General features: G+C 41.1%; 1 protein-coding gene and 1 long non-coding RNA gene across 2 annotated transcripts; both read left to right on the top strand.

Annotated features, from left to right (window-relative positions):
* Positions 1 to 36,500: 36,500 nt before the first annotated feature.
* On the top strand, positions 36,501 to 143,005 carry Serinc5 (serine incorporator 5). Its single transcript, XM_005329011.5, has 12 exons — positions 36,501 to 36,683; positions 83,015 to 83,182; positions 111,789 to 111,967; positions 112,434 to 112,516; positions 114,339 to 114,432; positions 121,809 to 122,020; positions 123,736 to 123,831; positions 125,888 to 126,014; positions 132,062 to 132,128; positions 134,939 to 134,978; positions 135,575 to 135,719; positions 138,374 to 143,005. Exons 1-12 carry the CDS (start codon positions 36,657 to 36,659, stop codon positions 138,519 to 138,521), a joined length of 1,386 nt encoding a protein of 461 aa, XP_005329068.1. The 5' UTR covers positions 36,501 to 36,656; the 3' UTR covers positions 138,522 to 143,005.
* Positions 51,441 to 53,882, top strand: LOC144376435 (uncharacterized). Its single transcript, XR_013436922.1, has 2 exons — positions 51,441 to 52,454; positions 53,565 to 53,882. It is a non-coding gene; the product is annotated as an uncharacterized LOC144376435 (long non-coding RNA).
* Positions 143,006 to 144,179: the final 1,174 nt, after the last annotated feature.

Genomic DNA, 144,179 nt, shown 5'->3' with positions numbered 1-144,179 from the left:
ATTTTTTAGATTTATTTTTATGTGGTACTGAGGATTAAACCCAGGGCCTCACACGTGCTAGGTGAGCATCCTACCACTGAGCCACAACCCCAGCCCCTTAGCAGTCATTCTTTAGATGTTGTCTTATAGTGACATATTTAACCACTCCAGGGGAAGGGAAAATTCTCTTTCCTCATAGTTTCAGGAGAAATGCCAACGAAAGCATTGACTGACCTGACTTGGGCAGGTGCCTAATAGAGTCTGGGGACAAAACAGCCCAAGGACTGGATCAGGGAGACAAAGACTTTGGGAAACTATTACCAGAATACAGGGCCACGAGTGTCAGAAAAAACCAGCAGATGTCTGCCACACAGCCTAACAGGATAATGGCACAAAGCACTGCTTTCCATCCAAATGATAGGTCCTTTTTCCTCACACAAAAGCATGGAGACTCTGTTCTCTCTCCTCTGAGAGTTCTGATAGCCACCTATGATAATAATCACTTATATAGAAACAGATGAAAATCTTGCCTTAAGTGTGAATAATTTACCTTTTTGTTTTGAAAAAGTTTTAGATTTAGGGAAAAGTAGCCAAAGTAGGAAATTCTCTTGTAATCTTCATCCAGCCTTTCCTAATGTTAGCATTTTATATAGTCAATACTACGATCAAAACTAACATTGGCATTTATTATTAACTAAACCTCAGGTTGTACTGTGTTATCCAGTTTTCCTGCTAATGTCCCTTTTCTGTTCCAGGATTCCACACTGTATTTTCTTTTTCTTTTTTTTAATGCTATTTTTTAAATTTTTTTTTTTTAACACAAACGGAACACTATTTTTCATTTCTCTGGTTGTACATGATGTAAAGTTACACCATCGGTGCATTCATACACATGCATAGGGATAAAAATGTCATAATGTTCATATCATTCTATCATCTTCCCCCCCACACATTCCCCCTCCCCTCCACTCTCTCCCCTCCTTCCCCTCCCACTCCTCTGCTCAATCCAAAGTTCCTCCCTTCTTCCCTTGCCCCCTGCCCATTATGGGTCAGCATCCACCTATCAGAGAAAACATTTGGCCTTTGGTTGTGGGGGATTGGCTTACTTCACTTTGCATGGTATTCTCTAATTCCGTCCATTTACTGGTAAATGCCATGATTTCATTCTTCTTTAAGGCTGAGTAGCATTTAATTGTGAACATATACCACAGTTTCTTTATCCATTCATCTATTGAAGGGCATCTAGGCTGTTTCCACAGTTTAGCTATTGCCACACTTTATTTTCTTTTCATGTCTAGTTTCCTTTAATCAGTGATAAATTTCAATAGTTGCTTCTTGCTCAGGACATTTCTGTTGAGTATTGCTCATGCATTTTGTAGACTTTGCTTCAATTTGTGTTTTTCTAATTTCTAGTCATTATTATATTGAAGTTGTGTAGTTTGGGCAGGAATGCTGCAGAAGTGGAATGACCTTCTCACTGTGTCCTGTCAAAGCACACATGATGTCATTATGTCCTGTATATAGCAAGGTTAACCTTGATTGCTTCATTTAGATGGTATTTGCTGGATTCATCCACTATAAAGCTATTATCTTCCCCTTTGTAACTTTAAAAAAGTATTGGGGAAAATACTTTGAGACTCTGCAAATACCCTGTTTCTCTTATCTCTTCTGTTCTGGCTTTAGTACCCATAGGTGACTCTTACCTATTACAACTATTACAGTGATGCTCTACTGGTGGGTTTCTTATTTCCTTCATTTCTTATGTATTTATTAATTGGAGTTAGTTGGTAAAGAATAGTTTCTTTTTTTCCTGTACTTATTTATTATTTGTTTGTGTATTCATTTATTCATTCCTTTATTTATTCAACTATGTGTTTATATAAGAATGGATTCATAGATACTTATTTTATTTGGGGGGTAATAACACCACACCATCATTAAGTTCTTGCTAAAATATGTATGAATCATTTTAATGATTGAAAATTTACAGTATAATTAAACATTTTTTATTTTATATAATTGTTTAACAGTTGTTGTTGTTTTAGCCAAATAATAGTAGCTGATTGATAATGACCACTCAAGGGTTAGTCTTTATATTCATAACGAATTCCCAAGTAGAGTTTGACTTTAAGTATCCTGATTTGTATGACACTTTTAGATGTAATAGTATACTTACATATGGCTATTTTAAGTTTTTGCATTTTTATTGGTGCATTATTATATATAATGTGGGGTTTTGTCATTACAGACTTGTACATGTACACAATATACAATTTGGCCAATATAATTTCCCAATTCAGATGTGACCATTTTAGAGAGAAAATTGTCTTAAAATCGAAAATTTTATTCAGACTCAAAATACAGGTGTAGCTATACTCGTCTATGAATCTTTTCTTCAGCATTCCTCTTCTCTTTGATCACCAGGTGGTGCTGTAGGCTTTAAAAATTGTAAGAGTGTGGGAGTAGCTGAACTCCAGAATGAATGGAATCTCATAAACAATCTCATCCAGTCTCATTTTTTCCAGGCTTTGAGAGTGTAAATGCTAAGAGATTTGCCCAAAGTTACAGCTAATTATGATAAGAGCTTGGATTGGTGCCCAAGTCTCCTGCCTTAAATTTGAGGAGAAGCAGGTTCTGCAGATCAGGAGACTGGAAGAATTTTTTAAGTATTTGCTAAGTATACAGGATAAGTATTATGTGGAAGAACAGGTTTTCAGCATTGGTGGGACTGGCTTGTTTTACAAGGATGTTGGCAAAGAAACCTATATAATGCAAATGGCATTTCAACTGACACAAAAATATTAAGACTAGAGGCACATTGTGAGGACCCAACACTGTATCCCCTGAGACTAGCAACAGCATTTGCTAATTCAATGTCAAGGCCACTATGCAGAATGTAACTAAAACAAATAAACAAAAAAATATAACACTAAGGGACCTGGGGGAGGGAGGAGAGAAGGAAAAGCTGAAATACTGGGGAACGATATTGACCAAATTTTTATATTACATTGTGTGCGTATACAAATATGTAACAACAAATCCTACTGTTATGTATGATTACAATACACCAATAAAAGATGTAGGAAATAAAAGGAGTGCAAAACTTTGTTGAAAGATACTAAAGATTTAAAGAAATGGAAAAGAATTATGTTCATGGATGAAGGCTTGCTATTGTTAAAATGGCAATAATCTCTAAATTAATCTATAAATTCAACAAAATCCTTCTTGAAATCTCAGCCACGTCTTGCAGAAACTGACAAGTTGATCTTAGAATTCATGTGGAAATTCTAGGAATCTGTCACAGAAGAGGTCCTCCCAAGAAGGGTCCAAGGAATTCGTCCATATTTTCCTGGTCTTTTGCATGAAAACTGGACATTTTAATCCAACCTGGCAACTCTGGAAATCCAATTCCCTTCTCACTTTTCATTGGTTGTTATATTGCTGTTCACTCTTGCTACTCTTGTCCATTTGTTTATTGACATTCCTGGAGTAATTTTGTAAAGCCTGTATATTCTTTATCACGTGCAGCCATTCACGTCTCATTTGGTTTTCTTAATGGTCGGCTAATGATTGGACAAGAGTTCCTAAATTGGCGTAGACCGTTATGTCTCTCAGTCTTTGTCAAAGGGCTCATGTGTTGGGGGATGCCTTTAGGACTCCCACAATCAATTTACGACTTTGTCCTAGCCTTCACCCCCATCCTAGCCTTTGCCCCCATCCTAGCCTTCACCCTCGGCTGTTAAGCCACAGGCTAGCCAGAGGCATGTAATTAGGGCCTTCTCAGTTCTTGCTAGGTGTGCAGGCTTTCCAACATCCCAGAAAAATATGTCTGAGCTTTTCAAAGCCCCCTTAGATTTCTTTTTTTTTTTTTTTTTTCCTGTACCAGGGATGGAGCCCAGGTCCTCATGCATGCTAGCTACCACGGAGCTTCACCCTCAGCCTTTCAAATCCGCGTTTGAATATCTCATCCCCCTGTTGCTCCATTTAAGTTTTTTTGGTCAAGCGCTCATTAGCCGCAGCAGCATACCGTCTCAGGTAGCTGCTATGTTCAACGATGGGTCGCTGCTTTTCCTTTTTAGTGAATACTCTGAGGACAGGGCTGTTCCCATGTTGCCAGTTCTTAAATAAAGACAGGCCTTGAGGATGGAGTTTCTCCAGGAGCTGCAGATAGGAGAAATAGTTGAGGGTAGCTCCACACCATTCCTCAGCTTGGGCAGTTTCAGCCACTGGTTTTCATACCAACAGCATTGGGAGGCGATGGCAGAGCAGAGACAGGAGGACATGAACAGAGCAAGTTAAAAACACCAGGAACTCTCTTCTGACTGAGATTCAGACCCCTTCTGGAAACAATGCTCCTTTATTCTGAATGATTTTGCTTAGTTTCTGGAATTTTAAAAAGTTGCTTTTGACACTTTTTTTTTGCCAGCAATCTAGTAGGTCTCCTGGAGGAGTGGATTTTCAGGAGTCCTTCACCTGCCACCCCAGAATTGCTTCCGGGGTCCTTATTTTATTTTATTTTTTATAATGTTGTTATCATCTTTTTTAAACCTTTATGTTATTTATGCATTTAATGTGGTGCTGAGGATTGAACCCAGTGCCTCACACATGCTAGGCAAGCACTCTACCGCTGAGCTACAACTCCAGCCTGGTCCTTGTTTTTATTCTATGTTCAAACCCTACTTCTGAGTTCCAGATCCACATTCCCAACTGCCTACTTAATACCATGGATGCATTAGTTCAAATCCACTTGCCATCTTCCTCCTAGCCCCTAAACTTCCCTACCTTTTTGATTTCTGGTTTCTTTAAATGATTCACAAAGAGTTGCACAGACCAGGAATCTCAGAATCAGCTTTGACCTCTCCCTCTGTCCATTCCTCCTTGAATCCAATCAATCAACAAATCCCAACTTTCACTTCTTAAGCTTCTCTCAAATCCATCTCTGTCTTGTCATTCCACTTCCATTACCAGGGTCCCAACCACCACCATTTTTCCCTTGAACCCCTGCCTTCTAATTGGTTTCCCTCCCCTCTGGACCCTCCATTCCACTGCATCCATGGAGTTCAGTTAAAAATGCAAAATAATGGCGGATAAGAGATTAGTCTTAAAATTCAGTGGGATCTTCTGCCAGTTTTGCTACCTAGTATCCAGGGCCCTAGGCAAGTACTTATTTACTATATGACTCAGTTTCCTCATCTGGAAAACTGAAATAACATTAGTCTTTAATTCATAAAATACTTATTAGGATCAAGTGAGAAAATCATAGTGTTAGATTTTTGTTGCTATAGTAAAATACTTAGGATAATTAATTCATAAAGAAGAAGGGTTTTTTGGCTCACAATTTTGGAAGTTCCATGATTGGGCAAACCTACTGCTTTTAAGCCTCTGGTGGGGGTGCCAGATGGCAATGGTGGGGACCACCTGGTGGAACAAAATGCTCACCTCATGGCTGGGAAGCAAAAGAGGAAGAGGAAGAGACTGGGTCCCACAAACTACTTCAAGGGCATATCTCCAATGATCAAAGGACCTCCCACTAAGCCCCACCTCCTAAATTTGTTCTACCAGCTGCTAATAGCACCACTCTGGAAACCAAGCCTTTAATTCATGAGCTTTGGGGGACATTCAACATCTAAACTACCCAAACCTGGTAAAGGATTCATTGTATTGTCAAGCATATGTTAAGGACTCCACAGATGAGAGTAAAATATTATTAGACTAAAATTCTGTTGCAAGCCATCCATGGGCTGCGTGTGGGCCAGTGCACATGGAGCCTAGTGGACAGGAGCATCTGGTGTCTGGGAATGACCAGTGGACATTTCCTCTGGTTAACTGCCCTGACACACAGTGAATTCCTGTTGGCTCTGCTATGATCCACACTGCACTTGAGATAGGTGTGACCTGTCAAGATGCCAATCAGCCTGCTGACTGCAAGACATCAGGAATCAAGACTTAACTCTTGAAACCTTACCCCTGCCTTTAATGTACCCCCTTAAATAAACCACAGGAGCCATCTTTCTTTTGTCTAGTGCCAGCTCTTGGGTGGACTGGATCTATCTGGGGCTCTGCTTTTGTAAGTATATATATCTGACTCTTGTCTTTTGTTCTTCATGAATTACTTTAGACTTTAAGTTCTCAGGTGGCTTACACCTTCCTTGGCAGGAAGAGGAACCCCCCAGTAAGACGCTGGTCCTCACTCTCCCTATAAAGTTCCAATTCTTTGACAAGTACAATAGTGCCGGGCTAATATGCACATGAGAACAAAAGGCATTTTTTCCCAGTTCCCAGTCTTTACAGATGTTCTCTCTGCCTGAAATACTTGCCATTTTTTTCAAAGCACCAAACATGCTTGTGTCTCGGGGCCTTTGACTTGGCTACTTTCTTGGCCTGGGAGAATCTTTTCCAAATCTTTGCCTTTCTCACTTTCTCTCTCCGCTCTTGTCTCTGCCCAAATGATATCTCCTTAATGCTGCCTCCTCCTTTAACTCTGGTCCACTTCACCTTCTGAATAGAGCCCTTGCTGCATATTTTAAAAGGGACATGTCTTTCTTTTCCTCTTTTCCCTCTCCCCCTCCCTAACCTGGGATCAGGAAACAAGATTATGTAGTGATCTGTGCTCCAAAGGAAGGAGAAGAACTAGGAAGTGACTGTCTCCCAAATTAACAAGTGAAGTTCTACACACCACCTGGTTGCACCTGGGACCCCCCATTTCCCTGCCCTCGCCAGGGCACACCTGGAATGAGGCTTTGAAGAGCTTCTTTAAAAGCCCTCTGTTTTCCCTGATGAGCAAAAGATCCACAGCCTCTGGGACTGGAGTCCCCTGTGTTTCTCCTTTGCTAGCAAAGCAATAAAACTTCTTTTTCCTTTTTCTCAAAACCATGTCCCCATTATTAAATTGGCATGAATTGGCATCAGGGATAAGGACCAAGCTTTTGCCAGTGCCTGGCATTATATTGTCAGTTTCTTTTTCTTTTTCTTTTTTTAGTACTTATGATTAAGCCCAGGGTGCTTTACCACTGAGCTCCATCCCCAGCTCTTTTTAATATTTTATTTTGAGAAAGAGTCTTGCTAAGTTGCTTAGGGCCTTCCTAAATTGCTGAGGCTGGTTTCGAACTTGTGATTCTTCTGTCTCAGCTTCCTAAATCACTGGGATTACAGGCATACTCCACCATACCTGGTGTCAGTTTCTTTATTACTTCCCCGACCTTCATTATTAGAATATAAGGTCTACAAAGACTAGAATTTTGTCTGGTTTCCTGTTGTAGTTCCAGCACTTATAAAATCCATGACTGATTGAACTGGTGATGTGGCTCAATGATAGAGTATTTGCCTAGCATGCTAGATCCCCTGCTTTAATCCTTAGCATCGCAAACAAACAAACAAAAACTCCAGATACGATCAATGACTCACCAGAAAGATACTTATGGTCTTGGGGGAAAGGACAAATAAACTGATGAGTTGCTTGGTAAAGTTTACTGATAAAGCTATCCCAAGATGTAGATAAGAAATATTCTTTTAGATCCTAAAATAAGCTCCTAAGACTAGGTAGGACCATCCACAGACACAGGTTCATTTTAGCACATCTATCCAGGAGGAGATTTTAACAACCACAGCAGGGGCTCTCATCAGCTTCAAAGGGCAGGCCAATAGCCAAAATAGGGTTAGTAAACCTCTCTCTGAAAAGGTCTTCATTGTGGTGTTCCCAGAGTTTGCTGAAAATTCTCTGGTTGGCCAGGCAAGGTGGTGTACATCTGTGATCCCAGTGATTTAGAAGGCTGAGATAGGAGGACTGCAAATTCAAGGCCAGCCTCTACAAGCAATTTAGCAAAGCTCTAAGCAGCTTAGGGAGATCCTGTTTCAAAAAATAAAAAGGGCTGGGGATGTGGCTCAGTGATGAAGCACCCCTGGGTTCAATCTCTGGTACCAAAAAGGAAAGAAATTCCCTGGTTGTGAGGGGGAAATGATTGGCTTCTGATACACACGTATCTTTCTCTAACCAGCAACATCTTCTTGTGGGCAGTGTGTGCAACCAGCCAGCTGTCAAGAAAAATCTAGGTGAGATCTTTATTTTCTGTACTTCATCCTCCACTGCTGAGAGCCACAGCTGAGTCGGAATGGCCCCTGGCATTTTGCCAATAGTATTGATTGACAGGCGAGGCATTACTATCCGCCTCTGCTGCTACTTTGGAGTTCTCGTGGCGATTCCCGGGGATTCCCGGAGAGTTCCCATTGGTTGGGCAAGTGCAGGAGGAGGGATTTCCGAAGGATATTTCTGGCTGCTGGTTCCTGGACAAGCCTCATGGATTCGGGAGAATTCCCGGGAGCGTGTGTGGAGTGTGCTGGTGGAGTTCAGAAATAAAGTTTGTTCTTGCTTCAGTGGCTCGTGATTTGTGCCCAGCCAGACTGCAGCACTCCACTTACTGGATTCTCTGTGGAATTTTACCTCCTCATTCTTGATACTCTGATTTTTCTCTTCCTATTCTTATTCTTTCTGAAACAGCATTATTGGAAGAACACTGGTTTTCTGCTGAGGAGCAGTAAGGATTCAGCATTCCAGTGTTAAGTTTTGCACTCATCTTCCAACAAGGCTTTGGCTTAACACAGTGAGCAGGATTTGTGTTCCAACTTCTCTGTTTCCCAGCCTTCGCTGAGCTATCAACTCCACATTTGGTTTGGATTAGAAATGACCTTTTATCCTTTTTCAACTATTGTTAACAAAAGTTTCTTTTGTGAGATGTCCTCAACTGTTTTTTAACTTTTCAGTCTGGTCATCTGCCAGCTATTTCAGCTGCACAAAGCCATTACTCAAAACTTGAATTTCCTTTTTTTGTGTGTGAACAAAAGCACTTGTTGGCTGCTCATGGTGGTGCACATCTGTAATTCCAGTGACCTGGGAGGCTGAGGCAGGAAGATCACAAGTTTGAGGCCAACGTGGGCAACTTAGTGAGACTCTGTCTCAAAATAAATAAAAGGGTTGGGAAAGTAGTGAAGTGGTAGAGCACCCCTGGGTTCTATCCCTAGTATCTCCCCAACTTCCATTTAAAAAAAAAAGAGAGAGAAAGAGAGAGAGAGAGCACTTGTCATGTCTTTTTCAAATCTGACAGTGACTGGATCACTGAGCTCACTTCAGTTTTTTGCTTTTTTTTTTTTTTTTGAGAGAGAGAGAATTTTAATATTTATTTTTTAGTTTTCGGCGGATACAACATCTTTGTTTGTATGTGGTGCTGAGGATCAAACCTGGGCCGCACGCATGCCAGGCGAGCATGCTACTGATTGAGCCACATCCCCAGCCCGTAGTTTTTTTGCTTCTTGTTGCAAGTATTCAAATCTCTCTTTAAAAGCAATGAAAATAGAGCTAGAATACAAGCATTCAAGTCTCTTTAAACACACAAAAAACTAGAATTGGAGATATAACTCAGTAGTAGAACACTTGCCTAGCATAAGTGAGGTCCTGGATTTGATCCCAGCACTGAAAAAAGAAATTCACATATATATGTTTATATTTCATTAATTCATAAAATTGCATATATTTAATGTATCATACATGATGCTTTTGTGTGCGTGCATACATATAGCAATTATTATCACAATCAAATTAATCAACACATCTATAATGTGTTAATTATAACCCTTGTTATACATTAGGTCTCAAAAACTTGTTCATCTTAGATCTAAAAGTTTCTACCCTTTCATCAATATCTCTATGATTCCCACCCCAGCTCTGGGCAACCACTGTTTACTTCTGTTTCTATGAGTTTGACTTTTTTTTTTTTTTTTTTTTGTGGTGCGGGGGATTGAACCTAGAGCCTTTTTCATGCAAGGCAATAACTCTACCAACTGTGCTTTAGCCTCAGCCCTGAGTTTGACTTTTGTAACTTCCACATGTAAATGATAAAATCTTTATCTTTTTGTGTCTAGCTTATTTCACTCAACATAAAGCCCCCCAGCTTTATCAATGTTGTTGCATATTGCATGATTTTCTTCTCCATGTGACTGAATATTATGCCATTATACAGGCTTGTCTCTGTGTGTGTATATACACACACACTTTTTTATGCATCCATCCATCCATCCATCCATCCATCCATCCATCCATCCATCCATCCATCCACACTTAGGTTGTTTCTGTATCTTGGTTATTGTAAATAATGTTTCAATGGGGATGGGGATACAGAAATCTCTTTAAGTCAGTGATTTCTTTTCCTTTGGATATATCCATAAATGGGATGGCTCGATTGCATGTTAGTTTGGTTTGGGGCTTTTTGGTTTTGGGGGAAGATGGGGTTTAGGAACCTATGTATTGTTTTCCATAATAGTTATGCTGATTTACATTTCTACCAAAAGTACACAGGAGTTTCAATTTCTCTATGTCCTTGTCAATATTTATCATCTCTTGTCTACTTGATAATAACCATCTTAATAAGTGTGAGGCAAAATCTCATGGGAGTTTGGATCTGATGATTAGTGCTATTAAATACCTTTTCATATACCAGTTGGCCATTTTTATTTTTTTATTTTAAGTTGTAGGAAGACACAATACTATTATTTTGTTTATGTATTTTTTGTGTGGTGCTGAGGATTGAACCCAGTGCCCTACATATGCTAAGCAAGCACTCTACCACTGAGCTACAAACCCAGCCCTTGTATGCTTTTTTTTTTTATAAATATGTCTATAGTCCTTGGCCCTTATTTATTTATTTATTTTTATGTGGTGCTGAGGATCAAACCCAATGCCTCAAACGTGCTGGCAAGTGCTCTGCCACTGAGCCACAGTCCCAGACCCCTTTGGTCCATTTTTAAAAATTGGGTTATTAGAAATTTTTGCAGTTATGTGAGTTACTCATGTTTTTAACCTATTATTAGATTATAATTTGCAAATGTTTTCCTCCATTTTGTTGGTTATCTTTTTGTTTTGTTATTTGTTTCCTTTGCCATGCAGAGATTTTTAGATTGATGTAATCCCCTTTATTTATTTATTTTTGCCTGTGTTTTTGGTATCATAACCAAAAAGTCATTGCCAAGATCAGTGTCAAGAAGCTTTCCCTGGGTTTTCTTCTGGGAGTTGTTTTTTCTTATTCATTTTGTTTTTTGTGGTGCTGGGGATTGAACCCAGCTTCTCATGAATTCATCTTTTCCACATGGTTGTGAGCTGTCATGTGAGCTTTATTAACTAAGCACATGCTAGGCAAGTGCTCTACCACTGAGTTATATCTCCAGCTCTGGTTTTTTGTGTGTTTAAAGAAACTTGAATACTTGTACCAAGAAGCAAAAAACTGAAGTGAGCTCAGTGATCCAGTTACTGTCAGAAATTTGAAAAAGACATGACAAGTGCTCTCTCTCTCTCTCTCTCTCTCTCTCTCTCTCAATAGGGGGTACTAGGGATTGAACCTAGGGGTGTTCTACCACTTCACTACATTTCCAACCCTTTTTATTTATTTTGAGACAGGGTTTTATTAAGTTGCCCAGGTTGGCTCAAACTTGTGATCCTCCTGCCTCAGCCTCCCAGGTCACTGGGATTACAGATGTGCATCACCATGTGCAGCCAACAAGTGCTTTTGTTCACAAAGGAAAAGAAAAAAAAAAGGAAATTCTTGAGTAATGGCTTTGTGCAGCTGAAATAGCTGGCAGATGACCAGACTGAAAAGTTAAAAAACAGTGTGAGGGCTGGAGATGTGGCTCAAGCGGTAGCACGCTCGCCTGGCATGCGTGTGGCCCGGGTTCGATCCTCAGCACCACATACCAACAAAGATATTGTGTCCGCCGAGAACTAAAAAATAAATATTAAAAATTCTCTCTCTCTCTCTCTCTCTCTCTCTCTTAAAAAAAATAAAAAATAAAAAAAAAATAAAAAACAGTGTGAACATCTCACAATCTGCTTTTATAGAACCTTTTAGTGAAAAGTCTTTTTTTCTCCTTATTATGTATTCTTGACACCTTTATTAAAATTTGCTTGATCGTGCTTATGAACTTATTTCTGGGTTGTCTGTTTCATTGGCCAATATGTCTGTTTTTATGCAAGTATCACTGTTCTAATTACTATAGCTTTGTAATACAGTTGGAAATCAACGAGTGTGATGTCTGCAATATTGTTCTCTTTTCTTGAGATCACTTTGGATATTCAGGGATTTTTAGGATTGTTTTTTCTACTTAAGTGGAAAATACAATTGTAATTTTGATAGGGGTTGCCTTAAATCTGTAGATAGGAGTGCATAGTGTAGATACTTTAGCAATATTAATTCTACTAAGCCATTAATATGGGACATCTTTCTATTTATTTATATCTTCTTTAATGTCTGTCATAGTTTTCACTGTACAGATCTTTCACTTCTGTGGTTAAGCTTATTTGTAAGTATTTCATTCTTTTTAATGTTGTTATTAATTAGATAATTTTCTGAATTCTTTGGTTTTTTGGATACTTTATTGTCCATGTATAGGATGTATATGTGGGAAGTAAAGCATAGAGTTTTTGTATGCAATTAAAGTTGTTATAGCTTAAATTAGAATGTTATAATTATAAGATGTTTTATATAAGCCCCACAGTCATCAGATAGAGGAAAACTTCTAGTAGATACACAAAAAGCAATGATAATGGTATCAAAGTACACCACTATGAAAATTCAACAAATCACAAAGAAGACAGTAAGATCAGAACAAAGGAACAAAGGAACAACAAAACAGTAAATCACTAACAAAATGACAGTAGTAAGTCCTTATCCATCAGTAATTATTTTAAATGAAATATGATTTGAAATTCTCTAGTCCAAAGAAGCGGAGTGACTAAACAGATTTTAAAGACAAGATCCAACAAAACGCTGCTTACAAAAACTAACTTCAGCCTCACAGATACACATGTATCGAAAGTAAAGGGCTGGGAAAAGGTATCCAAAGGACAGCAAGGATAGCTATACTTAGACAAAATAGACTTTCAGTTAAAATCTGTCACATGAGACAACAAGGTCAACTGTATGAGGATAAAGGGGTCAATGCTTCAAGGGAACATACAAATGTAAATACATGTGCACACATATTCGAGAATCGTGTGTGTGTGTGTGTGTGTGTGTGTGTGTGTGTGTGTTACCAGGGATTGAACTCAGGAGTACTCAACCATTGAGCCACATCCCCAACCCTATTTTGTATTTAATTTAGAGACAGGGTCTCACTGAGTTGCTTAGAGCCTCATCATTGCTGAGGCTGGCTTTGAACTCTCTATCCTCCTGCCTCAGCCTCCTGAGCCACTGTGATTACAGGTGTGCACCACTGCGCCCAGCTGAGAATCTTAATATATAATATGAATATGAACAGAACCTCAGGGAAAATAGACAACAATTTAATAACAATAGTATTGTTATTTCACTTTCAACAATGAGTTGGTCATCCAAACCAAAAATTAATAAGGAAAGAGAAGACTTGAATAATACTATAGACTAAATGGATGCAGTAGACACGTATAGACATCCCATCCAACAGGAGCAGAATATACTTCTTCTCAATTGTACATAGAATATTCTTCAGGATAGATTGTGTATTGGAAGTCTTAACAAATTTAACAACATTGGAATCATTTCAAGTATCTTTTCTGACTGCATGGTATAAAACTAGAAACCAATACTAGGAGCAATTTTAAAAATTTGTGGAAATTAAACAATACACTCATAAACACCCAGTGAATCAAAGAAGAGATCAAAAGGGAAATAAAAAGTATCTTGAAGAGAAGGGGATGTAGCTCACTGGCTGAGTGCTTGCTTATCATGAACAAGACCAGTACTGTGTACGCTCGAGCACAAACACACACAAAGCATTCTGAGGCAAAAATGGAAGCACAACACATCAAAACTTATAGGATGCTCTGAAAGCAATGCTAAAAGGGAAGCTCATCACAGTAAACATCTCTATTTTAAAATAATAAATCTCGCTGGGCACAATTGTACAGCCTATAATTCACAAGTATGAGGCCAGCCTCAGTAATTTATCAAGGCCCTTAGCAACTTCACAAAACTCTGTTTCAAAACAAAAAATAAAAAGGACTGGGGATGTGGTTCAGTGGTTAATCACCCCTGGATTCAATTCCCAGCACCAAAAAAAAAAAAGAACTCAAATAAACAACCTGCTCATACCTCAAAGAACTAGAAAAAGAAAAACAAACTAAGTCCAAGGTAGTAGAATGAAAGAAATAAAAAAGATTATTCAGAAATACTCAAGTATCTTCAGTCTGGTATATTCTTTGTTAACCCTTTAGAATTCTGGTCTGTCTCTTTACATAAGTTAACTTCATTAAATGTGCTTTTTACCTGTGGAATTTTTGCAAAAGTCCTTGCAAAAATTAGTAATATATCCATAGATTTCTTGTTTTCCAGTTTTTATCCTATATCTTCACATTCCTGTTCTTCATTGGGCTGTAAAATAACAAGTGGATTTATTTGCCACTGTTTAAAATAGCAAGTGGATTCATTTATAAATCTATAAACCTACTTCTTCAAAGACAGTCTTATTGTTTTTTTTTTTTCCTTTTGGTACCAGAGATTTAACCCAGGGCCACTTAACCACTGAATCACATCCCCATCTCTTTTTATTTTATTTTATTTTTTTTTATTTTGAGACAAGGAATTGCTTAGGGCCTTTCTAAGTTGCTGAGGCTGAGACTGACTGTGAATTTACAAACCTCCTGCCTCGGCCTCATGAGTCCCTGGGATTACTAGTGTGTACCACCATGCCCAGCTGGAGCTAGAGAGTCTTATTATTATCAAAATTCACAAAACATGTTTTGTATCTTTGATGACCTATGATAATCTGACAACTTCCTAAGAAGTTTCTATTTTTCCTCAAGATTTTTAAATTTCTGCACAATGTGCTGCCAGTCATTTCATACCACTTTTTTTTTTTTTTTTAAGGACAGAAACATTGTCCCTTAAGAAAATGCAAAAGCAATTACTTTCTAGTAAGTCGGTTATAATTTCCCCAGGCTTAAACAAAGATCAGATGGTGGAGAATGGAGTGGGGTCAATGATTTGGCAGAGAAGAGAGAGGAAGTTGAGGTACCAAGCACAGAGATAAGGACCAGGACCCAGTGTATGCACTGGCTGAAGCAATTCCAGACAGAACTGGGGTTGGGGGTGGGAGAGAACAACCCAGAAGGACGGGGAGCTAGAGCTTGGAATCCATTGCTCCCTCCAGGAATTCCTCTTCTATAGTGTCTGCAGCCAGGTCTTAACTCCAGAATCAAGCAGACAGCTCCATGCCCAGATTTTACTATAACTCTGCTATAGTCAAGGCTCTCCTCAGCAGGACAGCCGGCCCCAGGGGTACCTTTCCAGGATGTTCTGTTTCCTGGATGTTTTGCTATCATTTTACCCCAAGATTGTAATAAATGTGGTTTTAGTTAGCTTTTCATTACTCTGAAAAAAATACCTGAGATAATCAACTTATAAAGGAGAAAAGAATGATTTTAGGGGTCTGGGGATGTGGCTCAAGCGGTAGCGCGCTCGCCTGGTATGCGTGCAGCCCGTGTTTGATCCTCAGCACCACATACCAACAAAGATGTTGTGTCCCCCTAAAACAAAAAAATAAATATTAAAAAAATTCTCTCTCTCTCTCTCTCTCTCTCTCTCTCTCTCTTAAAAAAAAAAAAAGAATGATTTTAGCTCATAGTTTCAGAAATTTCAGTCCATGACCAATTGGGCCAGTGGCAAGGCAGCACATGATGGCAGAAACATATGGTGGAGCACGCTGCTCAACTCATTGTGGCAGGAAGATAAAGAGGAAGAGATCAGTATCCCATCAGTCTTATTTGGGAGCATGTCTCCCAGAGACCTAAGACCTCCCCTAGGCCCCACCCCTTAAAAATTTATACCAAGCTAATTAGCAAAACTTTATACCACTTGGGCCTTTGGAAGATGTTCCAGATCCAAACTATACTAAGCACTAATCTACAATAAGCATGATGTGGTTGGTGCCTCTGGAAGTCATGCCACACACAACCTGCACAATTGGACACACTGGCTTATCCCTCCTATCACCTCAGTGTGACCCCCTTTGGGCTTCTCCAACTCCCTACCCAAGATTTATTTTAAAAATAAGCATCCCTTTTCTTCTGGGAAAGTTTCTATTTCATTTCATCCCACTTGCCTCCCCTCTTCCTTCACCCCTGGAAGATAGAAGGTGAGTCCTGAGGTCATGAATATCCATAGATGCCCACGATACTGAAAGAGTTAAACTACATAAGAAATGTAGAGAGATTTGGTTTTGCTCATGAGAGGGAAGTATAAAGAGGAGGGACTGGCATCAGAAAGCCTAGGTCACAATCCTAAGTGCGCTATCAGCAGACTTGGGTGAGTTTTAGGATTTCACTTTGGACAGTTAACTCTTCACTTCAGAGATGTCACCTGTTAATCTTTCAGTGGGTTGAGCTAGATGAGGGCTATTTCTCTGTGTGTCCAGTGTTCAAGGTGCTATAGCTCAGAAGTAGGAAGCCCCTAGGCTCAATCTTCAGTATTGAAAAAAAAAATCATTGAGTTGGGATTACAGGTGTGCATCACCACGCTGAACTGGAATCATATTCTTTTTATAATACATGATTGGATTGGGTTTATCTGTATTTTACTTAGGATTTTCCATTACATTTATAAACAATGTTTCGTTTGTGTTTTTTAAGCACTAAAGAAAGTTTATTGGCTCATTTAATTGAACAATCTAGTCATAATTCCACCTAGGTTTATAAAAGAGAAAGATTTTCAGTTTTGTTTTGTTTTTGTGCTGACGTTATCTGGTTTGGGTGTCAGGGTAAAGTGAGTCTTGCGAAATGACTTGTGTAACTTTCCTTCTTTTCTGTTCTTTGAAATAGTTTGTCCAAACTGAAGATCAGCTGTCCTTTTATGTCTGATTAAACAAACTTCTAAAAACTTTTACTCAGGCAAGATGGTATCTAGATACCCTGGTCAAACTTATCAGTAATATAACTACACATGCTGGAGAGAATAGTTTTTAAGTTATGTAACTGTAGTGTTGAGCTGGCCAAAAAAAAAAAAAAAAAAAAAGCAAGGGAAAGCAGGAATTCAGAGGAATAAAGAACCCAGAACCAGAACCAGATTCTTCTCTCAGGACATCTCTACATCATGATGGATTAAATTTTAGTTTTGATGGCTGAGTCCATTACAGGTATTACAGGAGGGGAGGTGACCACGCCCACATCAATCTTGAAGCTTTCCCTATAAAGCAGGGTCTGTAAGAGGCTAAGCACAATGTGTAAGGGTACACCAGAAATAAACCATACCACTGAAGGGACAGTAGGAAACTGGCTTTTGTGGGCCATGTTGTTGAGTATAAAGAGGGGAAAATGGCTTCCTTGAAAATTTAAGTCTAGTTCCCATTTGGGCACAAGGCTGTGTAGAGTAAATTTCTCAGTCTTCTTTGTACTAAATGAGGACTACATGTTCTAGCCAATGGGAGATAAATGGAAGTGATTCTTGTATTTCATTAGGATTTTCCATGTGTACTCGTAAGTGAGGTTTTTGATGTTCTTTTCTGGTTTGAGCATTCCTGGGAAGAGAGAAAAGTATTGGAGTAGATAGTCGGCAATCTCTGCCACAATAGTAGAAGAGGAGAATGAGACATAGAAAGGGGTGCCCTAGATGGGCTGGGGCTTTAGTTCAGTGGTAAAGCTCTTGCTTAGAATGTGTGAGGCACTGGGTTCAATACTCAGTACCACAATGAAAATAAATAGAAGGTACTGTGTATTCATCTATGACTAAATAAACATTAAAAAAAGAAAGAAGAAAGAAAGAAAGAAGGGGGTGCCCTAGAAATAGAATTTAGGCATGAGCAAAGAGACTCTAAGATGGGTGTGGTGGCACACAACTCTAATTTACACAATGTAACCTACTCAGGAGGCTAAAGCAAAGTTCGAGGCCAGCCTCCACAACCTAGTGGGACCCTGTCTCAAAATAAAAATATAAATTGTTGGGGATGCAGCTCAGTGGTAGAGTGCCCCTGGGTTCACGCCTCAGTACTAGGGAAAGAAAAAAAATGGAGGACTTTAACTCTTTAGAGAAAATCCCAACTGTAAATGTAAGCCAAGAAGCCATCATTAGTGATGGAATGGCGAAGATGAAATGAATTATTTTTCTGCCATTCCAAAGCAATCTGGAGCATTCTGTGAGCTAGAAGCTCACAGAATTGAATACTCAGAAAAGATGTGTGTGTATGTGTGTTCATCAGAGAAGTACAACACATTTAAATATTTCTCAAACAATCTCTTTTCCTGGTCTCAAATGGATCTGAATTCAACCAAACTCTGGTCTCTGCTTTCCTCTGTCCCTCTTCTCCTATGTCCTAACCCGCTTCCTTGTGCCTCACAGAGGCGTCTCCTTGAAGAGCCAGTCTTCCTCCACCCTGGCTAAAGGCCCCTGTGCTGGTGCCAGAGGTGGAGCTGATTAAGGAGTTCATGTCTGTGGGATGTGCCTGCTGATGTAAGGACTGTTCCAGTTTCAGCAAAGAGTAAAAGTTAAAATATTCATAAAGTCCTTCCATTCCCACTTAATTCCACAGATGTAGGTACGTGTGACCTCTTTTCTTGCCACTGGGTTGAATGAACACCTACCAACTCTATGTTTTCAACATTCTATATTAGTGGAGTTCCAATTTTTTTGTTAATATGCTCCATTAAAAAAAAAAAAAAGCAAGTTTTGAGGGACTGGGTCTGTAGCTCAGTGATAGAGTGCTTGCCTAGCAAGTGTGAGGCACTGGGTTCAATCCTTAGCACTGCATAAAAATAAACAAAATAAAATAAAGGCATGCTGTCCATCTATAGCTAAAAAAAATTAAGTTTTGAAAAATTATATGCCACTTCATACATTCTAGTTTAAAAATCTAATATTTCTCATTAAATTTCTTTTTGGTACATAGAACAAAATTACTATGTATTAAAATTTTGATAAAAATTTAGCTGTTACATTACTCTTTTTTTAAATTTTTTGTTTTTTAGTTGTATTTGGACACAATACCTTTGTTTTGTTTATTTATTTTTATATGGTGCTGAGGATCAAACCCAGGGCCTCACATGAGCTAGGCAAGCGCTCTACCACTGAGCTACAGCCCCAGCCCTACATTATTCTTTTAATGTATCCAGTGGATTCTAAATGTTATAGTGATTTGATACCGGCCCCCACCATAAGTTTTAAAAAACATGAATGAGCTCCTCTGTAACCGTGGGAAATTTCATGTCACTCTTTCTCTTTGAACTCATATTACTATTCCCTTTCCCCCCAGGATTACATTCTAATGCAATGTGTTTTTGTCCAACCCCAGGGCAGCAAGGCCCCAGAGCATACTGTCTTAGCATCACAAAGGAAGAATGTGGAAGACTCAATGCAGAGGTTTGGACATCTTGCTCACACACTCCCTGGAGGTGGCTGAAGCACAACATAGGGCCACAGGGTTCTTTCAAGCAGCGGGGATATTTAAGATAGGTTGCACGCCCACTGCACAGGTGGATTTCCTCAGATGTTTTATGACTACTTTACTTTATAACCAAGGTCACGCTGTTTAGATCCTCTCCTAAAGATCGAAGATAAGGAAAGTGGCCAGCTGCTTCTCTCCATTTCCCTTGTTAACACATTCTTTCAGAGTCCTTATCTCACTTTATGCTTTCCTAGGCACTGATTAGTGTTTAACCCAGCAGTATTTATTCCTGGTAGGTTTTTTTTTTTTTTTTTTTTCCTTTTAAAACTGGGTGTGGTGGCACACTCCTGAAATCCCAATGACTGGGGAGAATGAGGCAGGAGGACTTCAAGTTCAAGGCCAGCCTGGGCAACTTGGTGAGACCTTGTCTCAAAATAAATATGAAAAGAACTGGGGATATAGCTCATTGATAAAGTACTCCTGGGTAAAATCCCTAGTATACACCCCTCCCCCCAAAACGGAAGTTTTAAACTGTCATCCCTCATAAGTATCTGCAATGAAAATGTATCAGTTTTAAATTCTAGGTTGGGAGCCGGGTGTGATGACACACGCATAAAATCCCAGTGGCTGGGAAGGCTGAGGCAGGAGGATCATGAGTTCAAAGCCAGCCTCAGCAAAAGTGAGGTGTTAAGCAACTCAGTGAGATCCTGTCTCTTAATAAAATACGAAATAGGGCAGAGGACATGGCTCAGCAGTTGAGTGTCCCTGAGTTTAATCCCTGGTACCCCCCACCCCCGCCAAAAAAATTAAATTCTAAGCTGGGTACCAGGGTGCACACTTGTAATCCCATCACCTTGGAGGCTGAGGTGGGAGGAACACGAGTTTAAAGCCTGCCTCAGCAACTTAGTGAGGCCCTAAGCAACTTATAGAGACCCTATCTCTAAATAAAATATAGAAAGAGCTGGGGATGTGACTTAGTGGTTAAGCACCCCTGGGTTCAAGCCCTGGTACAGAAAAAAAAAATTTTTAAGTTCTGCCTAACTCTCTGTGACTATAAGCCTCTAAGTCTATCTATTACTATGATCATTAGTAACGCAGATTGATCAAAAGCATAAACATATTACAAATTTTTATAAATGACATTTTTTTCTTTTATTTTTTTTTCTCTTTTCCCAAACCAAAATATTTGATCAGAAAGCTTCTCAATGAAAATGAATGGAGCTGGAGTTTTTAATTAATTCAGAAATCTAAGGGTGAATATTGCTTATTGCTAGAATGAGAGAAAATATAGACTCAATTCTATTATGTCATCCCCTGGTCTTACTGAAAGGAAATGAGAGTAGAGTAGTTCAGTAGGAATATCATTCAATTCTTTTATTTGTTTATTTACTACTTTTACTTACTTATGTAACATGGAGCATGTTTTTCAGGTGGGTTCTTTTTCTCATGAGTTCAAAGAATAAAATCCACAGACACAAGGATGAGGGTAAAGTAATAGGACTGATTAGGATAATAGGTAGAAAGAACCCAGAGCTCCTGAAGAGGATGATGGGTCCCACGAGAGGTTTGCCAGTGGGTATCTGTGGTCTAGGGGTTTTAATGGGCTCGATCTGTCCCTGTGGGTGATTCTGGGGGGATGATGTGTAAATATAGAATTCAGAAAGGGGTCATTCACTTCTATTTTGTTATCTTAAGCAAATACGGAGAAAAGGTGATTTTGCCCTTGTTACCACAAGGCTGGGGTGAGGATCTGTTGGTGCAAGAGGAAGTACCTTTTGTGGTTGGTCGTTTCTAGGGGCTGTTAAGGAAGTGTCTTTGTGTCTAGGGGCAGCTGGGGTCAGAAGTTTGATTTCCCAAAGCTCTCTTCCTCCTTTTTTTCTCCAAGACCCTTTTTCTGGCTGCCTATGGGTAGTCTTTCTTCCTGTCTCATTTACTTATTTATTTTTGGTACTGGGGATTGAATCCAAGGGTGCTTTACCACTGAGCTACATCCACAGTCCTATCTATCTATCTATCTATCTATCTATCTATCTATCTATCTATCTATCTATCTATTATTTATTTTTACTATCTATCTATTTACTTATTTATTTTTTAGTTGTATATGGACACAATACCTTTATTTTATTTATTTATGTGGTGCTGAGGATTGAACCCAGTGCCCCATGCATGCAAGGCAAGCAAGTGTTCTACCATTGAGCCACAACCCCAGCCCCACCTCTTTATTTTATTTTTTTTAATTTTGAGACAGGGTCCCACTAAGTTGCTGAAGGTCTCAGCTAAGATGCTGAGGCTGGCCTTGAACTTGAATCCTCCTGTCTCAACCTCTGTAGTAACTGGGATCACAGGCCCCACTCATGCCTGGTGAAACATTTTTAAGTTGAAATAAGATGAGGATTGGCTATAATTGGAACAAACATTTTTAAGATATGATTGGACAAGAAGTGCTTTAATTGTCTCAATAAATAATGCCTTCAAATCCAGATGAAGCTGTAACAGGAGTTCACGCTATGCTTTGAACACCTGATTTTAAAACTGACATTTTTTTTTCTTTATCTTTTTCCTCTCCCGCTCCCTAACTTTGGGGTAAGCAAGATTACCTTTCTTCTCATCCTACTCTGTGTTATCTGTCCTTGAATGTACACACCAGAGGATTAAGTTAATTTGGATCTTGGGACTGGCATGATGCCAGAAAATCTAAGAAACAACTCTCTTTTAGGGTCACAAGTGAATTATGACCTCTGACAAGACACACCTGGAATGTAGCCTTTGCCTCACCTCTTTAAAAGCCCTCTGTTCCCCCTGACAGCCAGATTCACTGCCTCTGGGACAGGAGTCCTCTGTTTCTCCTTCCTAGCAAAGAAATAAAACATCTATTTCCTTTTTTTCCCCCTCGGAACCTTGTCTTTATTATTAGAGTGGTATTGGGGACAAGGATGGAGGTTTCAGTAACAAAGTAAAGTTTTGGAAAATTTCAGTTGAGGATTTTGTCACATACTTTGAGATTCTGGTATTGAAAACATGACAATTTCATTTGAAGAAGCAGAGTCAAAGTGGGGGTGCTTTGCTTCTCAACCTAGGAATTGATAGGTGGCAAACAAACATGATGGATAAGAACATTTGGGCACGGTGGTGCACACTGTAATCCCAGGAATTTGGGAGGCTGAAGCAGAAGGATCGCAGGTTAGAGGCCAGTGAGACCCTATCTCAGAAAATAAAAAGATCTAAGAATGTAGCTCAGTGGCAAAGCACCCTGGGTTTAATCCCCAGTCAAAAAAAAAAAAAAGAAAGAAAGAAAGAAAGAAAGAAAGAAAGAAAGAAAGAAAAGAAAAACAAGGTGGGATTGGGGAAAGTTCAATAGACTGGCCTGCTGTGTGGACTCCACTGCCACAGGCCTTCTTTTGACAAAGCAGTTTATGTCAGGCCACTCTGGCTCTGCCCTAGGTAAATAGGATGTTAAATTTACCAGGAAACAGCCTATCTACAGGAAAACACAGATCAAAGATTCTAGGACTCATGAAGATGAAATCACACAGGTTTGTAGCCCCTTCCTAGTCCCTGGATCCTTTCTTGTCACATCAAGAAACAATATAATTTCCAGGGGCCAATTTCAGAGGATTCCAAATGCAGTTGGTTTCAAACCCCTTAAAAACTCTGGGCTCTGTAAAGACTGAGCCCTTCTCTTTCCGAGGCAGTCCTTGGGTCTTCATGCTGCAGGTCTCCCTCATGTCTCACTTTCTAATAAACTCTTGCTTGTATCTTATGCCTCTCGCTCAAATTTTTTTTCCAAAGCATTCACAGAATTGATGAGTAGTCTTGCCCTGCAACAGAATGACTGTTGAGCTGACAAGAATTTTTTGGGCTTAATTTTCTGAGCACACAAAAGTCATTTTAGCATCCAAGACTTCCTACCAAGGCTCCTTACTGTTCTCTCCAACCTCTCTGGAGAGTGGCTAACATCTGTTAGGAAATGGAAAGTAGAAATTGTCCTCACTGCTAATACCTAAAGCATAGTTATCTGCCACTCCACCCACATCAAAGCTAAAAATGCCCATTTTTAATACAACATTTCAATTTTAGTAGAAACATATCTGGAAATGACAGGAAGACTTTGAAAAGCTTCTATACCTGGATGAATCACTAAAGGAGTCTTCGCTGGAAGTTTTGACAACCCAGGCAAGGCACGAAACCCTAGAAGCAGCAGAGTGGCTGAGGGGAAGATCTTTATTTTATAAAGTACAAGAAGCACAATGCTGTGGTCATTCAATCAAAAATCGCAGTAATTGTAAGATGCATCATCATTTTATGAGCCCACAAGGAAGAGGAAAAAACACTCTAATTAGACTGTAATAATGCTTTCTTATCGCTTAAAAATGTTATGCTATTGAAAGAGCTTTAAAAAAACTTATTTATACATAATGTTTTAAGGCACATAAATTAAATAGCTTGAAGTATTCTGAACAGTCTTCACAGTCTTTGTGGCACATATAAATCACATCTGGACTCGGAGTCAGTATCTGCTTTTCTCCCATATGACATGGTCTCAGGTAGGCATGAAGAGCTTTGGACAAAATGCATTCCCTAAAACCTTTTCCATTCTTGACTTGGGGGTTCTTCTAAATCACTGGAATCTATTCTTCACCTTTTGATATTGGTGCTCTCTTGTCACCAGAGGGTGTCAGACAAGTCTGCTCCTTGGCAAAACAGAAGATAATTTGCATCTGGATTCCAGAAAACTTAGCATGGGGAACACCTCAGAATCAATGAGGTAAAGTGACATTAAGAGGACCTACCTGAAGCTAGGACAGAGCTTAGATGGTGTTAAGATCTGGAAATAGGTAGCCAGGCATGGTGGTACATGCTATAATGCAGAAGTTGAGGCAACAGGATCACAGGTTCAAAGCTAGCTGGGGCAATTTAATGAGATCCTGTCTGAAAAGGACTCGGGGTAGGATCCTTCTTAGGGTGCATGATGCCCAGGAGTCAACCATTAGTATGGAAAACAAATCCGAAACAGAGCTGGGGATGTAGCTCAGTGGGAAAGCAGTTGCCTGGCATGTGTGCAGCCTTGGGTTTGATCCCTAGAACCTTAAAAAAAAAAAAAAAAAGAAAGAAAGAAAAGAAAAGAAAAGAAAACCCCAAAGAGCATTTGTTCTGTGGATTATACACATTTTAACTATATCAGAAACTAAAACCAAGATGTCTGCATGGATATTTTGGAGACAACTGGAGGAATTTGAATGTAAAATGGGTACTAGATGATAATTAGGAATCAGCTTTTCTTAAGGGTGATCATTGTGGTTACACTTTAAGAACCACTGACCTAATTAAGGGCTGGGGATGTAGCTCAGTGTTGGAGCATTTGCCTAGCATATGTAAGGTCCTGGATCTGATCCCCAGCACCACAAAGACAAAACAGGAAAACAAACCACTGACCTAGAAAAATATGTGCACATGTGCTGTAGAAAAATACATACAACCCTTATTGTTACAGGGCTGGGCCCTTCTGGGAAAGTGAGACAGAATGAAGGGCCCCCTTTCAAACTCCCATTCTTGTGTTCAAGTCAGAAAGATTTCAGTCATGTCTCTGAGATTATCTCAGTTTATCCAAGGGACAGGAAAAGGTAAAGGAGACACTCTTAAGGGTCCTCTCAGAGAGCAAGAGGACAGTGTAGCTCTCCTGCACTCCAGTTTTATTTGGGATCCATCCCAGAGAAGTTTCCAGAGAGTCCTGTCCAGGTTCACCTCTTGACTTTTGGCTGACAGCAGGGTGACATCAGACTTTCAAGTCCCCACTGCCATGACAACTCTAAGTCACTTTGGCCCATGCTGACTTGGCCTAATTGGATTCTTAGCCATTCATTCTTACAGATTTTATGGTTAGGGGGAATTATCCTTATCTCCCTGAGTTTCAGGTTCTGGTTTGTGAAAAGGGTTACAAAAGTCTCCCCCTTCAGCAGAATTTGGGTTCCTCTTATCAACATTATTTGGGGCCTGCATTTCTCCTGCAGTTAACAGGTAGTTTGCTGAGGAATGTGACATAGCCTGTCCACTTAGGCCAGGCAGGGCTGCAGGTAAATTGCTTCTTGGAAAAGAAAGCATGTGGGGGTCAGCACAGTGGGCCCATTTTTTGGAATTGTTCCCTTCATCTTGTGTTCCCACCACTTGCATCTGTCTGTCCCCTTCATTATAAGCACAAACTTTTATACAAAAATTGTTTTTAATAACTAAAAGCTTGGAAACAAAACACCCAAGAAGAGTAGAACAAACAAACTGTAGTATATTTATACAACAAAATATACTTTGTGTGCATCAAAATGGATGAATCTCACAGAATGGTATTGACTAAGAGAAGTGTAAATACAACATGACACCATTTCCATAAGGATCAGAAACAGGCAAAATTGAGCAGATGGAGATACAGGCATTGATAGTCAAACCATAAGTCAAACAAGGTTTTACACTCCAACTGGGTAGGGTTACATAAGCGATGACTCCATAATTATTCTTTAACCTGTACCTATTTGGTTGTATACACCTTGCAGCTATTTTGTATGCATGATAAAAAAAAATAACAGAATCCAAGCATTCATTTAGCAACAATTGTGCACAATCTGTGTGGAGAATATTATACAATTTTAATGAAACTTAATAAGCAAGACTCAAATAGAGAAATACATACTATATACTTAGATAGGAAAAGTCCTTATTATAAAGATGTCAAAGCTTCATGATCTATAGATCCCATGCTGTTACAATAAAAATTCCAATAGGCTTTTTGAAAAATTTTTAAAGTGATTCTCAAATTACATGGAAGAACAAAGGACCAAGAATAAAACGGACATTCCTGAAAACGCTGGAACATGACTTATCCAGGTACTAAGACCTTTTATTTAAAAGCTATAGAATTTAAAAAAATAAATAGATGGGAACAATAAATGGATGAGTAGGATGTGATAAGCAGCCCAAGAAATAGACCCACATATAGGAAAAAAGATTCATGCATAGAGAGTCTTTCTTGCAGATTAATAGTGAAAGAACAGACTATTCAATAAAAGACAGGAACAAGTGCTTGGCCATGGGAAAAATAGATCCTTACCTGGAAACATGCACAAAAATAAATTACAGAAGATAGATTAAAGACTTAAAGCAGCATTATAAGACAAACAATAGATACAAGAGGAAATTTTTGGAACATCATGGAAAAGGTCTTGGAGCGTAGAGCTGTGGTAGAGTGTTTGCCTAGCATGTGCCAGGCCCTGAGTTTGCTTTCTAGCATAGTAACAACGACAATACCGAAAAGAACCTCATGGAAAGGATCTCTTTACCTTTGTTTTATTTATTTATTTTTATGTGGTGCTGAGGATAGAACCCAGTGCCTCATATGTGTGAGGCAAGTGCTCCATCACTGAGCTACAGTGCCAGCCCTGGAAATAATTTCTTAAGACAAAAAGATACATTCAACTACATTAAAGTGAAAAATGCTATTAGTCAAAAAACACTTCCAGGCCCAGTGGCACACGCCTCTAATCCCAGTAATTTGGGAGGCTGAGGCAAGAAGATCACAAGTTAGAGGCCTCTTAACCTATTTGAACACAGCCCTTCAGCTCTGAGGCTTATTTTAAAAGGGACATATTTTTCTTTTCCTCTTCTCCCTTTCTGGGTGTTGGGGTTGGGGGGGGGGAAGTGGCAAGATTATCTTTTTCCATCCTAGGCTGAGTTTTTGAGCATACACCCACCATAGGAAGGAGATGGCACCAGAAGATCTAGGAATTGACTATCTCCCAAATTTTAACCCACTGTCAGGGCACATCTGGGACCCCCTGTCAGGGCACACCTGGAATGTGTGCATTACATTAAGGCCTAGTCTTTGAAGAGCTTTTGAAAAGCTTCTTTAAAAGCTCTCTATTCAAACCAGGCATGGTGGTGCACACCTGTAATCCCAGTGGCTTGGGGCTTGGGAGGCTGAGGCAGGAGGATCATGAGTTCAAAGCCAGCCTCAGCAAAAGGAATGCACTAAGCAATTCAGTGAGACTCTGTTTCTAAATTCAATACAAAATAGAGATGGGGATGTGGCTCAGTGGCAAGTGGTAAGCCCCTAAATTCAATCCCTGGAACCAGAAAAAAAGAAATAAATAAAAGTCCTCTGTTCTCCAGGATGGACAGAGTCACGGCCTCTGGGACTGGAGTCTCCAGTGCTTCTCCTTTGCTAGCAAAGCAATAACCTTTCTTTTTCCTTTTTCTCAAAACTGTGTCCTTGTTGTTGAATCGGCATGAATTGGCATGAATTGGCATTGGGGACGAGGACCAAGCTTTTGGTAACAGTAAGGGATGGGGATGTAGCTCAGCTTCCCTGGGTTCAATCCCTGTGCCAGCAAACAAAGACAAAAACTATAGGGACTGGGGTGTAGCTCAGGGGTAGAGCAGGTGTGAGGCTTTGGGTTGGATCTCCAGAGCCACACACACACACACACATTAAAAAAAAAAAAAAAAAAAAGACCAAAAAGCCTATAAATGGAAAGAAAGCTTTTCCCCAAAAAGCCTTCTACCTTTACATTTAGGGTGGAAGCTAAGACATTCTACTCTGGTCTCCTACTTCTTTAAAAGCCTTTGTGTTCCAGGGGAGTTTAATAATGCAAGCACCAGGAGATCCTGCATTTCTTAAGGAGAAACTGGGAGAGTTCCCTTGGAGGGTGTGAAGCTATCCATTACCCTTAGCCTTTCATGAGCTGTGTGGTAACTCTGGAGCTGACAAGAGCACAGGCCTCCTGCTGCTGCTACCTGAAGTTTCCCAGGAGGACTCCAACTGAGTCTTTTCTCCACTAAATGACCTGCTTTGCTGTCTTTCTTCTTACCTTATCTCCACCTCTTCACTAGCTACACTACCACCACCCCCTACCTCAAACACACACAGACTGGGCTCAGTCACCTGCCTGCAACAGGAGCAAGAGAAAGATTATATTAAAAGAAGAAAAAGAAGAAATAGGAGGAGGAGGAGGAGGAGGAGGAGGAGGAGGAGAAGAAAAAAAACAAGCTGGGAGTAGTGGTGCACATCTGTGATCCTAGTGATTCCAAAGGTTGAGACAAGAGGATGGCAGGTTTGAGGCCAGACTAAGTAATTTATCAAGACCCAATCTTAAAGAAAATAATGGGCTGGGGTGTTACCCAGTGGTAAAATATCCCTGAATTCAATCATCAGGACCAAATAAATAAATACATAAAAATACATAAAATGTTATTCTACTCTTAAATCTACTACCTTCTCTGTAAATGAAATCCCATTATGAAAAAATAGGCTGATTATCCTCCTGTAAAGCCTCAGAAAGGTCCTTCTGCCTTTCTGTCCTTCACAGAACAATGTAAAGATCTTTCAAGTGAAACCCTCAGTGAAAACCTCGTACTGATTTCATGAAGCCCTGTGGTTACACAGGCAGTTAACTGGCTGTGGTTCTGTTAAAACCAACCACCTCCCCAGAGAGCCCACTGCAGAGAGTGCATCACATGGAGCAGATTGCAAAGAAACAACAGGAGTAGTCTCTTCAAACACAGTGAACAGATAAGACAACTTAAAGTGCTCTTATTTAAAGAAATAGGCTAACCCATGGTGCATCCCCTCAGGAAATTAATTAAAGGGATTAACCAAGAAAACTGAAAAGAGGGACCCCTCCTGCCAAGCTCAAACATATTAAAATATGTTTATTTGAAATTAGAACTTGGAACGTTTTAGGAGTTGAATTTTAAAATCAAAGAAATTAGAATAATTTTCCTTGGTCTGCAGAAAAACAGAAATGAGGTATATTTAGCACTCTTTTAAATTTTATATAATAAAATTGAAGGGTGACTGTAATGATTCTTTTTCTGATTCACCCAAATATTTTTAATGCAGGAAATAAAGACTTTCAAAACTCTGCTCAGGGCTAGGGGCATAGCTCAACTAAAGAACGCTTGTCTACCAAGTGCAAGGACCTGGATTCAATCTCTAGTACAAAACCCCCCAAAAGGGGCTGAAGTTGTGGCTCAGTGGTAGAGCACTTGACTAGCATGCATGAGGCTCTGGGTTCACTCCCCAGCACTACATTAAAAATAAACTAAATAAACAAAATAAAGGTATTGTGTCCCTCTACAACTAAAAAAAAATTTAAAAACAAAAACCTCAAAATTTACATGAAGAATAATACACACTTTATGTTTAACAAAGGATCGAACCTAGTTTGTACTAGGCAAGCACTCTACCCCTGAGCCACAACCCCAACCCTCAGCTCCTGAATTTTCTTGACAAGAAGGATTAACTCGAAATCTGAGTGGAACTCATACAGTTTAGAGATGAGGATATATTTTCCTTTCATTGATGTCAAGAGTAGGCCTTAATGTAAGAGGACTTAAAACATTAGAATTAATTTCTTCCCAGAAGAGTTGTGAAGGGCTGAAAAACCTGTTGAGCAACTCTCTCGGTCCTCTTCATTAATGTGGAATTTGGGTTCCCTGGAGTGTTGTAAAGGAATATTTTCCTTTGTACACTCAAAGGACTTGCCAAGCAAATTAATAATGTGAAAGGGATTAAAGGGAGAATCTCTAAAATATTGAGGCAAACTCTTAAAGCACCATTTTTGTACTGAAGAAGAATCATTAGTTTGCCATAGTTACAAAATTACATCATAGTTATACAGATATTTCTCCTGTTCCCTAAATCATCTGGTTGATGATCTGGGAAACAAGATTTTTTTTTTTTTTTTGTACATGAGAATGAACCTACAGGTTCTCTACCCCTGTGCTGGAGATACAGCCATTTTTATTTTCTTTTGAAACAGGGTCTTGCTAAATTACCCAGGCTGATCAGGAAGGTGTGATCCTCTTTTCTCAGCATCCCTAGTCCCTGGGATTACAGCCACCACAGGTTTATTACCACCATAGGTGCTTGGTGGGAAACAAGGATTATGACAGACTAAACCTTTTGAGCCCAGGAGTTCCAGATTACCTTGAGCAACACAGTGAGACTGTCTTGAAAGAAAAAAAAAAAAAAAAAAAAAGGTATAAGTCAAACTGGGTGAAGTGGCTCATGCCTGTAACCCCAGCAACTTGGGAGGCTGAGGTGAGATCACAGGTTCACAGCCAGCCTCAGAAACTTAACCAGACTGTCTCAAAAAATAAATAGGACTGGAGATGAAGTATAAAGCGAAAGAAAAAGAATTATGACAAACTAAAGACACAAATGGAGAAAAAAAAATCAAGGATAGGGGCAAATAAAACCATGCAGGTTAATTATAACACCAAGTATTTTAACATAGGCGAGGTGTTGTTCTGAGGGCTTTAATGCAAATCAATTTATTCATTCTCTTCATTTTATAGAGAAGGACCCCCGAGGCACTGAGAAATTAAGTCACTGCTTAAAATCACAGACCTAACAAGGAGCAAAATAAAGATCTGACCCCAGGGTCCCTACCCTTAACCACTGGACTATACCAAAAGAACAGACTCCAAGGAAGTCAGAATGATCTCCATGAAAGGGGGATGAGATTGAAAAGCAACCAACGAGTTGACAAGAAGAAAAAAAAAAATTGACAAGACAGAAATGTTATGTTTATACAGTATGAAGGGAGCTATTCAAAGAATACTTTTATTTATTTATTTATTTATTTTTGGCACTAGAGATTAAACCCTTGGGTGCTTTGCCACTGAGCTACATCCCAGCCCCTTTTATTTTTATATTGAGACAAGGTCTCACTAAATTGCTTAGGGCCTAAGTTGTTGAGGCTGGCCTCAAACTTGAGATCCTTTTGTCTTAGCCTCCCGAGTTGCTGGGATTATAGTTATATGTCATTGTGCCCAGCACAATTGAATAATTTTTACTCGTCATAATCAAATAGATGTTGGTTATTTAAAGAAAACTGTGATATAATTAGATCAGCTAGCTGGCTGGTGGAGGTGCTCAGTGGCTTAAGAGTTCAGCTCCCATAAAAGGTACTATTCAGTAAATACAGATCAAGAAATGACAGCATACAGATATTATTTGAAAACATGGAGATAAATAGGGAATAACTGCTGTGACTGAAAGTGGTTGCCTCTAGGAAAGGCACTGAAATATAAGGTACTGAAGTTTTTAAAAATTCATTAAAAGTTAAAAAATAGAGGGTTATCTACGATTTACTGTTTTTCTTTAACAATATATGTATACTACTGCTTTGGGCGTATGTGGTGTTTCTAAACTTGACATTGACCTCCACCAAAAAAAAAAAAAAAATCTTAAAATTTAAGAGGGGGAAAAGAAAGCAAATTATGTTTTATATAAATACATATATAATTACAGTGTATAAAAGGAGCTAATTCAGTTAATTTAGGAAAATTTTTGTGGGGAAAATATTTCACATGGTCTGCCAAAAGCTACAGTCTTACTAAAATAGATCTGTTACTGCTTGTTCCTGAAAAATCCACATCAAAAGAGCTTGACTGTATAAATACCTACATGTTAGGAATACCATGTCTTCCTTGAAAAAGTCTCCAGAGTATTTTAAATAAAAAACAAGTTGCCACTGTTTCATGTTATGTCTGCTAACATCATTTCTACTTTTGTTAACCAACCACAGTTGTAAAAGATGCTACTTAAAACAGACCTAAAATAGTAATCGTGGAGTCCTCAATGCCAGGAAGGAGGGGTAAACCTTCAGACCTGGCCATTCCTCTGAGATCTTTGAGTGGACACAGGGGAATGAACCTGCACAGATTTTTTTTTTTTTTCTCCCTTCCTTTCCCTTCCTGACTCAGAGATCCTGACTCAAGTTTATCTGTATAAATAACAAAGGAGAACATCTGTCACATGCAGATAGCAGGCCAGGGTTCACCTCAGGCCTGTGTACAGATGCCAACACTCTGGAGACTTTGTTGGTACCAGGCACTATTGGGACTTTGAGCTTGTGTTAGCTTTTTTTGTTGCTATAGCAAAATATCCAAAAGGGCTGGGCACAGTGGCACATGTCTATAAGCCCAGCTGATTCTGGAGGCTAAGGCAGGAGGATCACAAATTCAAGGCCAGCCTGGTCAATTTAGTGAGAACTTTTCTCAAAATAAAAATTTAAAAGGCCTAGGGATGTAGTTGGTAAAGCTCTTTTGGGTTTAATCCCTAGAACCAATAAATAAAATAAAGTAGAATTAGTCCATGATCACTTAGTCTTGATACTTTGGGCCTCTGGTAAGATAGACATCATGATGGGGAACATGTGATGTAGCAAAGATGCTCACCATATAACATCTGGGAAGCAAAAAGGGAGAGAACAAGAGATGGGGAATATAATATAGTTTCCAAGGGCACACTCCCTAGGACCTCCTCCCTTCAACTAGGTCCTGTCTTACATAGTTTCTACCATCTCTCAATAGTCCTTCCAGTTATGAACACATCAATGAGATTATAGGTGTGTGTCACTGTGTCCAGCTGGAACTACCTTTCAGTCAATGTTTCAAGGAGGCCAGGCTTTGTACTGCGTGGTCTGTAGAGATGAGTTTACTAATTCTTGGAGAATGTTCTATTAGCTTGGTTTTGCAGAGGAGAAAACAGGCTTAACTCACTCAGCCAGTCATTAAAAAAATTTTTTTATCACTTATGTATTTATTCTAATTTGTTATATATGACAGAAGAATGCATTTCAATTCATATTACACATACAGAGCAAAATTTTTCATGTCTCTTGTACACAAAGTAGAGTCACACCATTTGTGTCCTCATACATGTACCTAGGGTAATGATGTCCATTTCATTCATCATCTTTCCTACCCCCATACTCCTTCCCTTTCCTTCCCTCCCCTTTGCCCTACCTAAAGTTCCTCTATTCCTCCCATGATCCCCATCCCCATCCTCATTATGAATCAGTATCCTTATATCAGAGAAAAAACATTTGGTCTTTGTTTTTATGGGACTGGCTTACTTTGCTTAGCACAATATTCTCCAACTCCATCCTTTTACCTGCAAATGCCATGATTTTATTTTCTTTTAATGCTGGGTAATATTCCATTGTGTATATTTTCTTTATCCATTCATCTACGAAGGACATCTATGTTGGTTCCACAATTTAGCTATTATGAATTGTGCTGCTATAAACATCCATGTGACTGTGTTCCTGTAGTATCCTGTTTTTAAGTTCTTTGGGTATAAACTGAGGAGTGGGATAGCTGGGTCAAATGGTGGCTCCATTCCCAGTTTTCCAAGGAATCTCCATAGTGCTTTCCAGATTGGTTGCACCAATTCGAAGTCCCACCAGCATTGCATGAGTGTGCCTTTTGCCCCACATCCTCGCCAACATTTATTATTCTGACTAGAGTGAGGTGAAATCTTAGAGTAGTTTTGATTTGCATTTCTCTAATTGCTAGAAAAGTTGAACATTTTTTCATATATTTATTGGTTGATTGTATATCTTCTGAGAAGTGTCTGTTCAGTTCCTTGGCCCATTTATTGATTGGGTTAATTTTTTTTTTTTTGGTGTTTAGCTTTTTGGTTCTTCATAAACCCTAGAGATTAGTGCTCTATCGGATGTGTGAGGGTTAAAAATTTACTCCCAAGATGTAGGCTCTCTATTCACCTTACAGATTGTTTGTTTTGCTGAGAAGAAACTTTTTAAACCTAGTCCTACATGATGGAGATTTGAGCCTATTTTTTCTTCTATTAGGCACAGGGTCTCTGGTTAAATTCCTAGGTCCTTGATCTAATTTGAGTTGAATTTTGTGCATGGTGAGAGAGAGGGATTTAATTTCATTTTGTTGAAGAGGCTATCTTTTCTCCAATATATGTTTTTGGTGCCTTTGTCTAATATAACATAACTGTTATTATGTCCTCTATTCTGTACCATTGGTCTATAAGTTTATTTTGGTGCCAATACCATGTTGTTTTTTACTATTGCTCTGTAGTATAGTTCAAGATTTGGTATAGTGATACCGCCTGCTTCACTTTTTTTTTTTTTTGAGAGAGAGAGAGAGAGAGAGAGAATTTTTATTATTTATTTTTTAGTTCTCGGCGGACACAACATCTTTGTTGGTATGTGGTGCTGAGGATCGAACCCGGGCTGCACGCATACCAGGCTAGCGCGCTACCACTTGAGCCACATCCCCAGCCCCCCTGCTTCACTCTTCATGCTAAGGATTGCTTTAGCTCTTCTAGGTCTCTTATTTTTCCAGATGAATTTCATGACTGCTTTTTCTATTCCTATAAGGAATGTCATTAGGATTTTGATTGGAATTGCATTAAATTTTTATAGTGCTTTTGGTAGTATGGTCATTTTGACAATATTAAGTCTGTCTATCCAAGAACAGGGAGATCTTTCCATCTTTTAAGGTCTTCTTAATTTTCTTTCTTTAGCATTCTGTAGTTTTCATTGTACAGGTCTTTCACCTCTTTTGTTAAGTTGATTCCCAAGTATTTTATTTTTTTGAGATTATTATAAATGGGATGGTTTTTCTAGTTTCTCTTTCAGAGGATTTGTCACCAATGTACAGAAATGCCTTTGATTTATAGGTGTTGATTTTATATCCTGCTACTTTACTGAATTCATTTTGTATTCTGCTACTGTTCTGAACTATACTCCCAACATAATCCTCAAGTTATTAAGAAGTATGCCTTTCTTTTCCAGGTAGCCAATATCCATACATACAGAATCCTTCCAATCTGGCACCAATTTGGCAAAATGAGCACTGGAGTCAGGGATAGGAAGCCTCATTCCTAGCTTGACCCTTAACCCAGTGGTTTCTGGTGTGTGTTTTCTGCCTTCCTAAGCCCCAGTTTTCCCCAAAGGGGAGGAGTTCAAACTTTATAGATTTCACTCCACCCCCACCTCCTTAGCTGCTGAGCTCCTTTCAGTGGGGCAGAAACTCTGTGCCCAACCTGTTTCTCCAGGCCAGTAGTGGGGCTAAAGTCTGAAGTGAAATGAAGTGACCCTGGAAGCAAACAATGAAACTCTCTGTAAATCTCCAGTGAGGTCCCAGGCTTCTGATGAGTCACAGGCTGCCACCCAGCAGGTTGCCCTGCTGCTCTGATTTGGTTTACCCTATTTTTGTTTTTGTTTTGAGTTAGTGCCAACTCTCCTCTTTACTTTTCCTGGTTCTGAATAGGGCCTGCTCAATTATGTCTCTTCCTCTAAACACCTGAATCCAAGATACTGGAAGAGGAGCAGAGCTCATAACCTGAGGGCTGATTCCCATGCAACTTTCTTCTTAGTCTCCAACTCTTACACTCATCAAACAAGACACTCCTTTGTCAAAGGCTGGGCCCAGTGAAGGTCAAGCCTCCTGTTATTTGCCAGAGGATCACACACTTGGATTCTAGTCCCAATTTTGCTTTTTTCACTTTGTGAGGCTTTGCACAAGTTATTTAACCTGTCCGGGCTTCAGTTGCTACATTTCTCAAATGGATGCAGTAATGTTTATTTGAAAGTCAAAGACTTAAATGGCTGTGAGAAGAGATCTGAATAGACACAACAAAACAAAACAAAACTGGGAGTGCTCTGTCTTCTGCACTGGACAAGTAATTACTGGCATCCTCCTTATAGTGAGGTCCGGTGAGAGGAAGCGAGGTCTTTGGTTTCTCAGGCCGCAGGGAAGAAAAGGCTGGAAATGTCTCAATATCCAGGGAAGCGCAGAAAGAGCTCTCACTGGAAAGCTGCAGTATCCTGGGAACCTCAGGGAATTACAGCCTAGGCATTTGAGGAAGTTTGGGAGGACAGGGCAGCCTCAAAGTTGAAAAGTGGTCTTGGCAGATAAGGAAGGTAAAGGGATTTCAAAACAGGGACTTCGTGTATGTCTCCTTTGGTGCTAGGCAGAGCGCAACAGAGAATCTCCACTGGGCAGGATCAGTGCATAACACTGGGTGATGGCTCTCTAAAAGCTGCAAGCTCTACTGGAGTCAGTAACCACCCAAGCAGAGGCGAAGAGGCGCTGCGCCCTCCCCAGCTAGGGACCGGAAAGGCTTGGCTGGTTCACCAGGTCCGGAGGGTGGGAGCTCCACGTCCCAAGGACCAGTGACCCCTACCACTTAGCCGCCTGACGCCAGCGGAAGTGCGAGCCCAGGGCGAGCCTGCTCCGCCGCCCGGCGCCCGGGAAGGGGCGGGCACGGGGTGTGGCCGAGGCGGGGCCTGCCCACGGGGCGGGGTTTGGCGGCGGTTGTTTTTACCCAGGCCGCGGTGCCCAGCTCTCAGCTGAGGCTGCCTGGCTTGGAGGCGTGAGTGGGTGCGGAGAGCGGCGCTCGTGTGGCGAGCGAGCCAGGAGGGCCTGAGTGGCGCAGCGAGCGGGCAGCGCCCCCGTGCTCGTCGGCCGCCGCGATGTCTGCTCGGTGCTGTGCGGGCCAGGTGAGCGAGGCCAGGCGCCAGAGGGGCTGTCAGATCCGTGGACCCGGCCAGGAGCCTTGAGCTTTGGGTTGATCTGTGTGAGCGTCCAGCGCGGCGGCCGTAGGTGGGGCTGGTGGTGTGCTCGGGCTGACCCCGCGCTGCCTGGGTGAGCGTTTCGGGCCCGAGCTAGAAGCTCAGCGGGCTGGCGGGAAGGACCGTGGGGAAGCCCGAGAGGCGACCCAGATCTTCCCGCACGGCCTCCGGGATTCCGCGTGGGGCGGGGTATTCAGGGTTTCGCTCGGGACCCGACGTCTCCGAAGATGTGTCAAATCCCGTGTAGGACACCGGCTAGGGGCGCTGAGCTCCAGCCCTCCGGGTTCTGTCTGTCGGTTGAACTCAGGAAAAGACGGGGATTTGCATAACATCTCCTTCCCCTTACTTTGAACGAAACTCTAGTCAAAACAGTTCAGGCAGGTTGTGTTTGGCATCTCCAGCCCTAGAACTTGGGCTCTGTCCCGTTGAGAATGTCTGGAGCCTGATTCCAAACCCCAAGGCTCAGGTCTGGGCTCAGGGAAGGTTCTGTTCAGCTTCCCGAGTGTTCCGACCCAGCCCTGTCTGGGCTCAAGCCCGACTCCTTTAGTAGGACGCAAGCCTTCCCGTCCCTCTTTGTAGCTCAACTTGCCTGAACCTGTTCCTTAATCTCGCTTATTAAAACCCTGGTATCTAAGCCATATATGTCCAGTTGGGATAGGCGTCTCCTACCAGTTCGTAGTGCATCAGGGCAGAATTAGTAGATTTTAGCTCTTCGATGCTAATTTCATTCCTTTCTGTAAGGTTAGAAAAAACGAAGTGGGTAAAACCTTCTAAATTTGGAGTTTCATGTAGTCAGTATTTCTGTATGGGGTTTTAATGGTGTATTTTAAAAACGAGTCTGACTGTGGGGGCCGTCAGGCATTCAGGTGCAGGAGTGTTCTTGCTTACATTCAACTTCAGGACAATCCAGACAAAACTGTAAGTGATGCAGGGGTTAAGCTGTGGGTTTCTGCAAGCCACCGATTATAGGGGCAAATAATCCGTCCTCTTTGGAGTGGCCATGTGGGGTTATCTTGGTTTCTGAGGTCTAATACTGTGTTTGGCATGCATTCAAGTTGGCATTTTCAGAGATGAGGAAATTGAGGCTTTTTGACTTTAGGCAAAATGACTTTTTTGCTTAGGCCAGTCCAGAGAGACTATGAGCCTGTAATCGACAGGCAAGAGAAGAAAGAGCACAGGAATGCTCCCAAGGCTTTTGAGACTAAGACAAAATTTGTTTTCAGAAAACTTCAAGGTTTTTTTCCTTTCTTTTTGGGGTGCTGGGGATCTAATGGAGGGCTTTTTACATGCTAGGTGAGTGCTACCACTGAGCTATACCACCAGCTCCCTGCAGATCTTTTATTCTTGTTGTTTTGAGATATGTTCTCTCCAATTTGATATAATGCTTTTCATTATGTGGTAATTATATATATTTAGGGGCATCCATCTGATTGCTTAAAAACCTCTGAGGATCTTTCAGTGATACTCAGTGCTCAATTTAGGGCTCTGAAAATTATTAACAGTAATCAAATGGGTATTGTAAAATAATTTATTGGTATGATTGATACCTTGCCAGGATTTAGTGACTTGTCTCTAAAATACCCCTATTCGTGATGTTGGAAAGAACCAAATCCTTGTCATTCATCACAGGAAAGTTAACTTCTGCTTTCTCAGTACTGCTGTAGGCATCATAATGGTAGGTTTCAATGCAGTGAGCATGATTTCAAGAAGTTTACCTGGGGCCATAGCTCAGTGGCAGAGCACTTGCCTAGCATGTGTGAAGTACTGGGTTCAATCCTTAGTACCACATCAAAATAGGCAAGATAAAGGCATTCTGTCCATCTACAACTACCAAAAGAAAAAAAGAAGAAGGAGGAGGAGGAGGAGGAGGAGGAGGAGAAGGAGAAGGAGAAGGAGAAAGAAGAGGGAGAAAGAAGAGGGAGAAAGAAGAGGGAGAAGGAGAGGGAGAAGGAGGGAGAAGGAAGGAGAAGGAGAAGGAGAAGGAGGGAGAAGGAGGGAGAAGGAAGGAGAAGGAAGGAGGAGAAGGGAGAAGGAGGGAGGAGAAGGGAGAAGGAGGGAGGAGAAGGGAAAAGGAGGGAGGAGAAGGAGAAGGAGAAGGAGTTTACCTGGAGGGTAAGGGAGTCTAGCTCAGTGGTAGAGTGATTTGCCCAGCATTCAAGAAATTCTGGATTTGATTCTCCCACCCCCAACAAAAACAAAGCAAACAATTGTTTGTTTGAGCACCTACTATATGCCAGGAAAATAGTAAGACAAACAGACATCTTTGCTCTCAGTGGTGTGTGTGTGTGTGTGTGTGTGTGTGTGTGTGTGTGTGTGTGTTAGAGAGAGAGAGAGTGCGCTCAAAAGAGCGAGTGCACATTCCATAGCATGTAAACAATGGAACAATAAATTCACTAGTCCTGTAACAAGGCCTTGGAAGAATTGTTGGTAGAGGAGTCTAAGATGCCCCTTGAATTGACAAGTGAAGAAAGGCACCCACAGTAGGATCTGAGTAAGGAGTCCAGGATGTTCAAGGAATTAAAGAGGGGCTGAATAAGGTCTGAGAGGTGGGCCAGTCCAGAGAGACTATGAGCCTGTAATAGAACAACAGATAGCACTTCTTGGTAAGAACACAGCTAATAAACACAACCACAAGATTAAAGAGTGAAGAGAGGTTTATTATTTGCAGTAAGGAAGGAGAGCACTGGGATAATTCCCAAAGCAGTGTATCTCAGACCAAAGGAAGCAAGGGGATTTCATTGGGGAGACTTATGCATATTCATATTCATTGGAAAGACTTGTCATTACAAGTAGAGGCGGGCACAGTTCTGATGTGCTCAGTTTGAGATCAAGCTTCTTCATACATGGCATGTTCAAAGGTTGCCAGTGGGAACGCTTCCAGGTCAGAAAATCTAGCATTATAATGAAATTATAATAAGCACAGTTTAGGTCAACTAGAAGAGTAGCTGGGAGATTGGCTGGTTTGACCCAGTTCCTGTGTATTTTTTCTCAGGGCCTTATCTGTTTTTTATTTGGAAACTGGGGATTCAACTCAGGGGTGCTTTTTCACTGAACTATATCCCCAGCCTTTTTATTATTTTTATTTAATGTTTTGATGTTATTATATAATATTATTATTTTATTATTTTTTGGAGACGGGATTTTGCTAAGCTGCTCAGAGTGGCCTGGAATTTGTGATTCTCCTGCCTCAGCCTTCTGAGTAGCTGAGATCACAGTTGTGAGCTTCTGTCCCAGGCTGGAGAACCTTATCTGAAACAAACAAAAAATCCTGAAGAAGGGACAGTATCAATCTTTGCCCAGGCAGGTCTTGAACTCTTGAGCTTAAGTGATACCTTAGCCTTCTCTAAGTGCTGAGTTCTGGGATTGCAGAACTGGTCCACCCAGCTCAGTAGTCATTTTAAAGGGGCCACAGCTTCTTCCACAACAAGTACAAGTGTTTGCTCCCAAAAGTTCCTGCCTAGCGGCTAACAAGCCTCAGTGGGATTGGAATTTAGGTTTTATTCTGGCTTCAGTGAGAAGTTGTGGGGGTGGTGAGCTGTGGTTCAGTCTACACTCTGAAGATCCCTTTGAGTGTATGAAGACTGGACTGTATCAGGCTGGAGGGGAGGTAGGGAGAATAGTCTGAGCTGTTTGTTCAGTGACTGTTCTTTAGCAGCTACCTTGCATATGCAAGCAGTGTTCTAGGCTTCAACAGCAAGCAGAAATCCCTTCCTGACGGAGCTTGAATCCTAGCAATCTGCTGTTACTATAGTCTAAGGGGGATGAGCATGGTACCTTAATTTAGGCTTTGGCTAAATTAAGCCAAATTAAACTAAATTAAGAGATAGAGCTGGAGTTTAGAGGTAGAGCATGGATTAGGAGTCTGGTGTACAAAGGAGAAAGATTTGGTGTTTGAACTGGGTAGATGATACCATTTACTGAGGTGAAGTAGCAGACTGAAAGGGAAATGGACATTTAGCCAGGAAAACCTGTAGTTTTCTTTGGATTTTGTTATATTTGAGATTCCTATTATAAATTAGATGGAGATGGCAAGTATTGTGGTAAAATTGTGGTACAATTGTGTTCTGCAAATTTCATGTGTTAGAAACTAAATAGTCAAGTTCATATATTAATGACATTTGGAGGGTAGGACCTTGGGGGCGGATCATCAGGACTCTGCTTTCATGAGCATATTAATCCATTCATAGATTAATTGATTATCGAGGGAGTGGTTTTGTTAGAAAATCTAATTTTCCGTGGCACACTTGCTCTGTCTCAGCATACGATGCCTTCTGTCATGTTACGATGCTGCAAGAAGAACTGAAAAGGTGACAGATCTTTAAGAAACATTCTTTTCCTTATATATTACCTAGTTTCAGGTACTCAGTTATCACAACAGAAAAAGGACTAAGACAGCAAATCACCAGTTGGACATTTAAGTCAGAGAGAGAAGTTTGAGGTCAGAGACAGAAATTTGGCTTTTTGGGGGGGTGTTGTCGGTGAGGGGGTGCTAGGGATCAAACCTCAGACCTCATGCATCACAGGCAGATACTCTACTGCTGAGCCCCAGCCATGGTGCTGGATTCAAATTGGGAAATCTGGACAAAGAGCTGTCATATCTATGGACAAGTCACTTACCCTCTATAACATCAGTTTTCCTCCCCTGTAGAATGGGTGTAATCATTCTTCTTAGGGTCATTATGATTACTACATGTGATAATAAAATCTTTATTACAGGTTTCTTTGTAGTGTAAGGAACCTCTGAATTTGTTTACTGGTGGTCACTACCTGTCTGTGCCAGGACCATCTCCAGATCATCTTAATTTCTTTTTGCATCTACTCTGATATTCCCTTAGGTTTTGCTTTGGTCGTTGGTTAATGGATGTAAATGGATGCCCAAATGACAGGGGAGTGGTCACTCAACACTTGAGTATGGAGCATTGTTGGGAGAGGGTGATAAAGAGCTTCTTTGCTTTTCTAACTTCTGAGCTAGTTAGCTGGGGAGGTTAGCTATAGAAAAGGACAGTATATAGTCTCAGAGGTGAAAAGAGATGTGTACTTAAAAGGTCTAGACCACCCTTCAGAGGCAATTTGAAAATAAAGCTTGGCATGGTTTACTGCAGACATATAAGAAATGATGATGATGATGATGATGATGATGATAGCTAAAATTTCTTTTACTACTCTGTATGCTATATTTTTTACAAAAATATATTTTGTTCTTTATAACAACCTGATGAGATGGGTTATGTTCTACTTGGCCTCCTTTTACAGGTGAGGTAACTGAAGTACAGAGAAATGAATTCACTGATGGCTGTTACATAGTGGGGCAGCCAGGCCTTTGAACCCTGGTCCACCTGGATTAAGTGGGCCACCTCTGTACTTAGACTGATATTCCTTATTATTCTTAGTATTACAGTATAAATGAATAACTTTCAAATCAACTTATGGCAGTTTTGAGTATGTAACAATAAGGCTGTCTTGGTAGATACTATTGGCTGCCAATAATGGAGTTTAGTTTCTTCCTCATACCTGGTCCAGGTTATAAAAGTCAAAGTTACAGACCAAATTCTACCATACATACTGACATTTATTGGTAAGCATGCACAGAAGTCATGTAGTCTATTCTGAGGCTTCATGAAGTTCCAGCTTTTTACTCTTAGTATTGTGTCAGGTATCTTGCATGAAAAGCTCAGCTGGGATAGAGGTGCCAGTATTTTAATAGTAAGGACTTGGCTAACTTTCTGGGTGGACTCAGATAACTAAGACTGCTGTTCCAGCAGGAAGGACCATGTGGATGGATCAACCCATGATTGCCATTCAGAGTGAAGACTCAAACTGTCTCATAGCCAGTCCAGGCAAGGGCAGGAATGCCCAGCTGCAGGGATTTTCTACAGATCATAGACACCCACCACCAACAACAACCTGGGCACAGATCAAATCCAGGGCCTCAAGCATGCTAGGCAAGCACTCTGCCACTGAACTACAACTCTAGCCCTTTTTGTTTTGAGAAGGGGTCTTGCTAAGTTGCCCACACTAGCCTCTAACCTCGAACTTGTGATCCTCTTGTTTCAGCTTCCTGAAGAGCTGGATCACAGTGTGCACTGCCTAACATACCCTGCCTCGTATTTCTTGATCACTGAGATTTCCCCAATGAAACCCCACTTCTGATGTCTATTTATTAATTAACAAAACCTTGAATACTACCAAGGACTATCCTTTGTCAAGGATAAACAAAGAAGAACCTTAGTTAAAGGATAAAAATATTTTTTTCAGTAATAATAAAATATTGTAATAATAGGGTAAAGAACTGAGAGCTCTATCCTTTTTGTGCAGAAGTAAGTAGGCCTTTTAAAGGGAGAAGAGAAGGGAATAGGGAGGGAATAAGTGGGACTCAGGTAGAGCCCAAAAAGTGAAAAGTTAAAGTTACTAAAGGTTGGTCAGTGCAAATGGGATTAAGTCATCTGGATCTGCTAGCTGGATCTGATCAAAGTTAGGATTCTGTGCTTAGAGACTGGGAGATAGGAGCTCCACCCTTGTTGATTACATTTTAAAAGAATGATTTTTAGCTTCTTCTTTTTTTTTTTTTTTGATGCTGGGGATTTGAACCCAGGGTCTCTTGCATACTAGGCAAGTGCCTTGCCACTGAGCTACATTCCCAACCTGTTTTTAGGTCCTTGAGAAAGACACTTTGTAGCATTATCCCATATTTGGTATCCATGGAGGATTGGTTTTAGGACCTCTCCTTAACAAAGTCTGCAGATGCTCAAATTCTCTTATATCAAATGGCACAGTATTCACATATAATCAATGCACATTCTCCCATACACTTTAAATAATCTCTAGATTACTTACAATACCTAATTCACTGATACAGTGTACATGCTATGTCAATACTTAACATGCTATATTTTTTAGAAAATAACAGCAAGAAAAGTTTGCACTTGTTGGGCATGATGGTAGACACCCATAATCCCAGGGAATTAGGAGGCCCAGGCAGCAGGATTGTAATTTGAGGCCAACCTCAGCAATTTAGTGAGACCTTCAGCAATTTATGAAGACCCTGTCTTCAAAACAAAAAGTAAAAAGGACTGGAGTGTAACTTGGTAAAGCACCCCTGGGTTCAATCCCCAGTATCAAAAGATAATTAAAGATAAACAATAAAAGTCTGTGTGTATTCAGTACAAACACATTCCCCTCCTTTTTTTTTTTTTTTTTTTTTTTTTGTCTGTGTTTACTAGGGATTGAATCCAGGGGTGCTTAACCCCTGAGACACATTCCTAGCCCTTTTGTGTATTTTATTTAGAGACAGGGTCTTGCAAAATTGCTTAGGGCCTAGATAAATTGCTGAGGATGGCTTTGATCTTGTGATCTTCCTGTTTCAGCCTCCCCACCTGCTGGGATTATAGGCATGTGACACCATGCCTAGTTTTTTATTTTTGAAAATTTTTTGGTTGAATCCATGTACATATATGTCTCAAAGAAACTGAGGAAGGATTCATAGGTGTAAGTTCTTTTTAGTAAATACTCTAAGAAAGGAAGGTTAGTGCCTATCTTCAGGTGTTGGCTAGAACAAACAGTAAATTCTGACATCCCTGAGCTTTTCCAAACTGGGATTTTCAAGGAAGCTGGGTCAGGGCTGGGGAACCCTGTTGCAATCTGACTGAGTCTCTTAGTGTGGGAGTTTGAACAAAGTGTGTGCATAGAGAGTTCTTGCAATCCTTATCATTTCTCACCTATGCCAATTCACAAAACCTCTGGTATCATCTGAGTTGGAGGCAACTGAATCCCACGCAAAGACTCGTTTAGAGCATCACCTTTCAATGAGATATTAGTAGAGTGGATATCCCCTCTCAGAGCAAGTGATTGAATACATTCAGATTGTAGCTTAAAACTCATATGCAAGTTCATGAAGACTTATTTAAAAAGTAAATTACTTGGGGCTTGATGGTGCATGCCTATAATCCCAGTGACTCAGGAGACTGAGGCAGGAGGATGGCAAGGGTAAGGCCAGCCTCAGCAACTTAGCAAGACTCTCAGTGACTTTGTGAGACCCTGTCTCAAAATACAAAGAATAGAAAGGGTTGAGGGTTCTCAGTGGTGAAGTGCCCTAGGGTTCAATCTGCAGAACAAAAACAAAAAAAAAAAGAAAGAAAGTAAATTAACACTACATAATAACAATGATACTCTTGAAATGTCCTTTTGTCTTTTCTAGTAAAACCTCAATCTCTGTTTTCAAGCCCAGTTCAAGAAATATTTCCCCAATATAATATTAATGTTTTCTATCAAAGTTAAACCTGTAATGTAACACAAAAATATGTTTACTGTAATTTAAATTTCACCTTGTATAATGGAACTATTTTAAGTTAGGAAACCATGTGGTCAGAATATAGTCATATAAAAATTTCCTGACATGCATCCAGTCACAACTGTAGCCCTCCCCAATTTTAAATTAGCTAATCTGTAGAACTTTTGAAACAATGAAGTTTCTTCGATCTTCCTTTGAAGCTGGATTTAAATAATTTTTTTTTTTTTGTATTAGGTATTGAACCCAAGGGTACTTAACCACTGAACCACATCCCCAGCCCTTTTTATTTTTTAAGTACTCTTTCTATCAGAACAAGGGGTAGAACTTCATTAGGGAAAAAAGCAGGCAAACTGCCTCCCCAGGTGTGCTTGCACACCAGATTCCTTCTGGGGGCACCTCCTTCTGTAGAAGTACAGTTTTTGCCTTGCCCACCCACTTCCAAGCCCATATTTGATTTCTTGCAGCACCTCGGTATTTCTAACACCAGTAATGAGCTTTCTCTTTAAGAGTCCTTGCACCTAGACCTGTCCACACCACCTGGTTTGGTCATGGGATGCATTGCAAGTATGTCCTGTGTATTGCAGGGGTATGTTGGATCTTTTCTCCTGGGCTGAGTCTGTATTTACTGTGGCCTAGCAGGACCCCTGTTGAGGGCTTTTGGTTACAGAACCCTTGTTTCCTACTGCTCTTGTTGATAGTGATTGGAAATGTTAGGTCCTCCTGTCACATGTTGCTTCTGTCCTTGGAAGAGATCCAGGCATAGAAATTTATTCTTTCCATCACTGATGCTTTTATGAACAATGTGGGGTATTGTGAAACAGGGAAAACCACATATTATTACTACAGAGAGAACCACATTTTGATGTTTTATATTCAGTCATTTTACTTTGCAAAATTGGGATTATATTGTAGGTGCTGTATTTGATCCCATTCTTTGAATTATCGGGGTAACCCCAGAAGTTTTTTTTAACCACAAAGGTTTTTAACATGCTCCAGCCACTAATTTGCAGCCATTAATGCTTTTTGGGTTTACATGCGGATGTAAATAGAGGTACCTTCAAACCAGATTTCTCTGGAGGTTTTAAAGTTGAATGTTTGTAATTCAGTTAATGGGTTAATGTGTTAATAGGTTTGAGTGTTTCTATTCCCCAAAAGCTAAAATACTGTGAAAATGTCTAATCACACCCCTTTAAATGTCATTTATAATATATTTCAGTCATTTTCAATTTTTTCTTCAACTTTGATCTTTTTCTTTACAGCTGTGTACACAGTTACCATCTGTCCAGTGGTATTTGAATTGCTGTTTTTCTGATTTTTTTCTGCTTGATGGTGCTCTTCTTTGTTTCAGATACATTAAGTTTGAATTCAGTGATTTTTATCATTACTATGGGACACTTATTTTTCTATTCATTTTTATAAAACACAGGTAAAATACCCACACATGTGCTTTATTTACTGACACAGGTGGTGATCCTGCTCATGTGGCTCACAGTGAGCTGATTCTGGAAGGGTGGCTTGGGAAAGTCCTTATGTGCTGTAGTCAAGTTTAGGGTCTTGGAAAGATAAGCCTCAGCCCCTTCCCTCAACAGCATGGGGTGTGTGGGGTGTGGGTGGAGGAGTTGGGTGGGGGTGTGGGGTGGGAAGAGCTGGTGGAAAGGTTGTTTCTTCAGACTTATTTTCTTGGGCTGTCTGATAGCTGACCTGGGCCTGCTGACAAATAGCTCTAGGCTGTTGTAGATGAGTGTGAGGACTGCGTGGAGGATTGAGAGAGAGTCTGTAGGGAATGGAAGGCAGCTTCTGACTCATCCTGTGCTGAAGAGATAAAAGGTAACACCCTTGCCCTATTGCTGGCTTCCCACCGCCTTTCTGTATTAATACAGGCAGTAGATTTCCCACAGATACTGAATGACTGGGAGTGGCCTATGAAACTTGGAAGGTTTATTTCTCAGTTTCCCAGGTGTTTTAATGTTATCAACATTTAGGACCCTCAGAGAAGGTCTGAATTTGCCCCTCCCCCTTCTGAAATTGGGAATGGCTTCCTCATGCTGAGAGTGGAGACAGCCCCCCCTCTACTTCCAACTGTTTCTCCAATCTATTTCTCCATCTCTAATATCCTCTCTTTTGTGTTCTAAATTCTTAAGAAAGCGCTCTGTAATATCTTTTCTTCTGAATTAAAAAGATAACATGTTTATCTAAAAGGGAGATACAGATGCTGGTCCCAGTATGCCCTAGCTTCTTTTGATAAGGAGGCTTCAGGGACCCGTGAGACTCTTTTTCAGCCAACTCTTTTCAGCCAAGGACTGAAGGGGGCTGAACCTGTGAAACTCCAGGCTTTTGTCTGAATACATGCCTTCCCTTCTGAAAAGCTTTCCTCACCCTGGAGCTTTTCAGAGATGGAACTTTTGAAACAATAAAGCTGGATTTAAATAAAACTTTTTTCTTTTTATTGGTATTAGGCATTGAACCCAAGGGCACTTAACCACTGAACCACATCCCCAGCCCTTTTTATTTTTGAAGTACAATTACTGACTCTGGCTTTGAATTTGTGATCTTTCTACCTCAGCCTCCAACAGGTGTGTGCCACTGTGTCTGGTTAAAAATCTCTTTTCAGGACTGGGGCTATAGCTCGGTGGCAGAGCACTTGCCTAGCATGAGTGAGGCACTGGGTTCAATCCTTGGTACCACATACAAAATTAAGCAAATAAAATAAAGGCATGCTGTCCATCTACAACTACCAAAAGAAAAAAAAAAGAAAAAAAAAACAACACAACTCTTTTCATACTAATTTGAGTCCACATATTTCTGGAGCAGTGAGCATTATGGCCCAGATTCTTTCCTCCCTGGGCAAGATATCACCTGCTAACAGGTAGAGCAGTGACGGTGGCAGCACTTGGCTGGCTTTTCTATGATAATTTGACCTTAAAAAGGAAGGGGGGCCCCCTGCTGGGATTGTGGCTCAGTGGTAGAGCACTTGCCTGGCAAGTGTGAGGCATGATTCTCAGTACCACATATAAATAAATAAAATAAAGGTCCATCATCAACTGAAAAATGTTAAAAAAAAAAAAAAGGAAATCCTTATCTAAGACTGTATTTCTGCAGAATTAGGCATTGGTTGCAATTTCTTTTTTATTCCTTGACCAAGCTGTTTGGTTTTAGTTGTCAATAGTCTTTATTTTATTTATTTTTATGTGGTGCTGAGAATCGAACCCAGTGCCCGTGCCTCACATATGCTAGGCAAGTGCTCTACCACTAAGGTATGACCCCAGCTGTTTTCAGTATTTGAGAAAGGTGGGAACACCTGTTTAATAGCTAAAGATCATGTGTCCTCTTATGTTCACAGTCAAGCAGGCTTGCTAGTGAATTTTCATTACATACTGCTGTTGTCAGTTGAATTTGGGTTACAACTGGGTGTTGAGAGCAGGAATGATTGAGTTACTGATGTAAACCACTGTGATCGTACCAAAATATTAGGTTTCTCAAGTAGTCCAAAGTGAACCCCTGCAGCCCTATTTAAAATGTATTTAAAAACATTTCCTATAATTTCTGGCATGTATATGAATGATGTTTTAGATGATTTTAAAACAACCTGGGAGTTAGGGTAGTGTGTGTAAGACATTCTAATAGTGGATTGGTCTGATTATATAAAACATCTGTTTGGCTTTTAAAGGAAATAGGGTTTTACTTTTGGCTTTTATTCTGTAGTTTGCCTTATGAGATTAAAGTTGCTGATGTTTCAGGAAAGCAGCTGTTATGGAAAAACTTAGATTGGTTTTTATCACAGACAAAGTTTTGAAACACTTTGTGGGTTTGAACTAATGTTACAGTATGTAGGGATTAGGCAGCATTTTTTCTTCTCATGAAAACTGTCTAGTCAAAACAAAAGTAGGAAAAAACCCATACACAACTCCTTAAAGCTTTTTACAAAGAGTTGGAAAATCAGGCTTATGTTTGTTTACTTTCCATTTTTCTAAACTGGCTAATTACATTTTGAAACACAGTTCATGAGGTCTTAGTGGAATTTCTTTGGCAGTTTTTTTGTTCTTGCATTGTATCTCAGTAATCTCCTAATGCTCTGATCCTTGGTGAGCATGGTTCACCAAAACTGGGGAGGAATTCAGTCTTTTGTTCCTGACTTCATGCTCATTGATGTCCAGGGGTGTCCTGGGAAACAATGGCAGTATTTTGTAACCATAGTGATGAAACTGGTCTCCATAAGAAGAGTCTAATATCTATGAACTTTCTTCAGCTTTACTAATGTTATCCTAAGGGGTTAGGACATAATTGCCTATTTCATTTGCTGTTTTTTTTTAAGATATATATTTTTTAGTTGTTGATGGACCTTTTATTTATTTATTTATTTATTTATGTGTGGTGCTGAGAATCAAACCCAGTGTCTCACACATCCTAGGGAAGTGCTCTACCACTGAGCTACAACCCCAGCCCTTGCTGTTGTTTTGTTTTAAAGCTAACAAAATCCCTAAAGCAGTACATCAACTGATAAATATATATTGGGTACCCAGAATAATATAATTCAAAGGCTGTAACTAGGTCCACTTTTAAGCTCTGGAGCAACTTAAGAATTAATGCTGGGTTTCTCAGCAGTATAAGATGGCTCCTGAGGCAGAATTTCTTTACAATCAGATGGAGGGTTTGTGCACCTCAGCTTTGCATTTTTGCTTCTTAGGAAAGGGGAGGAGCCTGGGGGTCCTTGGTTTGGACACCTCCTTTGGGAGTAGGGGGTGAGCATGTGGAGAGTGGGTTCCCATGAATGGGCTCTATAGATTTCACAGAGCCTTGCAGTTACACCCAGTCGTGTCTTTGAGTATTCTGGACACTTTTCTCTGCTATTTCTCAGCTTCTCAAAGGAACCTTTTTGCCTCAAGAAAACAGTGCTAGAATAAGAAGAAAACATGAACATAGAACCTTGAGAGACACCTTCATTTAAAAAGTAGACATTCCCCGTAGTGAACGAGGAAAGAAAGAAAATCTAAGTGAGGGTAGAGTTTTCCTGGAGAGGAAAGAGCTGGAGATTGAGTGTGGGTGCTGGAGCTGTTGGCTTGGTTCTATGACATCCAAAAGTCAAGAGAGAGAAAGATCAATCGGTGCCAGGGCTTTTGGCAGCCTCTTTTTTGTGGGCTTGGAAGGTAAGACTGCTGAGTTGGGTACTGCAGAGATGAGGAACTTGAGTCAGGGAAGAGAGATTATTATTCTTTAAGATAAAAGGAGTAGAGTTGTGGCTGTGGCTCAGTGGCAGAGCGCTTGCCTGGCACATGTGAAGTCAAGGTAATTAGTATAGCCACCACCTCAAATTATCATTTCTTTGTGGTGAGAACATTCAAAATTCTTCCATTTTGTAATATATGTTAATGTTAATTATAATCACTGCACTGTGCAATAAAACACTGGACCTTAGACCTCCTGGCTGATAATGTAAGTCATTATTTGTTGACCAATCCTTCCTCTCCTCCTCTCTTCCTCCCCTAAATTTGTGGATTATTATTAACTGGGATTCTATTCTTTGGAAAATTCTGGAGAGGTAAGTTGAGTTTTGAAGTGATCCAGGTTTTTCTCCCTTCCTACTGATTTTTGAAGCAAATTATGGAATCTGAGAAACTCTTAGATAAGAGGCCTTTAAAGTATTCACCACCTGAAGTTTATATGTTCTTTTAATGCCCCTCCCCTATGTATCTTTTTGAACCTCTCCAGTATTGGGGGGATCATGGCTGTTCTTAGTTCTTAAGCTTTCTGTGCTTTGGTTTCCTTGCTTGTCAAATGTGGGGAATTCCTGTCTTGCTTTCCTCATAGGATTATTGACAGGATCAAGGCATTATAGACCTGTGAAGTGGTGGTGTCCATTGTATCAGGGTTCAGTGCAGGAAGCTGAGACCACTCTATGTATTTTAAGCAGAAGAGGATTTAATGGAAGAAATTAGGTGTTTAACAATAATAGGCAGAACTAGAGGAACAAGGATCCTGGGGGCCTGCTAGGCATGGTGGCACATGCTTGTAATCCCAGCTACTCAGGAGGCTGAGGCAGGAGGATTGCAAGTTCAAGGCTAGCCTGGGCAATTCAGCAAGACTGTCTCAAAATAAAATAAAAATGGTTGGGAATGTAGTTCTGTGGTAGATTGCTTGCCTATCATTTGTGACTCCCGGGTTCAATCCCTAGTACTGGAGGACCATTGGGAAGCTCTTGAATTTAAGAACACAGTGATCCCAGAGGTCAGGGGCTGATGCTGTCCTACCACCTTGACGTCTACTGCTGGTGGCTTGACACAGGAGCTCCAAGTCTGGTTGCTGCAATTGCCTTTTCTTTTCCAATACAACAGGGACCTAGAGGTTACGTTTGCTCAAAGTGCTGACTCTTCACTAAGGCCTGCAGATGCCAATAGGTAACTTAAAGCATTTTTGCCTTCTGTATCTGTCTCCTTTATTACATTAAACTTTGGGTCAGATTCCTGCTCAACGCTGCATGTAGGCATGCTAATCACTTATGGAATGTGTCTAAAAACTTGTAATGACAGGTTTATTAGTCTTAAATTGACCTAACCTTTCTTGTCCTCCTTCAAGAGTGAAGGTTCCAAGTTAAGATAACTAAAAGTATTTTCAAGATTTGCAGGGTCATTCAACTGGCAGCTTTCATATAAGCCTGTTCCAGAACTCCCCAAGTTGTGCCTATAAATCTTCAGTCATTGCCTCATACCTCCCAGGAACAGTGGAGCCCTGAAGGCAGATCACCCCTTGGTTAGACCTCTCCCTAAGCAAGAGCAGTCATCTCAGGAGAACTGAATTGCCCCAGGTCAGATAGATACACATCCTAGGAAGCAATGGAGAGTGCCCTTGAGCAGAATCAACTTTCTAGACACAAAAAGACTGTTCTGTGACCAGAACAGATAATGATCGGCCAGACCACAGAATGACCCAGACCCATGCCTGCTGTGCATACCTCTTGTCCCTACCCCAGATCTTCTTTGATTCAAACCTAAAGCTCATGTCAGTACCCCTTGAAACTGGGGTTGGAGTTCTTGATCCCTCTTGTCTTTCCAGTATAGTTGTATTGATTAAATTCCTTTCCTGTCTTTCACCATTATTTTTTCTGTGTGATTTCTGAGGCGAGTGGCTAGACCTAATTTGTTGTAACTCTTTGGAATCAGTCAGGTCCCCTATTAACTATCTAGGTCTCTGATAACCTCGGGACCTTGACTGGCAGGAGAAGCCACAGCAGGAGAGTGACTTGAACCCCCTTGTCACCTTCCAAATATAATGAAAGCTGCTAATTGTCAGTACCATAGCAGCAAAGTCTGGAAATATGGTTTAACTTTTCAGATTCTTGAGTACTGGGGGATACCCTGGAGAAGGCAGGCATGGAGGCATGTGAGATGATAGAGCGAATTGAGTGCCAGCTATGAACAGTGAGTATAATAAACTCTAGTACATGGCACTGTACTTTTGGGAAATAAAACTACAGAGGAGAAAATATCACTTGTAATCCCAGAGAGAATAAACCCTCTTACACTTTGTTGTATTTCATTGTAGTGTTAAAATAAACTGGATCATACTGTATGTTCTCATTTATATCCTAACAATTTCACATAACATTGAATATTTTCACATGTAAGAATTCTCCAAAAGTGCTGGGCATGGTGGAACAGGCCTGTAACCCCAGTGACTCAGGAGGCCAAGGCAGCAGTCACAGGTTTAAGGCTAGTCTCAGCAACTTAGTGAGGCCTTCAGAGACTTAGTGAGTCCCTCTCTTAAAATAATAAAAAAGGCTGGACATGTGGCTCAGTGGTAGAATGTCACTGGGTTCGACCCCCAGTATCAGAAAAACAAAACTGTTGTACATTGTGCCTTTTACTCTAGGTTAGAGCCCTGGAAATAGTCTTGCTATATAACATAACATGACATGTGCATGCTAAAAATTACCACATTGTGAAAAATTGCACAACAAAACCCACAGGTCTTACAGGAAAAAATTTAGTTAGGGGCACAGCATTCATCTTTATTAGTAGCACATTAAAAGAAAAAAGAAAGAAAAAGAGCATGGTAAAAATGGTATTACAGTTTTACAAATGTTAAATAGTTAAAAATTCATAAATACTATGATAAATGTGTCCCTTTACTTTGAAAAAGACTTGAAGTATATTTGTGGAAGTTGGTGGTGGAAGTTACAGCTGTCAAGTTGTGAAGTGGTGGGAGGAGGGGTATCTGAAAGGACGCAGGCTGTACCCCCAGTGGTATTTTGGTGTGACTCTGAATGCACTTGTTAAGTGTATGCATTTGTGCATTACTATGCAGCCCAGTTCAGCTGAGTAGCCTTCTGCTTTCACATAGTGTTTCTCACAGACAAAACTGGACTTCCTGTTATGCTCAGATTGTTCCCTAACGTGTCAGTTTGTAACAGGGGTCCACTCATGCTTTGAATATGAGCCTTGCTGCTCTGCCTGTGATGCTCTTTAAAAACACGTATAACTGACATGTTTTCCCCTCCTCCTTCTCTCTCTCCCCTTCCCTAACCACAGGGAAAGCAAGATTAACCTTCCTCCCACCCTGGGCCAGATTATCTGCCCTGAGTTATCTGCCCTCCGGCTCACTGACCACAGGAATGAAAAGAGTCCAGACTTCAGGGCTGGCACCTGCGGATCTAAGAAATGGCTGTCTTTCAAGGCTACAAATGAATTATGAGTCTTGATGGCACAGCTGGGGTGTCGCCTTTGTATCCCCTCTTCAAAAACCCTCCGTCCCCCCTGTCAGTTAGAATCACAGCCTCTGGGACAGGAGTTCCCTGTCTTTCTCCTTTACTAACAAAACAATAAAACTTCTTTCTCCTTTTTCTGAAAGCCTTGTCCTTGTTATTGGATTGGCAACAGGGACAAGGATAGAGCTTTCCGTATCAATTCCTGTTGGAACAAGTGTCTTATTTTCAAAGCAGCTGTAGGATGAAAAGCTTAGAAGTCTTGGACTTGCAGACTTCCTTCTGGAAGACTGACCAAGCCACGCTTTAGTTCACTGTGTCAGGTTTGGAGCTGGCCCAGCCGACTCCCTTTGGACCCGATCCCAGAAAGTTGGTGCTGGAAGGATCTTCTGCTCTTCTGACCCAATTGTGCTCTGCTTTCTTGTATTGTAATAAGCAAACAACTCCAGAGAGGGAAATTCTTGTGTTCTGGGGCAGCTCTACTTTATTCTTAGGGTTTAATTCCTCTTCCAGCTAGCCCTTTAAGGCTGAAATGAGTTGCTCATATTCTGGAGAGGGACACAGTAGTTTTTCTATAGTTGAGTTAAAAGGGGTGGCATGGAAGGCAGGCCTCATCCCTGCCTCCTAGGTCCTAGAAAACTATACATTTGGATTGCATTCCTGCTTCTGGTTCTGAGAGTCCCCAGTGTCCACCCGAATCATGAACAGAAAACTGGGACATGATAACAAAAGGGAATTATGCCCCAGGGCAAGAGAAATTTCACTCGGAAGCTAAAATATTGGAACTTTTAGCACATTCATTGAGTTTGGTTGTAGGAAGACAAAGTCTTGATGCTACTGAGGAGGTTTCTAAGGGGAGACTTTCCCAGTGCTTAAGGCCCTGATTTACCATTCTTAGATGGCTGTGGAATGTCCAAGGGGTACTGGGAATCTGGAAAGTCACTCAGTCCTCTTCAACTTGGAGAATCCTTAATGGAGTATCATGTTCACTCTTCTTACAGTATTGAGGAAGAAACAAGCATCACAGCTTACCGGTGCTGTCACCCAGTTTTCCTGAATTTTGCAGTGCCCCAGTGCCCAGTACACAGTTGACAGTACATATTGAAAGTGAGTGGGTGGATAGTGGGCTTTTTCCGACCATATCTGCTGACTTTGCGGAGCAATCCAACAAAGAGCTCTCAAGCTACGGATTTTAAAGTCTTGTGGTTTGAATCTCAAATTGTTTTTTACATTGTATTTTATTGTAATACAATCCGTTTTATTTATTTATTTTTTTTGGTCTTTTCCTTTCTCTTAAGCTCCTAAGCAATTATTCAGTTTCCGCCCCCCAGAAAATTCTACTCTGCAGATCATAGGATTTTACAGAAAGCAGTTTTAAGAACACACTTTCTTATCCAGCGGTGTGGTTTGTGCCAGTTGCAGGTTGCTGAATAAGGAGTATTAGGCCATTTAGACCCAGCTGGTTAACCAATGAGGCGCTTTATGCAAATCGCTCGGCCCAGCAGTGGCTTCTGGCTGGAGGCTTTGAAAAGCATGAAGCAGTAAATTATTTCCTTATGATGGGGGGAGGGGAGGGATGCGGGCTGCTCCAGAATTGCCATTTCTTGGAAGCTAGAGGTCCAGTGGAGCTGTCTCTGATGTTTTTTCCCCCTGCAGTGGTATGGCAGATAGAAAGCAGGACTTAAGTGTTTGAAAAGAACCACAATGTTCATTCCATTTGTCCTTCCTTATGCATGGTTGAAGGGTATTTCCTAATTATTAGAAAGAACCCTCCTCTTCTACTCAGCATTATCTTTCCATTCTCCTTGCCTGACTTTTGTAAGACTTGGGGAGTAATAAAAATTAGCTACTGTAAACATAAGTCTAGAGCTCCTGATCAAAAAAGTTATTTAGGTTATAAGTAGGACAGAGTAATGAAAAAGTTATGAATCTGTCAGTGAGCTGTAGCACTGGGGAGGAATCGCATCAGCTGGAGTTTCCCAGTGGCAGTGCTGCTGGTGTTTTGGGTAGAGAGGTTCTTTCTTATGAAGGACCTAAAGAAGGACAGCTAATGTTTGAAATATTTGCTGACCCCCCCAGATGCCAGAAGCACTTATCAGTCTTTGCAAAAACACTGCCCCCATTTTTATAATCAGGGACCTACCAGACTTCTGAGAATGTGATGAGGTTGTTGATTTCTTCATATAGCTTTGAACTCCTGGAAAACAGACCAGCGCTGCTTCTGGTAGTCCAGAGCTGCAGACGTTAAATTGGGGGCTGGGGACAAGATAAATTCTTCTAATCATAGCACCACCTTGACATACATAACATACACACTTAAGAATATCCTTTATATCTCTTACATAAGGACGTAAAGTTGTACTTTAGAGAGTTTACTTCATACATTGCCCAGAAGAATCACATATTTTTTTTAAAAACTAAGCTTGATAAAGTTATGTTTGACTTGGAAAGAGAAAAACATGCTTTAAAAATCAAGAGAATTCACTTAAACATTTTTGGTGTGCATCTTTAAAGCTTTTTGATCAGATAGTGTAGAGGCAATGTGGCTAAATAGTTAAGAACCAGTTCTGAGGCAGACAGAGTGGTACGTACCTATAATGCTATTGTGGTGTGAACTGATAGATACAATCAATAAGAGTGTAAGTTATAGGTTATAGATTATTATAGATTATGAATATAAGATTTTGATAAGTGAAATAAGACAATTATAAAGCAAGAACTGTCATATACAGGAATAAGACTCCATTTTGCTGCCTTCTATAAAACAAGTTACAAGAACTGTTTCTGAGAAACTGAAATGAAAGCTCTTTTCTTATTTAAAAAAATTTTGTCTTTCTGTACTTTGTACTCCGCAAATTGTACCCTGCTAAGGATGCAGTGGTGGTCATGGTGAGCTGGATGTGAATGCCCTTGTGGGTCTACATGACTTTGAAGTAGATTCTTGCCCCATCGACCCCTGCCCAAGTTCAGGATGTGACTGTTTAGCACCTGCTTGAACCCAGGACTGTGGTCAACTGAACTGCAAAGCTAATGCTATTTTAGCTTCTGTTTATCACTTGCTTGATAACTGGAAAATTCCAGTCCTGTCTAGAGCCCATAGGTCCCAGTTATTAGTGTTTTAATTTCTATGATTGGCTAGCTTACATGACGATAAGCAAGTCACTGAGTTGTGGGTTTTGTGCTTATATTCTCTTGGGATGGACCAAGAAGCTGCAGTCCTCCTACAGAGCTTGAGTCTCTGTGGTGGGTGACAGTCCCTGGCCAGGTAAATAAATCTCTCTTTTGATTTGAAATTTGAGTGCCCTCTGAGGCATCTCCCCATAATAATGACAGCTATTTGGGATGCCAAGACAGGAGGATTGCAAGTTCGAAGCCAGCCTAGACCCTGTCTTAAATAAAATAAAAAGAACTGGGGGTGAAGTTCAGTGGTAGAGCTCTTGCCTAGAGAGAACAAGGGCCCAGATTCATTCCCCAGGACCCCCTTCCCCACAAAAGAGCCAGTTCTGGTAACAGGCAGCCTGAGCTCAAGTATTCTTTTCCACTTATCAGCAGTGTAAGTGGATCAATTACTTAATCTCTCTGTCCTTTAGTTTCTGCATCTGTAAAATGGTTTACCATTAATATTCCCTTCATAGGATTTTGTACTTGGAACACTGGCTGACTCAATACAGATTTTTTTTGGTAGTGGGGATTGAACTCAGGGGCACTCAATCACTGAGCCACATCTCCAGCCTTATTTTCTATTTTATTGAGACAGGGTCTCAGTTGCCTAGCGCTTTGCTTTTGCTGAGACTGGCTTTGAACTTGTGATAACTGGAAAATTCCAGTCCTGTCTAGAGCCCATAGGTCCCAGTTATTAGTGTTTTAATTTCTATGATTGGCTAGCTTACATGACGATAAGCAAGTCCTCAGTTTTCTGAGCTGCTGGGATTACAGGCGTGAGCCACCACACCCAGCTCAGAAGTCTGCTTTTTAAAATTTATACCAAGTACACTTATAAATTAATAGAAAAGGTAAGCAGTAGAAAGATGGACAAAGACCAATGTAGGAAAAAATACAAATGGCCAACAGATATAAAAATAAATGCTTAGACTTATTCATAATTAAATAAATATAATTTAAAACAAGATATTTTTTACTAATCACATTGGTAAAGTTAAAAAATATTAATATCTAGAATTGGCAAGATGATAGAAAAACTCTTTTTTTTATGGTACTGCCTCCTGATGACTCAGCTTGTACAAACTAAACCTTCAACCCTTAAAAAACTCACTTTTGTGGGTTGATATTTGTTCACATTTGGAGAAAAACTTAACATAATCTCTTTGAATCGTAATTAAATATGTCCACGTTCTTACATGTCTACTTCTGTTTCTTTTAGAAACTAAACTGAGGCCCTGAACCTGTAATCCCAGCATCTAGGGGGGCTGAGGCAGGAGGATTACAAGTTTAAGGCCAGTCTTAACTTGGTAAGACCCTATCTCAAAATAAAAATAAAAGGTCTGGGGATGTAGCTCAGTGTTTGAGCACCCCTGATTTAAATCCCTTAGTACTGTACACACACATATATACACATGCACACAACATTTAAATATGACTAATTGTAGGTTTTGTGTGTTTTTCCACAATTAAAAAAAAAAGAGAATTGAGGTTAATTTGTGTATGCAGAGAGGAGGAGACAGCTAGGATGGTGTGAAGTAATGGTGTAAAAAAAGGGAAGTAAAGATAATGTGTATTTTGAATCCATGTGTATGGGTAAGACACTTAAGAATTTATATATGTAGATATTTGTGTATGTATAAAGATTTCTCCTAGTTTTTAAATACAAAGTGGTATTGTAGAGTAAGAAGGAGATTGGAGGGTACTGGATAATGTCAGGGCATTTGTTTTTCATTTGATGGCTTGCTGTGCTATTTGGAATTTATCATGAGCATGTGTTGGTTTCTAAGCTTTAAATTTTTAAAGCTTATTTTGCAAATCTAAATGTATGAAATTCCATGTTAATAACTGCATTTTTTTTTGTATGTATGGTACTAGGGATTGAACCCAGAGCCTTGTGCATGTGAGGCAAGCACTCTACCTACTGAGCTATATCCCCAGCCCAATAATTGCATTTTCTAGCATTGTTTTCATTTTGATATTATTGAAGGAGGAAGGGGAGGTTGTTGTGTATAAATGTATTTAGGAAGTGGGCTTGGTGATAACAGATTTAACACATTTTTTTGCATTAGAAGGGAAACTGAGTTGATGCACATCTGGTATGATTATGTGGCATAATTTATTTTTATCCTCATGTCCACAATTTACATATGAAAATGAGAATTTTTCTTAACTAAAGTACTGAAGTGAATAGAAGTAGAGAAAAGGAGTGTGCCACCCATAAAAGCAGGGGAGGCAGGGAATGTCTGAGGAGGTAGTTAAGCTGTCAACTCAGACTCTATGGGAGTGCCCCAGCTGGCTGTGCATTATTGGGGAGTATTATTCAAAGGGCCGCTTTGGTAGAAGACAAGAAAATTGTAGAGAAATGGGAGCTCTGGTGCTAACACCAGGCCATTTCAAAGTGTGCACTCTCTTAAGAAAACTAAACATTGAAAGATCCATAAAATGCTTTATGTAAACTTTACAAAGCATTTTACAGCAGACTAATAACTTACGAAGCCCATGAAGCAATTTCAGCTCCTAAAGTGCTGGGTATTTGCCTTTGGGGACACTTTATTCCTGTTTAAATTAACAGGTGTTCAAAAAAACCTGTTTTATTTTTATTCTTAAAGTAGAATTGAAGAAATGCCCAAGCTTTTTATTGCTCCTTCGAGCACAAGTGTTCAAATAGCCTAAAAATATTGAGAGTTTTAAAAAATACTTCATTATTTATCCTAAAAGAACTATTTTATATTATATTTTAATTTGAAATCTTCATAAACATTTAAAAAATAGCTTCTCACCATACAGCCCATCTAATTTAAGTATACAAAAATTCAGTGATTTTTATTGTATTTACAAAGTTCTCCACCTGTCACCACAGTCAATTTTTATTGCCTCTATGTTCATTAGCAGTCTCTGTCCATTTCCCTCCAAACTCACCCAGAGCCCTGGCAATTATTAATCTACTTGCTGTCCCTATTCTGGATGCTGCATGTAATGTGAACTGTATAATAAACATGTGGCCTTTTATAACCATCTTCGTTCACTTAGCAGATTTTCAAGGTTCATCTATGGTGGCATTTTTCAGTTCTCCATTCCTTTCTGTGAATTATGCCACGTTTTACTAATCATTTATCAGATGATGATCATTTGAGTTTTTTCCATCTTTTGGCAGTTTAAGATAATGCTGCTATCAACATTTGTGTATAGGTTTTTGTGGATCTGTTTTTATTTCTCTGGGTGTATACTTGGGAGTGGAATTGATGATTCTTACAACTATTAACCCCTGGGGAACCAGCAAAGTGTTTTCTGAAGAGGCCGCTGAAGGTTCTAATTTCTCTACATTCTCACCAACACTTATTGCCCCCACCCCCACCCCATTTTAAAATAGCCATTCTAGTGAGTGTGAGTTGTATCTCATTTTAGTTTTCATTTGCTCTTTCCTAATGACTGATGGTCTTTCATGAGCTTGGCCATTTGTACTTCTTTGGAGAAATGTCTATTTGGATTCATTGCATGTTTCTAAATTGGGTTGTCTTTTCATCATTGAATTTTAAGGGTTCTGTATATTTTGGATTCCAGAAATATCGCTTATAAGAAAGGTAACTTGAAAACATTTTCTTTCATTCTGTGAACTCTCTTCACTTTTTGGATAGTATCAGTCATAACACAAAAGTTTCTAATTTTGATGAACTGTATGTAGTGTACTTTTTTTGGGGGGGGGTTGCACATGATGTCTAAAAATTTTTGCTTAACTAAAGTTCATGAAGATAAGTCTTGTTTTCTCCGAAGAGTTTGATAGATTTAGCTCTTCCATTTAGGTCTTTAATCCATCTTGAGTGAATTTTTGTGTATGGTGTGAGGACATACCATTTATTGAAATAGTTACTCTTTCCCATTGAATTATCTTGGCACAATTAATTGACTGTAAATGTTAATGTTTATTTTTGAGTTCTCAGTTTTGTTAATGTTTCCTAATCGATTGTGCTTCAGAGAAATTCATCTGGGATTTAGACCCAGTGGGGCAGGTAGTCATCAGTTGGAGACTACACTTTGCATACTGATTGACCTGTCATTCTTAGATGATTGACTCATCTCTGTGTGAGCATGAGGTTAAATATTTAGAGAGTTAATTGTAAACCAACAACAACAGTAAGTTGGTGGCATGAGAGATGATTTTGTTTACACAAGTCACAACACATAAATATTGTGGCAGTGGTCACTAGAGCCATCCATGAGTCATAGTTAGACTGCCCCTGAGTTATAGAGTCGTCAGGACTAAAGTACACTTCCTGGCCATATGGAGTAGTAGATGGGGTTTTATTTAATGCTTTCATTTATTAAGCAATAGTTTAATTGGAAAATGAATTTTGATTTTGTTTTTAGAATAACTTTTGGTTTTTAAGAAGTGTTCTTATCCTTTTCTTCTTCGCACATTTGGTTTGGTAAGACAATGAAGAAGGCTGGCTTTGAAATTATACCAGGTTTGGGTCCTGTCTGCACCCCTGAGGAGCTGTGGTCTTGGGCAACTTACTCCTAGAGCCCAAGCTTCCTACTGTCCCAGGGGAGGTAATAATAATAGTGAGTATCCCACACTGGGAGAAATTGTCCATGTGTCCTAGCTCCTGTCGCAACACTTGGAAGTGAGTGCTGCATGAATGAATGGTTGTTTTAAGAAATTCTAAAATGGTCCTTAAATCCCCTTGGGAAAGGACAGTCTATTAGTTGGCATATAGTAATACAGAGAGGAATAGGTTTTGGTCAGATTTTGGAGAGGGGGGTACCGGGGTTTCAACTCAGGGGCACTCAATCACTGAGCCACATCCCCGGCCCTATTTTATATTTTATTTAGAGACAGGGTCTCACTGAGTTGTTTAATGTCTTGCTTTTGCTGAGGCTGGCTTTGAACTCACGATTCTCCTGTCTCAGCCTTCTGAACCTCTGGGATTATAGGCGTGCACCAACTCGCCCAGCCACTTTTGGTCAGATTTGAGGTTTGGGTAATGAGGCAGCTGCAAGTTCCTGGAGGGAACGTTGTGCTGCCATGAGGAAGAGAGTCCTTGGGTTCCTTGTTCCTGGGGAGTTTCCTTGAGCAGCTGGAAAAAAGCTGGCAACCACTTAAATCTCCCTGACTAAGCTCAGCTCCATGTCCAGTGTGGGGAAATGAGACGTTAGTGCTTCCAAGCCACTAGGTTCAGATACCCGCTTATAAAGCTCTTGAGCTTCTCTTTCAAGGGCATCAAGAATAATATTGATAGCTAATGTTGTTGATGTTGTTGTTGTTTTTCTAAGTGGTTTGAAAACATTGTTAATGCTAATAATCCTGGGATGTAGGAACCATTATCTCTCTTTTGTGCATGAGGCAACACAGGCACTGAGCAACTGAGTAACCTTTTTTGAATGAAGTGAGCATTTAATACAGGCTAATGTTGCACATTTACTAATGTGCCAGGCACATGTGCTAAGCACTTTATAGGGCTGAGTTCATATAGTCCTTAAAGGTATTCATGATAACTTGACATGGGTGAACAAGTGTCTGTCTCTCTCTTTTTTTGTACTCTTTCACTGGTCAAGAGATTTCTTCCTGCATAGCAACCTTCTGCTATTTAATTTTACCCTTTCTTTGTGTTGACTTATAGTATGACTATTAGCAGCAGGCCAATTCAAATTCTTGTTTTTTTTATACAATCTATCTATCCATCAATTGATCGATCAGTGCTGGGAATCAAATCCAGAGCCTCACACATGCTGGGCAAGAGCTCTATCACTGAGCTACATCCCTAGCCCTTACCTTGATCATTTTTATTTATTTGATAACTTTAAAGATTGATTACAAAACTATTTTGTTTTATGCAGTCAGTGAAGAGAGATGATCTCTAGATATTGAATGAGCAAAGAGTTAGTTCATAAGTTTATAAAATATTGATGATATTTCTGAGGGAAAGGGAATTTTCTGAACTTTGTGCTAAATTTGATTTAAGCATAAATGTATTTTTTGTTTTCTTTTTCTTTTTATTTTAGTTCACTTTGAAGAGTTTGGAATGATCTTTTTATTTATTTTAGAAAGACAGGACGTTCTAATGCTATGAGCAGGAAGAATATGACTTGTGGGCAATTATAGAAATGGTCGTGTTGTGCATACAGTGAGTAAAAATCTAGACAATTATAATTTTTTTTATAATAGCAGTTGAAAGAGGAAGGTAATAATGAAAGGAGATTTGGATTGTGGTTCAAATTTTATGCTTGCTACAAGTGCCAAACTGAGTTTTTACTATTTTATGCTGTCTATTTAATGACTAAAGTACAAAATAATCTCCAGGAACCTCTAAACATCATCACCCTGTGCTGAACATATTTTTGACAGGTGATTTCATAGTGAGTGTATGTCAGAACGGCTCTCAATGGCCATTCTATGCTAGAGGTGGCACCAGAGTGGGCAACAAGCTTTTTCTCAGGACCTTAGGAAAACATTTCACTATGTCCTCCCCAGTTTTCTTATTTGTGAAAAAACAGAGTTGACATTATTCCTTTCTTTCCTTCTTCTTCTTCCTATATCTTATAATTTTGTCTCTCCCTCAGATTTTCCAAGCCAGTTATGTTTTTTTCCCCCTAATTTTTAAAGTATTTCATTCTCAGGCCAAAAAGTTAAGTAATACATTTTTATTTGTGGAAAAAAAAAAAGGCAATTAGTGTATTTGCCTTGTGGGGTATATTAGTCAGTTTTCTGTTACTGTAATATGTATGGAGGTAACTTAAAAAGAAGAAAGGTTTATTTTAGCTCACAGTTTCAGAGGTTTCAAGACAGTGGTCACTTGATTGTTGCTTGGTGGCACAACATATTATCATGGGAGTGGGTAGCAGAGGAGGCCTGTTTACCTCATGGTGATCAGGAAGCAAAAAGAGAGAGACAGAAAGGGGTTGGGGTCCCAATATCCCCTTCAAGGGCATGTCCCCAAAGATCTAACTTCCTTCCACCAGGCCCCACTTCCTAAAAGTTCCCACAGTAGTACTTTAGCTGGGGACAAAGACTTTAGTATGTAGGCCTTTGGTGGACATTGAAAATCCGAACTATAATTGTTATATTGTGTGCATGTACAAATATGTGGCAACAGATCCCATCATTATACACAACTATAATGCACAATAAAAATAGTAGAAGAAAAAAATTCAAACTATAGCAGCAGTTGTTGGAAGAATGAAATTAATCCATGCCAAAAACCAAGGACCCTACCTGGTACCTATATGCAATGCAATTTTCCATTGCTTAAAAAATTATTATTCCTATCACTGTGGCACATTACTGGGTTTCCTGAAGCTGTAGCCATGTTCTTACATCTGGAGGTCAGCACTGGCCCTCAGTAAGGGCAGGTGAGGTGCAGCATTCAGTATGTTCTTCTGACTGCTTCAGGCCTTACGTGCATGGACCTGCTGTAGGGTCTCTTTGAAATGTCTTTTGACCTTTCTAAATGGTGATAGGGGGAGCTGGAGATATAGTTCAGTTGGTAGAGTGCCTGCCTCACATGCACAAAGCCCTGGGTTCAGTCCCCAGAACCACAAAAACAAAAAACAAAAACTAAATGGAGATAGGTGGACAATGGATCGAACACTGGTATTCTGATGTGCATTGGACATCTGATGAAGATTGTTGTTGGGATCCCGATGGGTTTTGGAATCAGAGATCTGGATTCTGGTTTTTCCCAAAGCAACTTCTATAATGTCATTTAACCTCTCCATGTTAAGGTTTCCTTATCTGAAACAAGGTGGTTGTGATGCTCACGTCATAAGGTTCTTTTGAAGATTTATTTTAAGAATGAAAATGCCTTAGTGTAGAGCCTTGATAATAGAAAAAATGTTCAAGACTGGCAGGTAACTATTATTTTAATGAGTGCTGAGTGACTAAGACACTCCCATCTTTAATTTTTGGTGTTTTAATGGAAGCATAACGTATAATTCTCTGCCTTCTTACCTTGTTGAACTTATTGTAGGAGTTTTACACCGTGAAGTTAGGGCTGGGACTCTAGGCATTGTTTTGTCTCTGGGGTTTGCTTGCTGCCCTTGTGAAAGTATATTACATGTGAAAGTATGTGCATGTGAAAGTATATTACATGTGCATGCAGAATAGCACTGAGCTTTCAAGGTAGTATCAAGGAAGTAAAGCTGTTGACTTTGTCTTTTCTAGTGTTCCTGGTCTCTGTCAGCATCATGTAGATTTTTGCTGCTCATTCCTCTTATTCCTGCAAGATGTTGCATTAGAAAGAAAAGAATGAGTTCTAAAAAGTAACGTACCTGACCTTGCTTCACATTCATCTCTACAATGGAAAAATAATGGGAATAATGCTTGCCTATTGAGTAGGGTGAATATATGAATAGTATGAGAGGGAGCTTGTGAAAGTGTTGAAGTGGACTTACAACAATTAACATCATAAAGTAGTGGCAAGAAATGGACTTACAATAGAGGTTAATGATAACAGCATAGAGTTGTGATGAACATTAAATTCTCTAACATAGAAAAGTAATCCAGAATATGGAATGTGTATGATAGCTACTCCACAATTTTTGTGTTTGTATAAGCTTGGCAGTGGCTGTTGCTTCTGTAATTGTTTTATTCTACTGCCTATTTTACCCTGTTTTCTACTTTTCCCCAGTTTCTCCATTGGCTTCTTTGCAAAGACTGGTCGTAAGCTAAAATGCCTGTCCATTAAGTACTCCTACTTTCTAGTGAGTGGAAATTGTACCATCAAAAGTTCAACCTTTGGGCTTCCATCTGTTTCTGGCCATGGTGATAAATAACCAGCCTCTTCTCCAGGAAGGCTTCCTTTACAGTCATTCTGGATACCTAAGAGTGCCAGAAATTTAGCCTGTAAAATTGTCTTCATTAACTTAACAAACCTTAGTCTTTGTAAAGCATGATGCTCCTTTCTGGGTACTATGAGAAAGTTAGAGGTAGAATTAGATAATGATTTTATACTGATGTTATATAAAATCCCATGCATGTTTGTTTATGAAAAAAGCTAAATATCATTTATTTCCTAATTTTCTATTAATATTTGTGGTATGTAACTAACATCTACCTATGTATAATTAGAAGCAGATGGTGAAGGCTTAAGGAAAATTGTGGGATTAAGAAATGAAAATAAATACTGTGGGGTCGGGCTCCAAATTCCTCAATAGGACACCCATAGCACAAGAGTTAATAACTAGAATCAACAAATGGGACTTACTCAAACTAAAAAGTTTTTTCTCAGCAAAGGAAACAATAGGAGAGGTAAATAGGGAGCCTACATCCTGGGAACAAATCTTTACTCCTCACACTTCAGATAGAGCCCTAATATCCAGAATATACAAAGAACTCAAAAAAATTAAACAATAAGAAAACAAATAACCCAATCAACAAATGGGCCAAGGACCTGAACAGACACTTCTCAGAGGAGGACATACAATCAATCAAATGGAACCACCATTTGACCCAGCTATCCCCGTTCTCGGTCTATTCCCTAAAGACCTAAAAAGAGCATGCTACAGGGACACTGCTACATCGATGTTCATAGCAGCACAATTCACAATAGCAAGACTGTGGAACCAACCTAGATGCCCTTCAATAGACAAATGGATAAAAAAAAAATGTGGCATTTATACACAATGGAGTATTACTCTGCATTAAAAAATGACAAAATCATAGAATTTACAGGGAAATGGATGGCATTAGAGCAGATTATGCCAAGTGAAGCTAGCCAATCCTAAAAAACAAATGCCAAATGTTTTCTTTGATATAAGGAGAGTAACTAAGAACAGAGTTGGGAGGAAGAGCGTGAGAAGAAGATTAATATTAAACAGGGACGAGAGGTGGGAGGGAAAAAGAAAGAGAAGGGAAATTGCATGGTAATGGAAGGAGACCCTCATGGTTATACAAAATTACATACAAGAGGAAGTGAGGGGAAAGGGAAAAAAAAAACAAGGGGGAGAAATGAATTACAGTAGAGGGGGTAGAGAGAGAAGAGGGGAGGGGAGAGGAGGGGGGATAGTAGAGGATAGGAAAGGCAGCAGAATAAAACAGACACTAGTATAGCAATATGTAAAACAGTGGATGTGTAACTGATGTGATTCTGCAATCTGTATACGGGGTAAAAATGGGAGTTCATAACCCACTTGAATCAAAGTGTGAAATATGATATGTCAAGAGCTATGTAATGTTTTGAACAACCAACAATAAAAATTTAAAAAAAGAAATGAAAATAAAACCATTTATGTGCACTTTAAAATGTAGCTTTTATTATTATTCAGGTATGGTGAGGTCAGCAGATCAGGACACAACTGTGATGAAAGATAGTTTGTTCCTCACAGGTTCCATATGAAGAGCAGACCACATCACACAGGGTCACAAAGGGAAGTGGCAGGTCAGGCTGGAGGCAGAGGGAGTCAGAGGAAAGGATTGGCCTTTTTTGTGGTTTCAATGGGGGGGCCAGGTAAGCAGTTCAGGATCAGCTAGATTGAATAACCTCAGAGTTCTTTGGGGTGTAGATGCTGCCTGGAGTGACCGGGGCAGAGTATGTTGCCTTCTTGAGTGTAGACAGAGAGGTCCTTGGCAGGATTAGGGTCTGGCTTGGTTAGTTGCATCTGGAAAATGTTCTTACAAGGGAATAGTTTTCTTTCTCCAGAAATTAGCTAGCCTTGGAAAGGGGCAGCCTTTCCTGGGCCAACGACAGGGACTCAGATTGTGGAGCATTAAGAATGTAGGAAATAGTAACTGCATTACGTTTTGTTCTTGTGGATAAGGAGAAAACAGCCCTGATTGATTTCAGTGGTGAAACTCTTGGTTTAGCATGGTGACATGTGGATCTGGAACAAGGGGCTTACTAGGTGTAAGAACTCCCCCGTTGGAGTTGGTAAGGCCAAAAATCAGTGTAGAAATCTTCTGGTCCAGAAAAAAAGAAAGAATAAAAACTAAAATGCCTATTTAATTTACTACACTATACTGTTCATTTTACTTATAAAATGCATTCTATTGGTGTATACTAAAGAGTAAGAGGAGGACTGGGGATATAGTTCAGAGGTGGAATGTTTGCCTAACATGCATGAGGCCCTAAATTCAATCCCTAATACCACAAAAAATAAAAATAAAAAAAGAAAGAAAGAGAGAAAGAGAGAGAGAAAGAAAGAAGAAAGAAAATATTCTGGCTTAGTAGTAGAGTGCATCCCTCGTATGTACAAGGCTCTGAGTTTCATCCCCATCACCAAAAAAAAAGTAAAAGAAGCTGGGCAAAAATCAAAGATCATCAGAAGAAAAATATAAATAGCTTGAATAAAAATGGCACTGATTTGACATGAGGAAACACCATGTTGTACTATCTTTCCGGAAGAACCACCATAATTCAAAGCAACTGGCCTGGGGAAATAGCTCAGTTGGTAGAGTGCCTATCTTGCATGCACAAGGGCCTGGGTTCAATCCCCAGCACCAAAAAAAAAAAAAAAAAAAAAAAAAACACCCATAAGCAACCAAGGATGAGCTACTTTGCAAGGTTATTTCTCACAGCAGTGGGACAAAGTTTTGTTGAAGCACCATCCCCGGTCACCTGTCATCAGTGTAGGCAAGTCCAGTGTTGCAAGGAGATAAAAATTTGTGCTATTTTGGCTCCTGAACAGAGCTCTACTCTGTAAGAACACAACTGGATCACACGAGGACCAATACAAAATTTTGGATTTTTTTTATTTTTTGAAATTAATATTTTGTATAATTTTCTTATAATTTAAAAAATTTACAAAATTTGCTGGGTGCATGCCTGTAATTCCCCAAGTCAGGAGGCTGAGGCAGGAGGGTCGCAAGTTCAAGATCAACCTCAGCAGCTTGGTGAGACCCTGCCTCAAAATAAAATAAATAAATAAAAAAGACTAGAGGTGTAGCTCAGTGGTAAATTGCCCCTGGGTTCTTTACCAAAAGAAAAGAGAAGAAAGGAAAAACAAAAACAAAAACAACATGCCAACAATTTAGGAAATGCTCCCTGCCCGCCTCCCCAGTGGGGAATTGATCTTAGAACCCCACACAGTGGTAGGGCATGTGCTCTACCATGAAGCTACTCCACCCCCTTAATGTTAAAACCTTGAAAACTAGGGCAAGGAAAAGAACAGAAAGGTCATCTAACATCCCACAATCATGATTATTTAGTGTATTTCTCTTTCACAAGTATGCCCTTTAGCACTTTTTCTATGTTACATGAAAGACATCTTTTTCAGGGATTGTGTGTTAGTCTGTCAAAATTTCCATATTTTGTTATGTTGAAATAGTGTTTGATCTCACTGGAAACTTATTTTCATTGCTGTCACTGAAGGGGCCTTCTGAGAAAAGACATAGGTATGTAGCTTGTCATCATTTAAATGAAGTTTTTAAGCCGGGCGCGGTGGCCAATGCCTGTAATCCCAACGGCTTGGAAGGCTGAGGCAGGAGGATCACGAGTTCAAAGCCAGCCTCAGCAACCTAGTTAGGTCCTAAGCAACTTAGTGAGACCCTGTCTCTAAATAAAATATTTAAAAGGGCTGAGGATGTGGCTCAGGTAAAGTGCCACTGGGTTCAATCTTGGGTACCAAAAAAAAAAGATGAAGAAGAAAAATGCTGTCTTAATTTTTTATAGTCCTGGGGATTAAACCCAGGCCTTGTGCATAAGGGGCAAATGGCAAATACTTTACCACTGAGCTATGCCCCCAGCTCAACATAGGACTGTTTAAAGGTGCAGTTTGAACACAAACCTGTGCCTGCTGTTGGTCTGGTTTCAGATGACCACCTGGGGGAATTTCAGGTTCCCTCGATGCCCATGCTGCTGGCCTGTGAGCCATACTTGAAGTGTCAGGAGCTGAGGTAATTTAGGATGCACTGCCAGGTTTCTGTTCCTGAGACTAAAAGACTCAGGGGTTACTCCAGTTGAACTGGGCTAACTGAGCTGCGCAAAATAACCACACAAGAGACACAAATACCTTTTTCTTTGGGGTCCCTGTGACGGTTCTTCTGACCTTAAGGGTCCACAGGAAGAGAGCAAGAGCACGCGCTGACCCCTTTTATTGAGGAGAAGCTATTCAAATGAGGCAAGGGGTCAGGTTTCAGGGGGCTGAGTCTGTCTTCATGATGTCTACTGTCAGCAGGTTGACTGACACCTGGGTAGGCCACACCCAAGGGCACAGTAAGAGAAGGGGACACACACAAGGCACTTCCATGGGAGATCCTATCCTAAACAGGGCAAGGGGTTATATTACAAAGGAACAGGTGAGCATAGCTTCACCCATGGGGCTATAGGAAGACATAGTCACTCGAACTCTAGAAGAGTGGGGTAGTCTAGCAGCATGGATGCCTGACGCCACAGGGCCCAGCAGGGGAGTTAACTCAGTCACATGTGAGATTGGTCTCCCACAATGCACCGAGTGCTCTCTGCTTCTTCTATGAAGCATTCCCTGCTTTTGTTCTGAACGATGTATATGGGGACCCTTTCCACTTCCTGGTTTCATCCCTCATCCAGGCATTCAAGACTCTAGCTCTTCCCAGTGGCCTTTGCATACCCACACACTTAGCAAACCTCTGTCCTGTTCACCCCAGCAAGCTCCTCAAGTTTCCCAGGACCCTCCACCTACCAACACCACTACCACAAATCAGGAGCCCAGTTTTTTTGTTGTTGTTGTTGTTTGTTTATAGTTACCTCTATCCACCCAGTTCCCTGTCTGGGAGCTCAGGTCTAGTGCTGTTTCCTTCTCTTCCATGGAGGGTGGTGGCTCCCACTTCAGAGGCACCATGGCTCAAACTTGTCTTGATCCACCCTGGCTCTCCACTTGGGACTCTGTGAACACCAAGGCCTTGAATTTCCCTGGGAGAAGGAAGGAAGGGCGAGACAGATTCAGGGCCTTCAAAGGAGCCCTGTTTGTTCAGTCCAACATCACTCCACCCAGCGACTGGAGAAATGTTAGGTTTGACTGAACAAATAATAGTAATTAAGATCGTTTCCTGAACTGCCTACCCCTTGGGCCTGTTTACCTTGCAGCCCAATAATAGTTCATTTAGGGTATATGTTAGCCTTGCTTTGAGGTCTTTTGTTTGATTCTGATGATGGGGTGCTGGCCTTTACAGTACAGGGCTGACAAGAGCTGTCCCTTTGTAATTTCAAAAAGTAGAGGGAACACCACTCCCAGCGTAATCAGGTGGCTTGTTTGATGAAAAAGAAGTGCTTCAGGGGAGACGTCTCTTTAGACCCCCATGCTTGCTTGTGTTGCCTAATGAGTGAGAAGCAGGAAAGTGAAGGTCAGAAGAGCATTGTGCAGGGAGGGGGGGGAGCATACGAGGTCATTTTCATTTCAGTTGGTGTTATGATGAAAGTATGATTTCTGGCCTCGAGGCTACCCTGGAACTTGATTGCCTCAGCCTACTCAGTCACTGGGAATTCAGGCATGTGCCACTGCACCCCGCTGTGGACCCTTTTGCAATGTATTTTGGGGTACTGGGGATTTAACCCAGGGACATGTTATCACTGAGCTATATCCCCAGACCTTTTTATTTTATTTTAAAAATTTTCAAATGAGGTCTTTCTAAGTTGCTTAGGGTCTTGCCAAGTTGCTGAAGCTGGTCTTGAACTTGCAATCCTCCTGCCACAACCTCCCAAGTCACTGGGATTATAGGCATGTGCTGCTGTGCCCCGCACTTCAGTGCATTTTCTCAAGTTGGGGGCCCAGGGGAAATTGCACTCATATGGTAGTTCTCTGCCTATTGGTACTTGGAGGCAGCACATATCTGAATCAATTGAGGATGTTGGGATTGTGAGCCATCTGGCTTTAGAAAGATGACCTGGTTCAGAAGTGGGTAGAGGGTGCTGAAAAAAATCTACTGGGTATCTGGGCAGTGCTTCACTGCAGGAAAACCAATGAACTTTTTCTTGGTAAATAAATAGTACACCTATTTATTCCTTAAAGTGGGAGAGGGAGATGAATTTCAAGGATGAAAGAAGAGAGCTAGGAAGAAGCCTTCCTCAAGTCTTGAGGGACTGATAGAAGGTAAAATTAACTGTGAGAAAGTGTTTTCTCAGCTGTCGGAAATCAGTACAGCTGTTACTTTGGCTCTAAGAAAAAGCTGTCTAACAGAGCCTTTCATGTACCCCCGCCTTTCATCCAGAAGGGGAGGGAGCTAGAGGGGCAAGGGTGACTCTGTAGGAGGTTACTGTGGGCCTTTCCCTCCTTTTGTCCTTCCAGAGCCCCTGCTTCTGCCTCTGAGCCCCGACACCATCCCAGTACAGTGATGATTTTTCAAACCAGAGACCTGAAGTCTGACTCTTCTTTTCCCAATTTGCTTTTATTCATGTATTACCTTCATGTTGTCATTTTGTGAATCCAAAAAAGTAGGATTATATGGAATCCTCTGATTGTCCTGGACACCCCAATGTAGGTGAAATATGTGCAGGCTTCTCCAAACCTAGGGGTAATTTACTACTGAGCTACATCCCTAGCCCTTTAATTTTTTTAAATTTTGAGACAGGGTTTCACTAAGTTTCCAAAGCTTGCCTTGAACTTGGGATCTTCCTGTCTCAACCTTCTGAGTAGCTGGGATTATAGATGTGTGTGCCACAGTGCCGGTGAGGCTGACCTTCTTGGAAGACAAATGACTTTGTCACTTGGCAGTGGTCAGATGCATTATTTTGAATAGTGACTCCCTTCTGTGGCATAGGGAAGGAAAGTGGCCAGTAGTTGATCTTGAATATGTGTTGTGAGGGGGGTGCAGAGGAGCGATGTGGTGGGACATTTTCTGCTGTCTGCTTTTCAGGTGGGGGAAGGGAGGGAGGTGTATCAGGAGTGGGCACTGATCATGGCACAGCCTTAACTATACAAGGGCACTTGGTTTTGTGGCCACTCTGGGGTTAGTGTGTTGTGTCCTAGATTTTCATTTTAACTATGTTGTGATGGAAACCTTTCAAACCCTGCTGCTTAGATGCTGCCTTCTTACTAGGGTCACCATAACATCTTTTAAACCTATTTGCCATGACTTCTCACTCAGTTGTCTTGAATGTCTATTAATGCATTGTAGATACTGAAGCGTGGAACACAGAGGCTGAGTTATTGGCCTGTTCTCCTTCCAGACTGCTGAGTTGTTTGTACCAGTGTAGTTTTTGCTTGCCCACCAATGCTTGCCACTAGAGTTGTCCTTGAACCAAATCACCTCACCTTTCTGAGCCTCAGTTCTCACTTTATGGAAATGAGGACTGGACAAGATCAGAGGTTTTTGATCTTTTTGATCTAACTAGACATGCCCCAGTTTGAGTTGAATTTTCTGGATGCTGAATTAGATTAAAATCCACTAGAATTTGAGCTTTATGAGGGTACTACTAGCTCCTCAAGCCAGCCCTGCTCACTAAGAAGTTTTGGATAAACATTTGCCATATGAATATTTAACTACCTTTATAGCATTACATTGTAGCTCATTCATGTCTCATACACTGGAGTTGTGTGTAGAATTTTGTTTGGTAGAGAAAGGAGTGTATCCCTGCTAAGTCTGTGTCACTGTGGCTCTCCTGAGCTCAGAGGTCCTCCCTGCCCCAGATCTCTGAGAGTAGTGAAATGAGCTCATTTCTGTTCCCCAACTCAGAACATAGTTTTGCCTCTTGTTGGCTCTGTGGCCCTACCATCCGTCTGTAAAGCACTCTGTGGCTTGGCAGGGCTTGGGGATTGGGCTGGCATCAGGCACCTCTTGGAAAGGGTTTGCCAGATTTCTCCATTGCAGCATAATCTCCATGACACAATGAGGCAAATTTTGGGTTTAGTGTTTCAGTAGCTGCCAGTTGATAAGCTGTTATTTATAAAGTAGAACAAGAAGATTCCACTCTTGCTCTCTTATGAGAATATTTTTTAATTTTTCCTTTTCTTTAGTTTCTTCTTCTTCTTCTCCTCTTCCTTTTTCCTTCCTTCCTTCTCTCCCCCCACTTCTTTGTGTGTGTGTTGTGGTATGGTGCTAGGGAGCTCCACCACTAAGATACACCCCCAGACTTTTTTGCACCACTGCACCTGGCCATGGTTTCATTATCTTACATCCCTTTCCTCTAGAAATTGAGCCTGACTCTTCTTTTGCTGCCCTGTTCTGCTGAGGGTCTTTGCTTCTTCAGAAGGTACAAATAACTGTTCCAATAGCCTGGTTGTTTCCTTAGTGGAAATAAAGGTACAAAGACAGCTTTAGTTTGAGCATTTGACAGGCATTTTTATACACACAGAAGGGCCTTTCTCAAATTGCTGGGATGCTCCTTTGGGTTCAGACCTGGGTTCAAACTAGGTCATAAGCCCAGACAGGCTGATTCAGTAGCTCTTGCTCTTAACCCTTAAATCAGTGATTCTCAACTGTGGAACAGTTGTCTGGAGACATTTTGATTGTCAAGAGTTGTAGAGGAGTAGCTAGTTGATCCTGGCATCTAGCCAGAACGGGCCAGGGACACTGCTAATCATTTCACAGTGAGTACCCAGGATAATGCACTATCCATCTCCATTATCAGAAGTGCTTGGTTTGAGAAACCTTGATCAAAGGATTTTCCTCCCAGGAATACTGGTTTTCTTTTGAGCTCTCCGAACAAGGTGGAGTTTACTTTTAACCTTAAATTGTACAGATTCTATCAACCTACTAAAATATATAGTGGTCCCCTCTTATGAGGGGAGAATATGACACAAGAGCCACAGTAGGTGCCTCAAACCCTGGATAGTATCAAACCCTGTGTAGACATTGTTTTTTCATATACGTACATATGACAAGGTCTAGTTTATAAATTAGGCACAGTAAAAGATAAACATCAATAAGTAATAATAAAACAGTTCACCATAACAGCTGTGTCTTTTCATTAGTATTTTGCAATAAAGAAAAGTATGTTTATATCCCCCAAACTAAAATAGAGCAATTATAACAATGTACTATAATAAAAGTTATTTACAACTTATGAATTGTTTATTTCTGGAGTTTTCCACTTAATGTTTTCAAACCTTGATGAACTGAGAGTAACTGGAAGCATGGGAAGCGAAACCACAGATAAAGAGGGACCGTATCAAGTGTGGTATTTTTATAATTATACAAGTAGAGAGGGTGAGGTGATGGAACGATCAATGGAAAGACTCCAACTGCCGTCTGAGAGCAGAGAACCTGATAAACATCCTTTTGGTTCTGAGAGTAACCCTAACCTCGTGAGAAAGAGGCTCCCAAAAAAGAAGAGCAGCTCTGCCCAAGGCCCCGTAGTAAGTAACCTAAAGCTGGTCACAGCCCATCCTTGCCCAGTTCAGACTTGGCTCCAATGGCTCGGGGTACCAAGTTGATGCTCGACTGCACTTTTTCTGAAACACTGTTGAGGGTGGGAACTAGCATGTTCTAGAACATGGAAATCTGTGTGAGAAATAATCATTTTCTAGTGCGCAGTACAGCAGGAATTTTCTTTTTTTAATGACTCAATTACAGTAATGTGTTTTACCAGTGGAGTAGCTGATGTCGGCTTCATTTACTCTCTGGCTGATTCATTTCACAAATATTTGAGTGCTTACCACCTACGAGATGGGAGAGGAATGCTGTTTGGTTTTCTTCCCAAACAGAAACTTGTGGTCATGTTTTTCTAATTATAAGATATGTGCATGTTGCAGAGCTTGGAAAATACACAACAGCATTATCACTCAATCCTACAGTTCCCCTAACTGCTGTTCATACGTTGGTATATCCTTCTAGACTGTTTTTTTTTGTTGTTGTTATTGCTGATCTATGACGGTTATATTTTTAGCCAAATGCTGTTGTCTGAAGTGTGGAACACAGAGGCTGAGTTCTATTGTGTTGTTAACTGTTTTCAGTTGATATTACATGGACATCTTTCCATGGCAGTTAGTTTTCCTGTGTAACCAGAAAAATCATTTTAATGAGTGGATTAAATTGTATAAGATGGGGGCTGGGGATGTGGCTCAAGCGGTAGCGCGCTTGCCTGGCATGCGTGCGGCCCAGGTTCGATCCTCAGCACCACATACCAACAAAGATGTTCTGTCCGCCGAGAACTAAAAAATAAATATTAAAAATTCTCTCGCTCTTTCTCTCTCCTCTCTCATTCTCTCTTTTAAAAAAAAAAAAAAATTGTATAAGATGAATCTATCGTAATTTAAGAGATCAGTACTCTCTTTGTTGAATATTTAGGTTTTCTTTCTCATCTCAAACATGTAGATGGCTATATATGTTATGTATGTGTGTTGTGTATGTATCATACATATAAATAAATAAATAAATAAATAAATATATGTAAAAGCATATATATTTGTTTTCTTTCTTAGTAAAGCTGGAAAAAAGGTCTCTGGTTACTTCTGCATTTCCAGGAATGAACACGACACATAGGAGGCAAGCTGTAAAATAAATACTGGCTGAATGAGTGAATGGATTGGTTATTTCACAGGATTAGGAACTGGTTTTGTTGTTGTTTGGGGGGGAAGGGTCTTGCTATGTTGCTCAGGCTAGCTTTAAACTTGGCAATCCTCCTGCTTCAGAGGAACTGGGCTTTTAATATGGGGCAAGGTTTGGGAGTGAGGCAGGGAGCTTGGTGCTTGGGTGCTTGAGCTGCTTGGGAAACAGCTCTGTAGAAATCATTCAGGACCCTGCGGCCAGAAGTTGCATGGGAGACATAAAGGGGCACAGAAGGACAATAACTTGAGTTATTTTGACTGCTTACTCTATGCACAGGGGAGGAAAGACAAACTGCTGCTTTCCTTTTGTTTCTTCCTCTCAGCACAGCCAGCTTCCCTTCTGGAGGAAGCCAAGGATTAGGGCTGGTTTCAGACCATGGTCCTGTTCACCCTCGTAAGCCAGCAGGAAGTGGGTCAGAGTGGCAAAATCTGCCAGGTTAGTCTTGGCTCTCCCACTTACTAGCCCTGTGACCTTAAGTTGCCTTACCTCTGAGTCCTGGTCTCATCTCTGTTAAACAGTGGTGATAATAATGGGTAACAGTAATAGTCCTTGAGATTAATACGTGTTAGCTATTGTTAGCTAATATGCCTAAGGATTAAGTAAGCTTCAAAAGGCTGCCCTATATTTGTTGGTGTGGCATCAATTTGCTATAAATCCCAGATAAGCCAACTCCCTAACACATGTATACATGTTATTCTGTATTGCACAGTCATTTTGTGAATCCAGATCTTCCTGCAGCTGCCCTGGTTGTTGTGAGACTCTTCTATTGAAAGAGAGATTTTTGTTCTTGGTCTAGCTTTTAAGTCCCATCACTCCATTGCCTTACTGTTGGTCAAGTATGGTCCCTGACACCGTGATGGTGAGAGTTGCTATTGACTGACACGCTCACCCCCATCTTCTCACCCTCTAGTGGGATAAGCTCTGTATAACCTTAGTAGGAAACTGTTTCTGAACATGGGGTGAGGAGAAATGAGCTGCAGAATGCTGGTTGTGGGGTCCAGAATTTCAGTGAACATTGCTGTTTAAGCAGAATAAATTGCTCATTTCCTCTCTGCTGAACACAGGGTCTCAAAGGTAATTCTAATATCTTGAAGGAGCAGGAAGAGAAGTGGGCCCTGGCACAGTCTGGGTGACATTGTATATTACTGAAAGATACAGAATCCAAATATAGGATATAGAGCATTATCTCCATTCAGTTTTATGTCTTTGATCTTTTTCTTTGATTTTCCTGATATTGCAGAATCCCTATCATGCCCAGGAACACCTGAATTTGCTTCTAGCAGCTTGAGTACCTTTCATAGTTTTGAGGGCTTTCTCTGATTCCAATTTCTGCCATTTATCAAGGAGCAGTATTGTCATTTTCATAGTTAACAAAAATCTTTTATGTGTTTCCTCAGCTTTGCTAGGGCTCCTGTGCTCACAGAAGTCAGGAAAAGGGACTGAAGAAAGGGTAGTGTTGGATTTAAGGATGTCTTTCCTTTGACGGTTTGAATTTGGTTTAGACACATAGGCCATCTTAGCTATCCAGAACCATTAAAGAGTATGTCTTATAGCAGCTCAATTCACAATAGCTAAACCAACCTAGGGGCCCTTCAACAGATGAATGGATAAAGAAAATGTGGTACATATACACAGTAGGATATTACTCCTCTTTAAAGAAGAATGAAATTATGGCATTTGCCTATAAATGGATGGAGCTGGAGAATATCATGCTAAGAGAAATAAGCCTATTTCAAAGAACCAAAGGCCAAATGTTTTCTCTGATATGCAGATGCTAATTCAAGGGTGGGGGGCTAGGCAAGAATAGAGGTACTTTGGATTAGGCAGAGGAGAGTAAAAGGAGTGGGGGGATGGGTGTAGGGATGATAGTAGAATGAATTGGACATCATTACCATATCTGCATATATGATCACACGACCCATGTAATCCTACATCATGTACAACCAGAAGAATGAGAAGTTATATTCCATTTATGTATGATGTGTCAAAATGCATTCTATTGTCATGTATAACTAATTAGAACAAATTTTAAAAAAAAGAGTATGTCTTTCAGAATAGGTGTCTCTCACATTGCTGAGGACTTTATCCTCCCATAAACCCAAGCACTAAAACTAAAAATATGGCCCATGTTTGGGATCATTTTTCTTGTGATAGATGCATTGTTTGCGTTCTTAAGTGGAGTGGAAGGGACCGTGTTGCCTGGGCCATTATCGTGAATGTGAGTCACTGCACCACTGTGTGTGACAGGATACCATGCAGCACCTGGGGATGTCTGAAAGGCTTTCATGTTCTCTGCTTGTGAGCTCTTGCTGCTTTTCCTTTGATCCATTTTCTCTCCAGCTTTGGGGTTGACTCAGCCTGCTTTCCAACCACCATGGTTTTCAGCATCTAAAACTTTATGGCTGACAGGGATATCCTGTTACCTCTTGCAGAGAGATGAGAATGTGGCACAGATGCCATCACTCTACCTGTTCTTCTGGGAATAGCACTCATTGGTCATTGCATGTTCCCTTTTGAGGTGTTCAGCCTTAGAATCCTCTTTATCATAGAGTTCCAGGCAGCCACTGGTGTCAGGAGGATGTCAGATGAAATCCGCTCACCTATTGTCCACTGTCTACCTGGGCTCCTTCCAATTACAGGTGAGGAAAGCCAGGACCCAGAGCCACCTGGAGGACAGTTCTGGTTCTCAGATGGTGCTCTTATGTGCTGTGGGCTTCAGAACCCTGGTAATTAGGCCATTGGAACTGTGGTTCCTACACTTGAGATGGGAGAGAAGGGCTCTTATGAGTAAGATACAAGTTGTGCACGTGTTCGTGCTTATTCTAAGCATCCGTTTGGCTTTCTTCCTTATTCTTTGTAGTTCCAGTTGGGGGTGTTGCCATCTGAGAATTCTAGGTAAGGAGAGTATTGTGCTTTTTAACTTAACAGAAGTACCTGAAGTCAGTACTAACCTTGGCTGTTGTTCTGTGAGCAGTTCTGCACAGGCCTCCCTCAGACCTTGGAAGAAGGATCTGTGCCAAGGCCAGTGGAGAGGCCAGGGAGGGAGACGGACGGTTTTCATGGAATGTGTGTGTGTGCAGTGGGGGCTGTTCCTAGGAGAAGGAGAAAAGCTGTGAGGGAGAGGCCCGGCCTCAGGTAGTGAGCTCCAAGCTTATCTTCTCATTTTGACCCTTTGCCCAGGCAAAGACAAAGCACCTTTTATTTATGAAAGCCTTTCTGTTCATGCTGTTGCTATGTCTAATGAACAGCAGAAGTGAGGGTGGGAAAGGGCTCTTTGAAGGCAAGATTTTTCTTTTTAATGTTTGGGGGAGGGGATGGTTCTTTAAAAAGAGAGAAAATCACATAAGTCCATACAACATTTGCAAATGCTTTTGTAGCAAAATCTTTAAACTTTGTTGCTTTCCTCAAGTAGTTAGATTTCTTTTTTATTTTTATTTTTCTAATTTTAAGAGTAATATGTGTATGTGGTAAATACTCAAAACAGGAGAACAGAGCAGTGATAAGTAGGTGTCTCCTTTCCCTCCACACATCTAGGCTCACTCTACAGGTAATTAGCCTTAGCAAGTGGTCTTATGTCTCCATATGTGCTCCACATGCAATTGGCTGGGGCTGTCCTAACAAAATATCACCATCCATGTGGCTAACAGCAGAAATTTAATCTCTCACTTCACGTAGGATTAGGGACCACCTCAATGAGATTATTTAACCTTAATTACCCCCCTTGAAAGACCCTATTTCCAATATACTCTCATTGTGAGATACTAGGTGTTTATATCTCACCGTAAGAATTTTGAGGGACCATAATTCAGCCCATAATATGGACATACTGTGTGTGTGTGTGTGTGTGTGTGTGTTTGTTACTGAGGATTGAACCCAGGGCTCTACCTCTGAGCTACACTCCCCCAGCCCTTTTTATTTTGAGGGAGAGTCTTGCTAAGTTGTCCAGGTTGTCCTTGAGCTTGCCGTCCTCCTGCTTCAGCCTCCCAAGTAGCTGTGATTACAGGCATGTGCCACTGTGCCCAACTCCGATTTACTCTTTTAAATAACATTCCATTATGAAGATAGCCCATAATTCATTTAACCTTAGCCCCTGTATAGCTGGACCATAAGGCTTTTCCCAGTGTTTGTGTCTAAATCCCTGTACTCTTGTGGAAATGTTCTAGAAGGATTTTAAGCATAGCTCTTTAAAGAGATTCTCTGACTCCCTTTTGAGTATAGAATAATTTCTCATGGGAAAGGAGAGACTGCAGTATCTAATACTGTTTGTGATTTGATGCTGGTGAGAAAGTCAGAGTGCAGGGCACCATTCATGCCTTGGGCCCCAGGAAATGGAATCCTCAGCCGCTTTGAGGAGTGTCAGTGTCATGGTTTTACTGAACATTATTTGGTCATCATCCATTTGTTGAGCCACTATGGACAGGCATTGTTTGGCTCATTTAAAAAAAAAAAAAGGCTTTATTTTTTTTAGAGAAGTTTTAGGTTTACAACAAAAGCAAGCAGAAGATACAGAGATCTCTCGTGTTCACCCTGCTCCTACACATGTACAACCTCATCCACTATCATCAACACTCCCAGCAGAGGAACGCATTCATGGCATCTGGTGAACCTACACTGGCCTGTCTTCATCACCCAAAGCCCATAGTTTACACAAGGTTCTACATTTACTTGTTTTTTAAGACTTGGCTTGTTCTACAAAAGGCGTTTGCCCTCTGGAACCAAGGACAATAAGATGCTGTCTCTTCTGTCCAAATTTGTGACAGTCCTAGAGTTAGCCTGGCCAGGAATTGATGTTTCCAGTTTTAAAGGTGAAGATCAGTTGGGGTGAGTGACCTGCTGAGAGTAATAAGCTGTAAGTGGTAGGGGCCATAGTTGTGTTCTTCTAGAAGCAAGTCAGGGCTGTGAGAGTTTCCTAGAATGCCAACCTAATTATCTATTTCACAGATGTTGTTCTGAATTTCTATCTGGTGGGTTTAGCTTAAGGTAATGTGTTTGTTCCCTTGTTGTTGGCAGAGTTTACTTTGAAAAATAACTTTTGGGCTAGTAAAGAAAGTCTCTGGGCTGGAGATATAGCACAGTTGGTAGTGTGTTTGCCTCGCATGCACAAGGCCCTGGGCTCAATCCCCAGCACCACACACACACACACACACACACACACACACACACACACACACACACAAGTATCTTTTTATTTTAATGTGTATATATTTTACAGATGGACACAATACCTTTATTTTGTTTTTATTTATTTTTATGTGGTGCTGAGGATTGAACCTAGAGCCTTACACATGGGAGGCTAGTGCTCTACCAATGAGCCACAACCCCAGCCCCAGAAGTATCTTATTGAATTGTAACATATGGAATGTGTATTTATATGTACACGTATACACATAACATTAATGGGCTTTTATTTTATTTATTTATATGCAGTGCTGAGAACTGAACCCAGTGCCTCACGCATCATAGGCAAGCACTCTTCCACTGAGCCACAGCTCCCTGCCCACCATATGCATCATGTGTATACAGTTGGTCCCTTGAGCTTCAAGTTGCACATTCCCATTATGTTCTGTAGAGGTGGGTGGCTGAAAGCATAGCCTTTCTCATCCTGGTGGGTCCCTGGGTGCGCATACAGTTCTTTCTTAGTCTCTGGATTTAGGCAGACCATGCTGTTGGGCCTCTCTTCTTGCTTTTCATGTTCTTTCTACCCTACTTTATCCTTTCTATGATTCTTGACCTCTTTTCTTGCTCTTAGCTGATCCCCCAACACTGTTTTCTCTAAGTGTAATGTTTTCTCTAACTGTGCCTTCCTGTTTATTACTGGCCATCTCCCAAGCCATTAATGCTTCTCAATAAAGACAATATCAGATCAGTTCTGGTGGAAGCTCTGACTCACACTAAATTTGTCTGCACACCCTGTAGGCAGGTGTCTAGAAAGAATGGTCATCTTCGAGCTTGAAAGGTTGACCTGCAGAAGGCTGGGATGAACATGGTTTTAAAGTAAATGGCTCAATATATTGACACTAAGTGTCCTCCAGTTTAATTCAGCCCTGACACTTACTACCCAGGGTTAGTGCAGACCCCTCAAATTAAGGGCTCAGTCCCACAACACCAATTGCAAATTTAGGTTTTCTGTATTCTGACTGACTGGCTATAATAGGGGTTTCCACTAGCCCACCTTGGGTTTCCTTGAACAGCTCACAGAACTGAGGAAAGTTCTTTCTTATGTTTACTGGTTTATTAAAAAGAATACAAGGAACAGCCAGGTAAAAGGGTACATAAGGGTGAGGTCCAGAAAGGCCCAAGCCCAGGAGCATCTGTGCCTATGGGATTGGGGCACACCACCCTCCCAGCACATGGATGCGTTCAACAACCTGGCCTCTCTGAATCCCATGGATTAGGGTGTTCATGGAGATGCCATTCTATAGGTATGATTAAATCATGGAACTTTTGGTGTTTAACTCAATTTACATTTCCCCTACCCAGGCATAGGTTAGGGAGTTGAACTTTTACTAAGCCACAGAGCAGATTTCTTCTGCCCCTACCCTAAAATACCCAGGGGCTCACCAAGAGTCACCTCATTAGCACAGACTCGCCTCCTCCAACACTCTGGAAATCCAAGGGGTTTTAGAAGCTCTTATGCTAGGATCCCGGGATGAAGACCAAATATGTATTTCTTATTCCGTCACAGTATCACGCTCTGAGAGGATGTCTGTGCTCTTTTCTAGTTGGCCTGCTGCTGTGGGCCTGCAGGCTGCTCCCTCTGCTGCGGCTGCTGCCCCAAGGTGCGACAGTCACGGACCACCCGCTTCATGTACGCACTGTACTTCATCCTGGTCGTCTGCCTCTGCTGCATGATGATGTCACCCACCGTGGCTAAGCAGATGGAGGAGCACGTAAGTTTGCTTGTCTTCAGCTCTTGATCCTGCTGCTGTTTGCAGGCGTTCGGAAAACATGATTTAGAGGACGGGATCCCATTCCCCATGTGGTTTGGGGTACAGTTGTTCTTCCTGAACCTTCCTGAAGCCTTCCCAGCCAAGCAGGCCAACATTAACAGCTTGGTCTTTAGGAGTGGGCTGGAGTAGTCTGATGCATATGGTGGAAAATGTTTATATCAGAGGACTGAGTGTTTTGTCTTTGCTTTGTTTATATCTGTTCCTGGTGAAATATACAGGCTTCTCTTGTAGACATGTGTACTTTTCCCTTGTCATAAGGATGACTGCCAGTATTTCAAGTAGCAGCTGCTATAAACAGTTCTTAATGAGAGGGAGGATACAGCTTAGATAGGTCCAAAGATAATAGGGAGTGGACTCTGGGATGATTTTTAACCTTTCTGGGCAGGTCACTTGTTGGCTGGTGACTCCAGGGGTAAGCGATAGATTCCAGTCATTTTTTTGTGCATTGGGTACTGAAGTAGACCTGGCACGTGATGCTCGTGGATGCGCACATCAGGCCTTTTCTTGGAATTTCCCCCGTGACCCCACAGTAGGCTCTGGATTAGTCAGATTCTGGGGGAGTGTGGTGGGATCCTCAAGGAAGTTCAATAACACCCTTCTTCCTCTGCTAGGTTCTGAACTAGTTGATAAATAAAAGATATTAGATGCCAAACATCACCTTCATTCCTTATAAAGTGATGTGATACAGTGTGGCTTGTATCTGCGGTGAGGTGGGTTTCATCCTATTGAGCCCCTACATGAGTCGTACCCAGCTGGTCACAGTCAGCAGGGAACAGGGCAGAATTCATCTGCCAGAGCACAGGCCTCCAGAGAGAAGGCGACTCTCAGCACATGCGAAGTGGGAGAGAAAAGACTAGACGTCCAAACCCCATTTTCCTGTGGAAACTCACATGCAGTGCGGTGTTCTCTGGGCGCTGACCAGTGAGGAGGTGGAAAGAGGCCTGGAGCCGGCTCTGATGGCACCAGCTCCATGGTGAAGATGCCTCACAAGGAGCAACTCCTGAGGAAGAGGGGACTGCGACTGCTCTAAATGCACTCAATTACTTCAAAACAACCATCTTCTTTCTTTCATTATTTTATTTTTTTCCTCTTTGTGGTGCTGCAAATGGAACCTAGCACCTCCTGCGTGCTAGATAAGCATTTTATCACTGAGCTACATCCCCAGCCCCAAACACCATTTTCTTAAAAGCATTTGGCATGTTCTCATCCATTAGTTAGAGGACATCCTTTTGAAGCTGTTTCTTGGGTGAGACACTCTTAATTGTTGTATGGCATTGGGTGTAGTGGAAACTAATGCCAAAACCTGTGAAGTTTGGATACTCTGATTGCTTTAAACTTACAACTCAATGAGGCACTGGAATGGGAGCATTCAAACGAGAAGATGGGGAGTCTTCCATGACCTAAAACAAGGCAGAACTTTCATCCAGAAAGGCTGGATGAAATACAGAGGAAGTTTAGAGGCAGGGAGGCTAAGACCTGAGGCCGCCTCGTGGGTCGCTGCCAGTTTTGCTCTGTGTTGGTGTGTTTGCTTCCTGCTCTCCTGTTTCATCAGGGTTTAACCTTATATGCAAGAAGTTGGAGAATTGGTATACCACAACGGTAGATTTGAGCTCATAATCTCCTATTTACTACTTCTGTTTTTCCAGGATTTTAAGATTCAATAAGCAATGGCTTGATGATCCCTTGTGGTCCCGTGGTGGGAACTCTGTGTCCCAGATGTCTGTGGCATGATTCCTGCTCTTCAAAAGTTTTCCGTCCTGGTGGAATTAAGCCTGGAATCCAAGCGACAAAATCTGTCACTATACAAATATATAGTGTCTCTTGGAAGTGAATTTGTCAGAAATATTGCTACTGGAAGGTAGAGGTCATTTGTGAGCCATAAGTATGTGTTTTAGAACATAAATTTCATAATGATTTTAATACCTGATTATGCCTTCCAAATAAATCACCCTATGAAACAGTCCCTAACAACTCCAGCCAGTTATCTGTGCAGGAGATGTTACCTGGTTTTGTTGGGAAAGGCTTCATGGAGGAAGTGGCTTGTATGGACTGTAAGTATTTATTTAATTATTTATTCTAATTTGTTATACACAATGGCAGAATGCAATTCATTTCATATTACACATACAATTTTTCAAGTCACTGAATGTATATAAAGTATTTTCACACCATTCGTGCCTTCATCCATGTACTTAAGGTAATGATGTCTAACTCACTCCACCATCATTCCTACCCCCTTGCCCCCTCCCATCCCCTCTGTCCCCTTTGCCCTATCTAAAGTTCCTACATTCTTCCCAAGCTCCCATTCCCATCAACATTATGAGTCACCATCCTCATATCAAAGAAAACATTGGCCTTTGGTTTTTTGGAATTGGCTTACTTCACTTAGCATTATATTATCCAACTCCATCCATTTAGGTATTTTAAGAGCTAGTAATTATTGGGTAATACTATGTGCCAGGTTTTATTTCAAGCATTTTATCTCTGTCTTCTCCTTTACCCCCAGTAACTGGCCTTAACAGTAGCTGCTGTTATGCTTCCTGTTCTAGAGATAAGGAAACTGAAGCACTTGGTCGTTTGAGGTCCTTGAGCCGGGTCTCCAGCTACTAGGTGGTAGACTTGGGATTTAGAAGTTGGTCTGAATGTGTTCTTAGCTCTGGACTGTGTAGCTTGAGAGGAGGAAGAACACGGCCAGGGCATGCATAGAGGGACCAGCAAGAAAAACAGAAGGTCAAATGACCAAACCTTGCAGGAATTTCAGTGCTAAGGTGAAGTGATTGAATGTGATCCCGTGACAAATGAAAGCCATTGTAGATTCTTGAGCAGGAGGCCATCATCATTGAAATGGAGAGATTTAAGGAGGTGAGCTCCACACGGTGTGTGTGAGGTGGTTTGGGGTCAGAGACCAGATGGAGGGAGAGAGGAAGGGAAGGGGCAGCCCTGATGCCTCACCCCTAAATACACCTATTAAAGTGGTTTGGCTGAGCTTCATACTTAAGGGGTGAGGTCCCTGTGGGCAAAACTCACCCCGTTTCCATCTTTAGAGCCTTGCATGGGGCTGGCCATCTGGCCACAAAGTCGGCTTGTTCCGTGACCTCAGAAGGAGGCTGACCTCATCCTCAGGCGGTGTGTGAGGGTGGGTGTTGAAAGGTCCCCTTGTGTGACGCACACTGGGCTTCTGCTAGAGTCCTCGCCCCCTTTGCGTTGGCCTGTGTAGATGCTTGGGGTGGAGATTGGCAGAGGGGAAAGAACTGGGTACTGTGATGGCCCGATGGTGATGTGTCATTGCTTCCCACCCCTCATCCTCGCCTCTGCACACTGGAGGGACCCTGCCAAGTCACATGGGCCTTTGGTGTGTGGGCTAAGAACACAGCACGAGGGTGGCTCCCTATTCAGTTGCTTTCAGTTTTTGCCTTGGTTTCAGAATGTGGCGTGTTTACCACTCGGTGAGGGAACTACAAGGAGATGCTGGGCCAGCTTTTTCCTACGGAAACTCCTCTTTCCCATGAGAGCTTTGGCCCGGTGTCAGCTCTCCTGAACATGGAGCATGTACAGAGTTGAATGGAGCATGGTCTCTGCCTTCTCTTGGAACATTTTTCCCATCTTGGAACATAAGGAGCCATTTGATTACAGGTCCTTCTTGCTATGTGCTGTGTAATTTAAACAGGTATAAATTAGACATTTGATGCCTAAGATCCATTTTAGAATGTAGAACATAGTGGTGCACATCTATGATCCCAGCAATTTGGTAGGTTGAGAAAGGAGGATCACAAGTTAGAGGCCAGCCTCAGCAACTTAACAAGACTCTATATCAAGATAAAAAATAAAGGGCTAGGGATGTAGCTCATTGGTAAAGCACCACGGGGTTCAATCCCCAGTACTGGGGGAGGCAGAATGTAGAGCACAAAAGGAAAAAAAGAAACAGGCAGGAGGATAAGGTCTTCTGGTCTGTACCTCTAAGTCAACATGTCACTGCCGTGCTTGGGAGTCATATAGAGACAGTTGAGGTTTAGATGCTGTGGGAGCTCTGTGGGCATTTGGGAGAAAGGAGAAAGGAAGTTTCTTGTTTCCTGGGGACTAGGGACCCCCAAACTAGCCTACAGTAGAGAAGGAAGGCAGGGTGACCAGTGAGGCCCTTGGCCTTTCTCCCTCCTGAGAACTCACTGTGCCATGGCCAATGTGGGGAAGAACATTAAATTTCCTAACTGGAACCATCTCAGATTCATTTTTTTCGTCCCTTGCTCCTGTTGGCCCTGAGATGCTCCAATTTATCGAGAGCCCGAGATAGTTGAATTTTTTGCATCTGAAGTTTTTCAGAATCAAAACACATCATGAACTAAATAGTGGAATTATGCTTTTGGTGAACAGTGTGGAAAGGATTTCCAGGCACGGAGACTGGTTTTGTGGTGTTGTACTGTGTTCATCATAAAGTTAAATTGTGCAGACGTATTTGTTATACTGAGAGGAGAGTCACCTAAGGTCTCTGTTTTTATTGAGTCTTCTTTTGTTTCTTCATTTGTTTTGGAAGGTATTGTGTTTCCTTTGTACTCTTGCTTGGTCTCTTCTGGAAATGTATTTTATTTTACATTATTTATTTTCACATTACTTTCTGCTGGCAGGTTTGGGTAGTTCTCTTTTGAGTGGATAAAAATATGAAAACCACCCTTCTTTGATTGGTCATTGCCTCCCTAGGCAGGATGACAATGTCACAGGGCACAGAGGACTTCAGAGTATCACAGGACAGGATTGAATAGGATCTGGATGTAGGGTGGGGAGGTTGAGGTGTCATAAAACAGCCCCCTCGTTCTGTTCCCTCTCCTGCCTTGAAGAAAGCGAGTCCCGTGGTTAGTACTCCCTCCATTCCTAACTCATTAGCCAGTGTCACAGCCAGTGCCACATCGGAGATGAGCCCACATCCAACACCTGGACGTTTCTAGCCAGGTGTATTAATTGGCTTGCAGGCTTTTGTTTAGCCAGCAGGGTCCCCCCAACCACTGTTGACATTTGACTGTCTTTTTTAGGGGTACCAGGGATTGAACCCAGGGATGCTTAATCCCTGAGCCACATCCCCAGCCCCTTTTAAAATATTATATTTAGAGACAGGGTCTCGCTGAGCTGCTTAGGGCCTAGCTACATTGCTGAGGCTGGCTTTGAACTTGTGATCCTCCTGCCTTGGCCTTGGGAGCTGGATCTGCTTGGATGTAGGTGTGCGCCACCATGCCTGGCACATTTGGCTCTCTTTAGGAAGGGCCAATATGCTGTAGTGAGGCCCTGGGGTGGGGATTGGCAGAGGGGAAAGAACTGGGTACTTGTGATGGCCCGATGGTGATGGTGATCCTGGATGTTTACTTGCATCTTGTTTCATACATTTAGCATAACTTTCTGCTCCCAAAGAAAGGCATTTGCAGTTTTTGGAATGGTTTAATGGTCTTGAGCTCAAGAATTTCTGAAAAGTCTACAAATGTCAAGTGGACATTAGGGCTCTCTTACTCCACCCACCAGGGTAGGGATTAGGGAAGTAAATTGCTGAGCATGATGAAGGGATCCTTGCAAACTTACCTGCTCTGCTCTGGGCCAAGACCCAAGAAGTCTTTCTCTGCCATAGCAACTGTGTCCCTTACACATCCAGATAATATCTGACATTTGCATCCAAGAACTATTTAGAGACTATCCTGATCCCTTTGACACCCTGCTCTCAATAGACATTCAGCCACAGCCTGCTTCTCTCTCATGCCCAAGGAACAGTCACTGCCAATCCTGCTATTTTTCAATCTTTAGTCTTTTGTCTTCAAGACACACTCTAACTACAGCTTTTTAAAATTTTGTTCTTTTTAGAGATACATGACGGAAGAGTGTATTTCTAACTGCACTTTCTCCATTTATCATGAAGTCAAGCACTTGCTGGAGAAGGGGTAAAAGCCCTTCCATTCAAGTTTTTAGATGCTTTCGATTAAGTTTGCAGGATGGGCTTAAAGGATTTTTTCTCTTTATCTAGAAAGTTCACCCTCTTAGAACACATTCCACAGGGGTGAGATAGATCTATTTAGTCTGTATTTCTCAGTTATTTTCACTTTTCACTATCGTACTCATTGGAGAGGGAGATGTGCTAAAGAAAAAATTTATGTGTATTTATGTAAGATTATATGGACAGAAGCCAAAGTGAACTAAAGGATTATTTGTAGCCATTTGAGTCTCACGGCCACATCTCAAAATATTGATGTCCATCATTCAGAGCTGTTGGCTTCTCAGATTTCATTCTTTTTTGGTACCAGGGATTGAACCCAGGGGCACTTAACTCATGAGCCACATCCCCAGCCCTTTTTTATATTTCATTTAGAGACAAGGCCTCACTGAGTTGCTCAGGGCCTCACTAAGTGGCTAAGGCTGGCTTTGAACTCAATCCTCCTGCCTAAGCCTCCCGAGCTGCTGGAATTACAGGTGTGCATCACAATGCCTGGCTCAGATTTTTAAACATTAAAAATGGTACTTCCTGACTACTGTTTCTTATCCCCCTTCCCTTCTCTTGGGACTTTGCAGCACCTGCCCTGCTTTCTAGAGAATTCTGATCCCTGAATCTTCTTTTGTTTGGCTCTCATAGCCTGCCTATCTAGCTAGAATCTGATGCACCATCTGAACTACTCACTGCCCACTTGCTTCTCTGTGCTCCTGTCCTTTTTCTGTTAAGAAAACCGGGATCCTGGGGCTGGGGTTGTGGCTCAGTGGTAGAGCGCTCCCCTAGCATGTGTGAGGCCCTGGGTTTGATCCTCAGCACCACATAAAAATAAATAAATAAAGTTAAGATATTGCGTCTAACTACAACTAAAAGATAAATATATTAGAAAAAGAAAAAGAAAACCTGGATCCTAGATTCAGGCGCAGAGGTCCTTCCTCTGGGTTCTGCTCATCCATAGCCCAGTCCCCGTGTGTGACGTCCACCACTGTGGCACTTTCAGCACCAGGCTTCCACCTTCTCAAAGCCCTTTCCTTTCTCTCCTTCATTCTAGATCACATCTTCCTGAGGCATCCCTCCTCATTCCTGTTCATCCTTATCAAAACTGCAGCCCTAGGGCTGGGGATGTGGCTCAAGCGGCAGTGCGCTCGCCTGGCATGTGTGCGACCCGGGTTTGATCCTCAGCACCACATACAAAGATGTTGTGTCCGCCGAAAGCTAAAAAATAAATATTAAAACTTAAATAAATAAATAAATAAATAATGTCTTTAGCTTTAAAAAAAAAAAAAAAAAACTGCAGCCCCCTGGCTGGTCCCCCGGCTTTTTGACGCCCTTCCTTCCCCTTGACCATGCTCAGGCCCACTGTCAAGGAGCAGTATAACAGTGGCCAAGAGTTTGGGCTTGGAAGCCAGACGGCTTGGCTTCAGCCACTCATCAACTTTATTACACTGTCCACTTTGATCTCTTCTCTAAAAAAATCATAATAACCTACTTCATAGGGTTTTGGGAAAATTTAGTGATTTATTCCATTAAAAAATCACAATACTTGACACAGATTCCTCACCAGCAAATAAACACATTGACCTCTCTAGCATGAAGCATTTCATCGGTGCTGATTTTTATTTTAAATAACTTTACTGAGATATGATTAATATGGCACAATGGACCCACTTAAAATATACAGTTCATCGTCTTTCATTTGATCAGAGTTGTGCAGTCAATCACCACAATCTAATTTTAGAACATTTTTGTCACTCCTAAAAAAACTACATATATTAGCATTTATTCCCTACTTCTTTCTTCCCCCAGCCTGAGGTAGCCACTAATCTATTTTCTTTCTCTGTGGTATAGACATTTCATTTCATATAATTATATGATGCTATATTTTGAATGTGTGCCAAAAATTCACACATTGGAAATTCAATCCCCAAGTTCATATGTTAATGATATTAAGAGGCGAGCCCTTTGGGAGGCAGGTAGAATTAGATGAGTTCATGAGGTTTGGTGACATTATTGACTTTGTAATAACAGGAAGAGACACCTAAGCTAGCACATTCACTCTGTCTTGCCATATGATGTCCACTGCTAAGGTATGATGTGGCAAGAAGGCCCTCACTAGCACTGCACTTGGGACTTTCCAGTCTCCAAAAGAAACCTCTATTCTTCCTTATAAATGACCTGGTCTCAGGTATTTTGTTACAGCAGCAAAAAGCAGACTAATGCAGTACATAGCCTTTGGAACTTTTTTTTTTTTTTTTCACTTAGCATGTTTTCAAGGTTGATTCACATTGTAGCATCTATCATTACCTTGTTCCTTTGTATGGCTGAATAATATTCCATTGTATGAATATACCATTTTTTTGGTGAATCTATTCATCAGTTGATGGACCTTTAGGTTTTTTGTACCTTTTAGCTCTTATAGATAATGCTGCTATGAATATTTTTATACTCGCTTGTGTGTGGATATTATATTTTTCTTTTGGGCATATATCTAGGAGTGGAACAACTGGATTATATGGAAATGTGATGACAAAATGAAGCCTGATTGTAAAATGAAATTATGAAAACATTATTGTGAGAAACCAAGGCCTGAGGAAAGGGTTAGCTCCCCTCCCCTTCTGTCAGCGTTTCTTTAGGAAACCTATTTAACCATAGGCCCCTACCTTTGGGGTTGTACATAACTATCCCTAGGAGTCTGACTACTCCCTTTTGATGTGCAGACATCCCTGTGCAAGGCTTCAGGGACAAGGCTAGAGGTTTGTGGAGGCCTGTGAGAAGGCAGTTTCTCCCCTATCATTCTGCTTCTGTAAACACCCTCCCTGCTAGAACCCTCCCTCGGCCTTCTGTCAAGTAGACTAAAACTTTTATGGCATCAGAGAATCTACAAATGCTCTGAGAAACTGTGGATGGGGTCTCAGAATTTGGAGTTTGAGCTCCTCTAGGCCTGCTGGCAGAAAATCCAATTTGAGTTCTCCCATTCTCTGAGTGCTGTTTGCTGCGTCTTGACCCCGTCTGCTTCCCACAACAGGAACTCCTTACTTATCCTTTTTTTTTTTTTTTTTTTTAATGATTTTGGTGGTATTACAACTGGTGGTTGAACCTAGGGGCATTCAATCCCCAGTACCACCAAAATACATCCCCAACCCTTTCTTATTTTTGATTTTGAGGCAGGATCTTTCTAAGTTTCTGAGGCTGGACTTGAACTTATGGTCCTTCTGTCTGGGCCTCTCGAGTTGATGGAATTACAGGCATCCACCACCATGCCTGGCTCTTACTTAACCTTTTGAGGAACTGCCATACCATTTTCCAAAGTAACGGTACCATTTCCCATTCCCACCTGCTTGCGGGCATCATAATGACATAAGGTATGAAGGTTCAAATTCCTACACCATCACCAATGCTTACTGTGTATCTTTTTGTTGTTGTTGTTACTGGAGATTGAACTCAGGAGCACTGGACCACTGAGCCATATCCTCAACCCTTTTTGTATTTTATTTAGAGACAGGGTCTCACTGAGTTGCTTAGCGCCTCGCCATTGCTGAGACTGGCTTTGAACTCATGATCCTCCTGCCTCAGCCTCCCCAGCCCAGGATTACGGGGTGTTCGCCACCTCGCTCCCCCATCTATGTATCTTTTCATTTCAGCCCCCCTCGCGTGTGTGACATCATGCCCTCTTTGCCTGTGCCTTAAATGCTGCCCCTAGCCCTTTTTTCACTTGCTTTTCCTGGAGCAGCTCATTTCTTTCTGGCTTTGATTATCATATGTTAACTGCTGGCAAAGGCATCTGTTACTCAGACAGTGCCGGGGACACTGACAGATTCTTTCTGCTTCCATGCTCCATTTCTAGATCCAGTGCTGCCCATATGCTTTCCCCAGACTGCTTTCCAGTCCGTCCTGATCCAGCTACGCCAGCCTTCCTGATGTTAAATACTCCATCCACCTCCTTTGGACTCCCGCAGTTCCTGCATGTCCCCAGCTTCCCTCAAACTTTTTCCTGATAACTGATTCTGTGGGTGAGCTGAGGAAGCTGTTTGCTTCTTGAATTTCTCCCAGATCATACACTACCTCCAAACTCTGCGGGTCACCAGAGCATAGTGACTGTCATGAATACAGAAGCCATTTTCCTTAGAGACAACTTAGATTTCAAAAGACAATTCATAAATATATCTTCTGGTCAGAGCACAGTGACATTATATAATGCTTCAGTGGTTCCTGGAGTTGACAGAGCTTTTATCTAGTATGTTTAAGGCTCTGCAGTTTGGTAGATGGGCTATTTTATTTCCTATTTTCAACCTGATGAACTAGAGAAGAATATAATTGTATATATAATTGGAAGTATAGTTTGGGGGGTTTTATGTTTTATTTTTTTGGTTTTTTTTTTTTTTTTTTTTTTTAGTACCAGGGATTGAACCCAGAGTGTCTAACCACTGAGCAACATTCCTAGCCAGGAAGTATAGTCTGTGGGAAGCCCTCCATGTAGTAGTCCCAGGGATCTTAAAATACCTGAGCCAAGGTCCTTAGCTAAGGATCCAGTTAACAAGATGAGTGGGAAAAGGATGTAGTGCACCCACCCATAATAATTTGTTATGCTCGAATTCGGGACCCCCAAAAGACCACCAGAGACCAAGATCCATGTAAGCATCAAAGAGGCATTTATTGCAAGCTAGTTCGGTCCTCTGTGTGCACACAGCAACTGGTGACACTGAGAGGCCCCAAGCCCAGGGTTTGCAGCAGTTTTATACACTCTTGGGGAAGGCAGGGACTTCACATACATCATAGCATCTCTTAGCAAATCATCACACACCGTGGGAAATTCAAACAACAACTCTTAACATTGATTAGCACATTCACTAGTGGGAACAAGTTGGGTTAGTACAAGAGGGGGATTCCTTTGAACTGATTGGTTTAGGCCATGAGGGGTGTACGTGCTGAACTACATGGTTTCCCAATATGTTATCAATCACCATAAACTACTGGGAGGGTCATCTGGCATCCCAGGTATTTTCCCTGTCTCATGCTGATTGGTGGTTGCTAGGGGGTTGCTATGGGTCATCACCTAGCCTGACTGAGTCAGGGTTACCTGGCACCGCAAACCTTTCCTGTAATTTGTAGATAAGCAACTCAGCAGAGTGGGTATGTGCCTAGGAGTGATCTGTGGGTTTTTCCAAGGAAAAGGCTTTGCTCTGAGGTAGAGGCTGGTTTCTCAAAGTGAAAGCAAGCAGCAATGGCATTAAGTGTTAGAGAAAATCATGATCTTTTCTAAGGATATAATTTGAATGGATTGTTTGAATTTGTAAAGGTAGATGAGTAATACCAGCCAGGCATTCGACAGTGAGAGGTGAGAGGTTTCCAGGGTGCAGGACTGCTAGTCACCTGGCCAGCTTGAGTGGCTAGGTTTGCTTGCTGGCCCTAGATTGATAGAAGTCTCAGTGAAAGCCTTCTAGCAAGCATAGCCTTGCTCAGATCCCTAGATGTTCCTCTGGGCACAGTAGCACGGAGCAGCAGCGTTCCTTCTGGAAAGATCATCTTGCCCACCTGCCTCCTTCCTGCCTGACGCCAAAAGCTGAACTCAGGGGAGGACTGTCAGTCTGAAATGGAAAACAGGACAGCCACAGACATAGTATATGTTTAGTTACTGGCTTTGCATGTAAAATGGAACCACCTTCAGGTTGTGTTTGGTGTGACCATATTTTTAAAGCAAACAAACATCATTGGTGAAAAATGTGCCACTTTGATTCAGAACACCAGGTATTCTTAGTACAGAATGACAGATATTCATGCTGAAGCTGGAATGTCTGGCTGTGGTTTTGAATTTGGTCTTTACTGGTTAAGTGTTCAAAGTTCTGTGTACTGAAACCTGGGACTGGTATCAGGGGTTGTTTTAGGCACATTGAATTCCCCAGCAGAATTCTCCATTCTCAGTAGCTACCTTATTATGTTTTTGTGTCAGGATGATGTTGAGTTACTAGGTGCTATGGCACATGCTTATAAACCAGCTACTTGGGAGGCTGATGCAGGAGGATCACAGGTTTGAGGCTAGCCTCAGCCACTTATCAAGTCCCTGTCTCAAAAATATATGCATACATATATACATATGTAAATCAATCAATGGGTTGGGGATAAAGCTCAGTGGTAGAATGGCCCTCTGGGTTCCATCGCCAGTATTACCAAGAGGAAAAGAGAGAGAAATGTCAAATTAAAAAATATTGCCTACCCAGTTCTTTGATTCTGGAGGGTTTTGGTTTTATTTTATTTAACCCAGGTGAGATGGAATGCTTTTTAAAAGTTCTCTTCCCAAACAGAACAGCACTGATACCTTACATGTCAAGTGTGTCAAGGAGTAAGTTTTTGAGGTCAAAGTGGGAATTTCAAGGCCATTGTAGAACTCTGAGGGCCTATTAGGGTTTGCCTGTGGGGAGCTGTCAATGAGGTCTACCTTGTAAGTCCTCTGAGTTCCCTCTCCTCCCAGTAGGAGTGACTCTGGGAACATATGTTTCCAAACAGTTTTATTTTTTATCTAAATTCCATCCAGACATAAGGCCATATAGGAGAAAGCAAGAGTCCCTGCACGGTTTAGGCCCTGGCTTCTCTCATGGAAGTGGGAAGGGGCATTTCCCACACACCAGAGAGTGGGGGAGGGAGAATTGTTTAGTACCAGAGGCTAATGGATATCCTGCTGAGATGCCTTTTTTTTTTTTTTTTGAGTCTGAACCAAGGACAAAGAGGTTTGATCCTTGCCCAGTAATAATGAGGTCTGTCAGGAGCCAGAATGCAAGGAACTGATTGTCCTTGGTCTATGAAGATTCCTTACCCAGAACCCCTTGGATGTTAATTGGATCTTTTTAAAGGTTGGTCTGACTGTGGGAGGGAGAGGATGAGGAGCATTGAAAATGGGAGTTTCCCTAAGGCTTTGTTCTGGAACCAACCGGCCTGCAGATGGGCCTTCAAGGACTTGTAGATAAATAGAAGAGAGGAGAGTTTACAGTTGGAAATGAGCATTGTAGTTGTTATAAAAATGGGGCCAAAGGAACAGACAAATGGTGCACCACAGAATGAACTAAGATGAAGTAGCCTCAAATGATGGGATTAGGAAATAATGAAAATATTGTGAATATAGCAGCTTCCCTCCCCCATGCAAAGTTTTGCTTTCTGTGGTTTTTGTACCTGGGGACAACTACAATCCAAAATAAATTTAAATAGAAAATTCCAGAAATAAAAAAGTGTACAAGTTTTTTAATTGTGCCATGTCTCACTTTGTCCCAGTTGGGTCATCTTGGTTATCGTATGGCCTGTTGGGGTGTCAGTGCTTATGTTCAAGTAGCTCTTATTTTTTAAAGTCCCAGAATACAAGAGCAGCGATGCTGGCAATTTCATTAAAATATATTGTTATAATTATTCTTTATTATTATAAATCCATATTGTACTTAGTTTGTAAATTAAACTTTATCATAGGTGTAGTTAAAAACAGCATATATTGGCTCCGATAGTATCTCTGGTTTCAGAGATCTGCTGGAGGTCTTGGATTATATACCCCACAGATAAAGTGAGGCTACTGTGGCCTAACTTTGGTACTGTTCACCGGGTTTAATAGAGGGTCTTGTTGTTATGCTCCAATTCGGGATCCCCAAAAGACCACCAGAGACCAAGATGGATGTAAGCAGCAAAGAGGTGTTTATTGCGAGCTAGCTCCGTCCTCTGTGTGCGCACAGCACCTGGTGACACTGAGAGGCCCCAGCCCAAGGTTTGCAGCAGTTTATACACTCTTTGGGGAAGGAAGGGACTTCACATACATCATAGCATCTCTTAGCAAATCATCATACACCACGGGAAAATAAAATAACAACTCTATAACATGATTAGCACATTCACTGGTGGGAACAAGTTGGGTAAGGGTGATTGGTTAGTACAAGAGGGGGATTCCTTTGAACTGAGTGGTTTAAGCCATGAGGGGAGTACATGCTGAACTACATGGTTTCCCAACACGTTATCAACCACCATAAACTAGTGGGGGTCATCTGGCATCCCAGGTATTTTCCCTGTCTCATGCTGATTGGTGGTTGCTAGGGGGTTGCTATGGGTCATCACCTAGCCTGACTGAGTCAGGGACACCTGGCACCGCAAACCTCTCCTGTAATTTACAGACAAACAACTCAGCAGGGTGGGTATGTGCCTAGGAGTGCTCTGTGGGTTTTTCCAAGGACCAGGCTTTGCTCTGAGGTAGAGGCTGGTTTTTCATTGTTACACAGCTGGGGCCTTCCAGGAAACTGAGGCAATGCAAAGACCCCCTCTTAAAACCCCAATTCTTGTGATCAAGTCAGAAAGATTTCAGACATGTTGCTCAGAGTAACAGGCATGGGTTTATTGAAAGGATAGGAAAAGGGAAAGGGGACATTCTCAAGGGAGAGAGCAGAAAGCAGGGGAACAGTGTACCCTTCTTGCACTCCAGTTTTATCCATCCCAGAAGTTTCCAGAGAGTCCTGCCCAGGTCCACCTCTTGACTTTTGATTGAGCAGGGTGACATCAGACTTTCAAATCCCCACTACCATGACAACTTTGGGTCACTTTGGCCTATGATTCTAATTGAATTCTCTTTTAAAAGTTTTTTTTGTAGTTATATATGGATATAATGCCTTTATTTTACTTGTTTATTTTTATGTGGTGCTGAGGATCGAACCCAGTGCCTCACACATGGTAGGCAAGTGCTCTGCTACTGAACTACAGTCCCAGCCTTCTAATTAGATTCTTAATCATACATTCTCTTTTTTTAGTTGTAAATGAATGCAACATCTTTATTTTATTTATTTATTGTTTACTTTTATGTGGTGCTGAGTATCGAACCCAGAGCCTCATGCATGTGAGGCAAGTACTCAACCACTGACCTACAACCCCAGCCTCTTAACTATACATTCTTAGGAGATTTTCCTGTTAGGAGGAATTATCCTTATCTTCCAGAATCTCGTCTGTGCAATGGTTCACAAAACTCTCTCCCTTCAGAGTAACTTGCGTTCCTCTTTTCAACCTAATTTCTTGCCTGCCTTCCCTTGCAGATAACAGGTAGCTTGCTGAGGAATGTGACATATCCTATCTACTTAGTCCATGCAGGGCTGCAGGTAAATTGCTTTTTGGCAAAGAAGGCATGTGGGGCCAGCACAGTGGGCCTATTTTATAGAATCATTCTCTTTACCTCACGTTTCCACCATCCACATCTAGCTGTCCTCTAACAATTTTACTTTGACTAAATTGTAACCTAAGTACATTCTTCAAAACTTTTTAAAAAAAATCTGCATTCATTTATTTATCCATTGATTCACTTAAGTATAAAGGTGGCAAGCCCTCTGGGGTGTGCTGGGGAGGTAAGTGAGCACAGCATGCAGTCGTTCTCTCTGGAGCACTGGACTTCAGGTAAGGGAAAAAGAGAACAGTGTGGACTCCAGGTGCGAATTCTGGAGACAGTGGAGTCAACTCAGCTCTAACATCTCTTGGCTTTTGGGGTCGTGTCAGTATCTAGGGATGCTTCTCCCTGTCTTTGGAACTGACAGTGTGGTGAGGAGGTGGTTTGTAACGGGGACTAGTGTGCTGCCCTCTCCAGCTGGATTGAGGGTAATCACCGAGGTTGGGTATTTTGGGGGTGTGGTATTTCAGTTTCAAGGAGACAGTTTCTGCAGTCTTTACATAAGTCTAAAATTATCTTTCCACATGCCGGCTTTCATCAGTGTGGGTTTTATTTTTGGATGCATGGTCTGTGTTTGTGTAACAGATGTGAGGACTTTTTCATTTAGAGCTATTGAGGGCTTCTGAGCCATGAAGAAGAGTCTAAGAAGCTAGTAGACACGTTCACCCCATCCCCTTCCACTCCCCCCAAAAGAAGATAAATTAAGACGCCTAATTTCATGCTCTAAAAATGACGTGCAGGAGCTGTACAATTTGATTCACTCAAATCCAAGTTCCACTGAGGACAGGGTCTAATGGAAGAAGGGACTTGGGACAACCCAGAAGAGCCTCTCATCTCAGCTCTCTGCTGGTCCTTTTAGCTTCCCATCTTTGGAGTAAGTTATCACCAGTTGTCACTTGCCTTTGAAATGGTAATTTGTACTTCAGCAGTTAACGGTTTCCATAACTCCTCAGCTATTCTTGCTGATAGTGCAAGGGTGGGCAAAGTGTCCCTATAAAGAGCTCGCTAGTAAGAACTACAGTCTGTGGGCTGGCATTGTACTACAAAGGCAGCCCAAGCCACATGCCAACAAATGAGCATGGCTGTGTTCCAATAAAACTTTATTTACATAAACTGGAGGCTGGCTGGATGTGACCCACAGGCTGTCATTTGCTGACTCCTATATTAGACCTGTGGTGGCTCCATGCAGTTTGCATGCTGTTATTCTCCCTTCTTGAGGGAGTAGCCTAAAGCTGTTACCAGAGACTTTGGCCACTTGCCCCTAGAATCAAGTGGAAAAAGTAATAGTGGGAAACAGGAAAGGAACTTTAATCAATATTGCCATATTTGGAAGTGGGGTGTGCATTTGTAGTGAGCTTTAGGTTTAAATAGAGGAAGAATTGTGTTGAGGTCCAGAGGCCTGTGCAGTCAAGCAGATTTGGTCAAACTGTGGTCTTGTTGATCATCTTGGTTTTGATCACACAGAACCTTATCTTTGTCCCTGCTCAGGGGGTAATCTCCATGTGCTTTGCAGGATGTTTATCTGTCAGAGCTGTGATCGTGGAAGGTGGCAATTTGGTAATTGCTTCTGCTAGGGTGGGGGAGCAGTCTTTTCATGGGCCATCTGCTTCCAAGGCTCATTGTCCCTGGAAGGTGTAGGGCAATGACTGGAGACTTCTAGTTCCCCTCCACAGGGGGTTTGGAACAGGGCATTGTAAAAGCTGGCAGTTGAATGGTCTTGCAAATCTTGAAAATACCTTATTCTTATCTTGGTGGCCTCAGTCTTAAAGAGGGAAGAAATAGGTTGAATAAATTTAGGGTTTAGTAAATCTTGTATTACCAGTTTATACACAGACTTCTTTAGAGAGTTGCTTGCCTACATGCCGAACAGAGCAGGAATCTGACGCAACATTTAGGGTTAATAGGGGAGATTGTTAAAAAATGAAGGTGGAGTGTGAGTGTGGTGGCCTGTAATCCCAGAGGCTTAGGAGGCTGAGACAGGAGGATTGCCAGTTCAAAGCCAGCCTCAACAAAAGAGAGGCACTAAGAAACCCAGCGAGACCTTGTCTCTAAATAAAATACCAAATAGAGCTGTGGATATGGCTCAGTGGCCAGTGCCTCTGAGTTCAATCCCCAGTACCAAAAAAAAAAGGAAGAAGGCGGAGAGGCCAAGCTTTTATCTACTTTCCGCAGTCCAAAGTGAAAAGTCAGTGCTAGAAAAGGCAGTCTCCCCAAGTCCCTGTTACAAAATATGTCTATATGTGGCTTTTTTTGGTGCTTGGGATTGTGACATTTTTAAATAAAATGGAAAATCATTTACAGGTAAAATTGATTTTTATGTATCCAATTCAAACATTTTTGTCAGAGGAGAGTGGGAAGCTAAAGCTCTAAAACTCAGTTCCTATATTCTGACAAAAGAAAATTTAAAGTCAGACACAAAAAGCCAAGCGAGAGCATTTTATTAGGAGTGGAATACAGTAGGGCTCAAACTGAGAGCACTCCTGAGAGAGAGTGGGTCATCTCCTGAGCAGAGCAGAGAACAAAGGAAGCAGGGCTGCTTCCAAATTTACTGCTGTTTGATGTTTACCAGGAAACTGGCTTCCACCTCCTGCAGTCTTTATTAATCAGATGTTCAACGCCTCCTTCCCGTGGGGGGGGGGGCGGATTTTGACCCTAGAGGGTCCTTTCTGGAACTGTGATGGGAACCAGTCTTTTCATCTACCAGTCAGTTCTCTGTTTATGCGGGTGCTGGGGCCAATGACTGGGCAGACTTTATCTTAGTGTGCCTGTGCTATTAGTTAAATTTCCCTTTTGAAATACTTTGAGAAATCTGTGGCCATAAATCCTCACTTTCAGTAGGTAGGCCCTGTCAGGAGTTAGCCCCATTGATCTTTCTTTCTGGACATATTTCTTAATTGGCTCCCTTTGTTTCTCTCTGTTTCTTCCCAGGATTTGTGCACCTGTTATTTTTCTATAAGTAACTCAATTTTTCATTTGACTTCAAAGCAATTTAAAGAAAACCTGGGACCCTTCCATGTTATTGGTTTGCATTTCACTGCTCATGACTAATGTTTTGAAGATCTCTTAAGTTGTGAGGATAAAGAAAATGAGCATGGGGGCATCCCAGCTTCCCTGAGGCTAGGGAGCCCCAATTCCAGGTCTCATGTAATGGGAGGCATGCAAGACTGGGAACCCAAACGTGTGGGTACTTATTCCAGTAGTGGGAACAAGTAAACAAGTAGCTAGGGGCTCTCAGGATCTTGAGCTTATAGGTATGTTGGGATCCTATAGGTGTGTTGAGGACAGTGGTTCTTTTTGCTTTTTGTTTTTTTTTGGCTTTATTTTTGGTACTGGAGATTGAATCCAGGAGCACTAAACCACTGAGCCACATACCCAGCCCCCCTCCCGCCCTTTTTTTTTTTTTTTTATAAATTATCTAGAGACAATGTCTTGCTCTCAGAGGCCTGTACAGTTGTTTAGAGTCTCAATAAGGAGCAGAGGCTGGCTTTGAACTCAATCCTCTTTATTCAGCCTCCTGAACTGATGGGATTATAGGTGTGAGCCACCACACCCAGCGAGGATAGTAGATTCTTATGTCCTACTTAAGGTAATAAAAAAAAAAAAAACATGAATAGTCCAAATCAACTATGAAAAAAGTTAACTTCTTGTTAGGATGGATTTTATTTTATTGATTAGTTGATTGATTGAAGCTGGGAATTGAACCCAGGGCCTTGCACATTCTAAACAAGTGCTTAGTGCTCAGTCCTTAGTGTGGATTTTAAACCTGTTTTATTCATTGCTTATATACCCCCTAGAACAATACCTGCACATAGTAGATAGAAATGAGAGGATAACCAAACCCTGGCTTTATTATATTTGTACAAGTGTGTTATATAGTTTGTGGTAGGGAATAAAGAGTACGTCTGCAAACTGTCATTTTACGGGGTTCTTCAAAATTGCACAGAAGGCAGTCATTTATATAGTTGCATTTGTGTGTAATGTGTCCCCACTGTATTCCATGTTCACACATTTGAGAAGAAAGCTGATTTAGTCAATTAAGTGATTTTCACTTAGGCCCTGAGCAGCCCCTGAGTGTTTGCATTTCCCTGGTTTCCAGGATGGCCTGACCTCTGCCTCCCTCTCTTTCTTCACATTCCTCTCCAGCAGGGTATCCCTTCTAGATCTTTATCTCTAGTCCAGCTCTCTTTCTGGAATGCCCTGTTGAGCCCTCTGCTCACACTTCCCCTTGATACAGGCTCTCTAGTGCAACCTGCCATTAAGCGATTTACTGTCCCACTACCCCAAAACTGTTCTGTTGGCCTGCCAACCTTGAAACCAGGATTCCTAGTCCTGAGTTCCTCTACCTTTATTCACAGGCCACCTCTAATCAACCAAGACTGGCCATCCTCGGCCCTCAGTCTTCATGGCTGGGCTGTTGCCTCCTTCAAGAGCTACGTCATTTTTCACTGGGATTTGCTCCCGGGTCTCCTTCAGGATCAGTGACTAGTTCGGTTCTTTGCCTATTCTGCTCCAGTTTTATCTGGAGGTTGAAATTCACTGAAGCCACTCTGGGTGTATGGAAGAGCCCTCCTCTTAGTCCTTTGTGAGTTGTCCTGTTTAACAGTTGGATTAGAATCATTTTCTAGCTGTTTAATCATGAGGACCATGAAAAGTGGAGCGGTGAACCCCAGGGCAGTTCCTGCTGGGTGCTCCTTGAGACTCTGAAGACTTACTGTTTGGGAACATGAACATCCTGGTTTGACAGGTGGCCAGGTCAGGTAAAACCAGACTCTAGAATTTTAATTCCTCTTTTTGGCTTTTAATAAGGATACAATGTAGACTTTTCTCTTAAAAAATGTTCAGAGGGCTGGGGCTATAGCTCAGTTGAAAGAATGCTTACCTTGCTTGCAAAAGGCCCTGGGTTCAATTCCCAGCATCACAAAACCCTCATCCCACAATAAAGATATACTACTTAAAAAAAAATGTTCAGAGACCTAAACAAAAGAGAAGTGAGTACTGGTCGTTGTTACTGTATTTTAAATAAGGCCCCCACATTCTTAAAAGGGCCTGAGGATGCTCACTTACTGAGCAAAGAGCATTAGCTGTTTGTTGAGGGAGGGAGGAGGCTGGTTCAGTATTGTCTGTCACACATCTGTGGTCCACTGCTGGGTAACAGGCAGACCCCGAAATTCTTTACGGAGAAAAGAGGCTGACAGAGTGATGCTTCTCATCCCCCCAATTTTTTTTTTTTCAAGTGAGGAATAAGCAAACAGAACTTGGAGATCTCGTTCTTCTAGTTTCATTGGGTTTGATTTGTCACCCATGCTGAGCTGTCAAGCTTGATTTCACTGGATACACTAGAAAGTGGATACAGTGAAGAGAAAGAATAATTAGCTTTGCTAATATCACATTTTCATTTCTGAAGTCTACATTGTAGAACCATGACTCTCCCCTTTCTCTCTATTTCTGTAAGAACCACTCCAGAGTCTGTGCTTTTTTTTCTAAGTTTGTAGCATCTGGGGCCCTTGGCCAACTAGACCTGCAGGCCTTTATGTTGCTCTGTCTGGGGGGCTTGGCTAAGCATCTCTTCTTTATGGGCAGAATTGTATGGATCTTCTTCTAGCTTCCTTTTTCTCGAGCTTAATATTTGTGTTCATGTTTTGGAAATGTTTTCCCAGAATCTTGAGTCAGATATACTTTGTTTTGGGGATGTCTGGGTTGTGAAAGATAGGTAGGTGGAGTGCTGCTTTTTTGAAATTCAGTTCTTACAGATTCCTACTGTGGAAGGATTTATCTTATTGAAAGTTAGCCTTCGTGAATCCCTTGGTAAAGTGAATAGAGTATGCTCTGAGCTCTGAGATGCCCAAAGGCCCCCATGTTTAGATTAGAATGTATCCACCAAACTGGGTGTGGTGGTGCATGCCTGTAATCTCAGCAGCTCGGGAGGTTGAAGCAGGAGGATCTCAAGTTCAAAGCCAGCCTCAACAATTTAATAAGGTATTAAGCAACTTAGTGAGACCCTGTCTCTTATCTAAATAAAATATAAAAAGGGCTGGAGATGTGGCTCAATGGTTATGCACACCTGAGTTCAATCTCTGGTACCCCCCCCCCAAAAAAAAGAATGCACCCACCAGTCTCCAAGGTCTATGCAGTGTGCCCACCTCTGTCCTCTGGAAATTCTTTTTACATAATAGATAATGTCTCTGAATTAAGGAAGTTTACATAGTGATAACTATCAGTTAGGAATGGTGGTAAGCACTTCACAAGGATTAGCTGATTTAATTCTCAGGACAACTCCATGAGATTACTTCATTTTACAGATGGGGAAATTGCGACTGGGGGGAGGTGTAACTTGTCCAGGTTAGCCATGGAGTCAGGGTTGGAAGTCCATGTGGGCTGTTTATTCTTAGCTTGACGGTTTGTGGCTCTGAGGTTGGTTCCTCTGAGGGTTGGGAGGAAACCCCTTGCTCTCAGAGGCCTGCACAGAAACAACACAGGCTCAGTGTCAGCCTGACTTGTGGGCCATGTCCTTGGATGCCCAGACCAGACTTAAGAGGCGACACCCCCATGGTGTGGAATCTGTGTGTGATGTCTGTTTTCTTTTTCCAAAACTGGGATGGAGTTTGGAACAACAAATATTTAATCAGAGCAAATTCCTTTTGCTAAAATCCTGTCTGCTTATTCAACTAGGAGGTTCTTTGCCTAAAAATACTCACTACTTACTGAGTCACCCACAGAGCATAAAGGAGCCTTGGTTAGTATTTGGAGCAGAGGGTTATTTGCCTACTTTTATTCTGATGAAATGTGCGATACCACATACTCACCCTTGGATGAGCCCAGGGGGTTCTGGGCATGTTTGGGGGGGGGCGGGGCTGGTGTAAACACAAGAGGGCCACGTCTGTTGGTGGTTAGAGGGAAAAGGAAAGGAGATCAGTGGTTTTGGGGGTGGGAAGGTGGAGAGGAGGGTAAAGGTGAAAGAGGGGCTGGTGTTGACAGAAAAGTTGGATCATAGTACAAGGCGGGTGTTCTCATTCAGATGTGACTTGTTTGGGGTTAGAGTCCCTGAAACATGGATTTTGTGCCCAGGCCTCTGCTGCTTCAGTATCTGAAGATTTTTTTTTTTTTTTTTAACCATGCCAGATGCTCATCCACTTTATAGCACAGCTTAAAAGTTCAAACTCCTCCAGAGAGCACTCCTATGGCTTCCGTGCTCGGGGGTCTTCCTGTGTCTTTGTGTTCTGTCCTAATTGCTGCTGGGAAGCAGTATCCAGAGCAGGTGTTCTCACTGGGCTGCCCCAGACTCCTGGCGAGGCGTCCACCTTTTCTGGTTGTGCCCCCCTCCATCTCAGATAGCAAAGTGTTCAAAGAGAAGAGCCCTCCCCTCACTCCCTCACCTGACAGTGCTGTGAAATGGGAATCCTACCTACAGAAATTTTATTCTGCCTGCCCCTGGTCGACCTTCTTTATCTGCTACCAGTGGCCTTCAGACTTGCCCTTCTGCTTCACGTCTGCCCCTTCCAAACAGCCCTCCACTTTGCACACAGATGTTCTAGCTTACACGGTGCTTGGCCCTTCCCTACAGAGTGGGGCCAGACTTCCAAGATGGCATGTACCTGGCCTTTCCCAACGAGACCCTGTCTTTTCTCGGTTCCTCTCTTGCCAAGAATAAATGTTTTAGGATGCGTTTGTCCTATGCAATATTCACCTAACAGTGGTCCACTTCACCCTTTGAATAGAGCCCTTGCTGCTTATTCTTCAAGGGACATGTTTTTCTTTCCCTCTTTTCTCTCTCCCCTTCCCTAACCTGGGGGTGGGGAACAAGATGAGTTATCTATGCTCCAGGAAAGAGTTGTCACCAGAAGAACTAGGAAGTGACTTTCTCCCAAATTAACAAGTGAATTTCAACACACCTTCAGGGCATACCTGGGACCCTGTCAGGGAACAACTGAAATGTAGCCTTTGGAGAACTTTAAAAGCCCTCTGTTTTCTCTGATGGACAGAACCACAGCCTCCGAGACCAGAGTCCCCTGTGTTTCTCCTTTACTAGCAAAGCAATAAACCTTCTTTCTTCCTTTTTCTCAAAACCTTGTCTTCATTATTAAATTGGCTGAATTGGCATCAGGGAAAAGGACCAAGCTTTCAGTAGTATTCAGTCTAACTATATACCAAATATTATATGGGGCATACTTAACACAAAAATATTATTCATTTTTATCTGAAATTTAACTAGTTATTCTGCATTTGATCTGGCAACCCTGTATGTTGTGGTGTGTGTGTGTGAGTGTGTGTATGTGTGTGTTTGGTATCATAAAGAAGTAAGTTCAAACTTTCCCTGAGGGTGGTATTGGGTGACACTATAACCCCTGGGGAAGAGGTTAGGCTCCACCTTGTTCCTCCACCTATATTCGGAGTCAAATTGTTAGGAAAATAAGTTTTATTTAAAGCCAGTTTTGAGTGAAGATAGAATCTTTTTGTCTCAAAAATTCCAACTTCAGAGATAAAAAGAAAGCTTTTAAAAGAGAAGAGGTGGCAAAAATGGGACATCAGGCAGGACATAGCAGATTTGGTCAGCTGGCTAGACAGCTTGGGAAAGCAAGGTGGGGGCAGCCTCCATTCTCAGCTGCCTTGGCCTCTGGGCAGGGTCAGCCCCTCAGCCTCCACTCCAGGTTGAGGAAGTTGCTCTCAGTTTTAGAGGGGTCCCCTACTTCAGTCTGTTTTAAGGGTTTGTGCAGGGGGAAGAAACTGGAAATCCACATGCAAAAGAATGAAATTGAACCCCTATATCTCACCTGCATAAAACTCAACTCAAAGAGGATCAAGGACCTAGGCATTAGACTAGAGACCCTGCAATTACGAGAAGAAAAAGTAGACCCCACTCTTCATCACGTTGGCTTGGGAATCGATTTCCTTAACTCCTCAACAAGACTCCTAAAGCGCAAGAAATAAAATCAAGAATCAATAAGTGGGATGGTATCAAACGGAAAAACTTCTTCACAGCAAAGGAAACAATCAAGAGCATGTACAGAGATCCTACAGATTGGGAGAAAATCTTTACCACCAGTACTTCAGATGAGGCACCAATTTCCAGGATATATAAAGAACTCAAAAGACTTAACATCAGAAAAATAAATAACTCAATAAATGGGCAAAGGAACTGAACAAATACTTGACAGAAGAAGAAATATGACTAGTCAAAATATATATGAAACAGTGTTCAACATCTCTAGCAGTTAGAGAAAGGCAAGTTAAAACTACTCTTATATTCTGTCTCACTCTAGTCAGAATGGCAGTTATCAAAAATATAAGTAATAATAAGTAGTGGCAAGGATGTGGGGAGAAAAGTTCTTTTATACATTGTTGGTGGGACTGCAAATTGGTGCAACCGCTATGGAAAGAAGTATGGAGATTCCTTAGAAAACTTGGAATGGAACCACCATTTGACCCAGTTATCCCACCCCTTGGCATATATCCAAAGGACTTAAAAATAGCATACTACAGTGACACAGCCACATCCATGTTTATAGCAGCTCAACTCACAAGAGCCAAGCTATGGAAACAACCCAGGTATCTTTCAATGGATGAATGGATGAAGAAAATGTGGTATATATACACAATGGAATATTACTCTGCCAAAAAGAAGAATGAAATTATGGCATTTGCTGGTAAATGAATGGAACTGGTGAATATCATATTAAGTGAAATAAGCCAATCCCAGAAAACCAAAGGCCAAAGTATTCTCTCTGATTGGTGGATGCTAACCACAAACAAGGGAGATTGGGGAGGGGAATAATAGAAATCCATTGGATTAGACCAAGGGAAGAGAGGGGAGAGGACTAGGAAAGACAGTAGAATTGACTCATCATAATTTCCTAGCCTTGCATTTGTATACATGACCACAAGAAAGGGAACCTAAATAGAATAAGTCATACTTTATATATGCATATTCTGCCAAAATACATTCTACTGTCATGTATAACAACAAACAAACAAAACCCCACAGTAGCCTGTTCAAATAAATACAATAGCATCTCTTTATGGCCTCCATCTTGCTCCGATGTAAAAAAATTAGCAGTTTTAGGAATTTTCTGGGAACAAAACACCAGACATTTCTTGACCGTCTTTCAGGTCTGTTCATGAGAATAGAGCTATACTAACGGGGTCTGAGACACAACGTATTTCTGCCCAAGCCTTTTATTTGAGAGTGTTTGGAAAAACGTTTCAAATTCAGACCTTTTTAGGGGGAGAGAATTCTTATTCCAAAGCCAGTTTAACTTAGCCTGGCTTATTCTTAAAAATCTTTGCTTGTTTATTAGAAACCCTGGTTGTTATTGTTTTAAAGTGCTTTTCTGGAGGAGAAACTAAATTCTCTTTCATGCTTTAATTTTACTTCCAGCTTTTGAGTCATAATTTCCCTTGGTGACATTTTTATTTTTTCTTATGAATAACTGAGCTGCTATAATGTGATCTTTAACTCCTTTTCTGTTCTGAAGAGGGATCACCTTTGACGTTGATTAGAAGCAAGTTCTTTTTCAACTACTGGCTGAATCGTTATTCTATGATATTCATAAAAATGTGCTGCTTGTAGTAGGGAGCTATGCAGCCATGACTGGGAGAGCAGGGAAAAGAGAATAAAGGGTCCCTGAAGTCGCACAGTGGCCCATTTAATAAACACTTGGAAAATAGGGGCTTGCCATGGTAAAAGCTCTCTCAGTCTTAATGACCATGACTTGATGATCTATTGTAACCAAGTCCAGAACTCTCCATTATTACCTAAACTATGTCTCAACCCCCAGTCACCTCCAATCACCCTAGTGGCCAAAACATCAAGACCCTCACACAACATGATGAGGGCTATTCAAGGATAATGAACCAATTAAGGGAGCTGGAAATCGAGGCAAAAACAGGATGACCCAATTTCCTTAAAAACTCCTGCTCCATGGGCGCCACACCATTCTCTCTTGGACATGGCCCATATAGTTCCTGTGCTGTCAGTCAGAGGTCAGGTGGCCTGGGCGGGACTCTGGTGTTACAGAGCTGGGGCCTTCCAAGAAACTGAGGCAGCATGAAGACATCCCCCCCACTTCAAACTCCAGTTCTTGTCTTCAAGTCAGAAAGATTTCACATACATCACTCAGGGTAACAGGCGTGAGTTTATTGAAGGGATAGGAGAAGGGAAAGGGGACACTATCAAGGAAGATCATGGGTCCTCTCCTGTACTCCAATTTTATTGGGGATCTAAGAGAAGTTTCCAGAGAGTCCTGCCCAAGTCTGCCTCTTGACTTTTGATTGTCAAGAGGGTGATATGAGACTTTTAAGTCCTGACTGCCATGACAACTCTAGGTCACTTTGGCTCTTGCTGATAGATTCTAATTGCATTCTTAATCATACATTCCTAGAGATTTTATGGTTAGGAAGAATCATCCTTATTTCCCTGAGTTTCAAGATCTGGTCTGCAAAAAGGGTCACAAATATCTCCCCCTTAGGCGGCCAGGCAGGACTGCAGATAAATTATTTTTTGGCAAAGAAAGCATTTGCACTTGTGTCCGCTAACACTGGGACTCCCAGTCAAACAGAGGGCCGGAGGGGTGCTCCAGCCCTCTTTCTGAAGATCTGCTTTCTCTCTTGAGAGTGTTTCCTTTTCCCCTTCTAATAAACTCATGCCTGTTACTCTGAGCAACATGTCTGAAATCCTTCTGATGTGATCACAGGAACTGGGGTTTGGAGCGGGGAGCCTGGCCTCAGTTTCCCGGCCAACCCCAGCCCTGTAACACTTGTTCTCTTTGTGGAAGATTTTGTAAGTTGTTATACCTTTTAAAAGGATGATTTAGCTTTATGTCTTGAAATTTTAAAATGTAGATACCACTTGACCCACTAATTTCTAGCTCAGTGGTCTAAGCTGCCTAAATAATGGTAGATATGCAATGAGGCATGTCCAGCAATGTGTACTGAACCAGTGTCTGTAATAGCAGACAATAAATATACAAGACAAAATGAAACAAAAACCCCTTCACAATAAAAATAGTCAGTGTGGGAATGATCATCATCTTTATCTAACCTTACTATAAAATATGATGGTTTAAAAAAATGGGGTGGGATTACATATATTAACAGGCAAAGAGCTCCATGACTTACTGTTAATTTGGGGGAAAAATACCACAGAACATCATGTACAATATTTCCTCCCTCCCCTCCTTCCTTCCTTCCTTTCTCCCTCCCTCCCTCCCTCCCTGATTCCCTTCCTTCCTCCCTCCCTTCCTCTCCTTCCTCTCTCCCTCTCCTTCCTTCTCTCCTTCCTATCATTTGCCATGTTGAAGATCCAACCCAGGACCTCACTCATGCTGGGCAAGTGCTCTACCACTGAGTTACATCCCTAGCCCAAATATTTTATTTTAAAAAGCTATTCATATAATATATGTGTATATATTATATGTATTATATATACCATATATGTATATATTATATATGTGTATGTATGTATTATATATACATATATAATACATATGTATATATATTCAATACATATATACACATATATAATATATGTATTATATATTATATATGTATATATTATATACGTGTGTATATATATGTATTATATATGTATTATATATCCTACCATATGTGTAGGATCATATGAATGTATATGTGTGTTGTATATATGCATATACATAATTTTATATATGTGAATTAATAAAATTCTCCTATCCATGAGATTGTTTACTTTCCCGAGAAGAAAGAGGTGTTAGTGAATGTAATCTCTCTCTTTTTGTTCTCTATATTTGTGCATTCAATAAAAATATAATCACATATTACAAATGTAATGAAAATTCTGATGCTAAACTTCAGAAACCTTTGGAGCAAGTAAAAACTAAGTGGTACTTTTTTTCTTTTGAAATATTTTTATTAGTTGTTGGTGGACCTTTATTTTATTTACTTATTTATATGTGGTGTTGAGAATTCAACCCAGTGCCTCACACATGCTAGGCAAGCGCTCTACCACTGAGCCACAACCCCAGCCCCCTAAGTGGTACTTTTGAGAGTGCATCTTTAAAAAAGGATTCAGAGAAAATTAAGAAAAATTCTCCGGAAGATTTTCTTCCTCAATCTTCATCTTGTTACCTACCTGATTCATTTCCACAGTGGATTTTGACTTCAGACTGAATGAACATTCTCTGAGTCCCTATCTAACCCAATCCCCACTCTTGCTACCCCTGGCCTGTGATCGAACCCAGGGCTTCTTCACCACTGAGCTACACCCCTAGCCCTTTTTTATTGTTTGTTTTTGAGGTAGGGTCTTGCTAAGTTGCTCAGGTTGGCCTTGATCTTGCAGTTTTCCTGCCTCAGCCTCCTGAGTAGGTGGTATTACAGGTGTGCACTACTTACTGATCCTAGCTTTTCTAACCCCATTTTAACAGACAACTTTTCTACACTATTTTTCCCCTCAGATTCCTTTTTTTGAAGATATTTGCAAAGGCATTAAAGCTGGTGACACCTGTGAGACTCTGGTGGGGTACTCTGCAGTGTACCGAGTCTGCTTTGGAATGGCGTGTTTCTTCTTTCTCTTCTGCCTGCTGACCTTGAAAATCAACAACAGTAAAAGCTGCAGAGCCCATATTCACAATGGGTAAGTCCTCAGTCTCCCTGGGGTTGCTTTCTCCTTCCTTATATGGTGTTCCAGGGTCCCTTCAACTCCTGACCGTGTTAACTGATCTTCCTATAGTTGATCCTGATTTTGAGGAAAGTACAACTTCTGTTTGTTACCCAGTGGCCTTACAGCCGGAATGCTGTTCCTAACACCTGGTGCCATAATGAAAAAGTCACTGGAGGCAAAGAGTTTATTTCTTGTACTAAGACCTTCTCTGGGTCACTTCCAGTCCTGCAATGAAGTGGTGTTTTGCACAATTGGAGACTGTTCCAAGCGTGTCTAATTATGAGAAAAGGCATTCTTCAGTCACTTAATTACTTCCCCTCGATTTGGAGAGAACATTAGCAATGGCAGAATCATGGGTTGACATGCCACCTTCCAAGAGGTCTTTTGTTCTCCTTTGAATATCATTTAAATACATTTCCTCTCCTTTCCTCCCTCCCAGCTTTTGGTTCTTTAAACTTCTGCTGTTGGGGGCCATGTGCTCAGGAGCTTTCTTCATTCCAGACCAGGAGACCTTTCTCAAAGGTACAAATGGGGAGTTGGAGGGGTGCCTGTTTATTTATTTATTTTTATCCATTTAGTGAAATTGTTCAAAGGCCTCATCCAGGAGGCCTTTGATATTTGAACTACTGATTTTCTTGTGGCCTCAATCAATCGATCAATCCAGCCTTACCTGCCCACACTTTAGATCTCCTGCACCTCTCCTTGCCCCCCACTTACAGGCACTCTTAGGAGGACCTTTGTGTCTCTGTTGGCTGAAGAATTGAAATGATTATTTTAAGGTCATTGGCCTGAAGGGAAAATGAGTCACTTAAAATTTGTTTGAAAACCTGTTTGGCCTGTCAGCTTGACCCCACCAGCCCACAGAGACCTCTTTCCTTGAGTAGTGCACAGGAAACAGAGCCTTTTAGCAATGGAGGTGGGATACAGAAGGCATCTTCTAGTCTGTACTCAGTTTGGAACCCAGGGTGCTTTACCACTGGCTATATCCCTGCCTTTTTATTTTTTATTTTGAGTCAGGGTCACACTGAGATGCTGAGGCTGGCCTCAAACTTGTGATATACCTCTTGCCTCACTCTCCCAAGTGGCTGGGGTTGCAGGTGTGTTTTGGGTGTGCACCTCTGTGCCCAGCGCCTCCAATCTGTTTCTAAGCCTACATCGAATTAAGTTCCTTACTGACAGAACCCCACCAAAAATCTTCTTTTTATTTTTTCTCCTTTTTTCTTTAGTACCAGAGACTGAACCCAGGAGCAGTTTACCACAATATCCTCAGAGCTTTTTTATTTTTTAAATTGATACAGGGTCTTGCTAAAGTTCAGGGCCCAGGCTGACCTTGAATTTGCAAAACTTCTGCCTTGGCTCCCATGTTGCTGAGGCAATACAGGTATTTGCCACCACACCTGGTGAACCCACCTAAATTCATTTAACATGAGGCCTGTAATCATAGCTATAACAGGGCTCCCTTCTCCATAGGAGCTAGAGTGGAAGGGGCTTGGGGACTCTGAATCTCAGTAGTTCAAAACAAATGCTCTGTTCAACTCAAATGGATTCACTTTTCTAAATTAAGATATTAAAAATTTTCACATCATACCAGTTCATAAGGAACAGCCCAAGTCCCTCAGATAGGGCCACCTAAATTTTTAGGATTATACTAGTTTTTCATAAGAATATTGTATCCAAGTCTTGCTTTTATCTGTACACTCTCAGAACTAGTTTTTTATTCTCCAGAGTTACTGTTATGTATATTGAGCATGTTTAGGATAGTATATTTAGAAGGAGAAGAGACCCAGCAGTCCTCAGCTCTGTCGTTTTCACAGACAAGTTGTAGCCCGCATGACATGTTTCTTCACCCAAGGTCATAGCTTCTGTTAGGCAGAGCCAAAAGGAGAGCTCTGTTCTTCTTCCCCGAGTCTGAACCTCATTTCCTCCTTGGACACTGGTGACTCCTTAGCCAGTACGAATTAAGCCCTTGATTTTTCTGGTGATGTGTGTCGTTGCTTTTAAATTGTGGGCCACTGTGGATAGTGCGTATGACTGCATCTGACGGGGTGTCTAGCAGTTGAGTGTGGAGCGTAAGCTTCAATGCTCCAGAGCCAAATGGCCCGTGTTCAAATCCCAGCTGTGCCTTTTACTGGCTCTGAGCCTTTGTTAACTCACACAGCCTCTCAGTTTTTTTTTTTTTAAAAATCTGGAAAGCAAGAGAATTTAATAATAGTACCCCCTTATGTGATTGTGTGGGAATGGAATGTGTCACAGGTACAATGAGTATTCAGTGAAAATTACTTCTTTCTTTTGAACTGAACACATGGAGTGCTTCTCATTGGCTCCTTGCGGTCTTCTTTTGCAGCCTGGCGCTACGTGGGAGCCTTCGGAGGCTTCATCTTTATAGGTATCCAGCTCCTTCTGATTGTGGAGTTTGCACATAAATGGAACAAAAACTGGTATGTGCTCTTATGAAAAGCTTCCAACCCAGCTTGCTCATTGACTCAGAGAAACTGCCTGCTTCTAAGAAAGACTCTGCCATGAGATGAGCAGTCTCTTTACAGCAAAAACAACATGCCAGCATGTTTCCTTCACATCTGTGCTTTGAACCTCTCCAACATGGCCCCTTCCCACTCTTTTTGTATGTGTGTGATTCCAGGGCTTGAACTCAGAGCCTCACAGGTGCGAGGCAAGCACTCTGCCACTAAGCTACATCACTAATACTGTTTCTCCGTCATTTCCACCCTTTCCTCTTACACTTATTTTCTGGACTCTCTTGTCAACCAGTGATGTAAGTTAGCCACACTGATCCCATTGCTGGTACCTAAAAATTAGTTCCAGCTCTGCAGTTTTTGTGGTGGCTCTAAATGTAATTAGACTTCATCTTCATCTTAGGCTTCTATCCTTATAATATTAAAAACAAAACAGACTACTATGGAGCTGAAGATTTATCTTCTGTAAAGTGTATGATATACTATTTTTTTTGGTCTCTCTCATTCTTTCTTTCTTTCTTTTTTTTTTTTTTTTTTTTTGCTCTGGTGGTACTGGGAGTTAAATCCAGGGGTTCAACTATCACAAAGCTATATCCCCAGGCCTTTTTATTTTTTATTTTGAGACAGGGTCTTGCTGAATTGCCTAGGCTGTCCTCCAAATTTTGCCAGCCTTCCTGAGTCACTGGGATTATTGGCATGTGTCAGTTTATTTCTTTCTTTTTAAAACATTTTGTGTTTCGCCAGGCATGGTGGCACATGCCTGTAATCCCAGCGCCAGCTCGGAAGGCTGAGGCAGGAGGATTGCGAGTTCAAAGCCATCCTCAACAAAAGCAAGGAGCTAAGCAACTGAGGGAGAGCCTGACTCTAAATAAAATATAAAATAGAGCTGGGAATGTGGCTCAGTAGTCAAGTGCCTCTGAGTTTAATCCCTGGTACCTCCCCAAAATTTGTGTTTCATCTCAACTTGCCAACAAGGGAAAGATCCCTTCATTAGAAAATCTGTTGTCCTACCTTTGAAAGTCATCTTGCCTTTTAAAAAAGATGACTATTTTCTAAGTGCCTTGAAAAAAGAATTTTTAGCCCAGGCTGAATGGGAAGTGCCCAGCTATTAATAGATATTTTTTGTGGTTGTTGTTGAGCTACATGGAGGAAATGACAACCAGACAATCAACAGGCCAAGTTCTAAAGCCAAATTTATTCTCTTTGTTTTGTTTTTCTCTCTGATTTTGGACCAAGCACTTAACTGCTTTCTTGCTTTCTGTCTTACTTTCTGTCTTAATTTCTTTGCAGGTCCCCAACCCCCATTGCTTTTTTTTTTTTTTTTTTTTGTCCACTAGGGAGTGGACCCAGGGTCACAACCACTAAGCTACATCCCCAGCCCTTTTTGAATTTTTGAAACAAGGTCTCACTAAGTTGCTCAGGCTGGCCTCTAACCAACCATCCTCCTGAATATGTAGGATTTACTGGTGTGTCCCACTGCACCTGGCTTTACTTTGTTTTTGTTTCCAAAATAACCCCTTCTTACACCCAATACACCCAATAAGATTTTTTTTTTTGTAGATTTTTGTGGCCATCATTTTCTTTTATACTGAATTTTGAAAAAAAAAATCAGAAAGTGTCATGAATGAGTTTTTTTTTAACTTGGATAAGGCAAAACAAATACACTGTCCAAATTCTCTCAATTTTTTTGTTTTTTTTGTTTTTTTTTGAGTATACTCTTCGGCTTGGTAGTTGTTCTTTTCTTCTGCTTTTCTATTTTAAAAATCAGATAATGAGATATGCAGGGATACATCAGTAAAAGGATAGTGTTAATAATTTATTATGAGCTGGGGATATAGCTCAGTTGGTAGAGTGCTTGCCTTGCATGCACAAGGCCCTGGGTTCAATCCCCAGCACCACACATACACATAAAAATTAAAACAATAATTTAATATTTGGTAAATATTAGATTAAGCACAGTCAAATAAGATCAGTTTTTAAAATGTTTACAGCATACTGCATAGTCAAAACACACAGCACTACGGATGTTTTAGAATTTTTTTTAAGTCTTAATCTCTACAATTATATGGATTTCCTGGTTGAGTCATACTGTAAAGTTAGTGCATGCTGCCTGTGTTTTTAGTCTTCTTCAAAACCTAGTAATTCATGTTGTGGTCTCTCCTAGATCTTGTTTTGAGGCAATAGAGTTCTTATAAAACAAATCAAATGGGTGAACTGTAGTTTTACATCTCTCTATTTTTCTCTTCTGCACAGAAGAAATACCCATAATATGTTGGAAATGCATTTTAATTAATTAATATCATTCCCCGATAATTCTTTCTTTTTTATTTTTTATTTTTGGTACTGGGGATTGAACTCAGGGTCACTTGACTACTAAGCCACATTCCCAGCCCTGTTTTTTTGTATGTTATTTAGAGACAGATCTCATTGAGTTGCTTAGGGCCTCACTAAGTTGCTGAGGTTGGCTTTGAACTCGTGATCCTCCTGCTTCAGCTTCCCGAGCCGCTGGGATTATAGGTGTGCGCCACCATTGCCTGGTCCCAGTAATTCTTGATGTATGTTCTTTCACTGTGACTTTTTTAAAGACAAAATAAGCATGCCATCCTAAAATTAGGGTACTTCATGGTAAAATATTAGCATCTTAAAGACTGAAGACCTGATTTGCCCATAAAATAGCCTTTCTCAGAGAATACTTCTTATGCCTCTTCACTCTAACTTCAATAATTCCGAAACCATTTTCTGGGATTAATTATTATTATTATTTAAATATTTATTTTTTTAGTTGTAGTTGGACACAATACCGTTATTTGTTTGTCTGTGGTGCTGAGGATTGAACCCAGGGCATCGAGCTTGCTAGGCGAGCACACTACCACTGAGCCACAACGCCAGCCCTGGGACCAATTATTGATGCCAGATTTTAACAGGCACTTTGGAAGAGTTTGGTTGTTTAAAAAACTTTCTAGAAACTACTCAGTAAGAATAGCTTAAGAGCTTTGAAACAAATAATGTTGCTGTTACCCTGACTTTGAGGCCAAAATCCCAACAAAAACCCTTTTTGTCAACATATTTGTAGTTGCTTTGTCTACCTAAGATTAGGAATAAGATAGGAAGCTTACTAATATTGTTCTTTTCTTTTATTTCTATCTAATAAAGTAGTCTTTTTGGTTTTGGGTTTTTTGTTTATTTTCTTTTGCAATCCTGGGGATCAAACCCAGGGGTTTTTATTTGTTTGTTTTGGTTTTGGGTACTAGGATTGAACTCAGGGACACTTTACCAATCAGCTATATCCCAAAAATTTTATTTTTTTATTTTGAGACAGGATCTTGCTAAGGGGCTGTGGCTAACCTTGAATTTGTGATCCTTCCTCCTCAGCCTTCTGAGTTGCTATGATTACTAGAGTGTGCAACCACACCTGCCTTCCTGTGTTTTTTTAAGAGAAACTCTTACAAGGTTAACCTAGAAAATATGCTTTTGATGGAACAACAAAAGTACTTTCCATTTTTTAAAAATTTTTTATTCGAGTATATAGTTTTACGTGGTGGTTGGGTTCATTTTTTTAATACCTTATTTATTTATTTATTTATTTATTTTTATGTGGTACTGAAGATCCAACCCAGTGCCTCTCACATGCTAGTAAGCACTCTACCACTGAGCCACAACCCCAGCCCCAATTGTTGGGTTCATTTTGACAAAATCATATGCACCTGGAATTTGATTTTAATCCCTATTTCCCCCATTTTTCCTTCCCTCCATCCTATTCTTCTTCCTCTACTCAATCGATCTTCCTTTCACTTGTTTATTTATTTATTTTTTATTGGTACTTTCTACAGATACATTAATGTGAAATTACCTGTGGTATATTCATATAACATGATTTTGTTACATTTGTTCTGTATCTTTTCCCCTTTCTGTGTTCTCCTTTTTTTTTTCAGTTGTGGCCGACAGAACCCTTTATTTTATTGTTTATTCTTAAGTGGTGCTGAGGATCGAACCCAGGGCCTCACAGGTTAAGCAAGCGCTCTGCCACTGAGCTACAGCCCCAGCCCTTCTTCTACTCCACTGATCTTTCCTATGTCTTTTTGATACCCCATCACCCCCCTCCCCTGCCTTATTTCCCTTAGCTTCCATATGTGAGAGAAAACACTTGACCCTTGACTTTTTGAGTCTGCCTTATTTCATTCAGCATAATATTCTACATTCCTGTCCACTTACCAGCAAATGCCAAAATTTAATTGTTCTTTATGGATGAGTAAAACTCATAAAGAACAATTAAATTATGGCATTTGTGTGTGTGTACCACATTTTCTTGATCCATTCATCCATTGACAGGTATCTGGGATGATTCCATTTCCATTTCTTGTAAATATATTGAGAAGGAGAAGATCCCCAAAGCAGTAGGATAGAAATGCCATGGGCCTGGTGCAGTGACACACACCTGTAATCCCATCAGCCCTGGAGGTTGAGGCAGGAGAATCGCGAGTTCAAAGCCAGCCTCAGCAAAAGCAAGGTGCTAAGCAACGCAGTGAGACCCTGTCTCTAAATAAAATACAAAATAGGGCAGGAGATGTGGCTCAGATACCTCTGAGGTCAATCCCCAGTATCCCCCCACCCCACAAAAAAAAAAAAAAAAGAAAGAAAGAAAGAGAGAGAAATGCCATGGACCTGGAAGCCAGGAGAACGCAAATTTTAGTGTCCCTCATCCATTTCACTTTAGGTCCATCATTTGGCCTCTGACCTTGATTTAGGCATTGTAAAATAACCTGATGGGTTAACCTAGATGTTTAAAAATGTTTTTCTAGCTCCGATTTTGTACAAATATTCACAAATATTCACATATTTCTAAATGTACTGATCTTAAATTCACTCTCCTGGTTTAGTTTAATTTTAACCCTGCCTTAAGCCGGAACCCTGGTGACATCCCAGCCTGATGCTCGCATGCTGCTAATGTTGCCTGGTTCTTTTCTATTCTCCATCTCAGTGCTTTGCATTTAGCCAGATTATTAACTGTGTGCCAGAAAGCACTGTGGTTGGCATGGAGAGTACAAAGATAAATAGATCACAGTCCTTATTTGGGCTGTCTCCAAAAACAAGAGGACATCAGGAGGACCAAATGAAGTTGGAGTAGCAGGGTGGCAGCCTCTCTGTTAAGATTACCACCAAAAGTGATTTTTTTAAAACAGGTGACAGTCTTGGGAGTGAACACCTCTCATTTTCTATGCATCATTCTTGACAGTGGCAGCATTGCAGGGAATACAACCGGGGCTTGTCCTGTGGAACTTAACATTGTCCTGAGGGGATATAGACAGTCAACACAGAATCAGGCAAATGGGCAATAGGTAGTGAAAAATAAAGCTGCAGAGGGCTTGGGAGAGGAGGGCAGGCTATCCTTTTGTGAGTGAGAGCCTGGGGCAGGACTCAGTTTGGCCTTAAACTTGCTGGGTGCCTTTAAGGAGCAAAGGGGCATCCACTGTGGCTGGGACCCAATGATAAAGGAAGCATGAGGGAGATGAAATCATAGCTGGCTTTGAGCCAGATTGCTATGCCTTTGGGGGCCAGCATAAAGGTTTTAGTGTTTAAGTAAGATGGGACACTCAGGAGTTTTGAAGGTGAGGAATATAATCTAATCTGTTCTTAAGATCAGGGAGGGTCATAGGTACAGGTAAGGAAGCCACTGGGCTATGATCCAGGTGAGAAGGAGGTAGCTTGGAGAAAGGTGGCAGCAGCAGTTGGATTCTGGTATAATCTGAAGATGGAACTAGCGGAGAGGGCTCTGGTGTGGGGGAGGGGCAGGGAAAGTCCAGTGTGACTGTAACTCTTTATTCTGTTTCTGCCCTGTCTTCCTCCCAACAATGGCAGAGTGCAATTCTGTTCTTTGAGACTGGGAAGATTGCACGTGAGCATGTTTGGGGGAAGGAGGCGCACACACAGGGAAGTTGGCCTAGATATGCTGAGTTTGAGATGCCAATCAGAACATTCAGTGGAGACATTGAATAATATGAGTCTGGAGTTCAGGGGGCAGGTTAGGGCTGAAGATTAAACTTTGGGAATATAAATCTGAAACTATAAGAAAATTCTTCATATACAAATTACATCTAGTGGAGAAAAAGTCAGACCCTCCTACCCACACACCAGTCAGCCATGGTCACCTTTTTATGTATAATTCACTCTGTGTCCTTCGATTATTGTTTGGTTCTGTAATTTACCCTCCATTTTTTGAGTCTCCTTTTCTCTCATTTCCTTCATGTGCTTTTTATGTTTGAATAATTCTGTGACATTCCTGGCTTAGTTTCAGGAATACGATGGTCATTATCATTTTGGCCTTTCCTTCCTGTTTTCCCTGTCTCTGGCAACAGTAACTTTTCCATCATTAAAAATTTTAGCTGGGTTGTTTGAACACTTTCCAGTTTCATGAAAACGTTAAGCAAGTTGCTTTCTGAGTGACAGTTCGGGAGAATGTGGTCACAGAAAGGAACTGAGTCATGAGGCAGATGACAGTGATTTAATCCAGTCACCCTGATGTTCTGTCCTCCATTCAGCATTTAGGAACAATCTTCTTTGTTCTGAATAATTTCTGTGAATTTAAACCACCTATTTTCCCTATCCCTTTATTAATACTATACACACACACACATATCTCTTCATATATGTGTGTGTGTGTGTGTGTGTGTGTGTGTCTATATATATCATTAATTCTTCAAAGGAGTTTGTTTATGGTTCATACCAGTAAATTTTTTCTTTGCCTGATTGCATTTACTTTTTAAAAATGCCCATTTCTTCTTTAATATTTTCTGATATTATTTTCCAATCCAGTTGCCAATCCTCCTTTTAGTACAGGGAGAAAGGAGCTGGGGCCAACCAGACTTGCTTCAAGTTGGCTTTACCTTAGCAGAGCTGCTGACAGTTCTTGGAGCAAGCAACTGTGGCAGATCTGGGTTCTACATCTATAGAGAAACTTGAAGAGAATCTCAGGGAAGAGCCACCCTTGCCTCCTACCTTAATACTTCTAGCACCTGTGCTGGGACATTTCACACGTAGAGTGGAGAAGCTAGAATAAACTCTATGGGTATTCATCTTAGTCCATGAGAATACTTGAATCAGAAAATGAAATTCTTTCAGTAGAGAAAATTCCTACTCTGAACCAAGAAGTTCACATATTTACAGGAACTTTCTAGCTGTGATGGAGCATAATCATTGCTAAAAGGTGTTTCTTGACATGGAATGGTGGCCTTGATGGGGCTTGGTGGCATTAGTTAATGCCCGAGGGATGGAAAACGTGCAAGAGTGGAGGTCTTCACTGATTTGTCTTCTCTCTCCTCTGTTTTACCCCCTTCCTGGAGAAACAGGACTGCAGGCACCACCAGTAACAAGCTGTGGTACGCCTCCCTGTCCCTGGTGACTCTCATCATGTACTCTGTTGCCGTCGGGGGCTTGATTGTAATGGCAGTATTTTACACACAGAAAGTGGGCTGCATGGAGAACAAGATTATCCTGGGATTAAACGGAGGCCTATGCCTGCTTATTTCAATGGTAGCCATCTCACCCTGTGTCCAGAATCGTAAGTACACTTTTTTTTTTTTCTTTTCTTGCACGTTTCTAAATGTCTTTGAACAAACTCAGTGGGGTTTTGTGAAACCAGGGCCATTCTTTAACCTACTGTAGATGGGTCAGCAGGAGGAGGGATGGGGTGCCAATCTCCTCTTCATGTTCTGTACCTGTGATAACCAGGTTTACCTGTGGCCAAAAAAGCCTGAACTTAATGAAGGAGGCTTTAAATGGAAGTGTACTTAGAGTATGTTAAGCAAGTTGTTTATGAGTTTTGTCTGTGACTTCTGGGTGAAACTTAGGTGATGGGCTCTGGAAGGAGCTGTTTCTGGGGTCATCTTTCACACAAGGCTGTGGACCAGATAGCAAAGACAGTGTGGTCTAGGCTTCAGGAAGTAGGAACTCCTATCCCGGCAGCAGCTTGCCTTGTTAACTAACCTTCCTCAGGCCCAGGCTCTTCTTCAAGGAAGTCAGCAGAAACATGTGAGCCTGACCTTGCTTACGGTGTTTCAAAGCCCCAAAGGAATAGGCCACGTGGTTTGAAAATTGCTTCAGAAAGTAGAAGTGTGAATTGTCATTTGTACATTACCTCTGATGTCTCTGATTTCTCTCTTTGGGTTAGAGAGATGTTCCTGGTCTGGTGTTTCTTGTAGTGATCTCATTGTATAGATGTTTCACATGCATAGGACATTCAGATTTCCAGGTAGGAAAAGACAAATATGGACAGTAAGTTTGCAGCCCACTTGAATCCTTTCTAAAATAGTGATCAAACTCTTGGTGTTTAGATTAAAATCTCCTTTGGGTTAAACCCTGCCTTTTGAAATAGGTTTATCATTTTGAAATATTTGATTTAATGTCATTAGTTGCTAAGTCAGGTCTTATTCCCAGGACAAAGAACAATATTATAAGGGAGTCTATTCCTATACATCTATGGATAATTATAATTCAAGAATGATAATTTTGGAAACAAATTTAACCAGAGGGAAGGCTGAATATTTTCATGTCAACAGATAGTTGAAAATTTCACCAAAAAGAGAAAATCCCTTGGCACATACTGGTTACTCTGAATGATCCAAACACAAAGTTTTAATTATTATAACTTTAAAGCTCTTCTCCCAATGTATACCAAACCTCATACCTTTCTTCTTTAGCCTGGACCATCTTTTGTACTCATTCAGTGTGCCCCACCCCTCCCCATTTTTTTTTTCCATTGACAGATAAGGCATTGTGTGTGTGTGTGTGTGTGTGTGTGTGTGTGTGTGTGTGTGTGTGTGTGTAGGGGTGGGAGGGTTTGCTATCTTGGACTACAGAGTATCTAATGGTCTAGTAGAATCATCCAGGATGCACACCCTGAGAAATCTGTCTTATTTACTCTGCTAAGTTATGTGGTCTCGAAAATAATGGTGATAATTTTTTTTCCTGATCTTGTGGTTTAAGAACTAAAGTTATAAACTTCAGGGGAACTAAGCAGTGTGTTTATGGATAGTTACAAATTTGATAAGGTGTTGGTGGAGAACTTGGCAGAATTTGGCATGTCTGAAATAGCAGCATTAGGCTGGGTGTATAACTCCCTCCCCCTGAATTTTAAGTTCTATATGGGAAACACATTATATATGTCTTTTCTCTCCCAGAGGTGCGCCTTCAAGTTGAAAGAGTGTAATTTGGGCTGGGGCTGGGGGAGGGGGCCTATTAAGACTGATCTTCACTCTGTCTCTTGTCGTTTTCTAGGTCAGCCACATTCCGGGCTGCTGCAGTCAGGGCTCATCAGCTGCTACGTCACATACCTCACTTTCTCAGCTCTGTCTAGCAAACCTGTAGAAGTAGGTAAGCCAGCCTTGTTAGAAGCACGTGTCTGTGGTGTGAATATTTTCATGAGCTGCTGTTAAAATATCCAAGATTCAATAAATTGAAGATGATGACTTTTTCAAGAAACAAAGTCTTTAACTTGGGCTATAATGAAAATTCCTTCTTCTGGGTCTTCTTGCTGTTAGTCTATTTTGTATTTAGCTGCTGTATTGTTCTCAAGGAATTTTTTTTTTTTGCATTATTTATATTTTTAGTTGGTTATTAATTTTCTTCAGGAGCTTATTTCTCTGTAACAGAGACAAAATGGAAAGAATATGGCAGGAGAAGGAAGCAGAATACAGGATTTTAATCCAGATCCACCACTTGTTGGTGGGTGACCTCAGACTGCTCATCTTAAATGACATTTATTTACAGAGACAGCAGAACATAGTGGTTAGTGTGATCTTTGGAGTCAGACTGCCTGGGTTTATAGTTTGGTTCATTAGAGTGCTTTTAAGAATTTAGTGAGAATGCCGTCAAGTTATATATATCAATCACTTAGAACCATTCCTGGCACATAGTAGTTTCTATGTAAGGGTTAGTTGCTACTATTGTAGAATTGTGGATTATGTAAAAGGGGGTTTTAAGCTGAAAACATATCCTGTGATATTAATATAGACTCCCAAGAATTGCCAGTAAAGGATCAAGTTTTCTTTTTGATTTCAAGCTCATTATATTTTATCCTTACCTTTATTACTTGTGATACACATACACACATATATACACACATACACATAAGAATATGTGTGTTTGGGGCTATGTTTCATCTTATATTAATTGAGTAAATGTAATCTCTTTAGAAAATTGAAGTCTTTTAAATTTTGAAAGCAAAGGCAATGATAATTTTGAAGGTTTTAGCATATATGGATACCATTTTTGTGAATTGCCTTTATAGCTATTTATAACGAAAAGTGATATAATTAGAAGTCTTACAGTAAGTTTAGACTATTCTGTATTTAATTTTTAAAAAAGAAAAGGGCCTATTTTGATTCTATACATTTATTTAAATCCATTTCTCTTTCAGGTTTTCTTTTATGACTGTTTGTATATTAATCTCCAGTTTTAACTTAATGGGACTTTTGTTTGTATGTTAATCTTGTTTTTACTTAATGGGATTTTTGTTTACAGTTTAAAATAGCAAAACACATTTATTTCTTCAGGTGGCACCACTTAAATAGAAAAGTTATAGTTTGTTCAAAAATTTTCATTGGCCTAAGGATAAAGAGGTTTTTAAACCACAGCAGGATAGACAAAAAGTAAATTACCACTGGTGGTAATGTTATAGAAATCTTTTTTTTTTTTTTTTCTTATTGGTACCCAGTATTAAACTCAGGGCTGCTTAACCTCTGCGCCACATCCCCAGCCCTTTTATATATATCATTTAGGGATAGAGTCTCACTGAGTTGCTTAGTGCCTTGCTTAGTTGCTGAGGCTGCCTTTGAACTTGTGATTCTCCTGCCTCAGCCTAGGGAGCTGCTGGAATTAATTATAGGTGGGTGACACTGTGCCCCACTTACAGAAATCTTTATATGTAGCCTTTCACATTTTTTCAAAGTTCAGACCTAAGTGATAGACTAAAAGAGGTCAGGACCTTTGTGTTACCTACATAAATTGACATCTCTGGTTTAGGAGCCTGGGCCAGGAGGCTTTATACTGCTCCTGTGAGTTAGCTGTGACTGGCTCAGCACCCTGCCCCTCCGTCTTCAGCAGCTCCCAAATCAAGTGAAAAATGGATCTGACTTTTTCTTTTCAGTATTGTTTGAAGAGTACTAGAAAAGAGAAATTCTCTTCAATTATTCCCTTTCGCAGTAATCTGGAATGTGAGAGTCTGCTCCAAGTGTTTGCCAATGTTGAAGAGTGGTGCATTGAAATAACAAAAACCTAGTCTGAATAGACTTGGACGATACAGTAGAAGGTTCCAATGATTAAGGAGTCACACCAGAGTTACCTGAATTTTCCCCAAATGAATGCTCTTGTGAATGAATTACAATAGGCTTTTCTAATTGAACTCTTATTACTTTGTTTTCTATACAAGCTCTGGATGAACATGGGAAGAATGTTACCATTTGTGTGCCCAACTTTGGTCAGGACCTATATAGAGATGAAAACTTGGTGACAACGCTGGGTACTCTCCTCTTGATTGGGTGCATCTTGTATTCTTGGTAAGTCTTAGGAATTCCTTGAGGCCAATTTGCAGACTTAGAAATTATAGGAAAAGAATTTAAATAAGTTTCAGCCCCTGTGAAGCAGCAAAACAAATACCATCTGAAGAAGGGAGAAATGGCCAGAAGTAACAAAGAGATACAATGTGAACTCTCCGTATTGGAACTGTTTACCTTACTTGTATTTATTGGGGTAAGTAAGAATAAACACACAGTATATTGTAGTAATGTTACCTAATGCCCTTTAAAAGACAGTTGAATATTAGTTGCTATAGCATTCTTGAAGAGCAAGGGAACAAAAAGTGAGGAAGAGTTAGTGTGTGCCAGAATATTCTGGCAACTTTTTTAATTCAAGGGAAATCGCATTTGTTCTGTTGTTGCTGAAAGAGTACAGTGCTCTGCATACATGGTCATTCTGTGGATGGTCCTGGAAAGACAGGAAATGTCCTTTTTTAATGCTAAAACCTACAGTGTTGTGAGTAGGTAAGGCAGCCCCTCCCAGAGTAGATGCCTTTCAGATGCTCACGTGGAAAAAACCTTCCACTTTGAAAGGGTTTCAAAAATGCTAGGGAAAGAATAGTCAAGGATAGGAATGGCTTCTAACATATTTCATTGACAATTAAGCTTCTTTTTTGACAGTAACTTTTTCACAAGTAGGTTTTACTTCTGTGTGTTTTATAAGTTGTTTGTTAGTGTTTCAGCGTATAAGAAATTCACCTTGCTGTGGGCACATTATATCTTCCTTTTACTGAAGCTAAACAGTCCTGGTGGTGATAGAGTGTATAAACAAAATGTCATTCTGAGCATGTTGGCACTTTTTCTCGCAACTCTTACTGTTAGAAGGGGGCCCACAAGGACACAGGCCAGCGTATGTATCAGCCAGAGAACACTTGCTGTGTTGCAGGTAGTTAGAATGATGTTGGTCCTATATTGGTCCTTAGTCTGTCACATAGTGACAGAGTCTCTTTGTTGCAGCAGAAGGAACCGTAGTGGCCACTTTCTGTGCTTTCTTTTGTATTTATTCCACACATTGTTCACCAAGTACCTGCTTTCTACAAATTAGCAAATGGAATTCAAGCCCAATTCAATGGAACATTTGAAAATACCCATAAAGTTATGGAGATTTTGAATTCTGATTCTTGGCTCTTCCTTCCTTGAGTAAGCTTTTCCTTCCTGAGTCTGTTATTGTTGGGCTTTGAGGGGAAATGGCAGCAACAAGCTCTATTCATGATTTCTCACTGAGTTGTTTTCTGTATTGGCAGGCAAAATGCTTGTAAATCAGGGGAAGAAAAGTAGGTTACTAAACCGCATATCCACTTTTAAAATAAAATATAGCTGTATCTACACATGTAGGAAAAAATCCAGAAAGAAAATAAACCACTTATAATAATAGTGGCATTAGAGATAACTTGTATTTCTCCCTGCCCCATTTTTATTCTTAACAAGCTTTTTTTTTTTACAGTGAGATAGCATTTCTTTTTAATTTTTGTATTACAAAAAAAAATACAAAATTATTTTACAAAGTAAAACCATATGTTTTGTTTTGGTACTGGATGGTGAATCCAGAGGTGCTTTACCACTGAGCCACATTCCTTAGCCATTTAAAAAATTTTTAATGTTTTTATTTTGAGACAGAGTCTCACTAAGTTGCTTAGGGCCTTGCTAAGTTACTGAGGCTTCTGAGCTGCTGGGATTACAGGTGTGTTCTAACCCACCGAGCAAAACAGGGCTGGATGGTCAATGGGTTATGGGATGCGGGGTAGTTTACCACTTAGACAAAATAGAATTTGAATTTGCTATAAAAAAGATAGCAAAGATTTTACTTAATATGTTGTGTAAAATTACCACGTGGAATTGGAGTTATTTTATAGCATGGAATTTTCACTCAGTCACATCTTGGGTTTTCTAGTAAGCACAAAGAATCACTTTTTAGCCACCCTTGAATCTGCCCTTGAGTGAGAGATGATATATAAAATGTCTCTTTCAAAATTAAGGCATTACAATGGAAGACAGGCAGGGCTAATCTGATATTCACCAAAGATGTCAATTTTCAAAGCTGACAGCTACCATTTAAAATCTGTCTAAAAGCCAATAACAAAGCTTATTAAATGCCATGAATTAAGCTGTAAAACTGTAGTAGCCAATGGAGTGATGAGATAGAAAATAGCAGCTCACACAAAGTGGAGCTGAGGGTAACCAGCCTACTCTGTGAGATGTTTCTTTAACCCAGAGGCATGAACACGCTCGGTGCAGATGGACAGTTTATTCCTCTCAAGAGTGAGTGAAGTGCCATATGGGGGTCTGATGATTAATGTTTGCTGTAATTACTCACTGTAGCCCCAGGAGGTGTCAGCTTTGAGAAGGCTCTAAACAAATCACAAATCCGTCTAAACAAATTACAAATCGGCCTCTCACAGAAGTGATGGGCCTTGGCCCATTTGGGGGTTTTCAGTTCTTCTTTGAGTTTACATTTTCCTCCATGGCTCAAAGAGAATGAGGGGTTGGATGAGGGTTACAAAAAGGGGCCACATTGTCTGGATGGAAACTGTCATTTGAACATGATTGCAGACATATCTATAATTCTTGATAGAAATTGTAGGAAGCTGGGAGATTGAGTAGTGTGCAGATTAAAGGGAGACAAAAATCACCAGCGTTCATTGCAAGGCCCAGATTGCCTGGGGTTCACTTTTTGTGAGGTTCTGGAAGGCTCAGCCCACTGAGCTCTCTTCTTCTCACATCTCTGGAGTCTCCCTGGTCCACCACTCAGACACTTATCTTTTTGAGGGCTCTCTCTCTCTGGCTCATGAGGGCTGCTACTGCGACATCAATGAGAGCATATTGTACTCAGTGCCATCTCAGCTAGGAAGAAGGAAGAAGGACTCAGCCAAAACTTACTTCCTGCCTCTCCACCTGTGGCCATCACGTCTCCAGAGCCCCCATCCCTTGCACCCAGGAATGATGGCTGTGAAGGAGCATCCCAACTTGGACTCATCTCACCTTGGCCCACTTGCAGGGCTTCTTTCTATAAGTCCATCCCTCTTAGGCCTGCCTTGTGAGTTTGTCAGGGAGGACAGGATTTATGACATCTAGTAGCAAAGTCTGCACATGTTCCTTAGAGATTTTCAATAACCCAAAGGACTTTGGCTGGCTCCAAAATCAACTGAAGCAGGTACTAAGGGGAACCTGCATTGTGCATCCTTCTGCCAATGTGGAAGAGATTGGGCTAACTCAGTGGTAGGGGGAGGGAAGGAGGGCAACATTTTGGGGGATTTCTTAATGTCTATGAGGCTCTACTGGCATTTGTGGATCCTGGGATGGTGAACATGCTACAGTGAGTTAGATGCTCTCTGAAGATGAAGCATTGCCTGGGCCATAGGCTCTTAGTCTCCCCCTATTCCTTCAGGAAGTTCCAGGTTAAAGTCACACATACCTTAGCCCTAGAAGAGAAGACCTTAAGAGAACTTGGGGATTCTTTTATAGCTACTTGTGCTATGCTGACCAAACAGATGGGTCTTTGTAACAGCCTGCATGCAGACAATAAGAATTTTCTAGCTTAAAGAGCTTGCAAAATCAATATGTTCTTGATAACTCCAAGAAGAGAGTTTTACTTGGGGAAAGGCTATGACTGAATATTATGAGTATTATGACTGAATATTAACTTATTTTATGTTAACATCTACTTATAGAAATCATGGCACTAAGGGCTAGGGCTGCAGAGCACTCGCCTCACATGTGCAAGGCCTTGGGTTCAATCCTCAGCACCACATAAACATAAATAAATAAAATAAAGATGTTGTGTTCAACTGCAACTAAAAAATAAATATTAAAAAAATCATGGCACTAAATGATGAACTGGAGATTAATATTTTAGAAATCAAAATAAAACCTTCCCCATGTTTGGTGCTCTCTGATAGCAGAAAGGAAGTGACAAATGTGTTAGAATCTGAAGCTTTGTCTTTCTGAAACAGTCTTATTAAAAAAATTTATAAATGGAATTACAATTAACAATTAAATGTATCTCTTGAAGAATTCATTTATCATCTTTCAGATGAAAATTTCAGGTGTCAATCTCATCTTAAAATTAAAAGTTACAGCTGGGTCTGGTGTCGTGCCCCTGTAATCCCAGCAGCTTGGAAGGCTGAGGCAGGAGGATCTCAAGTTCAAAGTCAGCCTCAGCAAAAGCAAGGTGTTAATCGATTCAGTGAGACTCTGTCTCTAAATAAAATACAAAATAGGGCTGGGGATGTGGCTCAGTGGTTGAGTGCCTCTGAGTTTAATCCCTAGTACCCCCTCCCCAAAATGACATTTTCCCCTGAGAAAACTCTATACTATACTAAAACATAATTCATATGAACAAAATATTAGGCACTCTTAAATAAGTGCAGGGGCAGATGTGTGCTTTCCAAGTCAGGAAGTGGGAATGGAGTAGGCCTGCACTAGCATCTATCACTTCAAAGCAGAAATGAAAGTGAGGCTGTTGGACTTGTGTGGGCTGTAGAACAGCAAAGTGGGTGGATCCCAGAGGACCTCTTTGTGAGCAAGGTTTTTTATTGTTTCTCTGTAGCTCATTGATCTTTCTTTGGGAAAGAAGAAAATGAGCAAAGAAGGCCATGCTGCCTCATGGGGTTTACTGGATCAAAATGAGTCTCTGTGCCTGTCCACTAGCAACCAGCTTCCTGAGAGCAACACTTGTCACCCATCTCTGAGCTAGCTTGGAAGCTTTGTGAGCGGGATTGTTTCCTTTTTCATTTCTAAGTCCCAGTGCTCAGAAGGGAGCCTGACCTACAACAGAACTTCATTACATATTTGCTAATGAATCTATCAAGTTAATACTGGAACCCTAAGTATTGTATATATTTATATTTGCTTAAAATGTTTCTATGTTTTTGTTTTTAGAGAAAATAAGGCTTTACCCTTGTAAACCAAATTGTATAACATTTTGCCTCTCTAGATGTGGGGAAAATTATGAAAAGATTTTTTTAAACTATACTGAAAGCTATTCTGTGTTAAATTTCCAAAGGGAAATGTCCTTCTGGCATAGGCGACTATCACAGTAAATGACTTTGAGTTTTGCATTCGTACTTTTGCTTTCTGTTGCTACCTCTGGGTTCCCTCATAGCTTCTGAGTCCCTCTAAGTAAGACTACTCATAGGGAAGGAAAAATAAAGGTAAAATCAGAAAATTATTTTGACATTAGAGGGAGAAGAGGCAAAAACCAATACCAAAAGCCAAGATAGAGGACCAAAAGGCTCAGTGGTTGAGTGCTCAGAGGCACTCAACCACTGAGCCACATGTAATGCAATGCATGTAAAAAGATATCAGCTGAAGAATTTGGACAGTCAGTTTAGGAATAAAGTGGGATATTAGAATAGACTACCCCAGGGCATAGTGGCTCATCCTGTTATCCCAGCAACTTGTGAGGCTGAGGCAGGAGAATTGCATGTTAGAGGTCAGCCTCAGCAACTTAGTGAGGCCCTAAGCAACATAGTGAGACCCTGTCTCAAATTTAAAAAATAAATAAATAAAAGGCTGGGGATGTAGCTGAGAGGAAAAGCACTTCTGGGTTCAATCCCTAGTATTAAAAAAAAAAAAAAAAAAAAAGACTACAGCCAACCCTCAGTGTCTGTAGGGATTAATGAGTTCCAGGACTTCATCACCCTGAGATGGATACCAAAATCTGTAGATGCTCAAGGCCCCTGAATAAGATGATGTGGTGAACTCAGGAACATCCTCCCTATACTTTAAATTATCTTCAGATTATTTATAGTACCTGATGCAATGCAAATGCTATGTAAATAGTTATTATATTGTGTTATTAAAGGAAAAGGGATTTTTTTTTACATGTTCACCATAGACATTACCACCCCAGATATTTTTGATCTGCAGTTGATTTAATCTGCAGATGAGGCCAGGACAGCAACTCTACTTTTGTTTAAGCAACAGCTTATAAGTAAGTCTCTCACTGGATCAGTGGCCATGCAGTTTTCCCTCGTTCTAAGCAACAGACCATGTTAATATGTCCTGCTGACGTTTTGTTTGTTTCTTAGTTTGACATCAACAACAAGATCAAGTTCTGATGCTCTGCAGGGGCGATATGCAGCTCCTGAACTGGAAGTAAGTTTGTTTCTTTTCCTGCTTCAGATCCACTTCTCAGGAAGGTCTTTTGTGTTTGTGTCTTTATTAATCTGCATTTCATGATCCTCTTTATCTGCTCAGGAAAGAATAATATATATATATATATATAATTTACATATATACATATTTATATGTATATAATATAAAATATATACACACACATCCTTTCCTATATATAGTATGGGATTACATAAATCAGCTAGATTGGGGATATAGATTAGTGGTAGTGCTTAGCAAGCAGAGGGCTCTGGGTTCCATACCCAACACACGCACACACACCCTACACACAGAAATAAAGAAGTAATTCTTAATTTTTCCTTCAATAGTATTGGCCTCTTGCATGGCATCTTGCTGCCCACCCTCCACCAGAGACTGGCATAATTTTTCTTTGGTCATAAAACAGTGTGTGTGTGTGTGTGTGTGTGTGTGTGTGTGTGTGTGTGTGTGTGAATTCTTGCTCCACTCATCTGTTTTCTCTCTGATGTGCCCTACATATACAGTGTAAATATGAGGTTATGTAACAGCTGTTTTGAAGGGAGAGAGAAAGATGGGAAAGTGAGGGAACTGCGTGTCCTGCGCACTTCTGAACAGGTAAATGCATGGGCTCACCTAACTGCATCAGGTCCATCAGGTGGGCATGTCATTGGGTAAAGAATTATGAACAATAAGTGCACTGATTTCAGGCCCATCAGTTCCTTCTCCTGCATGTCCCAAGAATTAAGGTGGTTAAAGTCTCTTTCTAGGGTATTGACTAAGGCTAGAAAGGTCTAAGCAAATGGAGGTGGCCAGGAAAAGACTCAGTTCTGACCCCCCAAATGGCATGGAGCAAGGGTTCCAGTGGTGGCTAGGATGGATAGTACTTGATGTGCCAGGCACTGTTCTAAGCTTTCCATATATGATTTCTTTTTAAATGTTGTAAAAAAAACAAAACAAAACAAAAAAACCACACACACACACACACAAACCAAAATCAAAACCTAGTGAGGTGCTAACTGTATCTCCATTATCACGGGGGGGGGGGGGGGGAAGTTAAGTCATTTAAATTTGCAAGTTTCAATTTGCCAGAATTTCAATTTGTGGCCCCAGTGTCCGTGTTCTTGACCATGCTGCCCAGGCACTCAGCTGATGTCTCCTGGTCCTTGCTGCTGGCCTTGCCTGGCATCCAGCCACTGTCTGCATTTTAATGATTTTCTCTGGATGGAAGAGCCCTGGTGTCTGTCCAGTTATGAGCACTTTACTCTGCATCTGGGTGTCTAGGGATGGGCTTTCCTGCACCTGACCCCAACATAGTGGAGCATTATGAAGGCTTGTCACTCTGCCAACATCATTCACCAACTCTTTCTGTCACTTAAAGGAGAAAACTGTGAGGACTTTGAATAGGTTGCTGCCTACTATACAGAAAAGAATGGTCTCTAAGGCAGGCATTTGTTCTCACAACTGACTGGGTGGCCACCTGCTGAGGCTGGATGCTTATGGTTTCAATGTCCCTATTGTGTACAGAGTGCAAGCTCAAAGAAAAACAAGTCTCTAAGTTAGGTTTAAGAGAGGATGTTGTTCTTCTCACTCTGTGGGGAAACGGCCCAGTGGGTTTCCCTCTGAGCAAGTCAGTTTGTTCTCCAGTTTCACAGGATACACCTTTTAAAAGAAAGGGCTGATATTTTCTTGTGGTAACTTAAGCTTCAAAAGAACTAGGACCTCAGCCTACCAGGTCTTGGGCTCCCTGAGTGAATTAGCATATTGAATCTTAGACCACGTCACACTCTCCAAGGCTCTGTCAAGGCTGATACCTCTATTACGTGTTTACTCACCACTCAGGAGGGAAACAAGGACTTGGCCTGGAGGGGTTCAAACAGGACAAAGTCCAGAGCTCCCACATCCTTGGGCCTGGCTGGGTTTTTTTGTACTTCATATGTCTTCTGCCAAAAAATTCTGATGACCCCGCACTTCCCAGACTGTCTTGATAGGAAATGTAGACAGGCCTTGACCTTCCAAATTCCTTAACTTGCCCATTTCAGATTCTGTCAGCTTTACTCTTGTTAGTATCCTGTCTCACTTCTTATGAATCATAGACCCTGTGGTCTCCATCCTGTGACACTGAGCTAGTTATTTAACAGGCCAGTTATTTAACTTGGTTTTTACAACTGTAAACAGAATAATAGTCCCAATCTCAAAGGTTAAAGAGGATTTGATGAGGTCATACTAGCAGGGAGTGCAAGAAGAGGGGGACTCTTGTCTTATGAGGTGGCAGAGTTGGGCAGAGGGTGAAGTTGAAAGACAGGATAGGCTGGAAAAGCCTTGTTAACCACAGAGGGTGCTCGTATGACCCAGAGCATGTTGTTCCTGGGGGTCCTAATTTTCTGATGGTTCTAATAGCAGGCTCTTCTCTGCCTGCTATGGTCTATCATTCCTTGGGGGAAGCCCAGGTAGGGCTTGCTGTGGGCAGGCGCTGGCTGTGGGGCTGGACGGATCTGCTGCTGACATGCAGTATTAGGGAGCTGTTATCTGGAGGCTCTATTCCCAGCACTCAGTGGGGGGAGCACCAAGCCCTTTGAGGAGGTCTGGGTGACACATCTCCATGTCCATGGTGTTTCCAGTCACCAGCACCTGGCCTATCTGGGAAACAGCATGGGCTTAATCATTTCTTCTGAGGGGATGAAGTGTGTAGCTCAGGGCCTCAGACGTGGTTCCAGCAGGGCAGGGTTGGCACGTGGGTGTCCCCTAGTTCTTTACTGATGAGGAAATAGCGAGCAAAAACCAGGCGTCTGACAGTGTTTCGTTTGCTTTCCCAGGTAGCTCGGTGTTGTTTCTGCTTCGGGCCTGATGGAGTGGGTAAGTGGCATACTCTCATTCCATGTGTCCCTGGGCCCTGTGGGCTCGCAGCTCTCACTGTAGGCATTTGCAATTCAGATATTAATGTCTTGAACAGTAAGGGGGAAATTTATGTTCCACAACAGTTTCTCATTCTTCCTCAAGGAGCTTTGTGTGTGTGGATATTCTGGTGGGGAAAATCAGTCTGTATTCTGACTCGTATTTAAGTTAACTTATACAATAAGACTTAGAAAAGTGGAACATACAGTTTTAAAGGAAGGATTTGGAAAATCCAAGAGGTCCTGACATCTCATTTTAGGGCCATTTTGTTCCTTGAACTACTGCTCTTTTGGAAGGGAGGGTCCCAGAGGCTATTCTCTCCCTTTTTGCTTCTAATATGCTTTATGTCTTTAAGGGCTCTCTTTCTTTTGCTCTGCTAACATAAACATGGTGTTTGGTGACTCTTCTGATCAAGGGAGTTATGGGGTGAGGGTGGGGGGCAAGATGGCTCTGGATAGTTTTTTCTGCTCAGCAACTACCGGGACAGAAATGAGTGCTAAGACCGGAGGTGTGCTCATGTTGACCCTCTTCGCTTGGGCCCCCTTTGTGATTTGCAGACACCGAAGAGCAGCAGAATGTGAAAGAGGGACCTCGGGTCATTTATGATGAGAAGAGAGGCACTGTCTACAGCTATTCCTATTTCCACTTCGTGTTCTTTTTGGCTTCCCTGTATGTGATGATGACTGTTACCAACTGGTTCCAGTGAGTGACCCACTTGATTATTCAAAACATTAAGTTAAGTGTTGTTCTTTTTGAAGTCCCAGGATGCAGCTCAGACTTCCTGGAGGAACTAAACCCTTCTCCAGGTCTTGCTGTACCCATAGCCTTAAGAACAAACAGTCCTTACCTGTCGATCAGCATCCTTTTCACCCTGGGAATTGGTGGTGCTTCCTGCAGCATTAAGAGTTGGAAGGTTAGTGGGGGTCTAGCTCAAAGGTAGAGTGAGAGTCCCTGGATTCCATCCCCAGCACCCAGAAATAAAAGAGAAATAATGGATGAACTCCACAAGGCTGACTAAAAAACACAGTAATAGCAATGGAGGAAAATACTTTTTTTAAAAGAAGAAAATATCCTTTTTTTGTTTTTCCTACTTCAAATGTTGTCTCTTTTTAATTTTTTTCTTTGTGCAGTACTAGGATAGAATGCAGGGCTCTCTACCTGGGTACTACATCCTTGGCTCTTTTTAAATTTTATTTTGAGACAGGTTCTCGTCAGTTGACCAGGCTAGTCTTGCACTTATGATCTTGTCTTAGCCTCCTGAGGAGCTGGGATTACAGGCATGTGTCACTGTACTGATTTTTTTTTCTAGTTTTTAAGTTATTGCTATAACAGACCTGACTTTCTCTGTTACTATGTGGAAATTCATACTTTTCAAACTGTTCCAAAGTTTCCATTGTTTCACAATTTGTTTGATAACTTAGGATAGACACTAGAGAGATAGCAGGCTCTCTGTACTGTCTTTGATTCAGCAAATGGATCCTCTGTGTCACCCTGCTATAGGTAGCAGGACTGATAGCTTAGTGGGAGAGACACATCATGATTCAAGTCAATTACAGTGTCATAAAATGAGGTGCACTGGGTGTAAAACTAAAATGAGGCAAGGGGATGAAAAATACCAGTTGTTTGGGGGTGAAGTTCAGACCCATTGATAGGAAAAGACTTCTTTGAGGACATTCTTCCTAAACATGCCTTTGTTGTGTATGTGATACTTGGTATTGAACTCAGGGATGCTCCATTACTGAGCTTTTTAGTTTTTAGTTTGAGCAAGGCTCCCACTAAGTTGCCCAGGCTGGCCTTAAATTTCGGTCTTCAGTCTCTTGCGTAGCTGGGATCACCATGCCTACCATCCCGAATGTCTTCATGAGGGAGGGGAAGGAACTTGTAATGCTCCCCTGTGATGCTTTGAGAATTCCTGGGGAATTTTGACTTGGGATGCAGAAGAAAGGGTGAAGAGAGCTGTAATAACAAAGGCAGATAATGACAAATGTTGTTGAGGATTTGGAGAAATTGGAACCCTCTTGTGTTGCTGGTGAAATGTAAAATGAAGCTGCTTTGGAAGATATTTTGGCAGTTCCTAGAATGGTTAAACACAAATATGATCCAGTGATTCCATTCTGAAGTATAAAACAAAAGACAAAAAGAAAATTATGGCTGGGCATGGTAGTGCACACCTATAATCCCAGCAGCTCAGGGGTCTGAGACAGGAGGATCACGAGTTCAAAGCCAGCCTCAGCAAAAATGAAGTGCTAAGAAACTCAGTGAGACCCTATCTCTAAATAAAATACAAAATAGGACTTAGGATGTGGTTCAGTGGTTGAGTGCCCCTGAATTCAATCCCCAGTACCAAAAAAAAAAAAAAATTATATTCATTTAAAATGTTGTGCAGGGTCTGGGGATGTGGCTCAAGCTGTAGCGCACTCGCCTGCCATGCGCACGGCCCGGGTTCGATCCTCAGCACCACATACAAACAAAGATATTGTGTCCGCTGAAAATTTAAAAATAAATTTTAAAAAAATCTATTTAAAAAAATAAAATGTTGTGCACAGATATTAATGTCAGCATGATTCATAACAGTGTAAAGTCAGAGATGAGCCAAATGTCCAACAACTGATGATTAAAAAATATGCCAAGTCTATATAATAAAATATTATGTAGTGATAACAAGGAATGAAGAAAGGTTGAAGATCCTTAATTCAGAAATCTGAAATGCTTCAAAATCTAATATTACACTCAAAAAGCTTCCTATTTTGGTGCATTTAAGATTTTGGACTTGCAGATTAATAATGCTCATCCAGTAATGTCCATGCAAATATTCCAAAATCTGTCTATCGTAAATTATCAAACAAGTTGAGACAACTCCAAACTCTGAAACACTTCTGGTTCAAGCCTTCAGATAAGGAATACTCAACCTGTATTGATACATACTACCTCCTGAAAAGAGTATGGAAAACAATGTGCTAAGAAAAAAAGAAGCCAGTCACAGAGGCTGCATGATTCCATTTCTATGAAATGTCCAGAGTAGGCCAGTCCATACAGACAGATTAATAGATTAATGAATGCAGGCGGAACTGGGAACTGAGCTTGGTAGGGAAACTAGGGGTGTGCAGGTCTGGCGTAATGAGAATGTTACAAAATTGATAGTAGTTATGATGCACAAGTCTGTGAGCTTATTAAAAGCCATTGAATTATGCATTCTAAATGGGTGTGAGTTATACCTCCAGTGGGTGGGTTTTTTTTGTTTTGTTTTGTTTTTAAAGAAAGTTTAGTGAGGACGGGAAGCAAGGAGGCCCTTAATGGCAGAGACTCTCCCCTCATTTCCTTTCTATTCTGATGGCTGGATGTCTTCTTTCCAACAGCTATGAAAGTGCCAGCATTGAGACCTTCTTCAGTGGGAGCTGGTCCATCTTCTGGATCAAGATGGCCTCCTGCTGGGTGTGCGTGCTGCTGTACCTGTGGACGCTGGTCGCTCCCCTCTGCTGTCCCTCTCGGCAGTTCTCCGTGTGAGGATGGCAGCTGGCCACTTTGCTCAGCAGGCTGTGCTGAAAGAGCTGTCCTTTGAACCAGTGTACCAGGGTCTGAGCAGCAACTGGCGCCTTATGAAAAGCTGATATCCCCTGGCTATCTTAAGTGTGTCTGAAAAAGCTTTCAGGGGGATAAGGAAAAAACAAACAAACAAAAAACCCAGATGAGCTTTTTAAATTCTGAAATTCAGAAAGAAACTACCAATTTGGCCTGAAGAAATTGAAATTTCCAACCAACCTGAACTTGTGATACATGCATTTTTATGTCTTACCCCTAGGAACTGGGCAGTGGTACTTGGGTATGCTGTCACCAAAAGAATGGTATAACATCTTTTTACGGGGATAAAAATTATCTTGTGTGACCTTTATTCCCATTCTTGGAATTAAAAAGAAAGCAAAATGTTGAGTCTCCAGCCCCCAAGAGAATCCAGACCCCTGTCTCTCTTACTTTCATCTCCTAAATCACCTCCTGGAGCCTTTTCCCCAAAGGGCTCTGCTCACAGCTCCCTGGTATTTATAGGGAACAAGAGGAAGCACCTGCCTTTAAATCCATTCTCAGTGCTGCCTCCTCGTGGTTCCCAAGTGTTTCCCTTTGTGGTTGTGATGCTGGGAATCACAGCCTTCCCTCTCTGCCCTTGGCCTTCCAGAGGTCCCCTCATCCTTTCTGGGTTTAGCATCTTTGTAATAATGTGAAAAGCACAATTTGCCATCACTATCCATGTGTTTCCCCATCATGTTAACACTACCTGATCCAACTTACTGCAATAAGTACGGCACTTATCCATGGTGGTGTTCATGTGATTCTAGAACAACATTCATGTTTTCTTTGCCTAAGTGATGGAGAACTATGGTTCTTACTTGTTCGTGCTATAATTAATAATACTTTAAGGACCTTAACAAAAAGTTTCTTCTTGGCTGAAATCTGCTGCACCCCTCTTTCAGGTGTAAAGGTTAGCCCCTCAGCTTCTCCTCCACCTTGAAGCCTTTGAAATTAAAAAAGCAAAAGAGCTTTTGTTTCCTGAATTTGTAATGTGACCACACTATTAATGTCCATTGTGGTTTCATTTCCTTGGAGTAGATTTGCTGAGGTGAAAATCCCAGGTGGCCTCTCAAACAGGGCTGACCAGACAAGTCTGTTAGAAGCTGTGGAGTAACTAAATATCCTTAGAAGAAGAGGTGGGTGGTTGGAGATATTTAATTAAGCCATAAACAACATCCAGAGAAATTTCCAAAATACATATTTGTAGAATAAAACGAGAATTGACTTTTGGCAGCTATGTGAGATGCACATTTTCAGTATTGGATGTTCTTATCAGGGAGGAGATTTGTCGAGTGTAACTCCAGTAAAGACACCAGTGGACCCAGGCGCAATGGCACATGCCTGTAATTCCAGTGGCTTGTGGGTCTGAGGCAGGAGGATCATGAGTTCAAAGTCAGCCTTAGCAAAAGCAAGGCGCTATGTAAGTCAGGAGACCCTGTCTCTACATAAAATGCAAAATAGGGCTGAGGATGTGGCTCAATGGCCAAGTACCCCTAAGTTCAATCCCTGAGTTCACACCAGTGGAAATGCCATGAGACTCTTTTTGAACCTCCTTGAAGACTTGGCCTAGACCCTTTTTCTGTGCCCCTCTGTATGAGTTGAGCAGAACTGAATCTCACCTAAACCTGGCTCCCATGAGCCAACGTGCTAGTGGGGGAAATTACTCAGATTTTTCTTTTCTACTCACTCATTTGCCCTCTTCTCAAAAATACCAAGGAGGAAACAAAGACACGGGTGAATTCCTTTAGGAATTCGCCTTTTTTATAGTGTTTGATATTCAGTTTTAAAAGGCCCTTAATGTATGCCTATGTCAGTGTGTGCATATTTTTTTTTGTAGGACAGAACTCCATGCTGAGCAGTTCAAAGCTGCACCCAAAGTCACCAAATAAGCAGTTGAACAGTTGCACACCAAGTCTGAGGGACTCTAGTGAAGCCACTGGAGAGCAAGCTCCATGAATTAGTGACAGTCTAGGAAATGAGGCTGTGTGTGGCAGCCCCCTGGCAGAGGCCACTTCAGTGCCTGGTGTAGTGACCTGAAGGCTCTAGGTCAGCCAAGGTCACCTTTAGGAAACACCATAAGAAGCCCTTTAATAGCCAAGGTAGAATCACAGGCAGTTTCTTTGGATTTCTTCCTGCCGAGGTCTAGTTGAGTTCTTGATTTGTCTTCCCATCTGGGTCTGGCAGCCAGCTGGGGTAATTTTAGAACTGGCCCTTACGCCAGGTCAGGGTCCCACTGACAAGGCCATGCATCCTGGGCTGGCCTTTGTTGGCCCCTTTGCTCTGTAGAAAGAGGCTCAGGGAAACATAAATGAGGATAATGCCCCTCACAGCTTCCATCTTAGCCAGCCCAGCCCACCCCCGTTGTGCAGCCGCACAGCTCTTGGTTTGTGGCACAGTGTTCTCCTCTGAAGGTCTGATGATGGTCCTTCTCATTTTTATTCTCAACCGACAGTGTTAGCAAGGTTCTGGGATGGCCACAGATAGATGGCTGCACTCTGAGAACCTAGGGTGTAGAGACAAGAGGTCAACTTTAATGATTATGAACAATGAGAAACAATATTCAGGTGATGAATCAACATTGATAGTTTAAAAAAAAACTACATTTTGTGTTATTGAGACTTAAGAAACTGGAAAAATTGTGCCAGTTGCTTCAAGTTGCAATAACAGTGGTGTTCATTTAACTCACTGATGTCTTTTTAAAAAAAAATAACAGACTTTTGCTTCCTCCAAGCTTTTGTACCTGATTACAAAGGTGCCTTTCCTGAAGCTGCTGGTCAGGCTCCTCTGGAGATGAAAGCTGAAGATGTTAAGAGACTGTGTGTCTGTTTCCCCTGTGCCATTCATGTGATGTGGAAAATTTCTCCCTCTCATTTTCACGAGGGAGACTCCTAAGAATGTCACTGTAGGTAGACATGTAACCTGAATGAAGACGAGAGACCATCTTCTAAATCTCAAGTCTTCAGAAAACCTGCCATGTCATTACTGAGTTGAGCTTTTGTAATACTAGTTGGTTGGTTACGGTTTTGTCTTCACAGTTTCTTGGGAAATTGTCTACAAATTGTTTGCCAGAGGTTTATTGAGTAGATAGACTACGGGTGTAGGCGGGAGGGAGGGTGGAGTCACTGGGACTCTTAGGGTTTCTGTTTCCAGTGAGTAATGGCCAGCAAGGGAGTTCCCACATTGAGGACTTGCAGTTCCTCAGAGGATCCTTCACTGTGAATGACCTCAGCCTCCAGTTAATCACCCCTCTCCCCAAATTGTTGTTCTCTGCCTTTTTAAGATGACGTTCTTATTTAATTTTTGCCAGACAGTTTACCATCATTGGTGCTTCATGTTATCCTGTGAAGGGAATTCCAGGGCCTGTATTTAAGCTTCCTGGGCTTTTTTTTTTCCCTCTTTCTATTGCCTTTCTAAATAAGATCTTGTTTTGTTGTACACTCACATCCTACAACTCTTGGAGTTGAAAGAGGGCTTTGCCCCCAACCAAGAGGGTTCTGGCCTTGAGCTAATAAGACCCTGAACACCTAGAAAGACCAGTGGGCCCTCCTCCGTCAAGGACAGTGCAGGTAGCCACTTGGCTCATGGAATTTTCCATGGGATGTTCTCTGCATCTTGCGAATAAGCTGAGTTTTACATTTCAGGCAGAGAAGGGTTCTCTCAGGTTGGACTTGTGACTTCACGGGATGACAGAGCTATTCACACGGATCTTTAGATCTCTCTTCTTCAGTAGATATTCACAGAGTCGGTCATTTTTGAAAGGTTGAAATATTTGGCTTTTACCAAAGAAGCTTTTTGGTTTTGTTTTAAAACGAAATCCTTTCAGAAAAAAACTTAATTGGGGAAGGGAAGATTAAAAATGCGTATGTCCAACTTCCTTAGAAGTTTAATCATATTCATGTGAATAAAATGATAGAACTGTTCAAAGGTAATCCTTTGTGATAAAGGATCCTGGGAAATTCCCTCAGGTAAAGAAAGCTTACAACAGATGAGTAATATATGTCTTGAGAGCTATTTATAAGAAATTTAAGAGGATTGTTTTGTCTTCCTTTATTAAAGATTTAAGCTTTTTTTATTTTGCAAAGAAAAACGACAATTTTATAGACATAACTTTGTTAATTTTTTAAACTTTTTTGGAACAATTAGCTGTAGCCAAATTTTGTGGTTACGTTTTGCTATATTAGAATTTGAAACTGCAATAGGTGTGGTAAATCTACTGTTCGAAGTTTATAAAGGTCTGTGATATGGTTAGGTTTTGCTAACTTTTGAAATAGTTATTTTTCCTTTTAGTTACAAAGCTGATTATGAATATGTATTTGTTTTTTGAATGCTAATTTTTCTATATAGCATCTGAAGTTGATCAGTCTTTTCCTATGTAGAAAATGCAAAACTTGTTAACTCTGTACTTTAATAAAAGGTAAAATTGAAAATCATGGTATTTTTTCTCCTTCTGTTAGATACATATAATTCAAGTCCTTCAGTTAATGTTTTCCAAAGGTATTGATTCACATGTTAATCAGGCCTTATAGTGTGTCTGCTGATTTTTTTAAATTGACAAATAAAACTTGTATATACTTATGGTATCGAATAAGGTGTTTTGAAACAGGTATACATTCTGGAATGGTCAAGTTAAGCTAATTAAGATACATATTCTTTTTATGGTGAGAATACTTAATCTTCCTGGCAATTTTTAAGTATACATTAACAATAGTCACCATGTTATGCAATGGATCTCTTGAACTTATTCCTCCTGTTTTAATGAAAGTTTGTGTTCTTTGACTAATATCACCCAACTCTATCTCAATCCTCTAGGTAACCACAGTTCTCTGTGCTTCTATGAGTTTGACTTTTCAAAGATATCATATGTGAGATCATGTGATATTCATCTTTCTGTCTGGCTTATTTCCCTTAAGAGTGTCCTCCAGGTTCGTACAAATTGTTACATGTTGCAAGAGTCCCTTCCCTTTTGAGGCTAAATAGTGTTGTATCATATGTGTGCCTCATTTTCTTTATCCATCCACCTGTTCTCTTCCTAGGGAAGTAGCAAGGTCATCATGGAAAAGGTTGTGAGGTGTGAGATTTTAACAGCTATCTTGGGGAACATAATTTCCCATACCCTCTAACTGGCTTCTTGCCTCATTCAAAGGAGAAACCAGGGTCTTTACAGGGGCCCACAAAACCCTACATGATCTTGCCCGTCTAGGACTCAGCATTACTGGCTTCCCTACTGGTGTTCACGCTTATGAGATGTGTGCCCCCCTCTGGCTCCGGCAGGTACTCTCCCTTATTTTAACGTGTCTCACTGGGATTGCTGCTACTGGGCTGGTTCTCTCACCCTCCTCACTCTTTTGCTTAAATATTACCTTTCAGTGGAGTACACCCTGACCACTCTAGGATTTTACCCTCTTCCAATTCCTTAGTCCACCTCCCTGCTTTTCTGTTCTTCGCTATATTCATCACCATCTGACCTACTATTCATTTTCATATTTGTTCACTAGGGCAGGGATTTTTATCTATTTATTCCAATGTCTCCAGCATCTAGAATGACACCAGGCATATCATAGCTGCTCAAAATAGGTGGTGAATAAATGAATAAGCAAAATA

Source organism: Ictidomys tridecemlineatus, chromosome 1 (assembly GCF_052094955.1).
Source record: "Ictidomys tridecemlineatus isolate mIctTri1 chromosome 1, mIctTri1.hap1, whole genome shotgun sequence".
NCBI classification, from domain to species: Eukaryota; Metazoa; Chordata; class Mammalia; order Rodentia; family Sciuridae; genus Ictidomys; species Ictidomys tridecemlineatus.
Note: the sequence above shows the minus strand (reverse complement) of the source record. Positions and strands in the feature narration are given on the sequence as shown.

Excerpts from the sequence above, each read along its gene's own strand:
- Serinc5 (XM_005329011.5), top strand. The coding sequence starts at position 36,657 with ATGTCTGCTCGGTGCTGTGCGGGCCAG. Across the intron at positions 123,832-125,887 it reads TAGCAAACCTGTAGAAGTAG|CTCTGGATGAACATGGGAAG; the intron begins GTAAGCCAGCCT and ends TTTCTATACAAG. Across the intron at positions 126,015-132,061 it reads GGGTGCATCTTGTATTCTTG|TTTGACATCAACAACAAGAT; the intron begins GTAAGTCTTAGG and ends TTTGTTTCTTAG.